Genomic DNA, 143180 nt, shown 5'->3' on the forward strand with positions numbered 1-143180 from the left:
TTCAAGTCCACCCAGAGGCACCTCAGAGGACAGGCCTGGTGATCTACATCCGAATCATCTGCTACTGAAAACCCTGTGGAGCACAGTTCTATTCTGACACACACGGGGATCACCATGCGTCGGAGTCAACTTGGCGGCAACTGGTTGTATCCCAAATAGTGTGTAGGACATACTTATACTGGAGATTATTCATTGTTTATCTGAAATTAGGATTTAAGTGGGCATCCTAAATTTTTATTTGCTGAAGGTGGCAACCTTAGCCCCTTGCCTGCTATATTCAAAGAGAGAAGCTCCGATAGCAAGGTGTGTATAAATTTTTGTATGAGAGACTGGCTTGATTAGTAAACTTTCACTTAAAGCACAATAAAAATTAAAAAAAGGAGAGAGAAGCTCTGTCTCTGTGTGTCTCCTGTACTAGGCGTCTGTGCAAGGCTTCCTTGACCAGAGATTTCAGCTGCTGAAAAAGAAAAGGTCTGTAAACTTCTGATCAACGTGATTGCCATGGTTCCCAGTGCGCTGTTCTGCAGGTTCTCAACTGCAAGCAACAGAAACCATCTTATACTGACTGCTGCCGAAAAGGAGTTTACCAAAGGAGAGCACCTTGGTAAACTCGGCACCCTGGTGACAGGGCACAGATGACAGGGGAGCTTACAGAACCCCCAGGAAGCCCAGAGAGCCAGGCTTGGGGACCCCATTGCAGAATGATCCAGGCACACACTAGCAGATTCTGGGTGGATGCCTCTGATTGGCTGAGACTAAGTCACATGCCAGTTCCCAGGCTGCAGAGCATGCTGGGACAATGCATCTTGTGGGCGGAGGGCTTTGCTTGGGAAATGGGGAATTCCCCCAACAGGAGAGAGGGCTCAGTTGTAGTTGTTGTTGTTGGGTGCTGTTGAGTCGATTTCAGTTTATGGCGACGCCATGTGACAGAGCAGACCTGCCCCATCGAGTTTCCTAGGTTGTAATCTTTACAGGAGCAGAATGCCAAGTCTTTTTCCTGTGGAGCTGCAGGGTGGGTTCAACCTGTCAACCTTTTGGCTTGCAGCTGAGTGCTTAACCATTGCACCACCAGGGCTCTGGGGGCCCTGAAAAGCAGGAGCAATGAACATCCTCCCTTCCTGGCTTCTAAAGAAGGAATTCTGGCTTTTGATGTTTGTTGTGGATTGAATTGTATTCTTCAAAAATATGTGTTGCAATTCCTAACATCTAAGCCTATAATTAAAACTCATTGTCCTTGAGTCAATTTTTGGAAACCCTGGTGGCGTAGTGGTTAAGTGCTTTGACTGTTAACCAAAAGGTCTGCAGTTCGAATCCACCAGGCGCTCCTTGGAAACTCTGTGAGGTGGTTCTACTCGGTCCTATAGGGTCACTATGAGTCCAAATCTACTTGACGGCAATGATTTTTTTTAAGCCTATAGTTATAATCCCATTTGAGAATGGGTTGTCTTTGTTATATTAATGGGGCAGGATTAGTGTAGGGCGTATTTTGAGTTAATCTCTTTTGAAATATAAAAGAGATTAAAACAGGCAAGCTAAGAAGCAGAGATGGGGGAAGAGAGATGCCAAGCTACATGAAGATGGCCCAGGAGCAGAAGCTCAGAAGAGACAAGGATCTTCCATCAGAGATGGCAGAGAGAGAAAGCCTTCCCCTAGAGCTGGCTCCCTGAATTTGAATTTCCAGCCTCTTAACTGTGAGAAAGTAACTTCTGTATGTTAAAACCACCCATTTGTGGTATTTCTGTTCTAGCAGCACTAGGTAATGGTCTCCTGGATCTCAGAGGGTGGGGCCACAGCCTTCTAGATTTCAAAGAGTTGAATCTTCGACAACTTGATTTCTGTGTGATTTGTTTCTGAAGGGGGGCAGGGACGGTGAGTTATCAGCAGATCGGTTAACAGGGTCTGGGTGCTGCAGGACCAGTGGGAAGGGGACTCTGGTGAGGATCAGTTCAGGCTTTGCCTCAGGGGGTGGGCAGTCAGCCTTCCCAGCCACGCAGCACACGCTGTACTCCTTGAAGAGTGAATCAGGTTGAGGGGCTTACGGGTGCTGTTTTGAAACGCACCAACTTGGTGGACCTTCCACTTTTGGGGGGGGAGGGGCTTAAGACATCCTCCAATCCCAGCAGAGCCCTTTATAATGGACAAGCTGGATTTCCCAAATTTGACTGGTTGACCTGTCTTCTTTGGTTCAATGACGGAAAAAATTTAATTGTTGTTGTGTACCATCAAGTCAATTCAGACTCACAGCGACCCTATATGGAGCCCTGGTGGTGCAATGGTTAAGCCCTTGGCTGCTAACCGAAAGATCAGTAGTTTGAACCCATCAGTGGCTACACGAGAGAAAAGACCTGACAAGCTGGTCCCATAAAGAATACAACCTAGGAACCCTATGGGGCAGTTCCACTGGACAGCACACAACAGCAAAAACTGAATTAGTTGCCAACATTGAGAGTTGTCACATAAAACCCAGATGTCCAGTTTCTGCAGAAAAATGGGACTGTCTGGTAATGCGGGAATCAAATTCCTGGTTGGCAGCACCTCAAGAACGCAGTTTCCAGTTCACTCAGGTCCCCACCCCTCCCTATTGTCTCTGGGTGGACACTTCTCTTCCAGTCTGTGCTCATGGTTTCCCTTGCGGGAAGTGAATCAAGTTGGGCTGCATCCTGGGCCCTGCATACCTGGGTTGAGGTTGCCTGGCTGGTCCTCGCAGGCATTGAAGTGCAAGACTTCTACTGTTAAGGAGGACTTGAAGCGAAGCTATGAGGTGTTCTGGCCATTCATCCATTACTGATGGGAAACCTACTATGTGCTGTGCCTCATCTGGCGCCGGGAGGTACAGGCAGGACTGAGGCCACCCCATCTCGGGGTACCCAGTGTTTAAAGACTCAGGTCCTGGAAGAAGACAGCCTGTGTTAGAATTCTGATTCCCCCACTCACTGTGACCCTAGGTGTGGCTTTGGGTAGTGTCTTAGTTACCTAGTGCTGCTATAATAAATACTGCAAGTGGGTGGCTTTAACAAACAGAAATTTATTTTCTCACAGTTTAGGAGGCTAGAAGTTCAAATTCAAGGTGGTGGTTCTAGGGGAAGCCTTCCTCTTTCTGTTGGCTCTGGAGGAAAGTTCCTGTCTGTTTTCATCTTCTGTTCCCGGGTTCCTTGGGATCCTCATGTGGCTTGTATCTTCCCCTCGGTTTGTGTTTCCTTCGCTTTGCCTAATCTGCTCTTTTTATATGTCAAAGGTGATTGGTTTAAGACATACCCTATGCTGCCAAAGTGTCCTTAACATAATGAAGAAAAAACCGTATTCCCAAATGGGATTACACCCACAGGCATAGGGGTTTAGGATTTACAACAAATATTTGGGGGGACACAATTCAATCTGTAACAGTGAGTTTCTCTCAAGTATTGGCTCCTCAGTTTTCTCATCCGTGAAGTGGGGATGATAATGAATATCTTATAGAGTGGTTGTGAGGAATAACCTGTTAATGAAAAAGCTCCTCGAACAGCAGCTGGAAGATATTTAAGTTTCAGTTTTAAGCTTTCAACTATTTTAGTTAGTAACTTAGTTACTACTTACTCTTAGTATTTAGTCACTACCTTACTTTAGTTAGTTGTAACTGTAGTTGTTCAGCTCCTCACCGCCCAACATACAGGCCTCAAGGAGCAGCAGCAGAAGAACCCCCTGGGAACTGACTAGGAATGCAGAGGCTCAGGCCCCCCTCAGCCCGGTGGAAAGGGAATCTGCATTTTGACAGGCTCTCCAGGGAATTTGTGTAGGAAGCTTCATTTGAGAAGCACTGCTTTAGGATCCAGCCAGGGAGCAAGAGTTTGCATCAAGATCACCAAACAAGTACCACAGGAGGCTGTATCTTCAGAAGTGGAGCTGGATCCTGGTCCATCACAGACTCGCCCTCCCAGAATCTTGGTCTCCTTGTCCGGGAGCTCGGAGGTGGAGCAGGGCCCTCTGTGTCAGAGGGCTCCTTGGGCTAAGGCTGTGTTGGCTTAGCAGCTGTTGGGCAAGGATGAATGCATCCTCCATGCTGGCCCTTCTACCTCAAGTCTTGGAAGGAGGAAGGCCCCTTTTTAAAGCTGGACCAAGGCTAGCGAATGCTCGGAGCCAGACCAGACGTCCTCCTGTGTTGAAGAAGTTGAAGAAATAACGGCCGTGACAACAGTAAGCAATAACGCAGCTTCCCCCTTGCTGTCTGTGAGGACCTGGCTGCATGTCATGCCTTGGGTATAAGTTTTCTTTGAGGTGGTGGTTGTGTGCATGCGTGTGCATGGTGTGTATATGCGCATGTGTGTGGTATGTATGTGTGTGGTGTGTATATATGTGTGGGGGGTGTTTGTGCATGTGTGTGTGTCTGAGTGTGTTTTTCGTTTGGAACACAGCCACAGCCACACATACTTCAGGCTGACAGAAGATGTTCAGTCTCTTACTCTGTTTTTTTTTTAAAAAGTACAAAGAAAACCCTAGGGTGAGCAAGCACAAAGAATCTGTACCTCCAGTGGGACGAGATACGCATGGAAAGGAAATCACATTACAGGTGTGCTAACCTAATGGCCTCTCCAGGGTAAATGGCTTTGCAGGCAAGGATCATACAGCTGCTGCAAGGTGACACTTGGCCCCTGTTCCTGGCTGGGGCCTGAGGTCCAGGCCGCGGGGTGGTCAGAGAGAGTAGCCCCCAAGGAGCCCCCTGGCCAGCTGAGCTTCCAGGGCAGATGGTCTAAGAGTTCCACTGATGAAGACGGGGTCTGCACCGGCTGAACAGTGTGCTCGTCAGCAGAATTCTTTTCTTCCTTTTATTGCCCCCGAGACATATGCTGACTTGGTCAAAACCACTTTGGCAAGATGTGACTGATGATGTATGAAATGAAAGCTCCTTGCCCAGCACTGGGGGGCTGGTGGGTGAGGGGTGAGGACCCCCAGCTGGGCGGCAGACACAATAAGCTCCTCACATTTCCAGGCCATTTTCATCCTGGCTAGGCTGCCCCAGGTATGGGGCAGCCTGGCAGATGGGATTACGGCCCCGAGTCCACGCTGGGTGCCCTGGCCTGGGGAACCATGCTGCAGGGGTGGGCGGCCCCTGGCTGCTGGGAGACCAGAGAGAGGCCCCTGGGAACTTCCTGGGCCCTGGGTGGCAGGGGGGCCAGGGACAAGAAGGAGGATGGAATGCAGGGATTATCCTTTCATCTCTAACACAACTCTCCCACTGGCGGTCCGTCTCCCCTAGGATCAATCGGCTTTTCTCTGCTTGTCCCAAGGGCAGATCATCCAGGAAAGATTTGTTGTTTTTAAATTGAGGGAGCGTCCGTGTTACCATCCTCTTCTTTCCATACAGATGGAGACGGACGTTTGTTGAGTGCTTTCTCTGTTTCCCATGCGCTATTCAAAGCCCTTTTCATGAGTCCTCAGGGGAACCCAAGGAGGCAGGCACTATTAGGACAGGGAAACTGAGGCTCAAAGGGGTGAAGCCCCAGGGTGTGAACCACCCATGGGACTCTAAACAATCTTGAAGACTTGATGGTGACCTCAGCTCCCAAACCCGCATCCAATGCACTCCCAGACCGCTGTTTCTGCGTGTTTGCATTCACTCATTTGTTCATTCATTCACTCAGTAAGCCATAACTGAGGTGGTCTTGGGGACTCTTTTGGGGGAAGAAGCAGGGAAAATAGTCTACTCCTTCTTCCGTAGGTATCGTAGGAAAGATAAGGTTCAATAGGAGGGTTGTGGGAGTCCAGAGGAGATTTTATCTCTTCCCAGGTCTGGCTACGGAACACTCTGTTGTCTCTTTGCTATGAATTGGAGTTGACTTGACGGCAACAGGTTTTGGTTGTGTCTTCATCTCGCAGGAGAAAAGATGGCACCCAGAAGAAGGGCCACTTTGGAGCCCTGGGTCAACAGGCTCCCTATGTGTTGGCTGTGCTTCTTCCTGTTCATTCAACAGGTATTTTATTGAGCACCTGCTGTGTCCCAGGCTCAAGGTGGGCTCAGCTGAGAAGCACGGAAGATGAACTGTAATGCTTCCTTGGAGGACCTCCCTGGAAGATGAGTGGACACTGACAGTTCAGCGGGACCGACAGATTCTCAGTGGCTTTCGTATGTAAATTGTGGCACCAACCTGCTCCCCTCTCCCCCAGCCTCACTAGTGTGTGAAGATCCCCCCAAAAGGTTAGAGAGGGGATTAAGAAGCAGAGGCTGCTGCAGGGGAGTAGCATCTTGATGCTGGAAGAAAGAGACCCCATTCATCTCCGCTGGGATCTGAGTCAGCAGAGCAGTTGCAGCGACTCTGCAGCACTGGGAGCTTGGGTAGGACCCGGGGGATGGAGCCATGTTTTTGCTCCCTGCTCCACAGGCCCTGTGCACTGGCTGGTCCCTCTGCCTGGAATGCCTGTCCCTCACTCAGGTCAATGACATCTGGGTCATTTAGTTTTTTCCGCCATCAGTACTCCTCTGACTTCCTCGTGGGGCCTGTCTGCCTCTCCTCTCACTCCAAGCCTTAATGAAGGTTCCTGGTCTGTCCCCTCACCTGAAAGCCATCTTCTTGATGGGGACCACTTCCTGGCCCACTCACGGCTCTATGCCTGGGTCCAATGCTGTCCCTGACACCAGGATGGCCACATAATTTGAGGGGTTCATGCAAAATGAAAATGAGGGACCCCTTGTTCATAGATGATCAGGAATGTCACGCAACAGCATTAAACTAATTGTATGGTTCACAGGTGGCCACCCTGTGGAGCCGCCCCCACCTGACACTCAGGAAGCACCCAACACACACTGAAGGAGTGAGTGGATACTGGCCAGTGGGCAGAGGCCCAGCCCGGGGAGGGGCCCAGGACCTGGCCTCTGTGGTAGTGGCCGTCTGGCCGGCTGGTGTCCACATGAATGACTAGGACCTTTGGTGAATAATAGCCGATCTAAGGCAAATTTCCAAGATGTGGAGATAACTCATATCTCCACCTCCCACTTCATTCTTTGGCCACCAGCCACCCACATGGCACTTTCAGACTGTAACCACCCAGAAGGGGGTCTCCACAAGTTAGAACTCTGTCCATCCAGCCCTTGCCAAATAGGCAAACGCCAGCCTCTCTGCTGGCTCTCACTGTCCGCAGTGGGTTTGATAATTCCCTAGAATGACTCGAAGAAACTATTACCTGTACTTACAGTTACCCCTTTATCATAGTGAGAAAGGCTACAAAGCGTTGCGATGTATCAGGCAAGGTCTGGGCGAGGCGTGGGCTGGAGGCTCTATTGTCCCCATGGACGTGCTGTGCCCTCTCCCCTGCGGGGATGCTCTTACCAATCCCAAAAGCCCCAAAGAGAGCACTGGAAGGACCAGAGTCCCCTAGTCATTGGGATCTCAGTGAATATGCATGACTGGAGCCTTGATGTGTTGTAGGTCCCGTCAAGTTGGTTCTGACTCACAGTGACCCCATGTACCACAGAGCGAAATGCTGCCTGGTCCTGCACTGTCCTCATAATCGTTCTGTTTGAGCCCACCGTTGTAGCCACTGTGTCAACCCATCTCCTGGAGGGTCTTCCTTCTTTTCACTGACTTTACCAAGCACCATGTCCGTCTCCAGGGACTGGTCCCTCCTGATAACATGTTCAAAGTATGTGAGATGAAGTCTTGCCATCTTCACTTCTGAGAGCACTTTGGCTATACTTCTTCCAAGACAGACTTGTTTGTTCTTTTCGCAGTCCATGGTATATTCAATATTCTTTGCCAACATCATAATTCAAAGGCTTCCGTTCTTCTTCCGTCTTCCTTATTCATTGTTCAGCTTTTGCATGCGTATGAGGCGATTGAAAATATCATGGCTTGGGTCAGACGCACCTTAGTCCTCAAAGTGACATCTGTGCTTTTTTAACACTTTGAAGAGGCCGTTTGCAGCAGATTTGCCCAATGCAATATGTCATTTGATTTCTTGACTGCTGCTTCCGTGGGCGTTGACTGTGGATCCAAGTAAAATGAAACACCAAGCATGAGGTCCTCTTCCTGGTGGTGGTCCCTCCTGATAACACGTCCGAAGTAAGTGAGACCAATCAGACCCTGCCATTCTAGTTTCTAAGGAGTCTTAATGCAGAGTTAGGGTAGAGCCAATCCATGAATACACTTGCAGTCAAGGGGTGACCTGTGTAGCCCCCTATTTATATATACTTATTTAAGTTTGGCCTGGCTGTTTCAGAAGGACAAAGGGCACCTTTGTTACTCAGGTTATTTTAAAAAACCAGAGGCAAAAAGCCAAATGAAGTTCTTTGTCCCACAGATCTGCAGGCTTGCATATCTCTTCTCCTGGCTGGGCCTCTCCTCTCTCCACCCATGTGACCCCTTAGGCTGCCATCTTGTCCAAAAGCCCCCAGAGACCCAGAGGGCTGCATGGCAGATCTGCTCTGCTCAGGAGAACTGGAGAAAACCTGGCTCCTGGGAGTGTCTCTCACCAGCCCTCCTGCCTCAGGAAGGACCAGCCTGGTGGCTTTCTCCAGCCCTTCAGGGGGGTCAGCTAGGCCCCTAGCAGAAGCCTCCTTCCCCAAACTCAGCCTAAACTTTGTCTGGGTTCCCTGGTGACCCTCCACCTACCCTTGTATGGGAATCAGTGGTTTGTTTGTTGGCCTCCTTGGGACAGCCCTTGGGGGGGGGCATGGTCCTCACTGCCACTGGGACAGCCCCTGGCGGGGGGCATGGTCCTTACTGCCACTCTGAGTAAGGGGTTATTTTGCACCCATTTTAAAGATAAGGAAACCGAGGCTCCAAAGTGTAGTGATCACTGAAGTTCCCTCAGCTGGCAGAGGGGACCCGTAGGCTGTAGTGGTCTGGGGGCAGCGGTCAGCCGGGCACACCATGGGCAGCTTAGTAATATTTGTGGAAGGAAGAGTGAGAGGCAGGAGAAGGACAGAGGCAGAGTAGCGGGCGGGTGAGGTAAACTGCAACAGTAATTCCAGACAGCCAGAGAGCTCAAGAAAATAAAACGAGTGCGTGGGGGTGAGGAGGGAGGCAGCCTTAGCTTTGCTGGCTTGGGAAGGTCTCTGGGAGGCAGTGGCCGCTGAATAGGGACCTGGTGGTGGAGAGTCTTCTACCTGGGGAGAGACTGAGGGCATTGGTGTTGGGGAAGAGTTTCTAAAAACAAAACCTGCTCTCAACTTAGAAAGCCTCTGCACAACAATGGAAGAGACAGAAGAGTTTTATTCTTGAATAAGCACTGAACCCAAATGGGATGCATCACAGGCAATCAGTCCAGGAGAGAAATTGCCAAGACAAAGGAATCCGAGGCTTTAGAGAACTGAGTGGATACAGCCCATTACATTCACGTTAAAGATAAAATTGCTAATTTTCCAGTGTCTTCGTGGCAGGACACCTAAAGTTATGTTAATCTCCTTCCAGGAAACTGGGAGGGAGGGGTGTGAACTTCCTTGATGATTACATTTCAAAAGATGTCTCCCAGGTCCTTGAGAAACATTTTTTTTTTTTAATTTTTAATTGTGCTTTAAGTGAAAGTTTACAAATCAAGTCAGTCTCTCATACAAAAATTTATATACACCTTGCTATGTACTCCTAATTGCTCTCCCCCTAGAGAAACTTATTTGATTTACATACTTTTCGGAAAGACAAAGATCCAACCATTACGAGTTATCTAAAGTGAATTCTGCAAGAACAGGGGAGCCTGGTCCCCTGTCTTCTGCAGAGAATGAAAACCTCCTATTTTCAGTTTGTATTTATTTGTCCTTACAGAGGGCGGGGGCGAGGGTCAGGGGGAGTTTCAGGTGGCCAAAGTTAAGCTGTGGACAAGTCTGGGGGGGTGCGGCGGGTCCGCGTGGTTGGAGTGAGGAAAGCCAGCGAGTGTGTCGGAGGGGGGCAAACGGACGAGTCGGGCTCAGGGGCACCTCCTCTGAGAAGTCCTCTCCGATTCCCGCGCTTCCTCCACGCCCCTCCCGCCGCTCAGCTTCTGCCCCCGCTGCCCAGATCCTTGGGTCCGGCTGAGGTCTCCTTCCCTGTTCGGACTACGAGCCCCGAGAGGGCAGGGCCGGGTGGGCGTCTTTCCTCCCCAGGCCGGCGGCGTCTGGCCTGGCGCTGGGCACCCTGTGGGCACTTGGTCAATATTTGTCGAGCGCGCTGGAAGGGTTGAATGAATCCATTGGGCGCAGCAGGGGGGAGGGCGGGGCCGAGGCAGGTGGGAGGCCGCCGGCGCGGGAGGGGCCCCTGGAAGCCCGCCCTCCTCCTCCTCCTCCTCCTCCCAGGCCCCAGCGCGTTCGCTCTGGGGCTCCCGAGGCGTCTTCTCGTGCGATCAGGGGCGCGCAGGGCGGGGAGAGAGATCCTGGGGCCCTGCTCTCGGCGCCGGAGGTCGAAAGCGGGTGGGTCGCTGTCGCCGGATTGGAGAGCGCTCTCGAAAGGAGTGGGAGGAAGGAGCGCCCGCCCGCCGCCTCCCCAGCGCTCGCTCTCCAGGCTCGGAGGTTTGCGGCTGCTCCTCCCACCCGCGCCAGGCTCCTCGCTCGCTGGAGCGGGTCTCCAAGCCCCGCCGTGCGCCCAAGCGAGTGCAGGGCTAGGGGCCCCGGAGCCAGCCCGAGTCGGGGTGGGGGTCCGGGCAGCGCACAGCCGGCCGGGGAGGGGCCATGTCCGGCGCGGGTGCAGCGGGGCCCATCTGCAGCAAGTGACTGAGCGTCGTGGACGCCGCTGCCCCCCTCCGCCACCTGGGGCGGCGCGGGCCCAGGTGCCCGGAGCCCAGTGCCCTGGCCGCGCGGAGAGCCGGCGCGATGCACGTGCGCTCGCTGCGCGCCGCGGCGCCCTCCAGCTTCGTGGCGCTCTGGGTGCCCCTGCTCCTGCTGCGCGCCGCCCTGGCCGACTTCAGCCTGGACAACGAGGTGCACTCGAGCTTCATCCACCGGCGCCTCCGCAGCCAGGAGCGGCGGGAGATGCAGCGCGAGATCCTCTCCATCTTGGGCTTGCCCCACCGCCCGCGCCCCCACCTCCAGGGCAAGCACAACTCGGCGCCCATGTTCATGTTGGACCTGTACAATGCCATGGCGGTGGAGGAGGGCGGCGGGTCCGACAGCCAGGGTTTCTCCTACCCCTACAAGGCAGTCTTCAGCACCCAGGGCCCCCCTCTGGCCAGCCTGCAAGATAGCCACTTCCTTACTGACGCCGACATGGTCATGAGCTTCGTCAACCTCGGTGAGTGCGGGCAGGAGGAAGGGGGAGCACGCCTCGGCTGGGGGGCGCCTTGCAACAGGGAGGGGGGTGACTTTTTACATCTAGCCTCCCACCTTTCCGCTCGGCGGGTTTCACAGCGGTCAGTGCCTGGCTGAGAGTCTTCTACCTCCGGCCCTAGTGGAGCCCAAACTGTGCTCGCCCCCAGGTAGTGTGAGGCAGGCTCAGCTGGCCTGTGGATGTTATTGAAAGTGTAGAGACCCGCCCGAAGCCCCCTTCTGGTTACGCCGCCGGACGCACCTCTGGGGCAGCAGGCGCCGGCCCTGGTCGCGGCTGAGTTCAAAGCGCGGGGCTCGGTCATGTGAGCTGTCCCTGGCCGGCTCGGCGCTCGCTACCTGGATTTAAAGGGCCCTTCTTGGAGAAGCTGCCTTCCCGCCCGCCCTCGGCCCCGCGCACCCTGCCTGGCCCTGGCCTCCGGTGCAGCGCGACCCGTTCCCCGCTCTGGCAAGCCCTACCTGTCCCTTCGCGGTGCGCCCGCCTTCCCGTGCCGCGCGCCTGGGGAGCCTGGGGGCCTCTCCCCGCCGCCGGCGCCCCCCTCTCTTGGTCTTCCTGCCGGAGCCAGGGAAGAAACGTTGCCATTGCGAACTTTCTATTTTAAATATTTAATGATAGGTCCCGGGCAGGCAGAATCCATTTTCAGCGTTTATCACGTGTGGCGCTCAAACCACCGGTTTTGGCGATTGGGCGGCGCGGGATCTCGGAACAGACGCCGCTGGGGGCGGCGGGGGGACAGGGCTCCCGATGAAGCCTCTCCTGTCCGGGGAACGAGGTGGGGCTGCGGCGGTGCCCCGCGGCGCCCTCCATGGCATCCCCGCATGATTACCAAACTCGCTCAGACTAATCCCGGGCCGCGCGCTGTAGGACCGATGATCAAATATTTGGTTTCCGAGATAACACAGCCCGATAGCGCTGTTTCCTGAGCCGCTTTCATTCTACCTGTGTAACTTGCAGGGAAAATCCGAGCAGAGTCAAGACAGCAAACTTCCGCCCACCGGCGCAGTGTCAACTTGGAAATAATGACCCTAAATCCCCACGCCGGCCACCTGGGGAGTGGACGGGGGCGGGGAAGTGGGGATCCGCGTGAGGGCTTCCCGCCTCTGATAAGGTCGGCGGAGTCCAGGGGACGCCATTGTCCACCCTAAATGATAGCCCAACTCACATAGCGAAATGCGCTTCAGCGAGCAAGGAGTGGGAGGTTTAGATGGCAAAATAACATTTAAAAAGTTGAAGTTATACGAGGCAGCCTGTTGAGAACGAGGCAGCTCCTTATGCCCTGATTGGAACAATCTCTAAGATGTACGGGGTGGAAACAAGCCAGGTCCAGATCAGTGAGCCTACATACATGTTTGTATATCGTCCATGTTCTAGCAGAAGACTCCGTGAACTGGAAATAAATTTTACGGGGGGGGGGGGGGAGGGGAGGGGCAGAACTGGGACTGGGACATAAGGGGGGGAGTCGGGTTTTTCAATGTCCTCACTTTTGCCTGTGACTTTTTTCTTGCCGTGTGTGTTTATTGTCTGTACCAAAAACTAAAAAACAATTCTAAAAATAAGAATAAACGGAAGTGGCACTCTATAGCAGTACTGATTCCCGGGTTAACCAGGGCCTTCTCTCTGGCTGGGATTTATGGCATCTGCTGTTGGGTTGGGTATCCGGGACTCCCAATGCTGCAGGTCCCAGCTGCCGCCTTCAGAGATCAGCCGGGGTCATTACAAAGGCATTTGGGAGCCCTGGCTTCTGTAGAGGGCTCTGCAAACCCATGCAAAAAGCTCTAATGCTTAGTGACTGGCAACTCGGCCAGATCCTGGGGCCCCCCCACCCCAGGGGAGGAGCGGTTTGCTCACTGGATGCCTTTGGGAACTGGGGGCAGGGCTGTTTGCTCCCGTGGGTGGTGGGAGCAAGCCAGGACTCGCCTGGGAAGGCCACAGCTGGGTGGTTTTCCTTCTGGCTGTGCACACACCTTTCAACCCCGCTAGTCCCATTTCTTTCATCTTGAAAGGACAAAGACCGGCTTGTCTGAGCCTCTCAATCAGCTGGGCTGGCTTTGGGCTTTGTGGGACAGCCTTGCCTAAATTTCTCAGGTCTAGCTTTCTGGAACATCGCTCCAAATTAGATGGTGGAGTGGCTTTAACAGGGCGCTCTAGGAGTGTTTTCTCTCTCTCTCTACTGAGGGTAATTAGTTAGGTGAAGGCCTGGACTCAAGTTTGTCAGGACCCTTCTAAGCTTGGCCTTTAATTTCTGCTCAGCAACAGCACATGAATAAAACGTCCGGGCTGTCTGTTCAGTCCTAGCTCCGGAATCTCTCCTCCGAGGGGCTTGGGGTGGCAGTGGGGCTGGAGAGGGCCTGGGGGGTGGGGGGTGGGGGAGATGGGGTGAGGTAGAGGACGTGTCCTGAAGCTCAGCTTGCTGAGAAAGCACACAATTTCTCCTGGGATTGTGAGTCATCATGTCAGGTTTTCTATAGGCACCTTTTTTCACACTTTACCCAAGAGTGAGAAAACGTCACATGTTCATTACTTGTTATCATTTGGAAAGAGTTGGGGAGCGAGGATGGCGGTCTTGGGGGGGCTGGCCTCCTTGTCCCTCCAGAAAATGCCGCTGCTGTGCGTGGGGACGCTGCCGGGATGCTGAAGGCTTTTGCAGACCTGTGCGATTATTCTTCCTTAACTGGTTTTTGTTCCTATAAGTTGTTCTCCTCGGAATCCAAGCTTTTTGCCAGGCTGAGCAGGAATCTAAAGGAAAGGGGAATTTACGACAAAACCAGGTGCTGGAAATGAGGTCTTCAGACGGCACCTTATGACAAAGACCAGCCTGTACTGTAAAGCCTGCGTGCTAGCTTAGCAGCCTGAGTGCCCCTGAAGTTCAATGGCGAGGTTTGTAAACTTGTTTGGATTAACAAGCCCCCAACTCCTCTGTGCAGACTTAATTTTGGAATTCAGAGCCGGCCACCGCCTCTTAAGTACTCCCTGGGCAATGGCGATTCTTCCCAGCGAATCCATCCGTGACCCCTCACCACACTTCTTGGAAAAATCCGGCCGCTCAGCTGGGAATCTTCTCTAGAAGTCACTGGCAGTGCAGGTGTGCAGTTAGTGCCTATCTCTCTGGCCCAAGTTATGAAGGGACCAAATCTGTTTAATCTTTGAATCAAAATTAAAAAAAAGAGAAAGTTGGAAATCCCTCCTTATTGGAGGCAGCGGATAAAAGTGGCTTTTGTTTCTGTAAGCCTGAGCGTGGGGAGAAGGCCGTGCTGTTTGAGTTTGACTTTATACCATCTGGCTATCCTTTTTGTTGACAAGTGTTTGGCATTAAGATCGCTCCTTTTGCCCCTTAAGAACAGGCCCTACCACTGTAGAGTATTAGAAAAAGATTCTGTTACAGTTTAAAAATTTCCTTCAGGGAGTGCTTCGCGGAGGGAGCCGGGGCTGCAGGCGTTTGCAGCTGTAACCTGGCTTGTGTTAAAATTTGGAAGGGCCGTTCCACATTCCAGCGCTGGAGCGCCGGCCCTCCCTGGTAAGCAGCCAAAGGTTAATATAGATGTCACACAGGCTCCCCCTTCTTTCTCTTTCTTTCTGCCTTTCTGCAGAGTGCCTTCTCTATAGGAGTACACCAACAGCTGTGTTTTTAGTAACCCTTTCGCCATCACTTCTTTTAAACCTCATTTTCCTGCTTATATAAATCAAAGATTTCCCCCCCTTTCCGCAAGGATGTGTGACCCAGATTTGAACTTTTTTGATCCTCCATGTATTTCTCTTCTGGCATCGAAGCAGGTTACAGCTGAGCCCTGGATGCCATCTTGGGTGGCTCTTTTTGGTTTCCGGTCCAGGGATTGCCACTCGGTGGCGGAATTGACCCCGTGGAAGGCGTAGTAGGCTGGCAAACCTCTGCGGTGAGACACACAGCTGGTACGCAAGCCCCATCACCAGAATGCCTGCAATATGAGTGAATATCACATGTCCCTGATCTCAGGCAAGTGGTGACTTCATTCCAGGGAGAGTCCCAACGAAATTGATTGATCACCCCTATCGCTTTAATATCTTTCTGTTTTTTTCCCCCCTTTTGGGTAAGGTCATATTTGGCTCATTACAAGAATCGGAGTGTCCTAGCACACCCCCTGTCCCCACCCTTCCCAGCCTGCCCGCCCATTTCACAGCTGGATGTTCTGAATGGATCACCCTTTGCACCGCGCTGCTGGCCACATTCATTTTTCCCTGCTCTTTCTTTAGGCCTTGGGTGGGGGCTGTCGACGCACTCATTTTTGGCAGCCCTTGTCTGCTCTGGTAGTGTCACTGGGGTGAGGGCGGTGAAGGCAGGGAGGTGTGGAACCTGTCACGTTATTGTCAGCGAGCATCAGCCCTTGAAGAGGGGTGGTGGGAGAGCCTGCAGCTGTGTACACTTATTCCAGAAGATTTAAGTCCCACTGGTAAAATCAATATATTGAGTTGCACGACCCTCTGCTTTTAATTAGTTTAAATCAAATGTGCCGGTGCCGTTTCTCCTCTTCTGGCCTTCGTGGGGTGAGGAAACTCCAGTATTTACATAGGAACTGTTCATTTGTGGCAAAAATGATAACACATTGAGCTTCACACACCCAAACCGCTCCAACGTGATGGGTCCCAGATCAACGTGGCTTGAGGGGTGATCTCACCAGGGAGAGGGAGCAGAGAGGTGACATGGGTGGCGATGTCTGTTTCGGGAACCTGAACTGCTAGGACACAGGTGGGTCTGTCTGCAGGCTGAGTACCTGAGGATGCTCCTTTTTTGAGAACTTGCCCAAGTCTTTCCATTGCAAGTCAGAAACACTGAGATTCACCCACGTGTCACCTAAGATCCCTTCTCAAAGCATCCCTAAAATATTGTGAAGCAAGAACTTGCCCTTTTGGTTGTTTCTGAGTCCGTCCTCCTGGCATGCTGGGTCCTGTGCACTGGGCGGCTCAGGCACAGTGCTTTATTTATTACAGAGCTTTTCTTTCCAATTCCTGAAACGGTTTACAGGGGGAGGGGGGTGCTCTTTAACTGCAAATGATCCCGGGTCTGACCACGGCTATTATGCAGAGCTGCCCAGTATTAGCTGTGTGTTCAGCTGCGATTGAATTCCAGGTTCTGCAGCAAATGGCATTTGACAAATAATATTTGACAAAAATGCGCCTTGGTATTCCTTAATATGGAACAGATATCTCAGAGTTCACCTTCCCCGGCGAAAACTCGCTCAACCTCGAAGGGAAATGGCAGTGCAGGTGAAGACCAGGGCTCCTACTCTGCCTCCCCAAAGCAGAGTGTTTATGATTGGGGGGATCTCAGGGTGCATGAAGTTTGACACTTAACTGACGTGAAATTCAGAACAGCATTTTCGATGCCGGCCTTTCAGCTGCGCGTCGGAAGGCATTGTGGGAGCTGCGCAAAGCCTCTGCTGATCCGCGTGGAGTGGATTGAATTAATGACAACTCTGAGAGCTCTCGTTTTGGGGTAATTGCTTTATTGTTTTGGAGCCAGGGTGCTTTTAATCTGGTTCCTGTACAAACATGTTTAACGTGTGTTAATGCATTACCAAACCAGAGCCTCTCAGCACAACCCTGCTTTTCATTAATTGATGTCGGTAGCATGGTACAGTATTTCAAAGGACTGGCCAAGTTTAAACTGTGTTTCCAATTTCCTCCCTTTCCTGTGTTTGAAATGCCAATGTTAATTTGTTCCCATGCGGGAGCAGGGGCTGCCAACCGCGGCTTTATATAAAGGGCTTCACAGTGAAGGCTTCCAGCCCTTGCTGATGCTCGCGGCTGCCTGGCCAAGTTTCCTGGCACTTTGCAGCTAATTCTGGATGATATATGGAGTGGGGGGCTGGGGGACTCCACTGCCGTGTAACGGAAGTTCTCGGTGACAGCAGTGGGTGTGACTTGGCAAGGGACAGTGGAACGGCAACCGTAGTGCTTCTCTTTAGATACAGCCTAAACCCATGTGTCATTTGCACTGTGGTTGTATATTGGCTGTGTGACCTTGGGCAAGTTACTTAACATCTCTGAATTTATTTCCTCCTTTTTAAGAGGGTTGCTAATCGGCCCCCCTTGACAGGTTCTCATGAAGATGAAATCATCTATGGCTGTGCAGAGCCTGGCACACAGTAGGTGCATAATAAACGTTAGCTCTTGTGTTTATTGTGGTAGCCAGATCAATAGCCACTTTGATATATTGGTCCAAACTTAGTTTTTAATTACTTAATCTTAAAATACTGGGCTTGAGCCACACGTTATTTTAAAGATATCAAGAAAATGGCCCCACAGGTGCATGTGAGTATGTGCGTTTTTCCTCCTTTGGAGATCGATGGAATTTGAGCGAAGACACCAGACTTGCTTCAGAGCACCAAAGCGCCGTGCTGAGTCTTCTTTCTCTTGCTTTTAGCATCTTCATGTTGGGTGCCATTGAGCCTGCTTTGACTCAGTGACCCGGTGTGACAGAACTGCCCCATAGATTTTCTAGGTTGTAATCGTTAAGGGAGCAGGTTGCTAGGTCTTTCTCTTGCAGAGCCTCTGGGTGGGTTGGAACTGTTGATCTTTTGGTTACCAGCCAAGTGCTTAACCATAGCACCACCAGGGCTGCTGCTGTTTAAAAATTGCATTACTAGGGAAACTGAAGCTGAGTGAGGGGCAGACGGGAACTTTGTGTCCTAGCTTTGCAACTTCTCTCTAAATCAAAACTTACTCCAAAATAGAAAGCTTAATTAGAAAAAGAATCACATTACTGAAACCTTTATTCCCACCCCTTTCTGGAAGATGGTCAAAGTACAAATTAGGTCTTCCTTCAAGGGAGTGACAAGCCCAGAGCTTTCATTACCAGAATGCCACAACTCTCCCGCTTTTTACTGGAGCAGGTGCAAGGCCGCCCACCGCCCCGGGCCATCCCCCCGCGTCCCCCAGCCAGGGTTAGGCTACAATAACAAAGCCCTGTGCACTCAGGGTGTTTAGAAGTCTCTGGAGACCCGAAGAGGAGAGAGCCAGGGCCTGAGACTGAGGGGTGGGCTTTATCACTCAAAGCTTCCCGTAAATCCCCTTCAGCTCTTTCTATACCATCTGAAAAATCTGTCTTAGCTAGTATTAAGTTCCCCTGCATCCTTGAGGTCACGTGTGACTCTTTCACATCTTTGTCTCCCCAAGTAGCTTTCAAGTTTCAATCTTTTGTTGCTGGCTTAATTAAATTTGGCTGTGAATAAAAACTTGCACTGTTTCCAAACTTGAGGACTGGCATGTTTTTCAGCATGGGACCTGGGCCTGCATGGTCTTGTAATGCCAGCGTCTCTCCTGCTTTCATGCAGTTGGGAAAAATAAAAATAAAAATCTAAGCATTTAGCAGGACAGTCGGCATGGACAGGTCCAAGTGCTCATCTGCCCGGACACTTCCAATGTGCACACACACACAGGCTGTCGAGTCATGTTGTGGTTTCAGTGGCTTGTCTTTTGGCCTTTGATGAAGGACTCTTCTTCTGGACTGTTTTTTTTTTTTTTCCCCAGACATCCTTGTTATCCTGTTTTTGGACTGCCTGGCAGAACCCTCCTGGCCCAGAAAGTGCTGAAATATTGGCGTATTCGTATGCATGACGCAGCCAAGCGTTCCCTAAATGTTTTTGATCTTGCATTTCCAATAGTAAATTTCTGAGTGCGCACCCTAAATATAAATAAATTACATCATTCCTTCTGTGTTAGGCAAGCTCGTGCTTGAGAAAACATAGACTCCAGTGGAAATTTAAATGGGAGGCACTAAAGATTAAAAGCAACACGTACTTTTAATGAACAAAGAAAAGCGAGTTTGCATCACTAAAAATTTGCAAAGGCATGGGGATGTTCTTTTTTTTTTTTTTTCAAAATTGTGTTCAGCTGTTTGGGTATCAGTGAGCTGATTCTAAATTTCCAGTGTTTTGCTGCTTCGTCTAGTCAGCATAAACTAAGTTGTCGGGGAGTAACAAACAAGCCCACAACCCCAGTGTTTAAAAAGCATAAAGATATGTCTTCGCTTGCCGTGTGGGTTCCTGAAGGGGTTGGGAGAGGGATCTGCACTTTGGTCGGGGAGGGTTGCAGGTCCCAGGCTGATGGCACCCCCACTGTCCCCAATGTCACAGGGTACTGTGCCAGAGAGAACAAAATCAACCCTGTTGCCGTTGAGTTGATTTCAACTCATAACTACCCTGTAGGACAGAGTAGAACTGCCCCATAGGGTTTCCAAGGGTGTAATCTTTATGGAAGCAGACTGCCACATCTTTCTCCAATGGAGCAAGTGGCTAGCAGGTTCCAACTGTTGACCTTTCAGTTAGCAGCTGAGTGTTTTAACCACTGTGCCACGAAGGCTCCTTATCAGAGAGAAAGATAATGTGAATTTCATATTGGCTTTTAAAATTTCCACCAGGAAGTGATGCAGCTCTTCTGCTCACGTTTCATTGGTCAGAGCTTGTCACATGGCCAGATCTAACCAAGGTGAGGAAGGAGTACCATCAATGTGTCACATGCTTGGGAAGTGGTGAGCATCGCCTAATTTGAGAGAGAGCACTGACTAACCACATGGTCATAGGTGAAGAATTTCTCACGAGATACAAAGATGTTGTTTTTAGGTGTTGTCGAGTCAATTCCAACTCAGAGCGACCCTGTAGGGCAGGATAGAACTGCCTCATAGGGTTTCCAAGGCTGTAATCTTTACAGAAGCAGATTGCCAGGTTTTTTCACCTGTGGAGCTGTGGGTGGGTTCAAACCGCCCACCTTTTGGTTAGCTGAGTCCTTCAGCGTTATGACATCAGGGCTCCTTTTTAATCTTGTCTACCAATTATTCAGAAATTTTTGCTGAAAATTGCCAATTGCTGTCTTCCCCAATGCCAATAAATTCCAGAAATTTCCTTCACAAATGTAATCATAACATTTTCTTTCTGCATCAAGTGCATCTCCCAGGCCTCCCCCAAGAGCTGGCACCCTGTTTGGGAAGCCAGTGTTTCTAGAAGCTTCCATATCCCTGAGGTATTCTCGTGGTTCAACGAGAATAACCACTTCTTTCGGTTCCCACTTGTAAAATGAGTCGCCTCTTTAGAACTTGTCTTTCAGCGAAGGCAGGCTTCAGCTTTAGCCTGTCTGGTTCACTACACACATTTGAGGAGACTGACTCTCGGGTCTGCTCACCAGTCGACTGCTGGCATCTGTCCGAGCTGTACAGGTTATAGCTTTGTGGTGACGTTTCACCCTGCCTGGAAGAACTGCCTTTTCTTCCTGGGCCTTAGAGGCAGTTCCTGTGTTTCACATCGGGGGAACTGGGTGATGGGTATGTGGGAACTCTTTGCAAGTTTTCTGTCAATCTAAAGTTACCTCAAAATCAAAAGTTTATTTAATAAAAAAGACAGGACATAACCTCTTGTGTTCTTCATTGTGATTAAATTATTGTTTTCCAAACCCCAACCAACCAGAAAACTCTGACTGAAACAAGGAGAGTCTGGAAGGAACGTGCCTTGGAGATGGGCTCTTTGTGGTGTGGCTGTTTCGGAAGCTCAGGCGGTGGTTGTGCTGTCAGGGTCAGAGTTGATTCTGACTCATAGTGATACCATGTGAAAGAGTAGAACTGTCCCGTAGGGTTTCCAAGGCTGTCATCTTTACTGCAGCAGGCTTCCACAGTTTTCTCCCGCGGAGCGGCTGGTGTGTTCGAGTCACTGACCATTGGTTCACAGCCGAGCGCTCTAACCACTGTGTGCTACCAGGGCTCCTTGTGTTTGGGACATCACGCCCCGAAGGCCAATCACTAATCGATCTACAGGTCCGTTAACTCGATGGGAACTCCAGAGCAAATGAAAACCTCGTGCACAGTACCCGGAGACCTTTAAAACGCCCTGCCTCCGTATACAAAACAGCCATTTATTTATGGGGCCAGAAAGTGGGCGGGGGTGCTCTTTTTGGTCTTTCAGTTTCTCTCTTGGTCCTGAACTTCGTGAAATGCCCACTACCTCCCCCTCCTCAGGTTTCATTTTCTGACTGACTTGACCTCACATTTGTTGAAAGAGAAGCCCTTAAAAATGGCAGCGGGGCCTCAGAATCTTCCAGGGCTAGTAAACGTTTATGGGGTTGGGGCGCTGGCTGGATTTCCTTTTGGAGGAAACAATAAATGAAGCTACTTTCGTTGTACCTACTCAAACCCTGAGCTCCTAATTGTCTTAAGATACTGGCTGGGGGTGGGAGACAGGTGGGGGAGGGGGTCCTGCAATTTCTGGCCCTCTGGTGGCTCAAACACTCTTGGGACTTGGAAGTATCCTTTTTGGGTAGGTTTAGGGCAGGGCTTGCCAACCTTGGGACTTACAGACATTTGGGGCCAAGAACTTTGTAGCAGGGGACTGTCCTGTGCATTACAGGGTGTTTAGCAGCTTCCCTGGCCTCTACCCACTAGATGCCGGTAACATCCCCCCTCCAGTTGTGACAACCATCGATGTTTCCAGACACTGCCACATGTCCCCTGATGGTTGTTGCTGATCGTTGGGTGACATTTAGTCAATTCCAACTTATAGTCCATGTGACAGAGAACTGCCCCATAGATTTTCTGGGCTGTAATCTTCACAGGACGAGCCTTGGTGGCTCAGTGGTTAAGCACTCAGCTGTTAACCTAGAGATTGGTGGTTGGAGCTCAAACCCACCAGCTCCTCCGCAGGGGAGAGATGTGGCAGTCTTCAGTAAAGATTACAGCCTTGGAAACCCTATGGGACAGTTCTACTGGCCCCTAGGGTCACTAGGAGTTGGAATTGACTCAACAGCAAATCTTCAAGAGAGCAGATTGCCAGGTCTTTTTCCCTTTTGGATGGGTTCAAATCACCGAACTTTCAGTTAGCAGCTGAGCACTTTAACCATTGTGCCACCAGAGCTAAATCACCCCAGCTGAGAACCACAGGTTTTGGGTAACGTTCCTCAAACTCAGGAATTAGTTGGGAGCCTTGGCCTCAAACCCACTGGTGCGTGTGGTGAGTGGAGAAAGCAGCAATTCTAGGCCGATGGGTTATTTTCTGGTTGAAAGGAACACAGATTTCAATCTCTCCTGGGAACTGGGCTCTGCCTGGGTTTGAAGCACTGTGGGGACTAAACTGCTGGTGACGGTAAAAATCAGAAGGGACCCAGAGGGCAGATCTCTAGACAGCAGCCAGATCATCTCCAGAACCCATATATTTTTACCGTGGCTTTGCCTGCTGATACTGGAAAATTACTAAACTCACATGGCACCTTTTGTGTGTTTCTCCCCCACAACTTCCCCTTAGAGGAAACAGGGCAAACTTCTCTTAGCTTGTCCCCCTTCTCTGAAAGGTAACTTATTCAATAATTCATTCTGGGGGTGAGCGGAGAAGCTGCATTTTTCCCCTCGTGTGTCACAGTAGCCTTCGAAGGGAAATGCTTGCTTAAGTTTCAGCAACTGAAAACTCTGTGGAGCACAATTTGACTGACACATATGGGGTCACCATGAGTTGGGCTTGCTTTAGACCAGGAGTCTGTAAACTACAACCCAGGGGCCAGATCTGGCCCTGGGCCTGTTTTTATACAGCCTGCAAACTCAGAATAGTTTTACATTTTTTTTTTAAATGGGTGAAAAATAAAAGAAGAATAAAACTTCATGCCACTTGAAATTTATGTGAAGTTCAGATTTCAGCGTCTACCAGTAAAGTTTTATTGGAACACGCTCATTCATTTTGATATTGTCTATGGCTGCTTTTGGGCAGAATCTACGTGGTTTCAAAAGCTGGAGTATTTGCTGCCTGGCCCTTTACAAAAGCTTGCTGACCCCTGCTTTAGACACTGTATCCTCTACTTGGGAAAGCAAACAAATGATAAAACAAACCAACCAACCTGCTTCCTAGCTGCCTTCTCATTTTGCTCCTCTACAGCTGCCTGGTGACCACAGACACCTACCTTTTCTTGGATGTCCTTGGGTGTTCTTCTGAGTCTGAGGACAGTGACTTAGATAAAGTTGCTCCCTGAAGGACTTCCAGTGTCTTTTATGGAGACGTGTCTTGTGAATCCCCACAGGGACATGTGTGGCTTCTTCTAGATTTGTTTGGTCACAGCACCCCCTCCTCCTTATTCTGTTTGTTTTCTTTTGTTTTTTTAAGTCCTCTAAAGCAGCTCAGGTGGTAGTAAGACTTGGGCTCTGGGGTCAGACCTCTTGAGTTCGCCTCTCACCTCTGCTACTCGTTAGCTCTGCGGCCTGGGGCAGGTTATTAAATGCTGTGTCCCCGTTTCCTCAACTGGGGTCGATCTTGGTGCTCACCTCATGGGCTGCCATGAAAATTGCTTGCTCAAAAGTAGGAGTGTAGATGTTGGCCCAGATCGTGAAGCTGGCCTGTCTGTCCCAAGGGGTGGCTTCTGTTGGCATTGGGGGCAGCACCAGAGCCCAGTGTGCCCACGTCCTCCACGTGGGCACGGGGTCTGAGCCCTGTCTCTGTGGGGTTTGGGAGAGGGCAGCCTTTTCTCAGCAGGTGTGTCCCATGCTGAAAGGGGATGGTTGTCTGCGCTGACAGGGGCAGGAGGCCAAGAAAGGAAGCTGACTATATTATATCGAGTCCTGCTATACTAGAAAGTTGCTGCTTGCTGGTTGAAATGTGTGTTTATCGGTGCAGGGTTTTAAGCAAACACAGAATCTGTGGGAAACTACATGTACCTGCCAGCTCAGGGCCAAAGCAACTCAGTCGGGGTCAGAAACAGACTGTGGGCTGGCCTAATCTTTGAAAGAAATCACGTAAGTAGAAATTTCACAGTAAAACTGTACTAGTGGCCGTTTTTTCCTCCTAAACTTCGACTTTGTGTCCAACTTAGTTGGGGTGGCATTTCTCACAGCATTTTTGATATGGACAACTAACACTTCTTAATCTATTTGAGGACCCACCCACGCCAGCCCCTCATCACATAGCGACCATTCCCGCAGTTATTGCCACGTTGTGAGGAAACTGGTACTCAGTGATGAAGTCTCTTGCCTGGCGTTGGGGATGGCAGGTCTTTGTGGCCTTGCATCTGGGTCACTGGTCTGTGATCTCAGGCAAGTTATTGAAGTGACTGAAGTGCTTGGGCCTCAGTTTCCTCTAACGCTGGTGGTGCAGAGCTCAGGGCTCCTGGGATTAAATGACATCATGTCAGCAAGGGACTCAGCCCCCGCCGCAGGGAGCTTGGTCAACGGGGACTGCTCCTGGGGCTGCCATGGGTGCCTAGCACTGTCCGCAGAGGCTCTTCTAGGCCCCTCTAATTGCCACTGAGTTGATCCCCAACTCATGGCAACCCCGTGTGCATCAGCGTAGAAATGTGCTCCACAGGGGTTTCAGTGGCAGGTTTCTTTAGAAGTAGATCTGTAGACCTTTCTTTCAAGGTGTCTCTGGGTGGACTTGAATCCCCAACTTTTTGGTTAGCAGCTGAGCACATTAACCCATTTGCACCAACTTAGGGGCTTCTCTAGGCCCCTAGCTATCACCTGCTGGTGTTGTAGTCCGGACGCTGTAACTCAATGCAGGATGCCGTTAGTTCCTCTGCAAATCCAGCTGAGGCCCTGAAATATAGTTTCTCTCTTCATTGTGCTGAGTATATAGGTAACAAAACATTTGCCATTTCACCAGTCGTTCACAGGTACAGTTCAGTGGCACAAATAGTCACGTTCGCCATGTTGTTGGTCCATCGCCCCAAGATTAATAGATGCGTCACCGTTGAAGAACAGACTGATGGAAATGGGATTGAAACACATCTCATACAGTGGTTCCCCCTTATCCGCGAGGGATACGGTCCAAGACCCCCAGTGGATGCCTGAAACCGTGGATAGTACCAAAAACCAAAAAACCAAACCCAGTGCCGTCGAGTCGATTCCGACTCATAGCTACTCTATAGCGACTCTGTAGTGGTACAGAATACATGTGTACATATGATGAAGTTTAATTTATATATTAGACACAGTAAGAGATTAACAACAATAACTAGTAATAAAATAGAAACTCTTTACGGCTTCTCTTTGGCATATGCCAATTGCCGGCATCACTACTGTTGAGCTTTGGGGCCATTATTAAGCCACACAAGGGTTACTTGAACAGAAGCACTGCGGTCAGCAGGTAACAGAAACCTTGGAAAGTGAAACCGAGGATAAGAGGGGACTACTGTAGGTTGATTTGCCATCATCCCGAGTTTTTCCATTCAATTACTTCCTCTGGCACAGCACTTTTGTTTTCAGTGTTTACTTTTCCGGTGATGCCGTCGTCATCCCTCCCACAGGGGTTTGATTAAAGGCAGTGGGTAGGACAAAAATTGGGCAGAGTAGGAAAACTACCCTTGAGCCCCCTTGGGAAACTGCTGCATTGGAGGCTGTGTCTCTGCAGGATAAGCCCACCACCACCACAAGTGTTTTTTTCGGTGTCTTGGACGCAAGACAAAATAATTGCCTTAAGTTTAGGGCTCATGTTGTATCAGAGTAGTGGAAACACTGGTTGCATAGTGGTGAAGAGTTACTCAGCTAACCGAAAGTTTGGCAGTTTAAATCCACCAGGTGCTCTTTGGAAACCCTATGCAGCAGTTCTACTCTGTCGTGTAGGTCTCTATGAGTCGGGATTGATCTCTATGACTCAACGGCAACGGGTTTGGTTTGTTTGGTTGTATCAGAATACTTAAATTTAAACATCAGAGCCACCCTCAGGGACAGGAGATGCTGTGAGATTTATACCTCTTATTGCCTGCTTCCTGTTTCTGTAGGGAGGATTGATGTCACAAAGCATCTAACAGTGGCTTCAGCAATAAAAGCATGTCACTGTCTTCAATAACAAGTCTTCATGAACGGGTGATTGCAGGTTTGGGGCAGTAGCTTAGTAATACCATCCAGGATCCATGATCTTTCTAACTTGCCCTCCACCACCTCTTCCAGCACCCTCAGCATCACCTCAGGCTTATTACCTCGTGGTCACAAAATAGCTCCAGCAGCCCCAGCCACTGCATCCTCATACAATCTTGTATTCAAGGCAAAAGGAAGGGGAAGAATCCAAAGGGCTCTCATTTATCACCTGTCTCTTGGTTTTCTGAAAGCTCCCAAAAGACTTTCCCTTAAGTCTCATTGGCCAGACTGGGTCACAAGGTCATGTCTTGCTGCTGCAAGGGAGGGTGGGAAGGTGTGAAACTGGCCTCTCTGGCCAACACAGTGGGAGGTGGGAAGGAAAGGGTGGGTTGGAAATGGTTAATGGGTTGCTACATCAAAATTATTTAAATTGTTTCTCTCTTCCTCTTTGTTGCTGCTGTTGTCTCTTTTGTGCATAGTTGGATAAGTTGTGTGCACATGTCCTGTGGCTTCACTATACGTGCCTGGTAAGAATAGGCCCCGAGGTAGTTACCCAAGTAATATGTACCACTGTGAATATATGCAGGTGGTTGTGCGTGCTGACATTAACTTAGCCGGCTCCCCTTCAGGCCATAGAGAGACTTTAATTCCTTGTCATACTCAAACTTACAAGTAGGTATAACTTCAGCCCTAACTTTTGACACTGTGGAGTTCTGGTGGTGTAGCGGTTAAGAGCTTGGCTGCTAATCAAAAGATCAGCAGTTCAAATCCACCAGCCACTCCTTGGAAACCCTATAGGGCAGTTCTACTCTGTCCTAGAGGGTCATTATGAGTTGGAATTGACTTGACAACAACGGGTTTGATTTGTTTTTTTGACACTGTATGGAACTATAACTAACCAACAGCCACTTATGAAAGTAAAGTTTGTTTTATCAACCTAAGCCTCACAATCTCCTTGGACAGGGGCAGAAGTTCTTGAAAATGGCTGCGGGGAAGGTCCTCCCCTGGGAAAAATCCTGGAGGCCGGGGACGGGGCTCAGCCTGAGTCCTGCTTGTAGGACAGGTGGCTGCTGTCTCCCTCTGGGTAGAAGGATAGACAGATCCAGACACTCAAGGCATTTTAAGAATCCATTCATTGTTAGCCAAGGGTGGAGAGCTGCTGAAGGAAGGGGCTGCCCATCCTGGTGGACTTGGTGCTCATGCTGAGAGCTGTGTAGAACTCTGTCCAGTAAATGGATACTGGGCACCTGTGTTGCTTCTGCATGTTTCCATGGGGGACTGGAAGACCAGCACCATGGGACCTGGGTGTATCCTTGGGGACATTGATTGGAAGAGATGGCCAGGTGGAAGGAAGGAGAGATATTTTCAGGGGTTATTTCTGGGAAGTGTGCATGTGCTGTGACTAGAAGTACATTTAACAGAACTCCCTGGTTGCAGGCAACGGAAATCTATTCAAACTGGCTTAAGGGAAAAGGAGGGGGGGGGGCAGAATTAATTGTAAGGAATTAAGGGCAGCTCATGGAATCCAGAAAAAGTATATCTCCAAGCCCTGGAAAAGGACTGCATTAAAAACTAGAAGGTCCTAGGGAATCCAGAGATGATTCTGTCCTTGTCTCTCATCTCTCTCACTGAATCACTTACCTCTTATCTCATTGGCTCACTAGATTCCTCTATTGTTGGAGATATGGAAACCCACAGTAACTTGGGGTTGCAAATATCTGGCCAGCCATGTGCTTGCATTCCCAGCTTCCTTTGCAACTTGGACTGGCCATGGGATGTTGTTCTAACCAATGAAACACAAGGGAAGTCTGCTGAGGGTAGAGTGGGATGGGAGGTATTTCTGAGAAAGATTTTGCTTCCTATGAGTGACAGCTGAGCAAACAGAAATCTCTGTCCTTCCCCCCACTTTCTCTTGTCTTGAATGTGGTTCTAGGAAAATGTGATGCTTGGAGCTGTGGCAGCTGCCTTGTGACCATGAATCAAATGTGCCTAAGAATTAGAAGTCAGTGTGCTAATAAAATTATTGGTCTCTACTCATCTGGAACAAAAGAGAAAGCAGGAAACCAAAGACTCAAAGAAGAAACTAGTCTACAGGACAGATAGTCGAACTAGATGATACCCAGTTACTGCTACTGACTCTTCTGATCAGGGCAACAATAGATGGATCCTGATAGAGAAAAATGTGGAACAGAGCTCACTTTTTAAATAAAACAAAAACAAAGCAAAACAGAGATAGACTTTGGGCTAGTTGAGACTAGAGGACTCCTTGAGACTATTGCCCTGAGATACTCTGCAGACCTTGAATTGGAACTAACACCTGAGGTTACCTTGAAGCTAAATAATAACACATTGGCTTAAAAAAATAATGAGTATCACCTGTAAGTACTGTGTTCCTTTAGAAAAATCACCTATATGAGGCCAAATGGTTAATCACCCATGACTTTAAAATAAAGATGAGAATGTAGGGGGGGCAAGGAAACTAGATTAATGGAAATGGAACAACCGGAAGGGAAACAGTGAGAACGTTCACGCATGGTGAATAACGGAACCAATGCCACTGAACAACTTGTGTAGACATTTTTGAATGGGAACCTAATTTGCTGTGTAAACCTCTGCCAAAAACACGATAAAATATTATTAAAAAAAAAAGTCAACACGCGGACGATGGCAAAGCAAATGGCGGAAGACACTTGATTTCTTGATGATGCGCTTGGGCAGCTTCCCCCGCTGAGATCCTCGGGGAGAGAGGCTCTCACACAGCTTGAACCGCACATTGAGCCACGAATCATGGAGGTCCACAGGTGGATCACGTACAGAAACACCGTGGCTAGGAGTCAACCTCTGGCCCCTGGTGGCTAGGGCAGGGGCGTGGGGATGTGTCTGCAGCCAAATTATCGCATGCTAGCTATTATAATAGTAGTAATCTTAGTGCTGACATTTGTCGAGGGCTTACTATGTGCCAAACACCTTTTATAGTCTTTACCTATATTACCTATATTGACTTGTTTAATTTCATAACAGCCATTTCAGATGGCGGCTGTTATTATCCCTATTTTAAAGACCAAAAAAAGAAAACCTGAGCACAGACAAGTAACTGGCTGAAGGATACAGATCCAGTATGTTTGGATTTGGCAGTCCAGTTTTGGAGCCCTCCCACTTAAGCTCGATCCTGAACTGCTTCTCACGCTAGAAGGATAGGTTTGGAGCCAATGAGTAAACGGCCTTGCTAAAAGGAGGGGGTTGTATTTGAGGGCAGTAACCCAGTTGCTGTCAAGTCAATTCCAACTCATGACAACTCCATGTGTGTCAGGGTAGAGCTATACTCTGTAGGGTTTTCAGTGGCTGATTTTTCCAAGTAGATTGCCAGGCCTTTCTTCCTAGTTGCCTCTGGGTGGATTTGGACCACTAACCTTATGGCTAGTAACTCTTACCTGTTTACACCATTCAGGAACTCTTTGAGGGCAATAGGGAGCCACGAAAGTGTTTACAGTTACATGCTTTAGACGTGATATTCCATTTTTTTTGATTCTTGATGTTTCTGAAATTAGAATGTCTTAATATTGATTCTTTGGCCCAAAGAACTGTCATTAAATTGACTGTGCCTCTTTCAGGAGAGGAAATAAGTGACAAATACTGAGTAGAACTGGCGGAATATAAGGCCGGTCAGCTTCTATTTCTAATGAAAGCGTTTATTGAAGTGTAACATATATAGAAGGTAGCACAAATCAAGATCACTTGTGGATTCTCGCCAAGCCAACATCTGGGTAGCCCCACCCAGCTCAGAAACATAACCTCACTGGCCCCCAAAGCCCCCTTCTTGTGCCAGCACCCAAGGGTGACCGCTGTCTCGACTTTGCTTACTCTTCATACGGATCTAACCGGTCAACAATACTCTTTAAATACCTAATCAAAGGAGCATTGACTAGCAAAGACAACCTCATTAGAATTGCTTCATGTAGACCCTAGACCGGCTTCTGAAGTCTGCCTACAACTCCGCTGGCTATATTCAACATAGGATGCAAAACTTAATGGGAAAAGCGGTTCTTTGGTTTGATCTCAGATTCTCCTCCTCCCCTCACCCAAAATATGTTCACAGGAGAATGCTGCAGGTGGCAGGGTGTTTTGGCAGCTCAGCTTGGGAATCCCAGTGTCATTTGTCAAAACAGGAAAATTAAATGAATGAGGTGCCTGAAGATTTTCAGTTTCAACTAAACCTCTCCCTGCCAGCCCCTGGGGTGGCTTTTACACATCTTAGCACCGTCCTAGTGACAGACAAGAATGAAGTTTTGCAGTCCAGGGACCGGGCTTTCAACAGAACTCTTATTTTGAAAGGGAGACGGGAGCTGGGGCATGCAGGGAAGACCAAACAGTCCTTCCTGGACTGCACCTGCACCACCCGGGCCTAATGAGTTTAGGTTGATGGAACCCAGACCTCAGGAAGGATTATAAATTCCCATTTGATTTGATTTGCTTCTAAAATACCTTAAACCAGCTGTGCCTGCCCCTCTGACCCAGGCTCTCTGCTGCTTTGGGAGAAAGTCTGGGCAGGCATCCTGGGCTGGGGGGAAGGAGGAGCGGGGGGAGCTCAGTGCTTCTCAGGACCGGCTGTTCCGGGGCCTGCTTAGGTCTGGCTGGGAGTAGGGCCGGGCACCAGTCCTGCCGCGCCCCGTGATTACAGCATGTGTCCCCTCAATTTTCACAGCAGCCCTGTGGTGGAGGTCCTTTTCTTATCCCCTTTTTGCAGACCAGGAAGTGGTTAACTCATCTTGAGTCCTTGCTGGCAAGTGGCAGAGCCCACGTTCAAACCCAGGCCACCGCGTGTGGCCCACGCTCAACCCCAGTTCTGTTGCTTCTTGAGCTGAGCAAGCTGGAGAGGGTGGTTTCCATCCTCCTGATGGAGCTCCTGGGGAACATTTCCAAAGACTCTTCATGACGATCCTTGAGCACCAGGCCACGTGGTAGATGGAACAGTGGTGAACAACAAAATAACAAGAACTGGCATCCCTCAAGACTTTAATATGTGCCGAGCGCTCTGCAGACATTCTCTGTGCTAGCGGTTCTCAAAGTGAGGTCCCTGGACCAGCAGCATCAGCATCACCTGAGAACAGGTGAGAAAGACATGTTCTCAGCCCCTGGTCCACCTATGGCACTGGAAGTCCTGCAGGTGGGCCCAGCAACCTCCGTTTCCACAGGCGCCCCCGTGATTCTGTCTGGTCAGCTCCGACGCCTGGCGACCTCAGGTGTCTCCGAGTAGACCTGTGCTCCGTGGCGTTTTCAGGGGATGGTTTTTCCGCAGTAGATTGCCAGGCCTTTCTTCCAAGGCACTTCTGGGAGACTTGAACCTCCAAGTCTGAGTGCATTTACCGTTAGCACTGTGAGGCCAGTAGTATTCCTCTGTCCCCACTTTATAGATGAGGCTAACTTCCCAAGCGCACCAGTGAGTGGTAGAGCAAGGACTCACTGTCTAGCTTCAGCATCCACTGTCAGACCCTCTGTGTTCCAGGCCCTCTCTCAGCTCTTCTTTTGCAGTTAAATCTAGAGGAAAGGGCGGTTGGTATAAAGATCATCAGGCCAGTCAATAAAATAATCACAATATTGAAGTCCTAGGTGGGAAAGGAAGGGGGCTGAAAGGGAAGCGGGTGTTCAGGGAGCGTAGCCATGGCATCAGAGCTGAGACCAGCTCAGATGAGGGGAGGGGTCTGCTGTGCTGGGAGGGTGGGTGCCAAGCCTCTTCCTCCAAGTTCCTGCACTTGGGGTGGATTATCTAGTGTCCCGCTGTTCACCATGTGCTTGGTGGTAAGTGTCCACTCCCAGATGGCCATGTGGCTGGATCAGGGATTGTCACCCGGTTTACAGACAGAATCAGAGCCACTGAGCCTGCATTGTTTCTCCTTCTGTCCACAGCCTCTTTTATAGAGTGAGGCCTCAAATCCACAACTCCAGAATGAAATTTTCCCTGTTGCTGGGTGCTGTCAAGTTGATTCCAACTTAGTGACCCTAAAGAACAGGGTAGAACTGCCCCATAGGGTTTACTGGGCTGTAATCTTTATAGCAGCAGATTGCCAGGGCTTTCTTCCGTGGAGCTGCTGGGTGGGTCTGAACCCACTGACTTTTTGGTTAGCAGCCAAGGCCTTAACCATTAAGTCACCAGGGCTTCTTGAAATTCTTACTTCCGCAGGTCTCCTTACACTCAGGGCGTCCTTTTGAGGAACAGTGTTCTCATGTATTTCTACAAGGTGAACCCAGACCCTGGTTTGCAGTGAGCTCTTCACTTAGTGTCCTATGGCTGTGAGACGAGCAGTGCCATCCCATCAGACTTCTGCGATGATGAAGTGCTTTGTAGTCGTGCTGTCCAGTTCCTTAGCTGCTGAGCCACAGGGAACTGTTTAGATTTAAATTAACGAAAATGAAGTAAAATTACAAATCCATCTCCTCAGCCACACTAGTCACGTTTCAAGAGCTTAATTTGGTTCACGGCTGCTGTGTCTGACATTGACAGTGCAGGGCTAGTCTAGCAGTTTAGGGGTATTAGGTTGAACATGTATAGGTCAAACTTGGGAGAATGTCTGCAACTTTATATTCCATGACCAGTAGAAGGGAAAGGAGATTTCTCACCAATTAGATGCATTCTTCTTTTATATCCTGAGCCCCAGTGAACCTGGGGACAAATCCAACTAGCTGTAACAGCCCAGAACCAAACCATTTGCCATCAAGTCAGCTCTAACTCATGGCGACCCCATGTGTTTCACACTAGAACTGTGTTCCATAGGGTTTTCAGTGACTGAGTTTTTGGAAGTAGATCGCCAGGCCTTTCTTACGAGGTGCCTTTGAGTGGACTTGAATCTCTGGCCTTTCAGTTAGCAGCCAAGGTGTTAACCATTTGTACCACCCAGGAACTCAGCAAGAGCCCAGATGGGGCAAAACTGACATTTTCTGACCCTTTGGAGCTCTGTCTAGCTCAGGATTTGTTAACCTAGTGACATGTGGGACCAGAGGTTCTCTGTTGTGGGGGCTGTAGAATGTTTAGCAGCGTCCCTGCCCTCTACCCACTAGGTTCCAGTAGCAGCCCCTCTCCCCAGTGACAACCAGAAATGTCTGCAGACACGGCTCAGTATTCGCCGGGGGGCAAAATCACTCCCCAGTTGATAACCACTGGTTTAGCTGAAGATATTAACTAGTTTCCATTCTTTTTCCTCATTTCCAATGAGCCGAGGATGGGGTTGTGTCCTAGAGGTCCCTGGGGTGCAGGGTACAGGAGGGCCCCCTTGGTTTATGGTGGAGAGATTGTCGTGAGCTCACAGCCTGGTTTTCTTTTCAGCGTCACCAGCGTCTGGGTCTTTTTAAGCAAACAACTTGCCTCAGCTCCAGAGATAATTAAACCCATCTTTCTCTGCCTCTCTCCGCCCCATCCCTAAACCCATTGGTTCCTTCAATTCACAATGATAACATTGTTCGAGCAATGCTGCACACATGTTGACACTGGAGTGTTTAATCTTGTGGCCCAGTAATTCACTGGGCCCCACCCCCGCCCCAAACATCTGTGCCGGCTGGATGGCTCATGACAAAAAAAAAAAAAAGCCACGCAAGACGGCCTACCCTCCCGGCTCGCTTCCCACCCTCCTAGCCCTGTGTCCCGCGTCTCCGGACGCAGCCTCTGCATCTAACAAGGAAGGCAGTGTCTCCCAAGACCCTCTCGAGAGCACCAGTGCGTGGGACTCCAGGTGGCCCAGCGGGCAGCCAAAGCATTTGGTGGAAAGTTCGAAAGTTGAAGCAGTATTTCGGCGATGGGGAGACAATGCCCCGCTGTGTACCCACCACCAGGCAGGGCCCTGGCCCCGATTTGGGGGGCTGGGGAGGGGTAAAGGGGAGATGGGTTAATGTGACAGAACTTTCAAGCTGTCAGCCTCCCTGTACAAGGACACAGAGACCCACCCCAGCTTGGCTTTTAAGGTTGTTAATGTTGAGTGTCAGCAGATCTTCTAGGCTAAGATAGACTAGGAAGAAAGGCCTGGTGATTTACATCAGAAAGTCATCCAGTGAAGACCCTATGAGTCGTAACAGAATATTGTCCAATACGATGCTGGAAGACAAGACCCCTAGGGTGGAAGGCACTCAGAATACACGGTGGATGCAGCAGTGGACTTCAGCATACCAGTGACGTGAGAGTGGTGCAGGACCGGGCACCATTTCCTTCTGCTGTACACGGAGTCACCATGAGTCAGAGCAGACTCAACAACAGCTGAAAACAATGTTGGGTGAGCACACAGCTTGTGGTAAGAGCTGGGTATACTGTTGTGTGCCACTGAGTCGATTTTGACTCATAGCGACTCTATAGAACAGAGTAGAGCTGCCCCATAGGGTTTCCAAGGCTGGCATCTTTATGAAAGCAGACTGCTGCATCTTTCCCTTGCAGAGCAGCTGATGGGTTCTAACTGCTAACCTTTTGGTTACCAGCTGAGCGCTTAGCCACTGCACCACCAGGACTCCTTCCCATAAAGATTACAGCCTAGGAAGCCCGATGGGGCAGTTCTACTCTGTCCCATAGGGCCGCTACGAGTCAGAATTGACTTGGCAGCAGCAGGTTTTGTTTTGTTTTCTGAATCTTTATGGGAGCGGATTGCTAGGTCTTTTCTCCCATGGAGCTGCTGGTGTATATGAACGGCCGACCTTTCAATTAGCAGCTGAGCGCTTTAACCATTGTGCCACCAGGGACCCTTGGGTATACTGTAAAGCAGCCTTATTTAATCCTCTCCACAGCTGTGAGGCCAGTGGTGGTTCTCTCCTCTTTGGTCAAGTGGTGAAGAGCTCGGGAATTTGGGGATTCAGACCAGCTGTGTGGCCTTGGACAAGTGACTCGACCTCTCTGAGCTTCAGTGTCTTCATCTGTAAAATGGCTTGATGGATGAACGAACAAGCCTGCCTCTTAGCAGGGCATGGCGTCTTTGCCAGTGGGAGGGTGTCTGAGATGGTGGCTCTTACCCAGCTTAGGGGTTCTGTAGGTGGCAGAGCTGCAGTCCCCCTGAGTGTCCATCACCTACTGTCCCCGAGTGTGACAGCTGAGGCCTCTCACGTCCCGTGCTGGGCGGCCAAGAAATGATTGGTGAATGAGCGCAGTGGGGTATGAGGAGACGCAGCAATGTCAGGGTATGTCCTTTTAGATGGATGCTGGGTCCTTTTTCTCTGGCCTGAGGGCAGTCCCCTCCCTCTAATAGCTGTGCAGCAGGGTGAGTAGATGTCGCAAGCAGGCGCAGCGTGGTCCTGTTCTTAAGAGAACCTTTCCCTCTTAGAGCAGTGCCGCGCGGCTGCTCTGTTTTCCAGAAATCTCAGTTTATTGTATGCCTCTGGAGGCTTTTTCAAGCTCCTTAATCTGGCCATGTAAATCTTCGAATGAATGCAGAGCCATCATCAAATTTCACATCCCCGAAGCTGCAGGGCCATAAATCGCTTCCCAGCAGCAGCCTTGGTAACAATCCACTCCAGTGAGTTCTCCTGTGTGCCAGAACCTTCTGGATGAGCTGTATCCCTGTAGAAAAGGAAGGTGCCTGGGTTAGAAGTCAGAGTTAAATGCGAAGTTGGGGGTGGGAGAGGTTCTGGGTCATGGGCCTGAAGCAGTCAAGGGTCCTTGAGACTCAGCTCTGGCTTCTAGTTACATGCTCCTGGGTGGTACAAATGGTTATGCACTTGACCATTAGCTGAAAGGTCAAAGGTTTGCACCCATCCAGAGACACCTCAGAATAAAGGCCTGGCAAGCTACTTCTGAAAGGTCAGGGCCTTGCACACCGTATGGAGCAGTTCTACTCTGCACGCGTGGGGTTGCCAGGAATCAGAATCTACACGACAGCAACGACAGCTTCTAGTTTTGCTGTGCGCTTGGTTTGTTCTATGGGTTCCCGAGTCTCGTCCTCATTAAAGGAGCTCAGGACTCTTTTCACGCCCCAGAGTGGAGCTGAGGAGGTCCGTGGGCCCGTCCAAGGTCGTGGAAACCAGACTCAGAAAAAGGCACAGAACAGTCCTGCTGGACTCAGTTTTTTCCCAGAAAGAGTCTCATTGCCCATGAAACGTACCCGACTCATCACTTAATGGCATCTTTGGGGCAGTGAGAGGGGGCTGGCAGGTTGCCCGCGTTTCTTCTGAAAACCATGCGGTTTTGGAAGGAGCTGCTGGGTGATTGGCTTGGTTGCTGCCCATTTGTCTGCTCTTCCAGGCCTGGCCAGGAGAGCAGCTTTAAGCGGAAACGAAGACCCCTTTGTTTGGGCTGAGAGTTCTGCCTTCCATTTGTCTGTGTCATCCACAACCAGAGCGTTTTTTTGTTCTAGGTGTCTGCATGGTTGTTCCCCAGAGCTGCGTCCTGAAGTCTCTGAGCAGCCGATGACCAGGTCCCGCGAATGCCCTCCTCCCCTGTCTCCTTTATCTGGATCTAGATGCCATCTGGTCACCTTACCTGCCTGTCTTCTGGCCGTGCTCTGCCCCACTTGGCTGATTCCTGGCAGCCTTGGTTCTGCATTTCCCATGCAGCCCCCAAATGTTGAGTCAAGGCCATGCTTGTCTTTCCTTTTGTGTATGCATTTTTCCTGCATAGCTTTATCCATAAACCATATGTATTTTAAAGATTAAGTACACCAAAGTACAACGCCTTTGAAAACTCTTGTGCAGGAGAGGCTGAAACTGAACATGTTTGTACCTTCTGACCTGACAATCCCACCCAAGGTGTTGACTCAGTAAAATGTGACCACCGTTAAGTCACGGACAAGAATGTTCACTGCAGCACAGTTGGTAATAGCCCTAAACTAGAACTATCCATATGCCCATCAAAAAACAAACTGTGGTCTATTCATACAATGGGGGCCTATACAGCAGTGGAAATGAATGACTTACCATGGCATGCAAGGACATGGGTGAATGCTGGTGACCCTTGGGTGAATGTTGAGTGACTGTTGAGTGACAGAAGCAAAGGCTGGGGAGGGCACACACTTGTGTGGCTCCATTGGTCAAGTGCAAAGCAGGCAACATGAATCCATAGGGTTTGGTGTCAGGATAGTGCTCACCTTTGGGAAGAGGGGCTGTGCTCGGGAGAGGGTCCCCTGGGGATTTCATTGGTGCTGGTAAGGAAGGTGCCCTGCTTAGGGGTGTTCATGCTGTGAAAATTAATCAAGCTTCCTGAACACTTCTTATCTGTGTATTTTACTGCACATATGTTATAATTCAATAAAATCGTTGACTTAAAGATGAGAACAGGATTTCATTTCAATGGATTTATGGAGTCCAACTATGTGTCTGACTGTGCTGGGCCCTGGGGGGGTCAGCATTGGGTGAGACACGCGTTGTCCCCCTTCCTACAGAGCTCAGGCCTGAGAAGGCCTCACTTGTATTTGGAAATCATCCGAGTCTAAAGAAAACAGCTTTCAAGGCGCGTGGTCACCTGGTGGTGACCACTGTTATGCGGGCCTGTTTCCTTCCCGTCCATTCCTGAGCCTGTTGATAATTGGGCTGGTGTTTGTTTTGCACAGAGCTGCTCCGGTTGCAAATGGCAGTGGCCTGACTCTAAAGAACTTAAGGAAAAGGGGGGCTTGTTTGAAGGGCCCTGGCATAGCTCATAGATTGGAAGAACTGAAACCCTAAACGTGAGACAGGGTGGGGACCACCAGACCAGGGGATAGAGCCTGGCAGGCGCCCTTCCTTAATTCTGGTCTCCATCCTCCCTGCCTGGATGCTTCTTTCTAACAGACCGGCTTCCTCTGTGCTGCAGTGGCGTCTGGCTGGGCCACTTCCTTAGATCAAGGCAGAGAAGACAGGCGCTCTCTCTCACCAGGTTCCAGTAAAGATAAAGGAAATCCCATGCTTGGCCCAGTTTAGGGCTTGTCCCCCCACCACCCTGATCCCTCAGCTTGGCAGGAGGCAGTCATGAGACAAGATGGCACGCTCTCTTTTTGACTTGACTGGGACAGTAGAACTCTGCTCCATAGGATTTTCAATGGCTGATTTTTCAGAAGTAGATGGCTGGCTGGTCTTTTCTTTCGAGGTGCCTCTGGGTGGGTTCGAATCTCCAACCTATTGGTTAGCAGCCAAGTGCCTTAACCATTTGTACCACGCAGGGGCTCCATGTTTACATGAGAGGTACACTTTAAACATGTAACTCCCTTTATAAGTCTCCAGGTCACGTCGCAGGTTTGTTTGGATTATTATAACCCCCTTTACAGAGCACTCCACTACCGGGAGGGTATGCCCGAACGCTCAGTGTAATTCAGCCTGGGAGGAGCAACCCCAGACACTGAGAGGAGGCACTCCTGGCTTGATGCTGGTGGTCTTCCCTAACATGGCAGAGGGTCATGAGAGGGAAGGGACGTCCAGGTGGGCAGTTTCCTATCCCCACCTGTCTCGAACCCTTTGTTGACCCCTTCAGCTCAGAATTTCCCTCTAAGGCCAGTTTGGGGGTTCTTAATTTCAAGCTTTTGTAAAAGGGCACAACAACTGGCTTTGTGGTCAGTTACAGGCCTGATTGCTGTCAGGATGGTGCTTTCCCGGAATCCATTTTCTTTGGACTTATCTTTTGGTTTCAGGGATTTGTCCCTTTTTTTTTTTTTTTAAATAATATTGTGCTTTAGGTGAAAGTGTGCACAGCAAATTAGGTTCCCATTTAACAAGTTTTATACGGATTGTTCTGTGCCATGGGTTACAATTTTCACAATGTGTCAGCTTTCTCATCTTTTCCATTCTGTTGGTTCTGTTTCCATTGATCTAGCTTCCCTTCATCTCCTTGCCTTCATGTCTTTGCTTTTGGGTAAATGTTGACCGTTTGGTCTTATATAGTTAATTGTTTAGCCTTTTAATCTTTGGAAGATTAAAGTCCTTTGTTGACGCCTCTGAGCCTTCCTAGTCAGTGGGGTGCTGGAATGTGAAAGGCCGTGGGAGAAAACGTTGGCTTCTTAGGCGGTTGGCTTCCTTATGAAGTTTTGTTTATGGGCACAGAGAGATTGACTCTAAACATTTTATTTTAAAACGCGGGTCTGGGTTTTAAGTCAAATGTGGTAACTTAAGAAGAAAATGTAAAGAAGTGTTTTCTCCCTAAAAGTGCATGTGAACTTTTTAAATCTGTTTTGTTGTTGTTGTTAGATGTGGTCTAGTCGATTCCGACTCACAGTGAGGACCCCATGTGACAGAGTAGAACGGCCGCATAGGGATTTCGTGGCTGTAATCTTTGTGGGGCAGATCTTCAGTTCTTTTCTCCCTCGGAGTCCTGGGTAGGTTCGAACCACCAATTTTTCACTTAACAGTTGCACCACCAGGATTTTTTTCTCTCTGCTTTAGTGGTGGCGATTAAAATCTCCTAGATCCTTGGAAGACATAGCTTAGAGTCTACACTGTGGGTGTTGAGGCTAATAGGTGCCAGCAAGTTGGTTCAGACTCATAGTGACCCTACATGCAACATCGCCCGATACTGAGCCATCCTCACAATCATTGCTATGTTTGAGCCCATTGTTGCAGCCACTGTATCAATCCCTCTCCTTGAGGGTCTTCCTCTTTTTTGCTAACCCTCTACCAAGCATGATGCCCTCCTGATAATGCGTCCAAAGTACATGAGAAGTCTCATCAACCTTGCTTCCAAGGAGCAATCTGGCTGTACTTTTTCCAAGACAGGTTTGTTCATTCTTCTGGTAGTCCACAGTATATTCAATATCCTTATGTCCTTCTTAGCCTTAGTATTATGCAAACTTTGTTTGTTTACTTCTTTTGCTTGCCCTCTGCATCCTTTCCCAGGAAGTCACCGCAGTGATGGCAGAGATGGTGACTGGTTCCCTCTGTCCCCACTGCTTGCCAGAGTGCTGGGCACCGTTGATACTCAATACATAAGAATTTAATGATTGAGTAGATACGTGACCTAGCAGGACAACTTCTACCCCGAACCTGGGCTACCCAGGCCCACCAGAGAACTTGGCATCGTGGAAGTTCAGAATTAATAGGCGGAAGGAAGGGCTGACATGTGGGAAGGTGGCCATCAAATGCCTGTTGGTCTTCTTCCAAGACAGATTTGTTCGTTCTTCTGGCAGTCCACGGTATGTTCAATATTCTTGGCCAACACCATAACTCAAGGGCATCAATTTTTTGGTATTCCTCAATTCATTGTCCAGCTTGGAGTAGCTTCCACATAAAATAGAAACCTTGAACAGACTGGCTTTGCATTTTGGGTTGGACTTTAAATTATTCACTGCTCATCGAAACTGATGACTTCCTTCTCTGAAAATTCACAGACTTACTTTCAGAGGATGTGGTGATGGGGTTTCCAGGAAGAACAGAATGAACAGTACCATGGTTTATACCTCTGATTGTGTTAAAGTATGAATTTAATGAAGGAAAGTCATTCGAAGAGTCATCCCACAGAGTTGGCAAGAAATTTGATTGGTCATTGTAAAGTAACCCTTATTTTTTTACTTAAAAGAAGCTTTTTAACTGTGATATCTTAATTGTCTTAACAATCATGATACATTTGCGTCTTAAGCATTTTAAAAAAGCTACACATACACCTGCTGGAATAAACTATTTGTGATTGTATATCAATGTTTTCTTTCTCAGTTGGGGGTGACTTTAATGAGTGTGTTGTTGTTAGTTGATTCTGACCAATAGCGACCCCATGTGACACAGCAGTACTGCCCTATAACATATTCTTGGCTGTAGTCTTTGTAGGAGCCGATGAGTAGACTCCAATGTATGGCACCTCTATGTGTGTCAGAGCAGAGCTGTGATTTTTTTTGGAAGTAGATCGTCCTAGGTGCCTGGGTGGACTTGACTGCCAATCTTTCAATTAGCAGCTGAACCCTTTAACCGTTTATACCAGCTAGGGACTCATTTCCTGTGTTAAGGTATGCTTATGCAACCATTTCTTTATTGTTTGGCCTATTGCAAAAAATTTTTTTTCAAGTCAAGTGACCATAACTGAAATATGTACACACACTCAAATGTTGCATCTTCTGAAGTCCCTGGGATGCAGTGGTGTCTGGGGAGCCCCTCTGCTGGCAGCTTTCTACATGTGGTTCAAGATTCCAGCAGCTGCAGTTCAGTGGTCATCTCCCCAAGTCCTTCCCAAGGCAGGGCCACTCCTGTGCCAGCCAGGGTGCCCTGACCACAGCGACTTCATCTGTCCCTCTTCTCATTAGTAGGGACCACCCTTCTCACTTGCCTTATTTTGAATGCTTGTTCAGGTTTAAAATGGCTTTTTTTTTTTTTTTTTTAAATGGGCACCTCTGGGAAAGGTGTTTGGGCTACCAGGTGGTCTGGGCATCTTCCCTCTGTAGCATAGCATGGCCACTTTCTGCCCAGCAGCCGCACCTTGGCTGCCCTAACACAGCCTCAGACTGAGCTGTTCATGTTGAACCATGCTGGTCAGATCTCTCCTGGACAAACGGGTTCCGTTATCTCTCCCTATCTCTCTGTCCCACCCCCTCAGAGAGGAAGCAGGGATGGGGTGTATCTCCCAGGAGCTGAGCTGAGATGAAAGATAAAGGAGGTTCCGTCAGCACACCTGCCCCTTACATGCCCCTTGCTGTGAGCTCTTGAAGGCTCCCAGCCCCACCCTCACTCTATTTTTGTTCAGAGGGTGAGTGATCCCCGGGACACAGACCTGCTCCCAGCCACGCTGCTCCTGGGTTATGTCTGTCTGGGATGTATCCTCTGTGGACTGGACAGAATTCCTTAGCCTAACGTTCCTGCTGCGATAAGGCAGAAGAGCTGCCTCATTTTGTCTTGAAGTCACTTTCGAAAGCTTTCTAGGTTTCACCACTCACCCTTTTTCTGCTTTTAGTCTTAGGCTGTGCTTGTCAACCCTGGCTGCTCACCAGAAACTTCTGGGGGCACTTTAAAAAGTAAAGACTTCTGGGCCCCTCCCCAAAGATACTGGTCCAGTTGGTTCGGGATAGGGCCAGGACAGCGTTCAGCTGGAGCCCACCGTGGACCGCTTCTCTTCCCGACTCCATGCTCAGCAGCTTGACATCTGCCAAGACGGCAGTGCTGACACCATGGGACACTACAAACGAGGCCCCAAAGAGCTGGTTATTAAACATTTCCCAGCCCACCACTGGGCCAGGCCATCAGTATTTTTAAGAAGAAGTCCCCACAGTGATCCTCAAGAGGCACAGCCAAGGCTGATACCCACGGGCCTGAAGTTACCACATAATGGGTGCAGTAAGGTTATGTTCACTGATGATAAAATGCCAGTTGCCATCAGATCTTTCCTGACTTATGGGAATCCCATGTGTTTCCGGTTGCATTGTACTGTACGGGGTTTTCAATGGCTGATTTTTTGGAATTAGATCACCAAGCCCTTCTTCTGAGGTGCTTTGGGTGGACTTGAACCTCAACCTATGGTTAGCAGCCACGCACTTTGCAACACCCTTTGCACCACCTGGGGACTCCTAGTAGTGAATTAGATCACTCAACCCCCACCACAACCCCTGAAAGGGGATTATACCCCTTGCTCTCAAGTGATCCTGACTCATAGGGATCCCATAAAACAGTAGAACTCACCCATAGGGTTTCCAAGGCTGTAAATCTTTACTGAAGCAGACTGCCACATCTTTCTTCCTTGGAACAGCTGGGAGGTTTGAATTGCCAACCTTTGTGTTAGCAGCTGAGCTCTTAACCACTGTGCCATCAGGGCTCCTGAAAGACGGTTACTATCCCATTTCGTAGATGAGGAAATTGAGGCCAGGTAGATTAGCTGGTGAGTCATCCAGGGCCACACAGCTAGTTCATACCTGAGGCTGGATTTGAACCCAGGCCTGAGCTCCTAGGGACCTGAGTCTGTCCAGGGCCTGTGGTGTGGCCATGGTCAGCTCCTGACCTTGCCCAGCAGGTTGGAAGCAGAGCTATTGCTCATGTTGTCCACGATGAGCTGGGGTCTGTGCTTGTATCCCTTTTGCATGTCCATGTGGATGGGCACTTATGGCCAGGGATCCATGAAAATGGGCCAGCTCCATCTAGTTTTGGCAGGGTGCTTGGCTTCTGAGCCAGGCAGTTACCAATGGGCTTCTGATATGCGTGTGTTTTCTCCCCTCCCAGTGGAACATGACAAGGAGTTCTTCCAACCACGCTACCACCATCGCGAGTTCCGATTTGATCTTTCCAAGATCCCAGATGGAGAAGCCGTGACCGCGGCCGAATTCCGGATCTACAAGGACTACATCCGGGAGCGCTTTGATAACGAGACGTTCCGGATCAGCGTTTACCAGGTGCTGCAGGAGCACTTGGCCAGGTGGGTGCTCTGTGGGCTTGATCCTCCTTCAGTTCCTGGGAAGAAGTGGGGCAGCAGCCAGAGGGGGCCCAGACCCAGGCAAGGGACCATGGCAGTGACCAATATCTTCTTAAAGAAGGTATATTGTCTGCACTGCTGTTCCCTAACACTGTCCTCGTCAGCGAGTGGTACTTGTGGACCGTCTGGGTCTGGGCAGTGCTCTGGGGCGTGGACAGAATGGGACCGAGAAGAGCAAGAATGCGATTGTTCGCAGGTCGGCATCTCTGCCATCCATCACTCTGATACCTAGCACATCGTATCAGGCAACCAGTCAAAGTGGCCATTTTAAATAAAATGTTATGAAAAACATCCCCAAACTAACAAACAAAAAATAAAACTAAGCAGAGAACTCCCAGCCTGCCAAGAATCACTAGGTCAAGAACTGAAAGCTTGTGTTAAAAAGACTTAAATTTCCTGTTAAGTTGTTAGGTGTCGTCAAGTCAGTTCCTACTCATAGCGACTCTGTGTACAACACCACAAAACACTACACTGCCCTGTCCTGCACCATCCCACTGAAGCCACTGTGTCAGTCCATCCCATTGAGGATCTTACCATCTGCTTTACCAAGCATGATGTCCTTCTGCAGGGCCTGATCCCTCCTTGATAACGTGCCCAAAGTACATAAGATGAAGCCTCACCATCCTGGCTTCTAAGGAGCATTCTGGTTGTCCTTTCTAGGCAGATTTGTTCGTTCTTTTGGCGGTCTGTGGTATATTCAGTATCCTTCACCAGCACCATAATTCAAAGCCATCCAGTTTTTCTTTGGTTTTCCTTATTCATTGTCCAGCTCTCGAATGCTTACATTTATTGGCAGCCTCTAATTTAAGGTCTTGTGAGAGGTGAGAAGGCTGAGAGAAAGGGATGGCCTGTCTCAGAAGTGCGTTCCACGTCCCCAAGGCGAAAATGACCAAGCCTGTGTTACCCAGTGGCTGGGAATTTAGACTTGTCATCTCCCCCAGCTGCCATCGACCAGCTGCCATCAAGTTGATTCTGACTCACGGAGACCCCATGTGTGTCAGAGTCGAACTGCGTTCCATAGGGTTTTCAATGACTGATTTTTCAGAAGTAGATTGCCAGTCCTTTCTTCCTAGCCTGTCTTAGTCTGTGAGCTCCGCTGAAACCTGCCTCATAGCAACAGCTAAGCCTCCACAGACAGATGGGTGGTGGTACCCATGAGGTGCATTGGCCAGGAATCGGATATCGGTCTACTGCATGGAAGGTGAGAATTCATTCTATCCTGAACCATGACTGTGATGTCAAGGGACACATCCAGTTGTAACTTGGGTAGACTTTGCTGGGCTGCTCTCCCTGAAGCTTGTTTCGGTTTATGCTCCCACCAGCCATGTGCTCACCCTGCTAACATGTTATCAGACTTTTCTGGATCTTTGTTGAGTTGATGGGCGAGAGTGCTATAGCACGGCTTAAATTTGCATTTCAAAGCCCACACTATACTGTTCTCCTGCAGAGCCAACAGCTGACCCTCAGGGAGTAGATAGAACTTGGCAAGGCTTTGGGACATTGCACAGGGCCCTGGGGGACAGACAAGGATGGCTGTCACTTCTTGCTCAGTTCACCCTGGGGTAATGCTCCCGGGCTTCCATTACATGTCTGCATGAGCCCAAGTACAAGATGAGTCATGGGTTCCTTCTCAGGAGGTATAGGTGTTTGTCCTGCGCTTTGACAAATGCCCTGGGACTCTTGAACGAGACCGCAGGCTTGGTTTTTCTCATGAAGGTAGGTTAATTGGGGCTAGCCAGTTATCCAGGGGCTGTGCATCACTAGTGCTGCTTTGGTCCAGTTGTGTAAAACCCGTGCCCTGCTCACACCTAGGCCTCTCTGCCGGCTCCCCAAACCTACCTCTGAAGTCCCCATTGAGAGGCTTCGCCTCAGGAATGCAGCTGCCCTGAAGCGGGTTTGGCTGAACCCAACTGAAATGGTTGGCCTGGGTCACCTGCACAGCTCCATCTGTGGTGTCCTCTGGATGCCTGTGAGCTCAGCTCCTGCATCCTGTGCCAGGTGATCACGTCTCGACCATTCTCATCCTCGGGCCACTCTGACTGCAGGGGCGCTTCCACCCTTTGGTGCCAGGAGTGGGGTACCCATGCCTTGGGATGAGCATAGGGGGCCATGCAGCGGGCAGGACAGGCTGGGGCCTGCCCTCCTGGGCTCAGCTACTGCATTTGGTGGTGGTGTTTTGCAACTTACAGTGACTCCATGTGTTACAGAGCAGAACTGCTCTCTAGGGTTTTTTGGGCTGTAATTTTTTTTAATAATTTTTTTTTGTGTGTTTTCAATGAAGGTTTACATAGCAGCTTAGGTTCCCATTCAAGTTGGCTGTAATCTTTATGGAAGCAGATCAATAGACCTGTTCCTTCTGCCGAACTGCTGGGTGTATTCAAACTGCCAGCCTTTTGGTTACTGGCTGAGTGCAAACTGTGTGCATCACCAGGTACCCTAGGGTACTCTGTTTGTGCAGCGACATGGGAGCCTCGCGGCTCCCTTATGTGGCCACTAATATTCTCAGATTTGGAACACACAATGCAATCAGACAAGCCAGGCCCAGGAGAGTAGGGACCTTGTCTGAATTTCTGTTGGGGGCTGAGGGAGACGGACAGGAAATAAGTGAGCAGATGGACACACTAAGATACTGACTGGTCGATAAGGTGAGTATTGGTGGCGGCATTTTCGATTGGGTGGTCATCAATGGCCTTGTTGAGTTGAATATATTTGAGTGACAGAAAGGAGCAGCAAAGGGGGGCGAGGGAAGTGTCGCAGGTCAGTGCACAAGTGTGGATCGTAGGAAGACAGAAGGCAGGCTGATGTACCGATGCACTGGGGGGCCGAGCCACTTCATCCTGGCTTGGCATGAAGGCAGCTCCACGCTTCAGGCTCTTGTCTAGGTTTCCTCCAGCTCCCAGCAACTCCTCGCCTTCCTGCCTGTGTCAGTCTGCTGTCTCTGGGGCCCCCAAGACGGTTTGGCCTGAGATCCATCCCTGGTGGATCAGGGCAGGCGAGGGAAGTAGGCATGAGTCACTGTGGTCAGCAGAGGGACAGGTGGTGAGGTGTCTTTGGCTCCTTGGGTAACAACTGATATTGGTCTCACCTCAACTGGACCCAGAGCTTGTGCCAACCAGGACAGAGCAAGTTCAGCTACTGGGCCCAGGCTCCAAGTTACTCCGTCACGGTCTTGGTTCTGAGGCCAGCACCAGCCTCTAAAACCAGCACCAGACTCTGGTTCCTGGCGCTTCACTCCCTGAGTGCCAGGGCTGCCGGCCCCGCCTGCCTCTCACCCCGCTTTGGTCTGCAGCGCCCAGGGCAGCTCCCCCACATCTTTCTGCCTCATTCCACTGTCTGAGGCCCACTTCAAGCAGAGCCCGAGGGCCGCGTGGAAGGCCTCCAGCAGGCGCAGTATTGGAATTTCATCTGGATTCCAGGAGATCAAGAGGACTTGACAGAAGGAGACTCCCACGAGGGGAGAGATGCTGGGGTTGACCCAAGACTGCTAATCCCTGCACCCCTGGGGCTTCCCTGGAGCCCGAGAGCCAGATGTTCCTGCTCTGCACAGCTGGACTGCTGGTTCTTGCTCCTTTTGCTCAGGGAGTGGGTCGCTGCACTGCAGGGGTGGGAGGCCACACTGTGGGTGGGGGGCCATGCTGCTGGGGTGGGGGCCGTGCTGCAGGGGGAGGTGAATCTGTAGGTGGCCCTCTGCTTGAAGAGGTATGGGGGCCCCTGTCTGAACAGGTAAGCCCTTTGGAAGCCTTAAGAGCGTCAGAGAGTCCGAGCTCAGGCCCTTGTTTCCACTGCCGGGATTTTAGCCCAGCTGAAGCAGAAGGGAAGACAGTCCGAGCCCAGACCTGGAGCTGGTTCTCACTGGGCCTGAGATGCTCTCTCCACTCGCTGCTCTGACGGTGATGATGATATTAACCCCAAACCAAAACCACTGCTGTTGAGTTGATTCTGGCTCATAGCGACCCCACAGGACAGAGAGTAGAACTGCCCCATAGCATTTCCAAGGAAACCCTGGTGGTGTGGTTGTTAAGAGCTGCTGTGACTGCTAACCAAAAGGTGAGCAGTTCAAATCCACCAGGCATTCCTTAGAAACCCAACGGGGCAGTTCTACTCTGTCCTATAGGGTCGCTATGAGTCTGAATTGACTGGACAGCAATGGGTGTGGTTTTGGTTTTAATATTCACAGAAGCCGACTGCCACATCTGTCTCTCTCGGAGTATCTGGCGGGCTCAGACCACATCCAGCTTTTGCTTAGCAGCCGACTACTTTAACCACTGCACAGCCAGGGCTCCTTGATATTAGTAAGCCTTTATTGAGCCCTGAATATGTGCCAGACTCTGTTCTAAGCTTCCTTCTTCCTCACACAGCCCCGGGAGGGAGATTCAGTTATTATACCCATTTCATAGGTGAGGAAACTGAGGGCTCAGAGGGGTTACACTTCCCAAAGCCACACTGGTTTGTTGTGGCTCCAGAATTTAAATCCACGCCCTTAGCCACTGGGCTTTCCCTGCTCAGAATAACATATTAGGATCTTCTTCCTTCTCGATGCAAAAACAAACAAAAAAAAACTGCTGTCAAGTTGACTCTGACTTATGGTCACCCCATGTTGTCAGAGTAGAACTGTGCTCTACAGAGTTTTCAATGGCTGGTTTTTTGCAAGTAGACCTCCAGGCCTTTCTTCTGTAGTGCCTCTGGGTGGACACACACCCAAGGCTGTTAACTGTTTGCACCACCCATATACTCCAGAGGGTGAGAATGTTTACCTGTTTACACGGCAACTAGGCATTTCAATCCCCAACCTCCTTCACCCCTCCCCCAGCGTGTCCCAAGCTTGCTCCCCACAGCTCTGGCCCTCTGAAATCTGCCTTCTAACCCCTCCCCGTGTCTTTGTTGCAGCTGGGAGGTCAGACCAGACAGGGTCGACAGAGAAAGAGATGGGGCAGGTCCAGCCAACTGCCAGGGTTCAGCTGAAAGTGGTCCTTCGGTCCATTGCAGGGACTTGGGATGCCAGGACAGGGAGCCCAGCGTGGCCTCAGGATACAGCCACAGGTTGAGTCCCGGAGGAGGAGGGGGTTCTTTATGCATTCGCCGCCACCATGGTGCACCTGCAGATGAAGCAGAGGTGGCATTTCCAGCTCTCAGCTCCCCATCTTAGTTCTTCCAGGGCCTCGCACTGCTCAGGGTGGGAGCACACGAAACTTGTGCCCTGCCAACTGCCCCCCCGCCCCCGCCCCGGGCCCTGGCTCTGGGCTCCCTGGTCACCTCCAGGAGCACACACACCTCTGCACAGTTCTGCAGTTCTCACCTCTTTGGGAGAGCACCCCGCCACATGCACTCCCTGCTGATCTGTGCCCATCAGACCTGGGGATCGGGTGAAAAGGTGGGTTCCAATGCAGCAGTCGGGGAGGGGTGAGTTTCTGCATTTCCCACAAGCTCCCAGGCGGCACCTGAGAATCTCCATCCACAGAGAAGGACTGAAAGGTGCCTGGTGCTGGGGAGGAAGGGCATTTTCCTGGGAGGCAGCATTTAGCCTCCACCCCAGGTGGAGCATCACGGGATTCTCCCCAAGTCCTCTGTTGGGGGCCCGGGTGCAGAGTTTGGTATAAGGGAGACCCAGGTTCTATTCCCAGCCAGTGCACTTCGTGTGCAGCCACTGCCCTGTGTCATTGGAGATTTGTGTGTTGGTGTGACCCGGAACAGGCTTCAGTGGACCTTACAGATTAAGATGGACTAGGAGGAAAGGCCTGGCAATCTACTTCTGACAATCAGCCAGTGAAAACCCTGTGGATCCTAACAGTGAGAACCACAACCAATCATAAGGATGATGCAGAACCAGGCAGCGTTTTGTTCTGTCGTGTACGGGGGTCACCATGAATCGGGGACCGACTCGACAGCAGCTAACAACAATAGCAGCAAGGTGGCTGTTAACTGACTTTAATCACGTGAACGAGTTGGGCAGAGATACGTGGCATCATCCTGGAGTAACTTCCGTTCCTGGAGTCCAGGCTTCTAATCGTTTGACCTGCTACTGATGCATCCTGGGTGCCGGGCACTTCTCAGAGGCTTGGCACCCTATTTTACAGGTGTAGAGACTGTCTCAGAGATGGGAAGTAACTTGCCTGAGATCACACAGCGAGAAAGCGGTAGAGCTGGGACTGAACTCAGTTCTTAGACTGCAGCGTTTTGATCCTTGGCCACAGCATGGGTGCCTCTCAGCGCTTCTGATTTCCTCACCTGGCCAATCAAGAGTCCAGTCTGTGGTTCCGATTCTGACTGCACCTGCAGCTTTTTTTTAAGGAGCCGTTATACTTATTTTGGCGGTGGTGGTTCAAAATGAGTATTATTAGTGCTAGTTACATGAATGATGGAGCAGCTGAAAGTCTTCACACGTTAATTCCTATGCTGGTTTTTTTTTTTTTTTTAATGTATAATTTTATTGTGCTTTAGGTGAAAGATTACAGCTCAAGTTGGTTCCTCATTCAAAAATTTATACACAGATTGTTTTGTGACATTGGTTGCAATCCCGAAATGTGTCAGTACTCTGCCCCTTCCCACACCGGGCTCCCCAAGTCCGTTTGTCCAGTTTTCCTATCCCTTCCTGCTGTCTCGTCTTGCTTTTGGGCAGGAGTTGCCTGTTTGGTCTCGTATACTTGATTGAACTAAGAAGCACGTTCCTCATGTGTGTTAGTTTGTTTTATAGGCCTGTCTAATCTTTGTCTGAAAGGTGGGCTTTGGGAGCAGCTTCAGTTCTGAGTTCGCAGGGTGCCCAAGGGCCATAGTCTTGGGGACTTGTGATCTTTTTAAAAATCCTGATGCCTTGGCTGCACCCCAGCCCTGACACGTCAGAGTCTTTGTGGGAGGGGCCTGGGCATCCATAATTTTTAAAAGCTCCCCAGGGGAATCCTTGTGTAGCCAGGGTCGTGAAGGGGTGACTAAGATCTCTTTTGTGAGTGGTCTTACATGCCTGAAAGACAGAAGGGGAGAGATTTCTCCTATTAAAGGCCCCCATGTCCCCTTTGGCCTGGTCCTCTCAAAGACTGTTCTCTCCCCACAGGACTGAGCCCAAAGTGTAGTCCAGGTCCTGATTGTCAGTCTCCGTGGCACCGGGAAGGGGCTGGCTGAGGGTGGAATTACCTTTGGGCTCTGGCTCTGGAGGCTTCTGGAAGCTTCCAGAGGCTTCTTGCTGCTCCTGAAGGCCTACGTGCCTGGTTTCATGTCCCCTGGCTTCTACCCCTCCCCACTACACTGCAGCCCCAGGGCGTGAGCTGTGGATTTGAGCTGCCTTCTCAGGATTTGCTGGTTCAGCTCCCCCAGTAGCCTTTTCAGAGGGTGAGGAGGGATGGCTGGCTGCTAAGGCACCACCAGGGATGCCAGAGGGACGCACGTCCGGCAGCAGTGGTGCCTTGGCACTGTTCCTTTGGCCTCTTTCTCTTGGATACACTCCAAATCCCAGCTCAGGGCACTTGTCTCATGGTCCCCTTGGGGTCCGCTCCCATGTCAGCAAGGATCACTCCAGAAAGGACTCATCTCAGTCTGGCAGAGCTGGCACCGCTTCGTCCAGCCCACTCCGTGTTGGCGGGACCCGGTCAGTACATCTTGTTCGGCACCTTGCTGGCCTCCTGTCGCCCGATCAGCTGGTGGGCCGTGGCAACTTTTTTTTTGGAGCCTCATTTTTTTTTTTTAATTGTGCTTTAAATGAAAATTTAGAGCTCAAGTCAGCTTCTCATACAAAAATTTATACACACGTTGTTATGTGACCCTAGTTGCTCTCCCTGTAATGTGACAGCACACTCCTTTCCACCCAGGATTTCCCGTGTCCATTCAACCAGCCCCTGTCCTTTTCCGCCTTCTCATCTTACCTCTGGGCAAGAGCTGCCCATTTAGTCTTGTGTATTTACTTGAGCTAAGAAGCATTCTCTTCATGAGTATCATTTTATGTCTTACAGTCCAGTGTAATCTTTGTCTGAAGAGTTGGCTTTGGGAATGGTTTCAGTTCTGGGCTAACAGAGGGTCTGGGGGCCGTGTCTTCTGGCTCCCTCCAATCTCAGGCAGACCATTTAAGTCTGGTCTTTTTATTAGAACTTGAGTTCTGCACCCCACTTTTCTCCTGCTCCATCAGGGATTCTCTGTTGGAGAATCCGGTCAGGATAGTCATCAGTTGTAGCAGGCACCATGTAGTTCTTCTGGTCTTAGGCTGATGGAGTCTGGTTTATGTGGCCCTTTCTGTCTCCTGGGCTCATATTTTCCTTGTGTCTTTGGTGTTCTTCATTCTCCTTTGCTCCAGGTGGGTTGGGACCAATTGATGCATCTTAAATGGCCACGCTAGCTTCTAAGACCCCAGATACATGGAGGCTTTTTTGGTCTTTGTGCCTGGTTTTGCAGGGAGAATACAGACATCAGCTGTCATGGACTGCATTTACTGAGCGTTTGTGACAGAGCAGGTCTGCTGCACGGCAGATGGCAAGCATCCTCTCTTTCCTCACCTCAGAGTCTGTACTGAGGTCACTGAGGTAGGATGGTCAAATGACCTGCCCAAGGTCACACACTGTAACTGACAGGAAAAAAAAAAAAAAAAAAAAAAAAACCATGAGGCAATTCTGACTCATGGCGACCCCACGTGTACTTTATAAGCTTTTCAAGGCTGTGACCTTTTAGAAGCTGATTGCCAGGTCTTTCTTCTGAGGTGCCTGTGGGTGGAATCGAACCACCAACCTTTTGGTGTTAGTAGCTAAGTGCTTAAGTGGGCCACCCTGGTACTCTGTAACTGAGAGGTGGATTCAAAACCAGGCCATGCATAAATTCTGTGATTGGTCCTGGTGAGGCCTGGGTGCTGACCGTGGATGCTTTCCTCACTTGGAGGGTGCTCTCCTCACTTGGAGGGCGCTCTCCTCACTTGGAGGGCGCTCTCCTCATTTGGAGGAGGCCCTGGCGTCTGTCCTGCTCCCTTGAGGCTCTCAGTGACCGTGACTGAGTTCTTTTGCCACCTGCACAGCCGGGCTCCTTGTCCACTCACTAGGGTGATGACTTCTGCCCTCAGGGTGTCTGGTGGGGTGTGGAAATGCTGGTGAGGGTAAACGCAGGCCCCCCCGGCCCCAGGTGAGTGGACGGGGGTCTAGACACCTTGTGGGTGATGGGAATGAAGAGGAGAATGACCACAATGACACCAAGTGTCTTCCCCATCTGCCCATTCCGTGTGGGTTCACACGTAATGCCTGGGAAGGTCAAGTTGAGCACAAGTCCTCCATGAGGCGGTCAGTCCCCTGTGAGATGGGAAAAAGAGGTTCCTTTTATGTCCTAACTGATTTGGCCACATCTTACAAATTCAGAATGTCACCTGTGAGCCCAGGTTGTCAGGTGCCTCCCCTTTTTGAGGACACCTCTTTGTTCAGGGCGATGAGAGGTCTGCCTTCTTGTTCCACCACGTGGAAGTATCTTAAGTTGGGCATTTCGCGCAGCCCTCCTGAGCCTCTCTGGCTTCTTAGCAAATATCTGAGTGGGGCTGTGATGGTTGCCCAGTGGCAGAGGCAGGGACAGTGCTCCATGAGGACAGGCTTTGTCTGCCTTGCTCGCTGTTGCATCTTTCTGCCAGCAGCAGTGTGTGGCACATACAAGCGGCCAACGAAACATTTGTCGCATGAATGGAAGAAAGAATGACCTGGCCTTCACCTTTAGGATCTGGGTGTCCCAAACTTCACAGACTATGGCTGTCTCGGGTACCCAGTGTGGATCCTGGCACGAGTGAACATGCAGCAGATAACGTGGATGAGTGAGTGCTGAGCAAGGAATGCTTGTCTCTCATGCTCCCTCCCAGCAAACTTTCTAGCATATTCTCTCTTACAGGACTGAAACCCGAGAATGGCTTGTTTGCAATCTCCCTTCAGCATCTGAGCCCAATTTCCAAAAAGTGAAAATTGCCCATAATTATAATACTTTTCGATCCTATGGAAGTTTCCCTGTGATGATGGTAATTATATTATTTAGAGCTGTGTGCAGTGGGGTTCTCAAGGGTGGATTGGTTCTCGTTTGCAAATAGGAGAAATATCAGCCCATGTTCCATGGCCCTGGGTTCTTTACATTGAAACAAATGTTGGGAGAATGAGCTTCAGTGATGGAGGCTGTTTGTACAACTTGATCAATTCCAAAGCATTTCAAACATGGACCCTTGCTTGCCCATTGGAGGCTGCTGTTCTGAATGTCTTAACATCTGCCTTTCATATCAGGGTCTGTAATTGCTCCAGCCTTTTTGGCAGGAGACGAAAAGAATTAATGTTTTCCAGTTTGGTCACAAGCGGTTATCTGTAGTTGGGAAGAGAGGGCCTGCTCAGATATTAACTCTGGAAGGCTGTGCACCACAGGCTTACCAGGAGGATGATGTTTTCAAGGAGTCCACCATGGTTAACGAAATTTCGAGTTCAGGTCAGAGAAGTAGGCATCCGGTAAATGCTGTGTCTTTCAAACACTTGTCATACCTATTGCCATTCCTCTCGGTGCCATTTCTTGTTCTTCCTTGACAATTCCCATGCGTTTCTGCTTTGCCCCTCTAAGACTGGAGGCAGGAAAGCCCACACGTGGCTTGCATTTCAGCACACAAGTCCCGTGCAGGAACCCAGTGTCTTAGTCACCTAGTGCTGCTATAACAGAAATATCACAAGTGGATGGCTTTAACAAAGAGAAATTTATTCTCTCACTGTCTGGTAGGCTACAAGACCAAATTCAGGGTGTCAGCTCCAGGGGAAGGCTTTCTATGTTGGGTCTGGAGGAAGGTCCTTGTCATCAGTCTTCCCTTGGACTGGAAGCATCTCAGGGCAGGAACCTCAGGTCCAAAAGATATGCTCTGCTTCTGGCCATGCCTTCTTGGTGGTGAGAGGTCCCAAATCTCTGCTTACTTCCCTTTTCTTTTATCTCTTGAGAGATAAAAGGCGGTGCAGGCCACACCCCAGGGAAACTCCCTTTATATTGTATCAGGGATGTGACCTGGCGAAGGTGTTACAATCCCACCCTAATCCTCTTTAAAATAAAATTACAGTCACAAAATGGAGAACAACCACACAGTACTGGGAGTCATGGCCTAACCAAGTTAATACACACATTTTGGGGGGAACATAATTCAATCCACGACACCCAGGCAGGCATGGCTAATGGATCACGGCATGCCTTCCTGCTGAGCCCTCAGTTCAGCTCCACTAAGTGAGCAGCTATTGCTAGTTGAGTGGTGTTGCCATCGAGATGAAACCCGGTGGCCGTTGGTCTCAGTTCAGATTCCTGCAAAGCCGACCCTGAGAGTAGTGTTCATGTGTATGTGCAAGTGAAAGATTGGAAAACGCTCCCCAGAAAGGCCTGTGGGCGCACGTTCAGGCAGGGGGTGGTGCCATGCGAGTCCCCTGGAGGGTGACCTTGGCTCAGTTCACCTGCAGGAGCTTCTGGAGACAGAACTGCACCCCACTCCCACCATCCCCAGTCAGGGGTCCAGCGGCTGGAGCAGTCACACCTCCACGCCATCCACGTGGCCCCCAACCATCAGTGAAGGCAGTATTTGCCAGCCTGGGTGCTGAGGGTGCAGGTGGGCAGAGGGCCATGCATGCAGAGCTTTGCAGGCTAAGGTGAAGGGACTCTGAGTCTCAGCCTAAGCCAGAGTGTCTCAACCTTGGCACTACTGACATTTTAGGATAACTCCTTGTTGTGGTGGCATTGTAGGATGTTGTCCTGGACACTGAGGGGTGTGGGGATGGAGGAGACAGGTGCCGGCCCCCAGGTACATCCACTCTGTGTGCTCTCAGGGGAAGTGGGTGGTGATGCCAGGAGTGATGCCTCCTGGGGCTGTGGTGGGTGCCCAGGTGCAAGGACCTGACGAGCTGCCGGCCCCCTGGCCATCCTGTCTAATTGCTCCCTGCCATCCATCCCCCTGAAACACGCTTGGTGCAGTAGACCCTCCACTTGACCAAGCATGATGTCCTTCTCCAGGGACTGGTCCAAAGGTCCAAAGGGTCTAGTGAAGGACTCTAAAAATGAGACTTAGGGCCCCAAGGCAGACTTGTATTTTGCCCTCCGTGCTGTGGGTGAGGATTTGGACTCTATCTTTTGCTCTGGGGTTGGGGCCACAGGCTGTGGAAGGTGGGGGAGTGTGGGCAGAGGTGGGTGGAGCCAGGTTTGCAAGAGGTGTTCAGAGAACTAGGAACCTCCTGGGAAAACCGTCGTTGTCAGAGGACATAAGGTGAGTTTCTCTTTGAAAGCTTTCCCTGACAGAACCTGACTTCCGACTCGGAACCCGTTTACCATAAGGAGTTACACCAGCTGGACCCAGGGGTGTCCCCAGCGGCATGAGCTCCAGGAGGGGCCAGAGTTAGAGATTCCTGGGTGATAAGGGAGATCCCTGGTCTTTGAGACTTTTCTCTTGGTGGGCACCTACCACTACAGGTCAAGCTGGTGCTACCTGGTGAAGGGGAGGTCAGGGCCATGAGTCCAGGAAGCCATTTCTCCTCCCTCCCCATATGGACAACTCTGCCATGTGTTAGTCCTGCCAACTATGTGACCATGGACAGGGTCTCATCTCTCTTCAGTGACGAGGCTGTCTCTCACCATGCACCTGCCCGTTGAGGAGTCACCACTCCTGGGGCAGCCTTCCATTGAGGTGGAAAAATACCCCAGCTTCCTCACCCCTTAGGTAGGACTAGGCTGAGGCGTGTCCTACAGAGCCCCCGAGAGGTCCCTAATGAGTTCAAGCCCCATGTGCCCACAGCCATGTCCTGCTTCCTGGTTTGGCTTCTTTCCATCCCTGCCTCACTCTGCCTCCCCCTACAGGAGGTTCTTGGGATCACCTTTCAGATAAACTTGTTGGGTATCTTGGAGTTGATTACCACTCATGGTGACCCCATGTAATCTTTACCGGAGCAGATTGCCAGGTCTTTCTCCTGTGGAGCCACTGGGTAGATTCAAACCACCAACTTTTTGGTTAGCAACCAAGTGCTTAACCATAGCACCACCAGGACTCCTTTCAAATAAACTACTTGTCCTCCATTTCGAAGAAAGGTGATCCAACTGAATGCGTAAATTATCAAGCAATATCATTAATATCACATGCAAGTAAAATTTTGCTGAAGATCATGCAAAAGTGGCTGCAGCAGTATATTGACACGGAACTACCAGAAATCCAAGCTGGATTCAGAAGAGGACGTGGAACCAGGGATGTCATTGCTGATGTCAGATAGATCCTGGCTAAAAGCAGAGAATACCAGAAAGATGTTTACCTGTGTTTTATTGACTATGCAAAGGCGTTCGACTGTGTGGATCATAACAAATTATGGATAACGTTATGAAGAACGGGAATTTCAGAACACTTAATTGTGTTCATGAGGAACATATACATAGATCAAGAGGTGGTTGTTCGAACAGAACAAGGGGATACTACATGGTTTAAAGTCAGGAAAGTGTGTGTCAGCGCTGTATTCAATCTGTATGCTGAGCAAATAATCTTGAGAAGCTGGACTATATGAAGAAGAACGGGGCATCAGGATTGGAGGAAGACCCATTAGCAACCTGTGATATGCAGATGACACAACCTTCCTTGCTGAAAGTGAAGAGGACTTGAAGCATTTACTGATGAAGATCAAAGACAACAGTCTTCAGTATGGATTACACCTGAACATAAAATGAATATCCTCACAGCTCGACCAATAAGCAACATCGTGATAAATGGAGAAAGGAAGTTGTCAAGGATTTCATTTTACTTGGATCCACAATCAACACCCATGGAAGCAGCAGTCAAGAAATCAGAAGAAAGAGCTTGAGAAATAGTTTAAACTGAGAAGAAAACATTCTTTTGTGGTTACAAGAGCGGGGAGGGAGGGGAGTGGGAGAGGGGCATTCAGTAATTAGATAGTAGATAAGAACTTTAGGTGAAGGGAAAGACAGCACACAATACAGGGGAGGTCAGCACAATTGGACTAAACCAAAAGCAAAGAAGTTTCCTGAATAAACTGAATGCTTCGAAGGCCAGCATGCAGGGGCAGGGGGCTGGAGACCATGGTTTCAGGGGACATCTAAGTCAATTGGCATAATAAAATCTATTAAGAAAACATTCTGCATCCCACTTTGAAGAGTGGCATCTGGGGTCTTAAACGCTAGCAAGCAGCCATCTAAGATGCATCAATTGGTCTCAACCCACCTGGATCAAAGGAGAATGAAGAACACCAAGGACACAAGGCGATGATGAGCCCAAGAGACAGAAAGGCCACGTGAACCAGAGACTACATCATCCTGAGACCAGAAGAACTAGATGGTGCCCGGCTACAACCGATGACTGCCCTGACAGGGAACATAACAGAGAACCCCTGAGGGAGCAGGAGAGCAGTGGGATGCAGACCCCAAATTCTCATAAGACCAGACTTAATGGTCTGACCGAGACTAGAAGGACCCCGGTGGTCATGGCCCCCAGACCTTCTGTTGGCCCAGGACAGGAAGCATTCCCGAAGCCAACTCTTCAGACATGGATTGGGATTGGATTGGACAATGGGTTGGAGAGGGATGCTGGTGAGGAATAAGCTTCTTGGATGAGGCGGACACTTGAGACTATGTTGGCATCTCCTGTCTGGAGGGGAGATGAGAGGGTGGAGGGGGTTAGAAGCTGGTGAAATGGACACGGAAGGAGAGAGTAGAGGGAGAGTGCGGGCTGTCTCATTAGGGGGAGAGTAATGGGGAGTGTGTAGCAAGATGTATATGGGTTTTTGTGTAAGAGACTGACTTGATTTATAAACTTTCACTTAAAGCGCAATAAAATTTATTTAAAAAAAAAAAGAAATCAAAAGATGTGTTGCATAAGGCAGATCTGCTGCAAAAGACCTCTTTAAATTGTTAAAAAGCAAAGATGGTGTTTTCAATTGCCTCGTATGCATGCGAAAGCTGGACAATGAATAAGAAAGACCAAAGAAGAAGTGACACCTTTGGATTGTGGTGCTGGCGAAGAATATTGACTATACCATGGACTGCCAAAAGAGCGAACAGACCTGTCTAGGAAGAAGTACAACCAGAATGTTCCTTAGAAGCAGAGATGATGAGACTACTTCTGGACACGTAATCAGGAGGGATCAGTCCCTGGAGAAGGACATCATGCTTGGTAAAATACAGGGTCAGTGAAAGAGAGGAAGACCCTCAAGGAGATGGATTGACACAGTGGTTGCAACAATGGGCTCAAGCATAACAATGATTGTGAGGATGGCGAAAGACAGGGCAGTGTTTCTTTCTGTTGTACATGGGGTCACTATGATTCAGAGCCGACTCGGTGGCACCTAAAAACCACCTCTAATCCTTGGCTCAGGATTGGATTTTGGGGTTCCAAAACTGTGGTAGAAGATAAGAGTATCGGTTAGGAGGATTAAAGACATTAGACTCTGGAAGCGCCTGGCCCAGTTCCTGGCACTCCACAAGTACTTGCTGAATGCAAGCCATAACCCTCTGTCTTCCCTCTTCTTTGCACACCAGTCTTTGGCTTTAGGAAGCCACAGTTGGAATCCACACTCAGAGCCCCCTCCCACCCTTGTGTCTAGGTATTCCCACCTGGCCTTTGCTGTTGAAAATCTTGAACTTGGTGACCGCATGGCTTGCTTCTGTCTGCATCCTCCACAGTTAAGTTCATTTCCTTTCTCGTCTGCCTGCGTCACTTAAGTTTCTGTCTCTGGGTTTGGAAGCTTAAAACAGCCTGTGGTTCTTAAGGAAAAAAAAAAAAAAGGTAGGGAAGATGGCCCAGCACGTATGCTGTGTTTGTGTTGGTTTGTTTATTCCTTGAGAGCGGGAAAGAGGCTGAACTGGCCTCCTTCTATTTTGGTCCAGAGCTGGAGGCTGGAGGAAACTGGACAAAGGGGAAGGTCTCATAGGCCAGTCTCCTGTCTCCCATGGCGTGCTGCCCACCTGCTTGCCAGGCCAGATGCAGGCAACCTGCCCACTGGCGCAAGATTGTCCTGGAGCCATTTCGGAAGCTCCTGACACTGCCCTCGAGGCCAAGTTCTTCTGGGGAGCTCCGTGGGGCCTTTGTAGTTCACCCCAAATATGTCTTTGAGCCTCGAAATCAATAGTGCAGCTCTTCTCTCATTATTGGGCTTTTGTGGATCGAGCTGAGATTGAATGCAGTGATAAGACCTCCAGCTTCCGGAAGTTCTGGGGCCCAACGCTGGCATCATAAGCAAGGGACAACAAGACTTGGGACCAAAAGTAAATTTGAGAGTTACTTTCGGCTGCTAACCAAAAGGTCAGCAGTTTGAATCCACCAGCTACTCTTTGGAAACCCTATGGGGCAGTTCTCTTCTGTCCTATAGGGTCGCTGTGAGTTGGAATCGACTCGACTGCATCGGTTCTCGTTTGGTTTTTTTCTTCCCTGTGGCTGCTCTCTGCCCTCTGCCTCCTGAGTCCTCCTGGCACTTTGGGGACAGGAGTGGGCCCTGATGAAATGATGGGGGGGGCAACATGGAGGGAGGTGAGCAGGAAGCCCTAACAGACAGGTGATTTCCAATTGGGGGTCGGTTCAGGGTAATTTGGCAAACCCCCAATTACACAGCCTGGGCTTGTGGGATATTGGGTGTGTGAAGCAGCCCAGGGATGGAGAGGGCCACCCTTCCACCAGTGCAGGTGACCAACGGTCTGGTGCTATCTCGGTCATCTAGTGCTGCTCTAACAGAAATACCACAAGTGGACAGCTTTAACAAAGAGAAATTTATTCTCTCACAGTCCAGGAGTCTAGAAGTCCGAATTCAGGGTGCCAGCTCCAGGGAAGGATTTCTCTCTCTGTCAGCTCTGGGAGAAGAGAAGGTCCTTGTCATCAATCTTCTCCTGGTCGAGGAGCTTCTCAGCACAGGGACCCTGGGTCCAAAGGATGCGCTATTCTTCTGACTCTCGGTTCTCGGTGGTATGAGGTCCCCATGTCTCTCTGCTCACTTCTCTCTTTTATGTCTCAAAAGATTCTGACTTAAGACACAACCTAATATTTTAGATTGAGTCCTGCCTCATTAACATCATAGAGGTAGGATTTACAATACATAGGAAAATCACATCAGATGACAAAATGGTGGACAATCATACAATACTGGGAATCATTGCGTAGCCAAGTTGACACACATTTTTGGGGGACACAGTTCAATCCAGAGCAGGTGTGCTATGATGGACGGGGGAGCCCTTCTAGTGAGGCATGGAATGGCATGGTGGGCTGGGCCCCAGGAAACTGGGGGCCAAATCCATTTCTGCAGGTACTTGTTTTGAAAGGACACTCACTATTCCTGTTTTAGTAATACAGACTAAGAAAGTGAAACCACAAAAAGGCTTGGCTGGTAGGAATACTTGGCGAATTCTAACACACCCATTCAGCATAAACTTGTGGCCTACTAAGTGCTATGCCACCACCTACCTGTCCGGCAAGCTTGTGTGTTGCTATGATGCTGAACAGGTTTCAGTGGAGCTTTCATACTAAGACAGATTAGGAAGAAAGGCCTGGTGATCTACCTCTGAAAAGTAGCCAATGAGAACCCTATGGATCACAAGGTCCGATCCACAACCAATCAGGGGGACGGTGCCAGAATGGGCAGCATTCATTCTCTTGTGCCTGGGATCGCCATGAGCTATGGGCCGAGCCAGATAACAGCAGTGGCCACAACACGTGCTATGCTGATTGCTAGATGTTGGTGCTACACAGTAGGTCTGGTCCTTGCTGACCAGGAGCACTTGGGAAGAGGCTATCTGGTGGGGAAAGTACAGAAAGAGCCACACAAACAAGTTTAAACTCCAGCCTGGGGGAGCCAAAGGAAGGATGTTGACTTTGAGCACGGGTGACAAGGATTTGCCCCGCTGCACATTCGCAGAAGTTCCTCGGTGAACCTGCACCTGAGCAGGGGGCCAAAGGGGAACAGTAGGTGTGGCGGAGGCAAGAGGAGAGGGACCAGCGTCGCAGGCAGCGGGAGCGGTAGGTATGGAGGAGGCGAGAGGAGAGGGACCGGCGTCGCAGGCAGCGGGAGCGGTAGGTATGGAGGAGGCGAGAGGAGAGGGACCGGCATCGCAGGCAGCGGGAGCAGCACGGGAGGCTGTGACCGGCTGACGTGCTGGCACAGTGGAGGCTGTGTGGGAGGTGTGTGCGGGGGCAGGCAGGGCTGGACCAGCCAGCCCTAGAGATGATAGGGTGACTCAGCGCCCCCAGTGTGCCCGGGACGGTCCTGAGTAATCTGGAATTGTTAATTGTGCCTCCTTCCTGACCCAAAAGTTTCCAGATTGGGACCATAAATTATAGTTGTTGTTGTTGTTAGTTGCTGTCAAGTCAGCTCTGACTCATGGTGACCCCATGTATAACAGAACAAAATGCTCCTCCAGCCCCTGCTGGTATTTGAAGCTGGTGGCGTAGCTTCCAGCATCCCAGCGACACGCAGGCCACCACAGTACAACACGCTGACAGAAGGGTGGTGGATGAGTGACGCAGACTCCTTAGTATGGAATAGATTAGGGAATTTTCACCATTTACCCTAAGTCCTCATAAACAGGTTAAGGCAGGGCGGCATCCGTTCAGATTTGAAGTTGTTAAACGTCCATGCAGCCTGCTGCGGGGAGGGTGGGGGTAGAAGTAGGACCCCCCAGGCTCCTTCAGGGAACTGGCTCCCCAGCCACCGTTAGGACCAGCGCAGCCTTTTAACTCCCTCGCTTAATACTGCACCAGTCGCCGTGGGGTTGACTGACTCTTGGCAACCCCCGTATGTATCAGGGTGGAACTGTGCTCCGTAGGGTTTTCAGTGGCTGATTTTTTTCAGAAGTAGGTCGCCAAGAACCCTCTGGGTGGACTCAAACGTTTTGATTAGCAGCCAAGCATGTAACCATTTGTACTCGCCAGGGACTCCGTATTTCACTATGGAGCCTTTTTTGTTGACCCTCTTATTTTCTTCTTTTGGATCTCCTATTAATGGGGATGCAGTTTCTGAGCCCCCGATAAACTGCAAACCCTTCATCTTGCATACAGGGAAACTGAGGCCCAGACCTAATGGCTGCCAACTTGCCCCATGATGTTGGTAACATGGGACTCCTGGGCCTGGACCGGAAGGTCTGGGTCCTCTTGTCAGTGCCAGGGATGGCTTTCTAGGCGTCAGCTGGCCCTTCCGAGAGAAACAGACAGGCAGGGGTGGGGAAGCCGTGGGCTGGCTGCACAACCCTGCCTGTGGCAGGAAGTTATTGTGCTTCTTTGTGTATTTTTCCACCTTTTTTCCAAATGGTTTAATTTTAGTCTTCCTGAATATGCACAGCCTTAAAGTATGTTTAAAAACAGCCCAGACCTCCCTGACTTCATGCTTCCGGGTCTGGACGCTGGAACTGCTGGGGGAGAATCTGCCCGGCATCCCTGAGCCCAAGATGGGGAGCCCAGGACCTGGTCTACGCCCCAGCCTGGGGCTCAGGAGCCTCCCCTGGGCCCCTTTGATCTCCTGCCCGGGCTTCCCCTTTCGGGCCGGTGTGCACATGGGCTGCCTCCAGGTGCAGCTGGCTGCCGGCTTCTCAGCCTGAGTCATCCTTAGCAGCAACATGCCCGCTCTCCTCCACCTCCATAACCTCCCGAAAGCCCGGCTGTCTCTCAGGAATGCCTTCCAGCCCAGCAGCAGTTCACAACACGCAGGGCTTGGGCCTGTCCAGCCCTGCAGTTTTGCAGAGAGCTGGTAGGGGTGCAGAGTGAGGGTCAGGGTAGGGGTAAGTGTTGGTCATTTCACCTCCACCCCTGCTTGAAGCCCTCCTGGCTTCCCTGTTCCCTTAGGACCCAAACCTTCCTCTGGCTAGAGGTCCCGCGGGTTCCTGCCACTGCCCACCGCTATGCGCGCTTCTGACTAGTCTCTCTCAGCAGCATGTAATGCTTTGCACATTCCGTTCCCACTGCTGCAAATGCCCTTCCCTGCCCTCTTGGTGCATTAGCCCTGCTGACCCTCTGACCCCCGCCCCCTCGGGAGACACTGCCTGAGGTGTGGCCTCTCTGGACCACCTCATCTCCAAGTCCAGTCCTTTTCCTTTGTCTTGCTTGACCTGGAGAACTCTTTTTTTTTTTTATGTTGTGTGCCCACGTAAATATTGTGCTTAGGAAAATAGAGTGCAAGGGGGTTGCGCAGTTGGCAGAAAAGGTATAATGCATGCGTTATTTGCATAAGAAATACGGTAGTTTTATTTTTTAGATATATATTCTTTTCTGTTATCCTTGAAAATATACACAGCAGAACATACACCAGTTCACCAACTTCTGCAGGTACAACTCGGTGGCGTTGATTATACTCTTCAACCCAGCGAACCCTTTCCTCTCCTTTACCCCCCCTAAATCTGTGATAATCCTCACCTGTGTCATGGGCCCCTGGCCCCTGGATTGTGTGCTCCACCTGGGTGTTCACCTCTCTGGCTGCCATTGTATCTTTGGCCCCATCGCAGTGTCAGGACAAAGTCGTGTTCCAGGGTGGATTTCAGCCGTGAAACTGTATGAGTTATATGTGGCTGCTGTAACAAAGTACTGCAAACTAGATGGCTTAAAACAACACACGTTATAGCCAAAATTTCTTTCCCAGTCTGTGGGTGCTCTTTTTACTCTTTTGATGAAGTCTTTTGATAAGCATAAGGGTTTAATTTTTAGAAAATCCCAGTTATTTAGCTTATCTTCTGTTGTTTGTATATTGACAGTTATGGTTTATATCCTATTTATGCTGTATATTAGGACCTCTAGCATTGACCCTGTTTTTTCTTCCATTATCTTTATAGTTTTTGGTTTTATATTTAGGTCTTTGATCCATTTTGAATTAATTTTTGTATATAGTGTGAGGTATGGGTCCTGTTTCATTTTTTTACAGATGGACATTTAGATTTGCCAGTACCATTTGTTAAAAAGACTGTCTTTCCCCCGTTTAATGGACTTTGGGGCTTTGTCAAAGATCTGTAGGTAGATGGATTTACATCTGGTTTCTTAATTCTGTTCCATTGGTCTATGCATTTGTCATTGGACCAGTATCAGGTTATTTTGACTACTGCAGCTGTATAGTAGGTTCTGAGGTCAGATAGTGCAAGGCCTCCTACTTTGTTGTTCTTCAATTATTCTTTACTCATCTAGAGCCTCTTTCCTTTCCATATAAAGTTAATGACTAGTTTTTCCATCTCATTAAAAAAATGCTGTTGGTATTTGGATCAGAATTGCATTGTATTTGTAGATTGCTTTGGTAGAGTTAACATTTCCACAATATTGTCTACCTATCCATGAGCATGGTATGTTTTTCCATTTATGTAGGTCTGGGTTTCTTGCAGTAGTGTTTTGTAGTTTTCTTTGTATAGATCTTTTACGTCCCTGATTAGATTTATTCCTAAGTATATATTTTTTAAGGAACTATTACGAATGGCATTGCTTTCCTGATTTCCTTTCCATAGTTCTCTTTATTGGTGTATAGGACTCCAACTGATTTTTGTTTGTTTATCTTGTATCCTGCTACTCTGCTCCTTCAAAGGATCATGTAACTATACTTTTTGATAAAGGGGAAGTGTGGTTTTATGTGAAAAGGTGTCATAAAGCAGAACATGCACCATGTAAATTTCTGGGGAGATGCAAAATGCCAAAATCGATGCAAAAAGAAATAGAAATTTGAGTTGCCCGATATTCATAAGAGAAATGGAAACAGGAATAAAAGGCCTTTGACACCCCACCCCAGAAGACTTTATACTGCATTTTTACCAAATTATCAACAGATAATTCCTTCTTACACAAGTTGGTCAAGAAGATGGAAGTGGGGAAGGTATAAACTCACAAACTAAGATGCTATTCTTTCCAAAAATGGAAAAGGCTGATTTGAATAGACTTTTCTCCAAAGACGATATACAGATGGCCAGTCAGCACATGAAGGGATACTGGGCATCATTAGCTGTCATAGAAATGCAAATCAAAACCACAGTGAGATGCCTCTTCACACTTACTAAACAAAACAAAAATCAAACCCCTTGAGGTCAATTCCGCTCATAGCAACCCTAGAGAACAGAGTAGAACTGCCTCATAGAGTTTCCAAGGAGCAGCTGGTGGATTCCAACTGCCTACCTTTGGGTCTGCAGTGGTAGCGTTTAACCACTGTGCCACCAGGGCTCCTGACACTTGCTAGGAAGGCTATAATCAAAATCACAGACCATAGGAAGTGTTGACAAAGATGTGGGGAAGTTGGAACCCTCATACACTACTGGTGGGTGGGAAAATGGTACAGCCTGCTTTGGAAAACAATTTGGTAGTTTCTCAAAAGCTGAAATATAGTTACTGACCCAAAAGTACCACTACTCAAGAGAAATGAAATTATATGTTCACAAAACATAAACAAAAGTTCATAGCAACAATCGTTCATAATTGCCCAAAAGCGGAAAAAACCAAAATGCTCATCAATGATGAATGGATGTACAAAATGTGGTCCATCCATATAGTACCATTTTTTTTTTAATTTTATTGTGGTGAAAATATACTTAGAACATATACCATCTCAGCAAATTGTACATGTATAATTCAGTAACACTGATTACATTCTTCAAGTGGTGCAGCCGTTCTCGCTACCCTTCATACAATGAGATGTTATTCTGCTGTAGAAGGAAATGATGTCCTGATACATGCTATAACATGGATAAACCTGGGCAACAGTATGCTGAGTAAAAGAAGCCAGACACAAAAGATCACACTGTATGATTCCGTTTATGTGAAATCTAGAATAGGCAAATCCATAGAGACAGAAAGTATACTAGTAGTTATCAGGGGCTGGGATGGGTGGCGATGGTTGCACGACTCTGATTCTACTAAAAACCTTTGAATTGTACACTTTTAAAGGGCTACTTGTATGGTATATGAATTATATCTCAGTCACCCTTTTTTTTTTTTTTTAATGGATAAGGCCAATATAAGCCTGAAATACAGAGTATGGTGCCATTAAGCTAGTAATTTTTTGGAAGGTTTATGAACTCTAAAAATGGTGTGGTGGGGTCATCTGACCTTGTCTGACCTCATCGGACCTCGTCTGACCTCAAGGGGGAGAGAAAATCATTATTAGCACCAACAGCCCAAGGCTGATTCCTATGAGGCAGAAGTCAGACATGCCTCCACCCTCCAACCTTTTTTTACCAATGCTGACACCAACCGTCCCTCCTACGACATGCTATATCCCTCTGGTGTCATGGATTGAATCGTGTCTACCAAAAATATGTTTCGACTTGGTTAGGCCACGATTCCCAGTTTTGTGTGGTTGCCCGCCATTTTGTGGTTGATGTAATTTTCCTATGTGCTGTAAATCCTAAACTCTGCCTGTGGTTATTGAGACAAGGTTAGATTATGCGCATGAGGGTTAGGGTAGGATGCAACACCCCTGCGCAGGTCACATCCCTGATCCAGTGTAAAGGATATTTCCCTGGGGTGTGTCCTGAATCACCTTTTATCTTACAAGAGATGAAAGGGAAGCAGAGCAGAAAGTTGAGGACCTCATACCAGCAAGAAAGCAGCACCAGGAGCAGAGGGCATCCTTTGGGCCCTGGTTTCCTGCACGGAGAAGCTCCTAGACCAAGGGAAGATTGATAACAAGGATCTCCCTCTGGAGCCAACAGAGAGAGAAAGCCTTCCTGTGGAGCTGGTACCCTGTATTTGGACTTCTAGCTTACTAGACTGTGAGACAATAAACTTGTCTTTGTTAAAACCATCTACTTGTGGTATTTCTGTTATAGCAGTACTAGATGACTAAGACATCAGGGTTCATAATTCCTTGCAATGGCCATACAAACTCACAGACAATACCCACAGTTAATGGGGTTTATTAGGGAAGTAAAAGATTACAATTAAGGATACAGCTGCATCTCAGCCATGCCTGCAGTCAGGCCTCTCTCTGACACTTGGCCCTTCCTCGCCTTCCCTGCCTTAGCAAGTATTACAGAGCTCTTCAGCTCCTCTAGTAAGTCCTTGGAGGCACCCTACTCCACCAGGAAGTCTCAGCCCGAAGGCGCTCAGCCTTCTCACTCTGTGCCCGGGAGGCCACTGCGTCATCTCCTGCCAGTCTCCTGGTTCTGCTGCTGCGGTTTCTGTGCTACTGCTTCTTGATGTCTACTACGTTACAGCTCTCTCTGCGTCTCGTGGGTCTAGGAGGGTCTCAGCACAGGCGTCTCAGGTCCAGAGGATGCCCTCCACTCCTGGTTCTTCTTAGTAGTAGTAGGTCCCCTTCTGCTCTAGAATCGGCTCTCTCTTAAGCCTAGCAGGATGGTAAAACCGACCAGTCCCTTCATTAGGGTTCTATACGCCTTATTGGCAGGGTTCAACCCCTGCAGGGTTCCATGTACCTTAGTTTGCATTCTTAGCAGCTTTGTCCAGTCCCTTTGTGGGTTCAGACATTATATTTGCATAATCCCACCCAATCATTATGTGGGAGTCACAAAGACTATGGCTGGAAGGGTCTGTATTAAATAATACACTGCGCCATCCGTGTGTTAAAGACTGCATGCATAGAGCCCAGAGTGTCAGCAACAGGTCACGCAAGCAACAGGTGCTGAGGCTTTTACAATCAAGTACATGTATGTGAATATCTCAATTTAACAAATATGCTCTACTTCTGATAAAACGCCACTCATACGGGGGCATATTTCCGTGTTCTATTGATCCTGACGAGGTGGTTGCTCTGGCTCTCGAGCCCTGTTTTGTGAGTGAGGACAGTGTAGCCCCCTCCTCCGAGCTCTGAATGGCAGCAGAGCTGGGCTTCAAGTCAAGTATCTTTTGACTACACACTTGGCGTTCCTTCCAATTAAAGAACAGCAGCAAGACCCAGCAGGTCAGCTTCTCCCTCCCTGACATGCAGGCGCCCCCAAAGCCATGCTCTCTAACAGGCAGGTCTGCCACTAACCCTGACTCCTTGCGCTGGGGAATGTTACTATTTACCCACTTGGGTAGAGCATGGCAGGGGATACCACGCCCCCCAGCTGAAACCTAATCAGGAGGGAGAGGCAGGGGGACTGGAAAGTTTTACCGTGATGGAAAAATGGGTATTTTAAAATCTCAGCCGTGGGTAGGTGGAAAGGCCTTTTTCCTAACCCTCTGGTGAGTTAGAGACTATTTCAAGACAGTGATGTTCAAGGGCCTTCGCCCACGATCCATTCTGGGGGGAGTAAGATCCCACATGGGATGTAGGGTGGGCCAAATGAGCAGTTTGCACAAAATAGCTCTGGGGAACACAGCCCAGCTTGGAAGCCTGAGGATTTCTCTGGATCCAGGGCACTTGGGACACTGGTAGGGGCTACTGGAGAGGCAATTCCCACTTGGCTACCAAACCCCGTGCCCTGGTTACCTTGGACATTCCACGTCCACTCTAGGACCCTGTTTCAAATGTCTCACCTACCCTGCATGGCTGTGGGGAAGATGCTTCCAGTCTGTCTCACGTCAGCTGGCTGCCAGCACTTGGGTCTTCAGAGCACCAAACCCCCAAAAAAGGCCCATTGCCATCGAATCGATTCCGACTCATAGCGACCCTACAGGACAGAATAGAACTGCCCCATACGGTTTCCAAGGAGCATGTGGTGGATTCAAACCGCCAACATTTTGGTTAGCAGCCATAGCACTTAACCGCTATGCCACCAGGGTTTCCCAGAGCTTATCAGGACCTTGGAAATCGTTCCAAGCTTAGAAGACCAAAGATTTAAGTCTTGTCCACATGCCCACTGAGGGCTGAATAGGAATGAGAACCCAGTTCTAGGGTGGTACAATGGAAAACACTTCAGAAACACAGCAACCCTTCAGCAATAACTCCCACCCCACCCCTAGCCCCTGGTAACCACTGATAAACTCTTGTCTATGCATTTACTGATTCTAGAAATTTCATGTAAGTGGGATCATACATTATTTGTTCATTTGTGTGTCTGACTGATTTCATTCAGCATAATATAATGTTTTCAAGATTCATCCATATCATAGCATGTGTCTGAACTTTTCCTCTTCAGGGCTGAGTAGTATTCCATTGTATGAACAGACCACATTTTGTTCATCCATCCATCTCTTTGGACACTAGGTTGTTTCCATCTTTGGCTATTGTTGAATAGTGCTGCAGTGAACATCTGGCTCAAGTTCTTAAGTCAGACTTTCCCTCCCTGTGCCCTGGTTCTGTCACTCCAAGGTCTGACCTCTCTGAACCCCACTTTCCTCGCCTATAAAGTGGAAACAGTAACCCTAGGATGACGTGGGGCCATCTGGGAGAGTCAGAATTGATGCATGGGCAACCCTGGCTTTCCGTTATGGAAAAGGTAAGGAACTCATACGTTTAGATTCCTGGGGGGACCTTCACCTGAGCCTTCCCCCCAGCTGCTCTCACCTGGCCTGCATCAGAGGCCTGTGATGCTCCGATTTAAATAAAAATGGCTCATTCGCTCCCCTGCTGCTTTTAAGAACCTGTCCTTTTAAGAATCGGAGCCCTGTCACAGCGGTGAAGTGCTCCTCGGCTTTGGTTCAAACCCACCAGCTGCTCCGCAGGAAAAAGATGTGGCAGTCTGCTTCCATAAAGATTACAGACTTGGAACCCCTATGAGGCAGTTTTATTCAGTCCTGTAGGGTCACTATGAGTCGGAATTGCCCTGACCGCTATGCATTTGGTTTGGTTTTTGGGTTCTTTAAAATGCTAGGGGTGGTACCTAGCCATGCCCACTGTCTCTGTGGTCCTCATGCAGCTCACCCTCATGCCCAGGCCTGCAGTCTTCAAGCAAAGTGTCTTAGCATCTTAATGGTGCTTCCGCCTCCCAGTGCCTCCAAAACAAAGTTTCCGTCTCTCCCAAGGGTGCCCAGAACTGCAAACTTGGACTTGGGAGGGGAGTGGACGCCTTCACGTTGATTCACCGTGAGTCAACGCTGGCCTGTAGCATCTGGCCTCAGTGCTGTGGCTTGTAAAAAAAAAGGATGCTTAGTATCGTTTGGCAAGGTGTCTGCTGTTTAAAGACCTAGTTCTGTTCTCTAGGTTACCATTCATTGTTTTACTATTCATGAGGGCCTGTCCAGAGAGCTAGTCACATTTTCCTATAAATGACGAATTTATAGCAAAATCACCACCCAAGTTTGTGACTCCTACGCTGTGGTGTGTTTCCTGCAGGGACCTTGGGAGCCTGCTTCAGCAGGAGACTTATTTTATTCTGATTGGTGTTTCTGTTTGTCTGCTCGTTGCAGAGAATGGCCAACTGGTTTGTTGACAACCTTGGTAGTGTCAGAAGCCAGGAAAGGCATCAAGTCTGTTGGCGATGGAAACAGCAGGGGATTCGTGTTTGTAAGTTATGTTCCATATGCTCAACCCCTGAGCCAGTATGAAACCATCTCTAACAGGGCTCTGGGAGGAACGGAAGCAAGTACTCCAGCAAAGACCTGACTCAGTATTTTAAGTCAGTTTGGACACAAAAGTCAAATTTAAAAACCAGTTGCCTTCGAGTCAGTCCCAACTCATGGCGTCCCCGTGTGTGTCAGAGCAGAGCTGTGCTCCACAGGGTTTTCAGTGACTGATTTTTCAGAAGTAGGTCACCAAGCCTTTCTTCTGAGGCACCTCTGGGTGGACTTGAACCTCTAAGCTTTCACTCAGGTGGACTAGGAGAACAGGCCTGCTTAGAGCCAAGGGAGCTGAGTTGCCATCCCAGAGGGCCTAGAAGCCCAGGGCCAAGGTGTCTCCACCCAGAATCCAAGGAGTGTGGCCAACACCCAGAGTCTGGAGGGTGGGGCTGTCGCCCAGATGGGCTCAGAGAAGAAAGGATTATTGTCAAGCCTTGAGAGCTAATGTACTTAGTTCTGTTGGGTTTTGGACGTGCTTGGTGGTGCGTGTTATACCTTCTTTCCTTCCAATTTTTCCCATTTGCAATGGAAATGAATTTTTTGGGTGGGTAGGGGGGCAAAGGGTGGAATATTATGGATTTAATTGTGTCCCCCCAAAATATGTCATAAATCCTAACCTCTATGCCTGTGGTTATGATCCCATTTGGGAATCGATTTTCTTTGTTACATTGATGAGACAATGATACTATAGGGTGTGTCTTGAGTCAATCTCCTTTGAGATATAAAAGAGATTAAACCACCAAGCTAGTGAGCAGAGATGGGGATCTCCAAAGAACCAGGAAATAAAAGGGGAAGAGACAAGGATCCCTCTACTCTTAGGGAAGGCTTTCTCTTTCTCTGTCAGCTCCGGGTTACAGCCAGTGCTCTGAAAATAAATAAATTTCTGTTTGCTAAAACCATCACTTGTGATATTTCTGTTATAGCAGCACTGGAGAACTGAGACAGCGGTCCTGCCCATCAAAGTGAAGTGTCCTGGCCTCCATGGCCAAGGACTTTGCATGTGACTTGACTGGGCCAATTAGATCCTCTGCAGGGAGAGATGCAAAGATGGAAACCCAGCTCAAGTTCCTTCCTTCTACGCTTGTACTTGATGAGCCTGCCCTGGCCTTCACACCTGCCTGGGCTCCTGTTTCTGAACCTGGCTCTCCACCCCTGCCTGGCTGCTTTGAGCCACCTGTTAATCTCCCAGCAAATGTCTAGTGGGTTTCTGAGTTCCAATAAATTTGAGGTATTGGCTCCATTTGCAGATGTTATTTCCTGCCTTCTCTGAGCCATGCACATATTCACATACCTGGTGCATCACTCATGTACTATGGCATCAAAAGAATTACAAGTCAGCAGGCCTCACAAACTCAGCGATCCTCAGGGCCAAATTGGGAGGATTGATGGGATGGCTGGCTTCTGTAGGATTGGTGGGAGAGTTGGGGACAGGGGCCCACAGGAGGTGTGTGCCTTATCTAAAGGGGGATCTACTGCTCTGCTCCCTCTGCTGAGGGTTTTGTGGGATCGATTTGTTGAAGGCTCTGAAACAAGGCTCTGAGCAAAGGTAATGTCTAGAAGACTGTCTTTGTGTATTGTGAGTTCAGGCGTGAAGCTAACTTGGCTGAGTTCCAACCCTGCTTCCACCATGTCCTTGTGGTGTAACCCCAGGCAAGCAACTCAGCCTCTTAGTCTTAGTTCTGTGGTCCACACAATGGTTTCCATGAAACGGTGCAGGTCAGGTGTTTCAGCACGGGCGGACACTGAGTAAGCGCTGAATGAATGGTTTGTGAGCAGAGAAAATTTATCTTAAGGAAAATGAGGTAGTCCCAGTTATTGTAGAGACTGGGGCCGCTCCATGTTGTTCACTAATATACCCCAGTACCTGGCACAGTGTAGGTGCTCAAATATTTTAGTTGACTATTAGAGGTTTTAAAATATTGAAACTTTAAATTCTTATAATTTAAAAGTGCATAGTTGATTTTATGACAACTTCGCATGAAATAATCCTATGTAGGGATATAAAAATCTATCCATCTACCTACTCATGCAACTATCCATTCATCTATCCATCCTTACCCCATCCCCTACATGGCCGATTGTGGTTTTACCCATTTCACTACTGCAAAAGGTGAGGAGGAGAGAATTAAAGGGCTGCCTCTGTTAGTATCAGCAGTCACCTGCTAATGCTTGGTGAACTCATGAAGACCTCTATTGTGGATATGAAGAGTATCTACGCTGGTGTTCTATTGCTTTTGTTCTAACCCCAGGTTGACCACTTCTTGGTGAGGTGACCTTGGGCAAGTCATTGTTTCCCATGTGTTAAATGGAAAAAAGATTGAGGTTGTCAAGGATTTCTTACTACTTGGATCCACAGTCAACACCCATGGAAGCCAACAGTCACAAAATCAAAAGATGCATTGCATTGGGCAAATCAGCTGCAAAAGAACTCTTTAAAGTATTGAAAAGCAAAGATGTTACCTTGGGGGCTAAGGTGCACCTGACCCAAGCCATGGTGTTTTCAGTCACCTTATATGCATGCTAAATGTGGTCAATGAATAAAGAAGACCAAAGAATTGATGCCTTTGAGTTGTGGTGTTGGCAACAAATATAGACTATACCATGGACAGCCAAAAGAATGAGCAAATTTGTCTTGGAGGAAGTACAACCAGAATGCTAATTAGAAGCAAGGATGGCAAGACTACATCCCACATACTTTGGACACTTTGTAGGAGGAATCAGTCCCTGGACAAGGAAATCATGCTCGGTAAAATAGAGGATCAGAGAGAAAGTGGAAGATTCTCAACAAGATGGATTGACACATTGGCTGCAACAATGGACTCAAGTATAGCAACAATTGAGAGTATGGTGCAGCACCGGGCAGTGTTTCGTTGTGTTGTGCATGGGGTCACTATGAGTCGGAACCAACTCGATGGAACCTAACAACAACAACAACAAATGGAGATGAGTCATATCCCTACATCTTAGGGCTGTGAGAATTAAATGACATAATGTGTGTTGCATTAAAATATTTGAAACTTAAAGCATTTAAAATGCCTCACACATGGTGAATGACTCAGTAACTGAACTTCGGCTCCCTGAGACTATTCCGGCAACTCAGAGGCTATATCATTCCTGCCTTCCCCTACATGGTCCCACTGGGATTCCCCCTAGCAAATTTGTAGGGCAAGTGTTATGGATTGAATTGTGTCCCCCCAAAATATCTGTCAGCCTAGTTAGGCCATGAGTCTCAGTATTGTGTGATTGTCCACCATTTTGTCATCTGATGCAATTTTCCTGTGTGTTGTAAATCCTGCCTCTATGATGTTAATGAGATAGGATTATTGGCAGTTACGTAGACTCAATCTACATGATTAATCTACCACTTAAGCCAATTTCTTTTGAAGTATAAAGGAGAGAAGCGAGCAGAGAGACAGGGAGACCTCATACCACCAGAAAAACAGCACCAGAAGCAGAGCATGTCTTTTGGACCCAGGGCCCCTGTGACTGAGAAGCTCCTAGACCGAGGGAAGATTGATGTCAAGGACCTTCCCCCCAGAGCCAACAGAGATTGAGAAAGCCTTCCCCTGGAGCTGATGCCTTGAATTTGGACTTTTAGCCTCCTACACTGTGAGAGAATAAATTTCTCTTTGTTAAAGACATCCACTTGTATTTCGGTTACAGCAGCACTAGATGACTAAGGCAGTGAACTTGTCTCTCAGCAGTGTCCTGTTTCTCGCATGTCTCTCCTTCCGACTCTCTCCTGAAGGGTCTTCATGCCTGGATCTGGGTCTGATGAACCCACGGGCAGGAACTGGTTGGACCTCTTCATGCCTCCCTCACTGCACAAGGCCCCCCTCTGTCAGTGGCTGACTGTGACCCCACTGACCCAGAGCCCATGTCTCTCTTCTCTCACAGGGAGTCCGACCTGTTCCTCCTGGACAGCCGTACCCTCTGGGCTTCAGAGGAGGGCTGGCTGGTATTTGACATCACCGCCACCAGCAACCACTGGGTGGTCAACCCGCGGCACAACCTGGGCCTGCAGCTCTCAGTGGAGACTCTGGATGGTAAGTCTCCTGGCCTCCACCCTAGTCCACCACTGCCCCAGCAGCCCGAACTCATGAGCCTGGGGAGCATCTCACCACAGCTCAGGCTAGTTTCCTGCCATCGCAGCCTGCCCCGCACCTCCCTAGTCTGCACTGTCAACCCAAATCCAAAGCTGCCCTCTCTTTCTCCTCTTGCATGAAGAGATGCATGCTTGGTCCCAGCAGGTCTGAGTGAGACTCTTTTAACTCACTATGGTTCCCCCACCAGCAGGGGTGGTGTCACTCTTGTTGGAAATACAGAATATCAGCTCACCCCAGTCCTGCTGCATCAGAACCTGCACCTTAGCCAGAGGCCTGGGTGACACCTGTGTACCCAGCAGTCCGAGAAGGGTTGCCTTCTCCTCCGCAGCATTAACCTTGTGTCCTGTGCACTGTAGGATGTTGTGCAGCATCACTGGCCTCTACCCACTAGGTGCCAGTAGCATCTCTCAGTTGTGACAACCACAAGTATCCAGACATTGCCAGATGTCCCCTGAGGGACAAATTTGCTCCTGGTTGAGAACCACAGCACTGGTGGTTCTCCCAGGAGACCATGAACACGACTCTGCCACATCCCAAATACTTGGAGACTTGTTGTAAGTCCCTCCCCTTCAGCTCGTCCCACCCCCATCACACATTCTAGGAAATGACGTCATTCACCTCCTATGAGAAGGGCAAGGAGGAAGGACGCCCACAGAGCGCGGGGGAGCTGGGAGTGAGCCTGGCCAAGTCAATTTCTCCTTCCCCCCAAATATATTTCTAATTAAGTTGGGTTTTTTTCTGGGTGTATGGCTTCTTCCATCAACCATTTTTAAGGAAAAAAAAATTGTATTCATTTATTTTGACTAGGTAATACTTGGAAACGCTGGTGGCTTAGTGGTTAAGTGCTACGGCTGCTAACCATAGGGTCGGCAGTTCGAATCCGCCAGGCGCTCCTTGGAAACTCTATGGGGTAGTTCTACTCTGTCCTATAGGGTCTCTATGAGTCGGAATCGACTCGACGGCACTGGGTTTGGTTTTTTTGGTTTTAGGTAATACGTACCATGGCTCAATCAAAGCTACACAAATATGTAACTATGGATAACTTCCCTCCTACCTCCTTTCCCCAGCTGCTGAGTTCCACCGAAGAGGCGACTGTTGTTAGGTGCCTTTGAGTCAAATCCAACTCATAGTGAAAACAGAACAAAATTCTGCCTGGTCCTGTGCCGTCTTCACAGTCATTGCTTTGTCTGAGCCCATTGTTGCAGCCACTGTGTCAATCCATCTTGTCGAGGGTCTGTATGTAATTTAAACAATTACATGTAGATTCTGCTTCCTTCTTTATGTCCACAAATGTTAGCATAGTATGTACGATGTTCTTCGCCTTTATTTCAAAGGCCTGTGGAAGGTCTGATCTGGAAAGGAGGGTGCCCAGACCATCCAGAACACGCCCTATGCCTGAGTTTAAGAAAACCAAAATTTCTCACCTAAGACAGCCCACCATGTGGGCAGGGGCCACAGAATTTAGGACCACACTCCCATCTCCTAATTTCCTGGCCCATCTCCCTCCCTCCCTTCCTCCTTCCCTCCCTCCCTCCCTTCCTCACTTCCTACTTCCCTTCTCCCCTCCCCTCCCCTCCCCTCCCCTCCCCTCCCCTCCCCTCCCCTCCCCTCCCCTCCCCCTTCCTTCCTTCCTTCCTTCCTTCCTTCCTTCCTTCCTTCCTTCCTTCCTTCCTTCCTTCCTTCCTTCCTTCCTTCCTTCCTTCCTTCCTTCCTTCCTTCCTTCCTTCCTTCCTTCCTTCCTTCCTCCCTCCCTCCCTCCCTCCCTCCCTCCCTCTTCCCTCCCTCCCCCTTCTCTCACCTCACCTCCCCTTCCTTCCTTCACACTGATGACCCCCCCTTCCCCCATTACAATTTCTCTTTCCATGCTCCTCAAGCTTGAAGGGGGCCCTTGAAAGTGCTAGAGTTTTCCTTTGCGCTATATTAAGGGTCAGAAAACTATGGCCTGGGTGTCAAATACAGTCTGCTGTCTGTTTTTGTATGGACTATAAGGTAAGAATTTTTTTTTTTTTTACTTTTTTTTAAGTGGTTGAAGAAAGTCAAAAGAAGAAGAATATTTCATGTCATATATAATCAGATGAAATTGAAATTTCAGTGTCTATAAATAGAGTTTTGTTGGAACACAGCCACATTCCTGCATGTACATATTGTCCAGGGCTGCTTTTGCCATACAATGGCAGAGATGAGAAGCTGTAACAGTGCCCATTTGGCTTGCAAAGCCTCAAGTATTTATTATCTGTCCCTTTCAGAAAACCTTTGCCAACCCCTGCTCTGTGTTAGCATTTCTCAAACTGTGTTCCATACGTGTCAATAGGTATCTCAGAGAAAAGGGCAGGGTTTCAGGATCAATGAAGTGAGAAATGCTAGACTGAATAAGCTAAACAGGATTCTTCTCTGCAGGACTTATCAGAGCCTTGATTTTGCTGGTGCCTGTAGTGAATCTCCTGTTGGAAGATAGAGCTTAGAGGCATTGCAAACTTTTTGGTGATGGGATCATTCTCTTCTTTTTCTGTTAAAAACCTCTTGCGGGACATATTGGGGAAGGGGTAAAGAAGGAAACAAGGTAAAGGTGGGTTCCATTCTCCTTTTCCCAGTGACCGTTTCCCTGGCTGTGGCTATTGGTTAGCCTCCCCAACTCTACCCAATGCAACGATCATGCTTTTTCTGTTCTGCCTGCCCTGCTGGCTGGAGGTGGCCCAGATTTGGTTTTCCCTCTTCTTAAGTAACATTCAATCCCCATAGCCAGTCCCTCTCAGTACTGGGGCTGCCAGTATCTTTTACCCCAAAACAAGGTCAGGGTCTTTTCCCCCTTTGCTTCCACCTCTTGCTCCCTCTGAGGCTCTGGGTGAGGCTTGGCATTTACTGAGACAGAGCTGTCTAATGGTTAGAGCTTGGACTCCTCAAGTTCGAATCCCACCCCTGCTGGTTAATAGTTTCCACCTCTGAGGCTTCTTGTGAGGGATTAGGTGTGTTCATGCAGGTGAAGAGGTTAATTGCTCAACAGGTGGTCGGTATGAAGCTTTATGCCGTTGTCTCCTAATCCCCACAATTACCTGGCGAGATAGATACTATCACCAAGATCCACATGGTATGCTGAGGAAACTGAGGCTCCTTGGGCCCCATATTCTGCAGCCCACCTGGGAATCTCTCTCCACTCATGGGCAGTGTCCCCTTGAGGCTGCCAGATGCTGTCTAGATTCAGGGACTTGTTACCATGACAAAACACCCTATTCCCAAGTAGGATCACATCCACAAGTATAGGGGCCAGGACTTAAAACACATATTTTGGAGACAGAATTCAATCAATAAGAAGGGCCATTTAAAGGGTTGGAGGGCATATACCCAACAAGTGTGATGTCCCACGCTGCCTCTGGGCCACTGGCTGCAGGGCTGTGGATACTTAGTCCCGCAAGGCCAAGACTGGGGGAGACCCCCCTGCAGCACAGCTGGCTCCAAGGTGCATGGTTCCTTGTCTGTTCACAAGCCCGATTAGGGGAGCAGTGAAGAGGCCCTGACAACCCAGAGGCTGGGGTGTGTCCTTCCGGGGCTGGGCAGGCATTGGTGGCAGGGATGGTACTAGGTCGTTGGGGTTGGACAGACAGCATAGTGCTAATTGCATTCTCACTTGACACCTGGGCCTTGATGAATCCAGAGAAGTGTCTAGAATGAATATGTTGTCCAGAATTAACGAGCAATAGCTGAATCCCATGGGTGTCAGAGGGGCAGCCAGTGGCCTCAGGGCTGGAAAACAAAGAAGCCACAAGAAAATAAGGATGCGAGGCGGGGCACATGGCAGAGTAGTCAGACGCTTCCTGTGGTCCTTCTTACAACAAAGACCGGAAAAAACAAGTGAATCGATGATATATGACAATCTAAGAGCCCGGAACATCAAAGCAAAGTTGAGGAATTGGACCGAGTGGCAGGGAGAGGGAGAGACGGTTCAGAAGCGGTGAGGAGTTGCCAGACCTGACCTGGCGGGAACTGGCACCCCGCAGGCCAGGTCTGCTGGCATGAGTGCACCGAGGCAAGCAGAGGCGCTCAGGCTGCGTTTTCTGCATTGGGAGAGACTGAGCCACGGAGAGTCCACTCCAGCATCCAGAACCAGTGAAAAGTGGCACTCAGTGGGCAAAAGAAAAGTACACGCATCTAACCTACTGTGCAGATTGAAAAAACATCCCTTTGGGAGAAAGCTTTCTCCCATTTAGCTGCTCCCTCCCCACTGTATACCAGTCTGGGCTGATTTCAGCAATTGCCACATCCTCTGGCCTGGAAGTAGGATCCATCAAGCACCCTGAGCCATTTTCCTGGCCTTGGAGAGGGAACAAATTAACAAACAGGAAGAAATAATCTGCCAGCTCCCCTAAGCTGGGCAGGCACAGCTTCTTTGCCTAGGCACAAGCATAAAGGGTCCAAGGGCTTCAAATGCCTTTCACCCCTCCATAGACCTATGTGGGCCCATTTTAACAGTGTAGACCCTCGTTAGCACAGTACAACAGGGTATATACCTGAAGCCTAACTTCACTGTATCAGCTATATCGTGGAGTGGCAGGTTTGTGACATTTGACACTGCTCTGCCTATTTAGCAGGGTCCTCATCAGGGACCTGAGGACTGGTGGCTCCACCCACACCACCTAGCCACCCGTGACATGGGTCCAACAATAAGTGGTGCCTCCCATTGCTTACATCCAACAGCATTGGGTGCCCATTCCGGCTGCAAAACCCACCCTCCTACACACTCTAGGGAACAGGGACACGCTTTCCTCCCAGATACTTAGGGGCAGCTCAGCATGTGGCCATCTACTGCATCTGGACACGTGTGCCTACAGCAATGGCCCCTGCCCCTCTAGGAGTGTAGGTGAGAGCCTACACCATGCACTTCATGACTGGACACCTGAGTTGAATCCATACAAGAAAAGTAAATGGACTCCTGGGCTCACATACCTAATAACAGATCTAACCACCTGGTGACAGGTTGTTAAAGCTTCAAAGGCACCAATAAGCAAACTAGCTCACACAAGCAACCTATTGGGGCATATCAAAACAAACCAAAAGAGGAAGCTAGGACACAGTAAGCAAACATAAAATAAATATAATAATTTACTGATGGCTCAGAGACAGCAGTCAATATCAAATTACATAAAGAGGCTGACCACGTTGTCTAAGCAAGCTCCCAAAACAAAGAATCGAGAAAACTTCTGGAGGAAGATAACTTCCTGGAATTACCAGAGGTAGAATACAAGAGATTAATACACAGAACTCTTCAAGAGATCAGGAAGTAGATCAGGCAAAATGCAGAGCAAGCCAAGGAACACCCAGATAAAGCAATAGAGGAACTTAAGAAGATTATAGAAGAGCATAATGACAAATTTAACAGGCTACAAGAATTCATAGAGAGACAGCAAACAGAAATCCAGAAGATTAACAATAAAATTTCAGAATTAGACAACTCAATAGAAAGTCGTAGGAGCAAAATTGAGGCAATGGAAGTCAAAATGAGTGAAAGTGAAGATAAAGCTCTTGACACCAACGTATTTGAGGAAAAAATCAGATAAAAGAATTTTAATAAAAAATCAAGAAATCCTAAGAATTATGTGGGACTCTATCAAGAGGCATAACCTACGAGTGATTGAAGTACCAGAACAGGAAGGGATAACAGAAAATACAGAGAGAATTGTTGAAGATACATTGGCAGAAAACTTCCCTGATATCGTGAAAGATGAGAAGGTATCTATCCAAGATGCTCATCGAACTCCACATAAGGTAGATCTTAAAAGAATATCACCAAGACATATTATAATCAAACTTGCCAAAACCAAAGATAGAGAATTTAAAGAGCGGCTAGGAATAAACGAAAAGTCATCTACAAAGGAGAGTCAATAAGACTAAGCTCAGACTACTCAGCAGAAACCATGCAGGCAAGAAGGCAATGGGATGACATATATATAGCCTTGAGGGAAAAAAATTACCAGCCAAGAACTATATATCCAGCAAAAGTGTCTCTTAAATATGATGACAAAATTAGGGCATTTCCAGATAAACAGAAGTTTAGGGAATTCTTAAAAATCAAACAAAAATTACAAGAAATACTAAAGGGAGTCCTCTAGTGAGATAATCAGTAACATCAGGTGACAACCTAAGACTAGAACACAGGACAGAGCAACCAGAAGAAAATAAGGATGCCACCCTCTCTGACTGGTCACATCCCCTCCTTTTTTTTTTTTTTTTTTCTGTGCTCTGTGCTTGCTGCAGTGTGGTGCACTGGCCAGTCCCGGTTCTCCACTCACCTTCCCAGGGTCCTCCTTCCACATCTCCGCCCACCTGCCCCACCGCCCCGGGAAAGCGTTACCTTTCTGTGCCTCTGTGAACCCCTCCTACCCTTGGAGGGCTTGCAGCTTCTCCATATTCATGACTAAAGATTTCACCTTCCTTAATTTGTGGGATCCTTCACCCTAAATTTTTTTTTTTTTTTCACCCTAAGATGTCCCTAGACTTATGGACAATGGTGTTAACTGTTCAGACTCAAGTCTGCTGGAGCAGTCTGTGGGTTCCATGTCTGCCCCTTCCAACAGTATGGCCCGGGTAGATGACTTTGCTCCTGTGTTGCCACTTTTCTCCTATGTGAAACTGAGACTACACCTCCTTCTGGAAAGTCTCCAGTGAGAGGTAATGCAGAGCAAACACTCCAGCAATGGTGGTTTCTCATTTTTGTTGAGAATCAGGGTAGAACTCACCCTATCAGTTAGCAATGCATTCCTTGGCAAATGGTAGAAGAGAAAGTTGTCTTATCTTATGAGGAGGGAGCATCATGGTGAAGTTCTCAGCTGGGTTCATCCCAACAGCCTCTTAGAGGGAGAAAGATGTGGCAGTCTTCTTCCTTAAGATTATAGTCTTGGAAACCCTATGGGGCAGTTCTATTCTGTCCTATAAGGTCATCCCATGAGGACATTAATGGTTTTCTTAACAAGTCTAGAACTAGGTCTAGGGCTGGTTAGAGATAGTTAACCAGTTGTCTCTGACTCATGGTGGGTTGGTTAAAGCAGGGTGCAGTAAACTTTTTCTGTAAAGTTCCAGATAGTAAATACTTTAAACTATGTGGTCCCATAGTCTCTGTCATAACTACTCAACTTTGCTCTTGCAGCACGAAAATAGCCATAGACAATATGTAAACAATTATGCATGGCTGTGTTCCAGTAAAACTTTATTTACAAAACCAGGTGGCAAGCCAGATTTGGCCTGTGGGCTGTACTTTGCTGGCCCCTGGTTAGAGTGTCGACAGTAATCACGGCCTTTTCCCTCGGCCCCACCATCTTGAATGTGCTGACATTGTTCTCAGCCTCATCCCATGACTGTTGGCAAAATGGCTGCTGCCACCATTTCCCCCAGACTTGGAGGAAGGAAGCAGATGGGCTGGGTAAGGGATGCTGTCTTCACCTGCCTGCAGCACACACCCTGAGACTTGGAAGCACCAGGTCGTTTGATCCCACCTATCTTAGTCATCTAGTACTGCTGCAACAGAAATACCACGAGTAGATGCCTTTAACATGGAGAAATGTATTCTCTCACATTCTAATAGGCTACAAGTCCAAATTCAGGGCATCAGCTCCAGGGGAAGGCACTTTCTCTATGTCGGCTCTGGAGGAAGGTCCTTCTCGTCAATCCTCCCCTGGACTAGGAGCTTCTCCGTGCAGAAACCCCAGGTCCAAAGGATGCACTCTGCTTCGGGTGCTTCTTTCTTGTTCTTATGAGGTCCCCGGAAACCCTGGCGGTGTAGTGGTTAAGTGGTATGGCTGCTAACCAAAAAGGTCGGCAGTTCGAATCCGCCAGGCACTCCTTGGAAACTCTACGGGGCAGTTCTACTCTGTCCTATAGGGTCGCTATGAGTGGGAATCGATTCAACAGCAGTGGGTTCGGTTTTTGGGTTTTATGAGGTCCCCAACTTTCCGCTTGCTTCCTTTTCCTTTTATTTCTTGTAAGATAAAAGGTAGTGCATGCCACACCCTGGGGAAACTGCCTTTACATTGGATTAGGGATGTGACCTTAGTAAGGGTGTTACAATTCTACCCTAATCCTCTTTAACATAAAATTACAATCACAAAATAGAAGACAGCCACACAATACTGGGAATCATGACCTAACCAAGTTGACACGTATTTTTGGGGGACACAATTCAATCCATAACACCACCTGTAACCTTTTGGAAGTAGATTGCCAGACCTTTCTTCCAAGGTGCCTCTGGATGGGTTCGAACTGCCAACCTTTTGGTTAGTAGCTGAGTGTTTAACTGTTTGTGCTGGCCTCCCCGCCCTCCCCCACCCCCGTACTTCTATACGTTGGTATCTGCTTTAAATTTCTTTTCCTCCCTGTGTATTCATGTTGTGTCATGTTCTGTTAGAGGACTTTATACCCACACCTTCGCAGCTCTGCCCCTTCATATCTATCTTGTTCTGGTGCAGCCCTCTGGCACAGAGCAGCGCTCCATGGTTTTTGTTCAATAGACGAATGAAGGTTTAAGTAGCTCCTCAGTACTTGTGCTGTACCCCATAATTTAATTAACTCACCTTGTTAATTGTCTGCATTGTCTCCAGAGTTTTGCAGTTAAAACTCTCCTACAGGGACTTATAAGTGTGTCTTGACTTACTTCAGTGAGTGTGTCTATAACGTGGTCATTGATAGGGGATGAATTGCCCCCTTGCTCTGCCCCGCCAGGGGACATGTGGCAGTGTCTGGAGACATTTTTAGTTGTCCCAGTCCCGGAGGTAGAGGGCAGCGTGGTACTAGCATCTGGTGGGCCAAGGCCAGGGATGCTGCTAAACACCCTGCAGTGCGCAGGACAGCCCCCTGACAAACAGGTGTGTGACTACATGTTTTCTGGTTTCGTGGCATTTACCTAGAATTGTTGGTAACTCTGTTTAACTTTTTGAGGAATTGCCAAAGTGTTTTCCCTACCTCTTTTTTGTTGTAGTGTTACTCGGCATTGAGTTGAAAACTTGAATCTTTCCTCAAACTTGGTGATAAAAGGAGTAATTCCCACCTACTCTCTGGTGCCTGCTCTGTGACAAGCCCAAGATTCTTTACAGCTCAGTTCCCTATCCACAAGAAAGGGGCAAGAACAGCCCCAAGACAACAGCTCAGACTATGTTATCAAGATGGCAAGAAATCAGGCTTCAGGGTTGGTTTGATCCAGTAGCTCAGTGAGGTCACCAAAGAGCCCAGTCTAACTGCTTATCTCTGCTCTGCCTTCTGCTCAGCCTCACTTGAAAACATGCTCCCCCTTCTGGTCACTGCAGCTCCTTCCTTTTGTCCAAGCAGACCCCATGTGACAGAGTAGGACTGCCCTACAGGGTTTTTTAGGCTATAATCTTTACTGGAACAGATTATTAAGTCTTTCTCCTTGGAGCCGCTGGGTCAGTTTGAACCTCCAACCTTTCTGTTAGCAGCTGGGTGCTTAGCTGTTGCATCCTTAGGGCTCCTTAGTTACCATATATTGGACCACAGAAGTCCTTGGGTGGCATGAATGTTTAAGTGCTTGACCACTAGCTGAAAGACTGTGTGCTCAAACCCACCCAGAGGCACCTCAGAAGAAAGACCTGGCGACATACTTCTGAAAGGTCACGTCTTTGAACGCCCTATGGAGCAGTTCTACTTGAACACATGGGGTTGCCATGAGCCAGAATTGACTTGCCGGCTACTGGTTTGGTTTATTGAACTACAAGCCCACCCCTGTGGCCAGGGGGTAGTCAGCGGAAGGCACAACTGCCAAAATGAAAATTGGGTGAGTACCAAGAAAAGGGACCCTGGATGACCCGATAGGCCTCATCCCTGCTTTACAGAGGAGGAGCTTGGGGCTCCCCATGCAACTTCACTGCCCTTGGGCCACACAGGCTGATCGTCAGTGGCAGAAGTGGGTCTGGACCCTCTTGAGACCATATTCTTTCCTGTCTGTCTGGGCCCCAGCTCAGCAGAAGCTGAGGTCCCTGGGTCCGCCTGTTGTGACAGCTGTGGAGGTGTGGCAAGACTGGTCTCAGCTCTCGGGTTAATGTATCTGGAATAGCATCAGGTTTTCTGGTGAGGCACTTTTGTTTTGCCCTAAAATCCTTTTCCTGGGGGTGGAGGTGGGGGACGCAATTCCTAGGGGCTCAGCTTTAATGGTTCCTTTTATAGAATTGTTCAAGTTATAAATGGGTGAACTCGAGGAAACCCTGCTCAAGAATGCAGGAAAACCAAACGTTGAAAGAGGTTAAAAGAAAATCACGGCGGATGGGGGAAATTTGTTCTTTTAAACATTAGTTGTTAAAAAGCCATAGTGAACCCCCTGGTGCTGATCTGGTGGGGTTTGTTGGATTATTTGGCCATCTGGAGGACTCCAGGCAAGGTGAATCACAGACGGGGATTGGCCTAGGGCCACCAGAAGCCAGCGCTTTTGCTGGCCCCCTGTTCATCTAACTTGGGCTTCATCTCTTGGTCAACCTGATCTGGGTTCAAATTCTGCTCTGTGGTGTACAAGCTGGGTATCCTGGGCCAGTTGGTTATACAGCTCTCTGAGCCTGTTGTCATCAGTGAAATAGCCATTCTTTGTCCCCGTCTCTTTATATTTTGTTGGAATCTCTATGAGCTGCAGACATCATTACTGCCCCATGCACTGTCTGTTTTCAGCCCAGGCTCACTTGACCCATCAGCAGCGGTCAGGGCGTGAGGACTGCTTCCTCCACCCTCTTCCCTCAGTGTCTAGGACTTCCTCCTTTCCAAACTTCTTCCAGATCCTTTGTCACTGGGCCCTGCTGTGCAGTCTCCCACCTTTCCCCCTGGTTACTCCACAGTGGAGGGAGGGTGCCTGGCCCCGGGACCCTCCCCAGCTACCCCCAGTCTCTGCTTCTTCAACACCCACCGGTCCTACCTCTGGGCATTTGCCTTCACAGTTCCCTAGGCCTGGAATGTCTTTCCCCAGATCTCTGCAGGGCTCCCGCCTGCTTATCCAGGTCTCTGCTCCAAGGGCCCCTCTCGGAGGGGCTGTGGCAGCCAGTAAGGCTGTTGGCAACTGTTCCACCCTGTTTGGCCCAGAGAATGATTGCACTTTCCTGTCCCTGTTTAAATTAGGTAGATCACATGGCCTGCTTTGGCCAATTTAATGTGCATAGAAGTTAACCTGTCCACTAACCTGTGACCTTCACTCCCTGCTCATTGTCTCTACCTTAGCTCCACTGCTGCTGTCCATCCCACCGGCCTGGAAGCCATGCGGGCAGGGATTTTCTGGGTTTCTTTCCCAGTATCCTCCGAGCTGCTCACACGGCGCCTGGTGTAGTCAGTGCTCAGTAAACACTCGCTGGGCGTGCAAATAACGACTGCAGAAAAGGATCGGGAGCCTGTGTCCGCAGCCTGTAACGACCCTTCTCTAACCCTCTCCTGTCATCTGTTTCCGTCAAGGGCAGAGCGTCAACCCCAAGCTGGCGGGTCTGATCGGGCGGCATGGGCCCCAGAACAAGCAGCCCTTCATGGTGGCCTTCTTCAAGGCCACAGAAGTCCACCTTCGCAGCGTCCGCTCCGCTGGTGGCAAGCAGCGCAGCCAGAACCGCTCTAAGACACCCAAGAATCAGGAGGCCCTGCGGATGGCCAATGTGGCAGGTACACCAGGGTGGGAGGCCAGCCGGGGGGGCCATCAAAATTCATCCGTGTGTTCACCAAATGGCTCTGATACAACAGAAGGAAAACTGACAAAGTCCCTTCCCACACAGGGCACCTTAATTATCTAACCGAAGACCTGTTGTCTTCAGGTTGAGCCTGACTCATGGCAAGCCCACGTGTGTCAGAGTAGAACTGTGCTACACAGGGTTTTCTGAAGTAGATGGCCAGGGCTTTCTTTGAGAGCACCTGTGTGTAGAGTCAAACTTCCAGCCTTTCGGCAAGCAGCTGGGCACGTAAGCCGTTTGCACCACCCAGGGACTCCTCTTAATTTTGTAGAAGTAATAAATTAATTTAGAAATGCAAGTAGTGAAGTAATCACGTAAATCATGTTTCAGTGGACAAAACAGTGGCTATACTTATATGCAGAAAAACTATGAAAACCTGTGTGGGAAGATGTCACATCAGCTTCCATAGAGAAGGAGAAATAATGGGGGGCGGGGAGGCCTTTTACTGGAGATCTATTTATTTATTTATTTAACATGGAACACTTCACGAATTTGCATGTCATCCTTGCTTAGGGGCCGTGCTCATCTTCTCTGTATTGTTCCAATTTTAGTATATGTGCTGCCAAAGTGAGCGCTAATTTTTTTTTTTAATTATATTTTATCGTTTTCAGTGAAGCTCTACACAGTAGTTTAGGTCCCCGTTCAACAATTTCTACACAGATTGTTCATTGACATTGGTAACGTTCTGTGCAATGTGTGAACATCTCATTATTTCCATCTGGTTGTTCCATTTCCATTAATCTAGTGTCCTTGTCCCCTTACATTCTTTGTTTTAAAGTAATTCTTGACCATTTGGTCTCAGGTGATTCCTTTTTTTTTTTTAAAAGGAACACAGTACTCACAGGTGATAATTTTTATTTTGTGAGCCAATCTGTTATCTAGCTACAAGGTGATCTCAGGGCTTAGTTTCAGAGTTGAAAGGTTTAAACTTTAAGATTTAAAGAGTATCTCAGGTCAATAGTCCCGGGGAGTCTACTAGTCTTAACTGGTTCAGTAAGTCTGGCTTTTTTTTCTTTTTTAATGAAAGGAATTTGAGGTTCTTTTCCACATTTTTCTCACATTCTATCAGGGTCCATTTATTGTGGCCCTGATCGGAACGGCTGGTAGTGGGAACTGGGCACCATCTAGTTCTTCTCGTCTCAGGGTAGATGAGGCCATGATCTGTATAGACCCCCTGCTCTGTGGACTAGTTTCTTCTTTGAGTCTTTGGTTTCCTCCTTTTGCTCTGGATGAGTAGAGACTAATAGTTGTATCTCAGATGGCCGCTTTGTAGCTTTAATGTTATCAAACTGAAAAATATTTGAAACAGGTGGCAAAGTTTCAATACTTGTTAAATATGGGCAGTAGGTTTCATGTGTGTATATATATATACACACGAAGTATTTGGAATACTTTTAGGTTTGATTTCAGTGTCTCATTATTATAAGTAATAAAAATACAGGTGGTAGGTATTTTGCTCTATTATTTGGGAAACTTTTAGGATTGTTTGAAATGTTTCAATAGTGTAAGTGAAGAAATGAAAACTGAAGGTAACATTTTCATTGTGAGCCATTCAAAAATTGGTAGAAATACTGGTGTTAACGCATTCCTCAAAGAAAAATTCTGGGAGCTGCAACGTTTACGTTCTCACCGTAGAGCAGACAGGGCTTTTGTGCATGCCCTGCTATAGTTCTTGAAGCTTGGAGGCAGGTGGTCTCCCATTTTACAAAAGGGGAAAACAGGCTCAGAGAGGTTAAGTAACATGCCCAAGAGGAAACAGCAAGTCACTGGCCGCTCTGGGATTCGAACCATGGGAATCTGGGCTATCATCACGCTAGACACTTGCCCATGTTTGGCGTTACTGGGCGACATCTACCTGAAATAGATGAGCTTTGATGGCCCCAACAATGTTGTTGAGTGTTTTCTGACAGCTCACCAGGCCTTGCCTGAGCCAGGTCCTCTGTGGGCTGCTGGCTTTGTCTTGGGCATTGGATTGGGACGCGTTCCCTATTCCCAGGGCTGCCTGGAGAGGCAGATGTCGGTGACATCTTACTTGCTGGCCTTGCTGGGATCCCACGATGGTGTGTTTTGGTCTTTGGGTTTGGGGGCTGGGCTGCTTATACCACTAGCCCATTTCTCTGCTCCCCTGCACCTTACTGCTAGTGGAAGGTGCATCTCAAACTTCCCCAGACCAGAAAGTAGGCTTCTGGTCAGTCCATTTCACCAATAGCGGTTTTCCTGATGGCCTGTGCAGGTGAAAGGCCAGATCCAGGGGCTGAAAGAACTGACCGCCCCTCTCCATCATCCCATCAGCCTGGCTGGCTCTGCCAGTGTCTGAGGGGCACTGTTTCCCCAGCCCTCAGGAAACCTTTGCTGTGGGCATAATAATGGCCCCCAAAGACATCTCCGTCTGAGATGTCTTTGGGGGCCTGTGAAGCTGTCACCTTCCATGGCAAAGGGAAATAAGGCTGCAGATGGAATTGAGGTTGCTAATCAGCTGCCCTTAATATAGAGAGATTATCCTGGGTTATGTGGCTGCTGTGGGAAGGTAGAATGGTGGTGGGCAGGCCAGGATGGGGCCCTGGGGAGGGAGACCCAGGAGGCTTGCTAGAGGGCTTTGCACAGCAACCAGGTGGGAAGTGCTGGCAAACTCCATCCCAGCCAAGTCCCCTGTGTCTCAAGCAGGCGTACTCTGGTAATGCGGGCAGGGGCACCAGGCCTTGAAGCCTCAAAATCCATGCCTGATTTCCCCCACAGCATCTTCACCAAGCTTCTGTTTACGTGACTTCCAGGACAGGGCTCTCCCTACCTCACATGGCAGCCATGGTCTACCTCACCTGAAATCTGCCTCCTTCCTGTGTTTTTTTGTTTTTTGTTTTTAAGTCTTATTAGCCCTAGCTGAATGTTTAGTAAAAACACTGAGTTTTTAGTCCCACCCCAGACTCTGTAAACCAGAATCTCTGAGTGGGGTGTGTGTGTGTCTGTCAGTATGTGTCTGCATCTCTGTGCATGTCTGTGTTTGTCGGTATGTGTGCTACTGCACGTGTTTGTCAGTCGTGTGTGTGCGTGTACCCATTTTCAGAGCTCTCACCACTATTGGTGTGTATCTATGTGTTGTTATGTGTCTGTCTGTGTGTGTTGTGTCTATCAGTTCGTGTGTTTCAGTGTGTCCATGTGTGTGCATGGACCCTCCTAGGAGGTGGACCGGGAATCCTGCTGGGCCACACAAGTGGAGCCCCCGGCACGCCACATGCTCAGCACCCACATGCTCTGGCGTGCCTTCTGCAGGCTCTGCGCCCCCAGGGCCTTCCACGCTCTTCAGACGATGTGGTTTTGAGTTGAGAAACTGGGTCCCTCGCCTCCTTGCACTTCCTCCTCCCCACACCCCTGTTTGGACCCGACTCCCTGCTAATTAGCCATCTTCCCAGATGACCCGGAGTGGGTGGGCCCGGATCTGAACACCAGTTGTAACTTGTTAGCTGCTAGGGTGGAGCCTATGAAGGTGGTTGAAGCAGCTGTGTCGCCCCTGGAGCTGCCTCCTGCTCCCCCTCTGCTGCTGGGGCGGGTGGGGGGCTGGCGGGGGTGGTGGGATCCACTTCCTGAGGCTCTCTCTCTTGTTTTAAGCGTGTTTCTGCTAATAAGAAAAGGCTATCGCTAAACATGAGCTCCAACGATGTTCTCCAGGGCAGGCGAGGTCTGCAGAGACTGGAGGGGTGGTGGAGGGGCGGGGGTCCCTGATAGCAGGGCCGGGGCCTGGCCCACTGTCCCACACCCACAGCCAGCGTGGCAAGCTGCTCTTGGCCTTGGCATTCTGGATCTTGGGTTTCCACAGTAAGCCGAGTATCATTGCTTTGGACCTCCTCTGATGGTGGCAGACATTACAAATCAACTGTGCCTCTCTTCCCACTGATTGCCCACGAAGCTTAGGATGGCAGCCCTCAGTGTTTGCATTCAACGGACCCGTTCGCCATCCCCGGCCCAAGCTAAGTGCCCCCAAGGCTTCACACAGCGGCCCTGGGCTGGGGAACACTCCTCCTTTTTGCTCCCACTGCTGCTCCAGCACCAGGAAGTGGGAGAAGAAGGCAGTGCGGAGATGGCGCTCCCTGAAGCCTTGTTGGGGCCTTGCCTCTGTCTCAGGCGCCATGTTAGATTTCCACTCAGCATTCCAGGTTGAAGCATGGATGGTCAAGCAGAGCCCTAGGGTCTTCTCTGATGTTTCCCTGGACTTTGACCATCACACACTAACAACAGCCTAGTCTCCAGAGGACCCTGCTTCCCTGTGACTATTCTCTCTCTCAGCCTGTGTGCTACCAGCTCTTAAGGGAGGGAGGGGACCTCATGACCACCCCCCCCATTGCTGCCTCCAGCCCATTGCCCTTCCATCCTCACTGACCACCCCTCCCCAGCCTTGAAACCGTCCGGCCCCCTCGTTGACCTGGAGCTCACCGCTCCTTATTCCTCGAAGACTTTAGTCCCTGTCCCTCCGTAAAGTGTACTCATGATTCCAGCAGGCGTGAGGCACATCCTCCCATTTTCCTGGTCTCTCCATTCCCCCCATGTCCCCATCCTGGATTGTTCTTCCCCTGGGTATCTCCTGGCTTGCCCTCTCACTTCCTTTTTGTTTTACACAAATGTCAGTTCCTCAGGGCCATCTCCTATTAGACGTTGTTATTCACCACTGTCGAGGCAGGCCAAGTCGTGCTGATTCTGTGCACAAGGAAATGAAGCCCTGTCTATCCCTTGCCCTCCCCATGATCGGTGGTGGATAAGATCACCTTCTGTTAGCAACCTACGTAACATAGCCTCCCAGGTAGCATGCCTGGCCTGCCTTCCTTCCCTACTTTATTTTTCTCTGCAGCACTTATCTCTACGGGGTGTCATTTATATCACTTGTTTTTGTGTTGATTATCTGCCTGTCTCCAGAATATGGAAACCGTGGTGGTAGTGGTTAAGTGGAATGGCTGCTAACCAAAAGGTTGGCAGTTCGAATCCACTAGGCGCTCCTTGGAAACTCTATGGGGCAGTTCTACTCTGTCCTATAGGGTCACTATGAGTTGGAATCAACTCAAAGGCAATAGGTTTGGTGTTTTTTTTTTTCTCTAGAATACAACCCCACACTGGCAGGAACTTTGCTCTGGTCCCGTCTGTGTCTCCAGTGCTTAGGGCAGCTCAGGCACTCAGTGAAAATGTGCCTGCGTGAATGAGTGAGTGAGTGAATGGGTTGAGTGGTCCAGGCACAGACAATAGTGAGGGAAGGCCATACAAAAGCAGACGCCACCTGCCCCCACGGTGGCAGGAAGGGGGCTGTGCCTCTCTCAGCCGTCACCAAGGCCATTTCACAGCGAGTTATGATTGTCTGCTTGGTGCCAAGTTCCTCGTAAAAACAGAGGCAATTCTGTTAAAATTAAGTAAATGTAATTTTCTCATTAGTTTGTATATCTTTAAAAAAAAATTGCTTTCGTGAACTATAAGCAGTTGCTGGCGACTGCATGTGTGTAGAACTGTCCTCCACAGGGTTTCGTTTGTTTTTGTTTTTTTAAATAATTTTATTGTGCTTTCGCTGGAAGTTTACAGCTGAAGTTAGTTTCTCATTCAAAAATTTATACTTAATGTTTTGTGACTTCAGTTGCATTCCCTGCGATGTGACAGCACTCTCTGCCTTTCCACCCTGGGTTTCCCGTGTCCATTTGTCCAGTTTTCCTGTCCCTTCCTGCCTTCTCGTCTTGCTTTTGGGCAGGAGTTGCCCATTTGGTCTTGTATATTTGATTGAACTAAGAAGCACATTCCTCATGTGTGCTATATAGATATGGATAAAAATTGTGAATATTCAGAAAAGCTGATGAAAATAAAAGTGGCACGTGATTGAGCCCACCAGTGACAAACCCTCTTTATTCCTGACGTGAGCTTCTCTGGAAAACTCCTTGGAGGCCATTGTCCGGTTACCATTGTGTCCTCTCCATGCTGTTCTGTTCTGCTGCTCTGTCCTTCCTTCTCCTTAAGCTGGTTCTTTCCCTTTCTTCCTCCTTCCCGCCCTCACCACCATTCCAGGTAGAGGAAACAGCACGTGCCAAGGCCCCAAGGTGGGAATGAGCACATTTGTGGCACAGAAACGTGGCTGATGTAGTGGAGTTTGGTAGTGAATGGGACAGAAGTCCAGGCCACCTGGGGCCTTACAGGCCAAGAGCAGGAGTTGGATGTTGCTCCCAGATCATAACTCGCCACTGGCAAGTTCTAGGTAGAAGACAGACGGGTCGTGGTTAAGAAGAAACAAGCGCCTGCAGCTGCAAGGTGAAGGGCAGATTGCATGGTGACAACAGGTGTGTGTGTGGATGTTTGCATGTGTGTGCGTGCATGTGTATGTGAGAAAGAGAGGGAGCTATCTGCAATGTTTACAAGCGCTTCCTCCCTAACCCAAACGCCTACAAACCATGCAAACTTCTGGAAAACCCCAGTGCATCATCTTCCTCCTCAAAGAAGCCTCTGTAGTGTGTATTTCTGGAAGTCACTGGGATTTGACCTTCTGCCCCCTAGTTTCTTCTTTGTGGTGGTGGTGATGGGAGACTAAGGTCTCAGCCCTGGCTTCCTGGGCCTTTCGTGCCTCCTCCAGAGAGGTGGGCATCCTGGGCGGGGGGAATTGCCCCTAGGGCAAGGTGGCTCAGAATTGGATTTCTCCAAACAGGGGTCCTATAGCCAGCATTATGGGGTGCCGTTATGGAGCCTAGGCCAGATACCTGCATTTAAAAAATGCATGTATATTTTAGTTTTTACTGGGTATATGAAAGAAACCACTGGCCACAGAAGGATCCAGATGCCCTTCTGGCAGAGGGATGGGGGCCTTGGCACCTCCTTTACTCGAGCCAATGGGTAGGGTAGAAATGGGAGGTATAAGACCCCAGGCCGTCACACCACCTTTAGCACCTGAAAATCTACCCTTCAGCTCTGTGCATCACGTGACCACCGCTGCCTTATATGAGGTCAGTGTCATACGTGTGTGTGTTTATTTTTCTTTCCTCCCTTTCTCCGCTGCTTCGCATCCTCATCCCTGCAGAAAACAGCAGCAGTGACCAGAGGCAGGCCTGTAAGAAGCACGAGCTGTACGTCAGCTTCCGTGACCTGGGCTGGCAGGTAAGGGGCGGTGGTGTCTTTCCCAATGGGGAAGCCTCTGGTTTGGGCTGTGTGTGCTTCCCACTCCCCACAAGGCAACAATGTCATGTTTCTCATCTGTGTCAGCTAAGACTCCAGTACCAAGGGGCCTATGTGTGGAGGAGCACATAGGTTAAGGACACAGAGATGTCTCATGAAACCCCAGAGACTCAAACCAGAACTGGGAATCCTAACACCACTGGACTGTGAACCTCATTCTCTGTGTGAGCCTCATCCCCATTATGCAGACGGGCTGCCTCCCTCATCTTGGCGGTGGGGAGACAGCTGAGCCTGGGTTAGGTACAGTCCAGCTCCCTACAGAGCTGGGTTGCCCTTCTCTGTCCTCTCTGCCCCTTCCCCCTTCCATGACTCAAATTCCCAGGGAAGGAGCTGATTGGTCAAGCCTGGTCAGGTGCTTGTTCCTGAACCAATCCACTGTGAAGAGAGGTGGGACCAAGTTATAGGGACATGGCTGCTCCCTATGGAACTGTTTGGATGGAGTAGGGTAAAGAGCAGGGGAGCAACCCTGGAGAAGGAGTGAAGGTTGGGCAATCCAGCAAGTCTCTGTGATGACTTCTGACACAGTACTCATTCAGTAACTGTTTATTTGGCATCTGCTACATCCTGGTCCCTGCTCTGGCCCTGGAGGGTCAGCAGTGAGCATCGCAATGTCCCTGTCCTCATGGAGCTCAAATGTCCCCCTGGACAGGGCATTGCCATGTGATCACAGGGTGATTGGCTTTGTTGTTCTTCTCTCAGGGAGCGTGTATTTCAGTGGGAGATCCCCGGCTCTTCCCTGAGGATTGTGCTCAAATGTATGCTCACGGCACTTGTGCAAAAGTCCCCTGGTGTCCTCCTGTGATGCGATCCTCAGGACAGCACCTGCTGTCTGAGGAGCCAGGCGGTGCTCATGTCTGGTGCTGGAACAGAATCCCAAACTCCAGAGCCTCTGCTGGAAGATTCCATGGACTGAAGTTTCAATGAGGGGTCTACTTACTGCTAGAACAAGCATCTGACCAAAGGCCAATGTGGCCACGTTTGTGCTTTATTAGAGGAGCACAGACATATAGGCCCCATGCTGGGCATGCTACACACATTGTCGTTTAGTTCTCCCCCAGGCCGTGTTGGGTTATTAGTCCATTTGCAGGAAGGTGAACTGAGGCACAGAGGCTTTGAGTAAAGAAACTACCCAAAGCATTATACCCTGGTACGTCTAAAGTCAGCTGTCAGGCCTTTCACTCTGACACTAAAGCCCACCTCGCTGTACTACCTTCCACCCCAGGAGATAGTCTCTATTCTGGGCTCGTTTTGCATTCTGCTGGAGCTGTGAGGGGCTACCGCCCATGTGTTAATGGCTCAAATGGATTGCTCAGGAGGGCATGTGTGGGTCACTTCTTTGACCTTGGACAAGAGCCCAGTACCGCATCTGGACCACATGTGGGGGGTCTCAGGTATGGTGTACAGCACCCTGTGGCGCACAAGTCCTGTGTGGTTCCGGAACTTGGGTCCCTCAGCCCCTCCACACTTTCTTTATGCAGGACTGGATCATCGCTCCCGAAGGCTATGCCGCCTACTACTGCGAGGGGGAGTGTGCCTTTCCTCTGAACTCCTACATGAATGCCACCAACCATGCCATCGTGCAGACACTGGTAGGTGCTGCCCGAGTGCCACCTCTACGTGGGGCCATGGTGAACATGTCACTTTCATGTGCCCAGGGCACGTTTGCCTTTGTGGGTGCATTCCTCCATAGAAAACATTAAAAATTATATTGTACAACTGTTGTCGGTTGCCCTCAAGTCAATTCTGACTCATGGTGACCCCTTGTGTGCAGAGTACAGCTGCACTCCATAGGGTTTTCAAGGCTGCAATCTTTCAGAAGCAGATCACCAGGCCTGACTTCCAAGGGAACCCTGGGTAGGTCTGAACCATCAACCTTCCAGTTAGCAATCCAGTGTAAACCATTGGTGTTACCCAAGGACTTCTATTTTCTAACTATTTAGTATAAAGACAAATATAATCTTTGGTCTTCAAGTTCCCTTCTGATTTTAAAAGATACTAAAACAATTCCATGGGCTGTGGACACCATGCCTAAGGAGAAGTTGCCCTGGCTTTTTTGGGATCCTTGTTCTTGGCATCAGCATCAGGCAGCTACGTGTTTAGACAGATGTGTCCAGAGGCCTCCCCTCGTCCCTCTGCTTCCTCTGGGCTTTCCCTGGACCTAGTGGGCTTGAGGACTTGCCAGAGTTGCTGGGACTTTTGCAAGCTCGTGTCTCTGCCTCCTAGCCTTGAACTGTTGTGGTGCAGTTGTTCAGTGTTGTTTACTGAGTGTCTCCTGTGTGTAGACCCTGTGCCGGGAGCTGGGGCCACCTCGGGGAACAACTCAGATCTGCTTTGACATATCCTGTGGCAGGCATGGCCTCGAGTGTCACTCACTGAGTAGCAACACCAAGTCATCGCCAGAACTCTGCTTATTTTCTTACTCAAGAGGCGGTGGAGTCTGCACCTCCACAGTTCAGTTATGAAATAATAATTCAGTTAATGCAGCCACGAACCACACAGGGCTCTCGTGGTCACTTGGAATCGAGATGTCCTGTGAGTGTAAAATACACACTGGTTTACGAAGACACTTAGCACCAAAAAAGCACAGTATCTCATAAATAACTTTTATATCGTTATTATAAAACATTGGTAATAATGTTTATACCAGGAGCCCTGGTGATGCTGAGCAGCTAACTGAAAGGTTGGCAGTTCGAACCCAACCGACCCCTCCTTGGGAGAAAGACCTGGAGATCTGCTTCTGTAAAAGATTTTAGCCTAGGAAACCCTCTACGGCAGTTCTACTCTGTCACAGGGGGTTGCTATGAGTCGGCACCTAACAAATAACACTGTATGTTGAACTAATATTATTGTGGGTATATTGCATAAAATAAAATATTTTATTTAACTTGTTTCCACCTGTCTCAGCTGAGGGGTGAGCCTGGCATCTAGTGGGTACAGGGATGCTGCCGAACGTTCTACGATGCACAGGATAGCCCCACAACACAGAATGATGAAGCCCCAAGTGTCTGATCTGGCTACTTACTAGATGTGTTGTTGCCGGTTGCTGTCGTGTCAGCCCCGACTCGTGGTGACCCCATGTACAACAGAACACAATACTGCCCCATCCAGGGCCTTCTTCACTATCGTTGGCATGTGTGCAGCCATTGTTGTGGCCACTGAAGGAACCATCTGCTCTGTGCACTCTGTTCTAGTTTCCTCATCTGTAAAGTAGTGATAATCCCAGAACCCGCTGAGAACAGGGAGTGCTCAGTGAACATCACCTAGGATCACTTTGGAGCCCTGGTGGCACAGTGGTTAAGAGCTTGGCTGCTAAGCAAAAGGTCAGCTGCTCCTTGGAAACCTTATGGGACAGTTTTATTCTGTTCTATAGAGTCGCTATGAGTCAGGATTGATTTGACCGTAATGGGTTAGGATCCCTTTGTCCGAGCAGTGTACGTTCTGTATAGGAATATGGAGGCTGGGGAAACCTGCCTCACCCGCCTCTCACCACTGCCAACGTTTGGTGTGTTCCAGGTCCACTTCATCAACCCCGAAACGGTGCCCAAGCCCTGCTGCGCCCCGACCCAGCTCAACGCCATCTCGGTCCTCTACTTCGACGACAGCTCTAATGTTATCCTGAAGAAGTACAGAAACATGGTGGTCCGGGCCTGTGGCTGTCACTAGCCTGTTCAGGAGCTGGACCCTCTGGGGCCATGTTCTTCCCAATGGATCCCTGGTCACCCACCCACCCGCCCGCCTTGGCAGGGAGCCAACGGACCAACCACCTTTTTCCGAGACCGCCCCTTCCCCTCCCCCAACCCCAAAGGTGTTAGGAGTGTTTGGGAATTTGAAAGGCAAGTGGCTTTTGAGCAACCTATGGACAAGCTCCTACGAGCGGCTGCAGGCAAAATTCGGGAAGGAACGAGTACAGAGCAAGGAACATTGTGGCCGGTCATTGGCTGAGGCGGTCACTGGCTGAGGCAGTCATTGGCTGAGGCGGTCGCTGGCTCAGGCGGTCATTGGCTGAGGAGGTCACTGGCTCAGGCAGTCATTGGCTCAGGCGGTCATTGGCTCAGGCGGTCACTGGCTCAGGCGGTCATTGGCTGAGGCGGTCACCGGCTGAGGCGGTCACCGGCTGAGGCGGTCATTGGCTGAGGCGGTCACCGGCTGAGGTGGTCATTGGCTGGGAGGCCTTGGCTATGCATGGGCGCACTTCAGAGATAATTAGGACGCCCCGAGCCAGGCCGCCCAGCAGAGGGAGGACTGGGGAGCGGTAACGGGTGGCACGTTCTTTTGTGCTAAAGGAAAATGGACGCGGAAGTTCCTGTAATAAATGTCGCAATAAAACGAATGAATGAAAATGGTTAGGATGTTACAAAGAGATTTTCCTAAACAATTTATCCCCATTTCTTCGTTTACTCTAATTTCATAAACAGAAGCCCTGGCTGGTATGGAGAGGGGAGGCCCCTCTGTTCCGTTCCAGTTTCTTTCTGAGTCTTGCAGAGGCCCGCTGTTTACCCACAACTGCCCAACTCGAAGATTGGCCGGAAGGGGAAAGGGAGCAAGTTCTGTCTGGAGGAGGGCGTGTGTTGACCTCGAAAGTATGTTCCATTGTTCAGCGGGGTTTGTGGTGGCAGAAATCAAAACAGGCATGCGGAACTCCGACAGACATCTGAGAATTGGTTTTCCAACTGTCCCCGCCTAGGAAATCAATGTGAATTGCAGAGCAGGGGAGGAAGCAGAGAGGCTGAACCTGAGACTCAGTACTGAATTCTGGCCAGCACGGGCCCTATTTTAAGAAGCACTACAGAAACCTAATTCTCCAGAGGGTTGGGTGGGGAGGTGCACTGTTCATCCCCCAAGTGGGACCCCTCCGTGCTCTGAGGTCCGGGTTCTGGAGAGGGCCTTCATGGCCCCTTCTCTTCCCTTGTAGACCCCTGTTAGAGAGCTCTGCGACCTTTTCCTTGAAGGAAGGGAGAGGGGGTGTGGTGGGAAGTCTGCCAGGTGCGGGGTGTGCAACTCTCATATGGAAGGTTCTAGAAGATGTTTGGAGGGTGCCATCCTAGCCAAGCACCCATTTCTGACAGCATTTGACTTAAGCGTCCCCTGCCTTGGCTGGCAGGTGCCATGAATAGTGTGCACCCCTCTCTAGCTGCACACACAAAGCCTTGGGCTCTCAACCCCGGCTGGCTTGGAGCTGAGAGGACCCTGGTTTCTGGGAACCTTTCCTGCATCTGAAAGAAACAGGGTTACCCAGGCAAGACCTTTGGCTACATGGAATCTGGTCTATTGGAAACCATTTCTCTTGTGATGAAGCTGATTCCTGGAAAAACTGGGCCCTGTTTATATTTTCTTTTCCTTTTTCTTCTGCCATAACTTGGGCTGCAGCCGTCGTGCACTGCCTCATCAATGGGGAGAAGTGGTTTCCTTCACTGCGTTTTGTTTCGTTTTTCGGCAGCATTGAGGCTTTTTTGTGGGACTCTTGCTGGGTGCTAGCTCGCCCCATTTGCACCTCGACCAGCCATGGGGTACAAAGCTTCCTTTGTACATTGAAACATGTAAATAGTTATTGCAAAACCAAAAAAAAAAAAGGTATTTATTTCCATCTGAAGGTCTTTTTGAAATCCTCCTGTTAGTGTTTGTTCAGGATGACAAGATCTCTTTCCTTCAACCTGTTTGTTTTCTTATTTAAGACTATTTATTAATGACCAGACCAATGTGCCCATGGCTGTTACGTAGGGCAGTCATTAGCGAAAATTGTGTTTAAATAGAGAAAATAAAAAAAGGTTTTGACTTTGCAATAAAAGAAGACATTTGGTTCTTGGGCCTGTGTCTCTGTGTATGTTATTGTCTTCTTTCACCTCCTAGAAGTTGGAGTTCTCTCTGCCTGCTAAGAATTCTGCCTTGGCCTCCGCCATTATTAACACGCTGTTTATCCTTGGGCCCTGGAGAGAAATGGGCGCTTGTCGATATTCACTGCAGCTGTGTGGAGCTCCAGCTAGGAAGTGACCCACGCACCCGACGTGGATTTGGGAGGCTCTGCAAAGGTCCTTGGTAGAATCATGGTGCAGCTGTCAACAGCTGTTTCAAAGAGGCAGGGGGTAAATTAGCAGTGTTTACTGCTAACATACTTGAAAGATTTAGTCATCCCAATAAAATAGAGGAAAAGAAAGAAAGGAGGGGGGAGATACACACCCAAAACTGTGAAGCAGCCCGAGCCACAGAGCCAACATTGCCCAGTGCAGATGAGGATTGGGGTTCTCTTGACCGGGGATGGCTACCGCAGGCCCGGGAAGAGGCACCTGGGCTCTGTGCTTGGAGCAGTACTTGCTGGGGAGGGCATGTGGCTCCCTGTGCGCTTTGAACTGTGCATTCAGGCCACCTGATGGATGTTGTTAAAATCCCAGCCCAGGACTTGGACAGGCTGCCGGTGTGTGCCCCCCGTCCCCCCGCAACCCATGAAGCTGCCACTCCTAACGAATTCCAGCCCCTGCAATTTCCAAACCCTTCTGCCATCATCCTGATTCAAGATTTTTTTTTTTTTCCAGGCCTAAGACCAGAGCCTCAAACTGGAGGGCCAGATGCAGAGGCTATGTCTTATTCACCTTGCATAGTGTCTGTACATTTTTTTTTAATAATTTTTATTGTGCTTTAAGTGAAAGTTTACAAATCAAGTCAGCGTCTCACATATAAACTTATATACACCTTACTACATACTCCCACTTACTCTCCCCCTAATGAGTCAGCCCACTCCCTCCTTCTCGTCTCTCCTTTCATGACGGTTTTGCCAGTTTCTAACCCCCTCTACCCTCCCATCTCCCCTCCAGACAGGAGATGCCAACATAGTCTCAAGTGTCCACCTGATACAAGTAGCTCACTCATCAGCATCTCTCCCCAACCTATTGTCCAGTCCAATCCATGTCTGATGAGTTGGCTTCAGGAATGGTTCCTGTCCTGGGCCAACAGAAGGTTTGGGGACCATGACTGCTGGGATTCTTCTAGTCTTAGGCCATTAAGTCTGGTCTTCTTATGAGAATTTGGGGTCTGCATCCCACTGCTCTCCTGCTCCCTCAGGGGTTCTCTGTTGTGTTCCCTGTCAGGGCAGTCATCGGTTATAGCTGGCCACCATCTAGTTCTTCTGGTCTCAGGATGATGTAGTCTCTAGTTCATGTAGCCCTTTCTGTCTCTTGGGCTCATAATTACCTTGTGACCTTGGTGTTCTTCATTCTCCTTTGGTTCAGGTGGGTTGGGACTCATTGATGCATCTTAGATGGCTACTTGCTAGCATTGAAGACCGCAGACGCCACACTTCAAAGTGCGATGCAGAATGTTTTCTTAATAGATTTTATTTTGCCAGTTGACTTAGATGACCCCTGAAGCCATAGTCCCCAAACCCCTGCCCCTGCTCCACTGACCTTCGAAGCATTCAGTTTATTCAGGAAACTTCTTTGCTTTTGGTCCAGTCCAGTTGTGCTGACCTCCCCTGTATTGAGTGTTGTCCTTCCCTTCACCTAAAGTAGTTCTTATCTACTATCCAATCAGTAAATAACCCTTTCCCACCCTCCCTCCCTCCCCCCTCTCGTAACCACAAAAGAATGTGTTCTCAGTTTAAACTATTTCTCAAGATCTTATAATAGTGGTCTTACACAATATTTGTCCTTTTGCATCTGACTAATTTCACTGTGTCCGTACATTGTTAAAAGGGAGTTTTCATTGCCAACATGTTTTTGAAAAATCATAAGATTGGTGTGTGGGGGGGGAGTTCCAAATCTTGTCTTTTGAGACACCAGTAGGTCTGGGTCCCGTTCCTGCATGGCTTGAGCTGAAGGGCAGTTCCTCTTGAATGGAACTTCAGTGAAGCTGTTGCCGCAGTCCCCACCACTCCCTATTGTCTCACTGATAATGGGGCAAATGTCAGTTGCTGCTTGTTAAACTGTAGGTAACTGTAAGGAAACCCTGGTGGTGTAGTGGTTCAGCTGCTAACCAAAAGGTCTGTAGTTCAAATCCACCAGGCGCTCCTTGGAAACTCTATGGGGCAGTTCTACTCAGTCCTACAGGGTCACTGTGAGTCGGAATCAACTCGACAGCAATGGGTTTGGCTTTTTTGTTGGTTTTTGTAAGGAGCTGAGGTGACATGGTGGGTAAGAGCTTGGCTGCTAACTAAAAGGCCAGCAGCTGAAGCCCCCCAACTGCTCCACAGGAGAAAGATCTACTTCTGCAAACATTACCACCTAGGAAACACTATGGAGCAATTCTACTGTGTCTCGGGGTCGCTACAAATTGGAATCTACTCAACAGCACCCAACAACGACATTTATTTGTTCCCATGTCTCTATTAAAAGTTGTTGTTAGCTGCCGTCGAGTCGGTTCTGACTCATAGCGACCGTATGTACAACAGAACAAAACACTGCCTGGTTCCATGCCATCGTCACGATGGTTATGCTTGAGCCAGTTGTTGCAGCCACTGGGTCAATCCTTCTCACTGAGGGTCTCACTTTTTCATTGAACCTCTACCAAGCATGTAGGAAGATAAAAGCTAGGAGGAAGGGCCATGCACTTCAGCAAGAAGGGAAGACGAGTGTTCTTTAGTTGGTCTCTGCCTATGTCGCCTGTCGAACCTCGTACTTGGGCACTTGCAGGTGTGTGTGTGGCTGCCATGCCACCACCAGCCTCTTTGTCCCCACCTCTCTCCCTCTTGGTCTCCACCTCTTGTTCATTTCCACCTTGGAGCATTTCTTCATTCCTTCTCCTTCATCGTTGCTTCTACCTCTTTAGCTGGTATCACCCCTGGTCAAGCCAAGAGGGCCCAGAGAGGTGAAGCAACTCACTCAAAGTCGCTCAGCAAATAATTGGTGGGATTGGAATTTGAACCCCAGTGACTGGGCTGGACCCCAGGCCCTCCTGGCTTGGACTCTGTCCCTGTCAACCTCTTCCAGCTCCTCCTGGGAACTGTTCAACAGAAGCTGGTGGTGAGGTGGGAGCTCCCACCTCTCTGCCCGGTGTTTGGGATGGGAAGAGGTATCTGGTCAAGTTCACATGTGGAGGTGGCTGAGAGGACAAACACTTCCCTGGGGACAGACCTCTGCTGCCTTCTTACAGGTATTTCCTTGGGACGGTGGGACAGAGCAGCGTTCTGTTGCCGAAGAGCAGCACGTGCTGGAGAGGGTTGGCTCCAGCTCAAAGCCCAGGCCAGTTAGTGAGCTCTGGGACCTCCGCCATGGGCAACTTGCTACCCTCTCTGCACCTTAGTTTCCTCATCTGTAGGGGAGGTATGTTGCCTACCTAGATTATTCAGGATTAGGGTCAGCTGCATATAACAGAAACACCCAAAATAACACTGGTTTAAGCAAGATAGAAATGTGTTTCTCTTTCATTTAAGAGACACCTAAAGGTCACCCTTTCAGGTCATTGTGGCAGCTTCACTATGCCCTCAAGGATCTAAGCTTTTCCTGTCTTACCCCGCCATCCTAATTCACAGCTTCTATCCTCATAATCCACCTCATGGTCCAGGATGGCTGCTGGAGCACCAGCTATCATATTTATATTTGAAGCTGTACGCTCTTTTTAAGCAACCATCCCAAAGCTCAGACAAAACATCCACTTACCTCTTGTTAGCAAAAATTTAGTCACGTTGTAATCTTTTATTTGGGGTGGCAATGTGCACATGCAAAAATCAGAAGTCAGGGTCACGTGCCATCAAAATTTTGTGGGCATTGGAGTTCAGCAATTAGCGATCTGTATTTTCTGTTGCTGCAGAACGATCACAGACTTAGTGTTTTAAATCATCACTCATTTTACTATCTCACACTTTCCATGGGTCAAACGTCTGGGCAAGGTATAGCTGAGTTCTCTGCTCAGGATCTCACAAGGCTGAAATCAAGGTGTTGGCAGCTACATTCTCATCTGGCGCTCAGGGTTCTCTTCCAAGCTCACTTACGTTGTAGACCAAATTCAGTCCCTTGGATTTGTAGGACTGAGATCCCCATTTTCTCCCTGGCTGCCAAGTGTGGGTCATTCTCAGTTCCTAGAGGCTTCTCTTCAGTCCTTTCCATGTGGTCCAGTCACAACCTGATAGCTTCATTCTTCAAAGCCAGCAGGAGAATCTCCATCTGATTATGTCAGGCCCACCAGGGTAATCTCCCTTTAATTAACTCAAAGTCAATTGGAGGACTGGGACCTTAATTATATCTGAAAAACCCTGTCATATTCACTCAAGGGAGGGTATTTTCCAGGGTATGAACACCATGGGGCAGGAATCTTGGGAACCACCTTAGAATTCTGCCTTTCACAGTACCTAGCCACACTATACACCTTGGGTGGTAGAAGGTGTCAGAGGTCATATATACAAAGAAAGTACCTGGAATACGGTAGGCACACAGTAAATAATAGCAACTCTAGCTGAATGGTTTAAAATCAGGAAAGATGTGTGTCAGGGTTGTGTCCTTTCACTATGCTTATTCAACCTGTACGCTGAGCAAATAATCCGAAAAACTGGACTATATGAAGAAGAACACAGCATCAGGATTGGTGGAAGTCTATTACAACCTGCGATATGCAGATGACACAACCTTGCTTGCTGAAAGCAAAGAGGACTTGAAGCACTTACTGATGAAGATCAAAGACTACAGCCTTCCGTATGGATTACACCTCAACATAAAGAGAATAGAAATCCTTACAACTGGACCATAAGCAACATTATGATAGACGAAGAAAAGATTGAAGTTGTCAAGGATTTCATTTTACTTGGATCCACAACCAATGCCCGAGGAAGCAGCAATCAAGAAATCAAGCAATGTATTGCATTGGGCAAATCAGCTGCAAAAAAAAAAAAAAAAGCCTTTAAAGTGTTGAAAAGCAAAGATGTCACTTTAAGGACGAAGTTGCACTCGATCCAAGCCATGGTGTTTTCAATAGCCTTATATGCATGCAAAAGCTGGACAATGAATAAGGAAGACAGAAGAAGAATTGATGCCTTTGAATTATGGTGTTGGAGAAGAATATTGAATATACCATGGACTGCCAGGAGAGTGAACAAATTTGTCTTGGAAGAAATACAGACAGAATGCTCCTTAGAAGCTAGGATGGCAAGACTACATTTCACATACTTTGGACATGTTATCAGGAAGCACCAGTCCCTGGAGAAGTCAGTGAAAAAGAGAAAGACTCTCAAAGAGATGGATTGAGACAGTGGTTGCAACAATGGGCTGAAAAACAGCAACGATTGTGAGGATGGCACAGGACTGGGCAGTGTTCTATTGTACACAGGGTTGCTATGAGTTGGAAGCAACTCGACGGCACCTAACAACAATGGCTGAAAGCAGGGGTCCTCGCACTAAGAAACCCCCACCCCACCAAATGTTTTCAACTACTTGAGTTGTGACTCTTATTGTGCCCAGAGTCATCATCTAATCCCATAACTCTTCACAAAGTCACTTGTCAGCTCAGCTATTCTTACATGTGCCCATGAAGGTTGACGGGATGACCTTTCTGGATCTTTGCAAAACTTGGTACAAGCTCCTGAGCACCCACTCTGGGCAGAGACGGTCACCAAGACCCACCCACTGCCGTGGAGTTGATTCCAACTCATAGCAGCCCTACAGGACAGGGTAGAACTGCGCCATAGTGATCTGAAGGCTGTAATCTTTACAGAAACAGACTGCCACATCTTTCTCTGGCAGAGCAGCTGGTGGGTTCCAAGCACCGACCTTTCAGTTAGCAGCCAGGCGCTTAGCCAGTGCACCACCTGGGCTCCTTCCCCAAGGCATGCTAAGTGCTTTAAACCTGATCTCCCTGATTCTGTGTCTTCTAAGTTTCAGGGGGTGGAAGCGACACCGTGAAATGTTTGCTGGGCATTAGCGGTTTCATCAGAACGGGACTGCACAGCTCCAGGGGTGTTGTTCACGCAGGTGTCCATGAAAAAGGCACCTCCAGGGTGGGCCGTTGCGGAGGCAGCCCTGCCCCAGCCTTAGGTGGAGATGCATCTGATGGCAGGTGGCCTTGTGCTGTAGGACCAGCCCTTCTTGGGCCCAGCCCTGCACTCAGGTTTGCGTCCATGTGTCCCTCCCAAGGACACTCACAGGGACCACTTTTAGATGATTTTCTTCCTTTTGTCTGTAGATCAGTTCCTCCTGGCTCAGGACTCTGGCTCTATGCTCTCTTGGTCTGAGATTTGAAGAAATAAAAAAAGAAGAAGAGGAAAAACACAGAGCTCTCCAAGCCTTTGGAGTTGTGACAGCTGTTTGGACTGAGACGTCACGCACCTGGGCTGGGGAGAGGAGGACGTCCTTCCCAGGCTCTGGTCTTTCCCGCCAGCCCCTCGGACCCATCACTCTGGGGGAAGAGACGTGGGAGGGTGGGGCCGGGTTTCAGCCCCTGCATCATCGGAAGCAGCCCCGAGCTGGCCGCCCTTTCACAGGCCCGGAGGCTAGCCCGGGGACTGAGCCGTGTCCACATGTCCTTGTCACAGGCCAGGAGGCCAGGGCTGGCAGACCAGTACTGTCTGTCGCCCCGCCAGGGCCGACTTCACAGGTGTACGGCTGTGCAGGTGCCCAGGGCCAACACTCGGAAGGGCCCACTTCCAGCGGCCACTGAGTCAGTTCTGACTCACGGTGACCCCACGTGCTTCAGAGTAGAAATACGCTGCACAGTGTTTTTCATTGCTGATTTTTCAGGAGCAGACTGCCAGGCCTTTCTTCTGAAGCGCCTCTGGGTGGACTAGAACCTCCAGCCTTTTATTTAGCAGCTGAGTGCATTAACTGTTTGCGCCACCCAGGAACTCACAGAAGGGTCCACTCTTGGCTTAAAGCTCTGCAATCGCCACCTTGAAACTCTCAATAACGTTTGAGTGAGGTGCCCCCTGTTTCCATCTTGCACTGGGCCCTGCATATTCCATAGCTGGTCTCGTGTCAATGGGTAGAACAAGGACTTGGGAGCCAGGCTTAGGCCCCAGTCCCACCTCTGACACAGTCGTCGTTCAACAAGCACGTTTTGACCATCTAGGAGTTGCCCGGGATTGTTTTAGGTGCTGAGAACACGTGGTGAAAAAGAGAGAGATGAGGGCCCCACTCTCCTGGACGGTACATCCAGTGGCTGAGAAAGAAGAGGTGAATAAATAAATACTCAATGGAATGGTCAGACAAGGTCGACTGTCGGGTCACAGGAGGAGATAGATGGTGCTTAAGTTAAGTATCAGGTGAAAACCGGTTGCCATCAAATCAAAGAACTCATGTAACCCCATGTGTGTTGGAGCAGAACTGTGCTCCACAGGGTTTTCAATGGCTGATTTTTCAGAAGTAGATCATGAGACCTTTTTTTTGAGGTACCTTTTTTTCTGGGTGGACTTGAACCTCTAACCTTTCAGTCAGCAGCCAATAATGTTAACTGTGTGCACTACCAGGATTAGTTGAGGAAGGTGTGATAAAGAGGTCAGTGGCACAGTGGTTAAGCACTCGACTGCTAACCAAAAAAGGTCTGCAGTTCGAATCCACCAGCTGCTCCTTGGAAACCCTATAAGGGCAGTTCTACCCTGCCCTATAGGTTTGCTATGACTCGGAAACCACTCGACGGCAACAGGTTTTTTTTTTTTTTTTTTAAGTGCAAAGGCATGTAAAGACAGAGTATCTGGAAACCCTGACACATACCGCCCCCTAACCTGGGAGGATGAGGTCAGGAAGTGTGTGTGTGTGGGGTGGGGGGTCAGGCCCCGATAGAGAGTCAAACAGAGAAAGTCATGTTGAGGGAAAATTACTAAAAACAAAATCTACTCCTAACCCAGAAAGTCTCTCCCCAGCAACAGAAGAGAGAGAAGAGTTTTATCATTGAATAAGCATTAAACCAGGACAGGATGCCTCGCAGGCCATCTGCCACAGAGACTGCAAGGACAGAAAGGAATCTTATCCTTTATAAGGCTGGAGCCCTGGGGGCGTAGTAGGTAAGACCTCAGCTGCTAACCAAAAGGTCAGCAGTTTGAATCCACCAGCTGCTCCTCGGAAACTCTACAGGGCAGTTCTACTCTGTCCTATAGAGTCACTGTGAGTCAGGATGGACTCGACAGCAGAGGTTGGTTTTTTTTTTTTTTTGTAATAAAGCTGAGTGGATGCACGTGTTGAAGATAAAATTGCTAACTTGCCCGTGTATTTATGGCTGAACACCGAAAGTTCTGTTAATTCCCACCCAGGAAACAAGAGGGTAGGGGAGGCTCACCTTTGTGAAGTTACATTTCAAACAGGGAGCTACCGGATCTTTGAGAACGCCTCTTAGGTTTACCTATTTTTCAGAGACAAGGACTTTGCAATACCACGTTATCTAGAGCGAATCCTGAAAGCACAGGGGCAGGCAGGAGCCTCTTCCCTTATTCTCAACCAGGAGACTCAACAGCAGCGGGTTTTGTTTTGTTTTTTTATTTGTCCTTACCGTCACCTTGAGAGGGGCTCTGCATTTGGTTGAGGATGGCAGCCAGCTGCAGCCACTGCACAAGGACACTGCACCCCGTCCTCCACCCTCCGATGGCCCACCAGGGCGCCCTTTGGCGGAGCCCAGAGGGAAGTCATAGGGCATGGGATCTGTGGGCATGGGGTGGTGGGGGGAAAGTGGAGGGCGGAACGGGAAAGGTTGAGGAGTCTCTGGACAGCTGGTCTGAGTGGGGAAGACCAGGCAGCCTGGGAAGGAGGTGACAGGAGCCAGCTCAGCAAAGATGTAGAACATTCCAGACTGAACACCCACCACACATCTGGCATACAGCAGGTGCTTATGTGGGGCATGTTTTGATGAATTGATGTCATCATTATTAACAACCTGGGCATCAGGGGACATGGACTTTGCCACTATAACCAGAATGACCCTGGAGAGAGCCCAACCCTGACCCGTGGCTTCTTTCCTTCAGAGCAAGGTTTGAGTCTGGGGGACCATAAGCTGCTTTCTCCATTCACTCCTGGGAAACGCTTTGAGACCATCCTGGAAAAGCTTCCTCAGGTGCCCCAGGGGCATGGCCCAGAGGCGTGATCTCCTCCTCTGACCTCCATTCTGAACCCTGTAGCGTCTGCTCTGCTTTCTTTGCTGGAGGACAGGAGGTGGCCGGGGAAATGAAGAAGATGACTCAGACCTGAGACCCACCACGTCATGGTTTCAGGCCACAAGCAAGCCCCGGAGTCACAGACTAAATAATCCCAAAGCAAAGTTTATGTGGGTGTTGGAGAGGGTGGTGGAGGTGGGTGGAGGGTGGGACTCGGTCCATACCCTTGTACTTGGCCTCGAAGGTGCACATCCAACTCAATCGTTACAGAAATGCTGAATGAAAATGGTTTCAACACTGAAGCCGACGGAGGAAGGGGATGCTGCAGCTCTGACCCTTGCTAACCGACTCCAGACCCCGTCTCTCTGTTGCAGGAGGTTCGGGTAGAAGTCAGCTCATGTGCCCTGTAGCCTACCTAGAGATCAGGGCTTTGCCTGGCTCTTGGGGTGGCCTGTGGGGCTGCCTGGTGCTGAGAGGGGGTAGAACAGTTGCTGAACAAATTTCTCCCCAGGAGGGCTCCCGCCTCATGCTGCCTCTGGGGAGGCAGGTCTGTGGCTCTGTGGGGCCTCTCCTGCTCTGGTCTTTGTTCGCCCCCACTTGAGGGTGTTGATGAAGGACAGGATGACAGGTGACCTGGCCCCATTCTGTCCTGTCCTTCCGAGTGGTCCCTAAAATAATACCATTAGTGGGCCCTGATCAGGCTCCTTATCTGCTGATAACGCTAAGCACTCTATGGATGCCTGGGCCCAGGCAGGGCCGAGCCGTGGGTCCCCGACACTGGTGGAACCTGGGCTCCACTGCCAACCCATCGTGTTCCAAGGGGCATGAATAGTCCTGCGGCTGGACTCCTGATTGTTTAGGCACCCCGGGACCAGTGGTGTGGATGCCCACCCAGGCTCCGGGTGTCCTCCCCATGCTCCCTAACCGGGGCCATAGGCTGGATGGTGGACGGACTCACGCCCACACACAGCCTTCCTCTGAGCTTTGGCCTAGCCAGTGGGACGTCAGCTCCAAGCTCACTTTCAATATCACATCGTGAGCTTTTATCTGGGTGCCAGGAGCTCGAGGTCGAAATGCCCCTTTTGTTGCCACTTAGTGTGTATATATATATATATATATACACACACACACACACATACATACATATATATGTATATATAAATGGTTTTATACATATATATATATACACACAAATATATAGAACCCTAGTGGCGCAGTGGTTAAGAACTTGGCTGCAAACCAAAAGGTCAGCAGTTCAAATCCACCAGCTGCTTCTTGGAAACACTACGGGGCAGTTCTGCTCTGTTCTCTAGGGTCACTATGAATTGGAATCAACTCGACAGCAGTGGGTTTTAGTATGCTTTTTTCTTTTTTAATTTTTATTGTGCTGAAAATATACACAACAAAACATCCACCAATTCAACAGTTTCTACATTTACGATGTAATGAAGTTGATTACGTTCTTCATGTGCAAACTCTTCTCACGATCATTTCTCAAGTTGTTCTACCGCCATTAGCATAAACTCAGCGCCCCCTAAGCAAAGACTCCCCCTCTCTGCCCCCACCAATAGTCTTTGGTTTCTATATATTTACTTATTTCATGTAAGTGAGGACATGTACTTGTCTCTTTGCGACTGACTTATTTCGCTCAGCACGATACTTTCAAGGTTCATCCCTGTTGTGACATGCATCAGGACTTCATTTCTCTTTATGGCTGAGTAGTATTCCATTGTATGGATGGACCACACCATGTTTATCCATTCATCTGTTGATAGACTTTGTGGTTGTTGCCACCGTTTAAAAATGTTTTTATTGTGTTTTAGGTGAAAATTCACAGAACAAATTAGTTTCTCATTCAAAAATTTAAAAAATTCGGAATTTCAAAGATGTAAAAAGTCACTAACTAGACAGTAGACCAGGGTCAACTTCAGTGAAGGGAAGGACAACACACACACAATACAGGGGAATTTAGCACGACCAGACCAAAGCAAAAGCTAAGAAGTTTTGCTGAACAAATCTAAACACTTTGAGGGACAGAGTAGCTGGGGCTGGGGTCTGGGGACCATAGTTTTAGGGAACATCTAGGTACGTCTAGGTCAGTTGGCATAACAAATTTTATTAAGAAAATGTTCTATATCCCACTTTGGTGAGTGGTATCTGGGGTCTTAAAAGCTTGTGAGTGGCCATCTCAAAAAAAAAAACCCAAACCAAACCTGTTGTCGTCGAATCAATTCCGACTCATAGCGACCCTGCGAGTGGCCATCGAAGATACGTCTATTAGACCCATCTCACTTGGAGCAAAGGAGAGTGAAGAACACCAAAGACACAAGGAAAACATTAGAAATAAAAAATTTGTTTGGTGACATTGGTTGCAATCCCCACAGTTTGTCAGCACTCTGGCCCTTGCCATTCCCACACCCACGTTGGTTCCCTGTATCCATTCGTCCAATTCCTGTCCCTTCCTGCCTTCTCATCTTGCCTGTACACAGGAGTTGCCCATTTGGTCTTGTACATTTGATTGAACTAAGAAGCACGTTCCTCTCGTACATAATTGTTTGTTTTATAGGCTTGTCTAGTTTTTGAAAAGTGGGCTTTGGGAGTGGCCTCATTTCTGAGTTAGCAGGATATCCAGGGGCCGTAGTCTCAGGGGTTCCTCTAGTCTCTGTCAGACCAGTAAGTCTGGTCTTTTTTGTGTGTGTGTAAATTTGAATTTTGTTCTATATTTTCTCCCACTCTGTCCAGGATCCTCTATTGTGATCCCTGTCAGAGCAGTCAGTGGTGGTAGCTGGGCACCAACTAGTTCTCCTGGACTCAGGCTGGTGGAGGCTGTGATTCATGTGGTCCATTAGTCCTTTGGGCTAATATTTTCCTGGTGTCTTTGGTTTTCCTCGTTCTCCTTTGCTCCCGACAAGATGGGGCCAATAGATGTATCTTAGGTGGCTGCTTCCACCTCTTGGCTATTGTGAAAAGTGCTGCAAGGAACATTAGTGTACAGGTTTCTGTTTGTGTTCCTGCCTTTACTTCTGAGTATGCCCCTATAATTGGGATCACTGGGCCAGATGTAGGTCTTTGTTCAAGTTTTTGAGGACCTGCCCACTTATTATTTTTCACCCTGAATTTGGAAACGCAGAATGGGACATTCCTGGCTACATGTAACTGTGAGCAGCCACCCACTGCTCTGGTCTGCACAGGGCGCTCCTCTGGCCGAGGGGCTCTGAGAGGCAACCTGACATCTTTACACAGGTGTTCTGCTGGCTGTCGGTGGGCAGGGACCAAGCTGAGGCCACCTCCTCCTCCCTGAGTTCCTGAGGCCACCATCCCTTAGTCGGCAGAGACTTGCTTCTCTCTTCACCCCAGTCCAGGCCAGCCCCTGCCCCATCTGCACACTCTGCGTCTGGGAAAGTCTCAAGGGAACCCCCTTTTGTGGCCTCACTACTGACACTACTCGCTCCTCCTGGCCTCTGGCTGACCTGGCCCCTCTGCCAGCCACCAACCACCCTACCTGCAGCTGCGTCATCTTTCTGCTACACCTGGCAGAGAGTGCCCCTCCCCTGCTTAAATACTTCTGATGCATGACTCCAGATACAACCATGTTTTTCTGTAGGGAAAATAAAAAACTGAAAGAAAATATACTAAATGTCAATACTGGCTATCTCAGGTTGGTAAGTTTATCAGGGTTGTTTATTTTCTTCTTCATGATTTTCTGTAGTTTAAAAATGTTCTCCGGGGACTACCAAACCCATTGCCATTGAGTCGATTCTGCCTCGTATCGACCCTGTAGTACGGAGCAGACCTGCCCCCTAGGGTTTCCAAGGCTGTCATCTTGACAGAAGCAGACTGCCACATCCTTCTCCTGCAGAGCCGCTGGTGAGTTTGAACCACCGACCTTTTGGTTAGCAGTTGAGCACTTAACCACTGTGCCACTAGGGCTCCTTCCTACATATTCATATAATAAGAAAAAAATGTTAAAAATAAAACAAAACAAAAAACGTTGGTAGCTTCCTATTGCTTTCATGAGGTATTGATGGTTCAGTGACAGAATTCTCACTTTCCGTGTGGGGGACTGGGGCTCAATTCCCAGCCAACACACCTCGCGTGAAGCCACCACCCATCTGTCTGTGGAGACTTGTGGGTTGCTATGACACTGAATAGGTTTCAGTGGAGCTTCCAGTCTAAGACGGACTAGGAAGAAAAGGATTGGCGAGCTACTTCCAAAAATCAGCCAATGAAAACCCTGTGTATCGCAGCAGTTCTGTATGCAGCCAATCACGGGGCTGATGCGGGGCTCGGCCGTGTTTCATTCCATTGTGCATGGAGTTACCATGAGTCAGGGGCCAACGTAATGGCAGCTCACAACAACAACAACTACTGCTGTCATGGCGGAGTCCTACTCTCCTCCATGGCCTCTCCCCATTCCAAGACATCTCGTCCAGCGGTTCCCAGGCTCCTGCCAGCTCAGGGACCGGGTCTTGCTTGGCCTCAGAGTCTCTCTTGGGCACACACAGTTCCACTCCTCTGTCCCATTGATAAGCATCTGACTAGTTGTTATGGATTGAATTGTGTCCCCCAAAACATCTGTCAACTTGGTTAGGCCATGATTCCCAGTACTGTGTGGTTGTCCACTATTTTGTGACCTGATGTGATTATCCTGTGTGTTGTAAATCCTGACCTCAGTGGCACAGGGGTTAAGAGCTCAGGCTGCTAACCAAAAGATTGGCAGTTTGAACCCACCAACTGCTCCTTTGAAACACTATGGGGCAGCTTTACACTGTCCTACAGGGTCGTTATGAGTTGGAATCGACTTGATGGAATTTTTTTTGGCAGGGGGAGTATGATGTTAATGAGGCAGGATTAGAGGCAGTTATGTTAGTGAAGCAGGACTCAATCTACAGAATTAGGTTATATCTTGAGTCAATCTCTTCTGAGATATAAAAGAGGGAAGTGAGCAGAGAGACAGAGAGACCTCAAACCCCCAAGAAAGAAGCACCAGGAGTGGAATGTGTCCTTTGACCCAGGGTCCCTGCACAGAGAAGCTCCTAGACCAGGGAAGATTGATGACAAGGACCTTCCTGCAGAGCGGACAGAGAGAGAAAGCCTTCTCCTGGAGCTGGCCTGCTGAATTTGGACTTCTACCCTCCTAGACTGTGAGAGAATAACCTTCTGTTTGTTAAAGCCATCGACTTGTGGTATTTCTGCTATGGCAGCACTAGGTAACTAAGACAATAGTCCTTTCAACAGTCAACATTCACAGGTATTTCTTGAGCGCTTATTCCTCATCAAGAATGTTCTAGAAACAGATAAGGTCTGGGAGGTGAGACAGACATCTTGTCTAATGGAACCAAACAGGCAGACAACTCTCAAACCAACCAAAGAAAAGAGCACACAAGAGAATCCATCAGACTGCAAGAGTGCTCTCGGGGAGCATTATAGGAAGGTGTGACAATATGGATGGCTTCTTTGAGAAGGTGACATATTTGGCTGAGACCAGGATGACAAGAGAGTCCCTGCCAGCCCGTTTACAGCACCTTGCTCACAGGGAGACACGGCTGTGCTTATGTGATTGCATTTATTTTTAGTTTCCTCTTGAAGTGTGATGTGTGTGCAGAAAGGGGCACACAGTATAGGAGTGCAGCCTGGGAAGGCTCAGGGAGGGAGCATAGAGTGGGTGCCCACGTGCCTGTCATCGATTACAGGCTCCAGGGGCCCCCTGTGCCCCCTTGCCTTCCTCGCACCCCCCAGGGTAACCGCCATCCTGAACCTTAACACTGTAGATGGCTTTGCCTACTTTAGAACGCTACATAAGCAAAATAACACTACATGTGTTGGGTCAGGCTCTTTGCTGGACATTATGTCTGAGATTTATTCACGTTGGGTGTAGTTGTAGCACCTTCACTTCCATTGCTCTACACTATTCCATGATGTGACTGTAGCAAATTCGTTTCTCCCTTCTAATGTGGTACAACGGTTAAGTGTTCAGCTGCTAACTGAAAGGTTGGTGGTTCGAACCCACCCAGCGGCTCCGAGGGAGAAAAGCCTGGTGATCTACTTCCATAAAGATTAATCTGTACCTGTTGCTGTCGAGTTGATTCCAACTCAGCAACCCTGTAGGACAGAGTAGAAATGCCCCATAGGATTTCTAAGGAGCAGCTGGTGGGTTCGAACTGCTGATCTTTTGGTTAGCAGCTGAGTTCTTAACCACTGCACCACCAGGGCACCTCCATAAAGATTGCAGCCTAGAAAACTCTTGGGAGCCGTTCTATGCTGTCACTTGGGGTTGCAATGAGTGGGAATCGAGTTGATGACACCAAACAACAACCGTTGACGGGCATTTGGCAGATTCCAGTTTCTGGCTCATCGGAAAGCTGCTGCTGTGAACATTCTTGCGTATGCCTTTTGGTGATGGGGTGTACACATTTCTGTTGGATTTAGTCCTAGGAATGGATTAGCATAGCTGATCATAAGACATGTGAATGTTCTGCTTCAGTAGATTCTGCCTGTTTTCCAAGGTGCTTGTACTGTCTTATGTCCCTACCAGCTGCGCCTGAGTTCCATTGGCTCAACATCCTCACCAGCACCTCGTGTTGTCTTTTTCCCTCTACACACCCTGGTGAGTTACTCCATTGAATTTTGAATTTTTGGACAGGAAAGGGAAAAGCGCTCTGCCAGTTGGTGCTGCCACGGACTGCAGACCCTCTGGTGGGCCAGTGCTGGTCTGAGCGTTTCATTCATTATCCCAGTCCACCCTAAAAGAGAAAATACAAAAATCAGTGCTGTCAAGTCACACTTGTTAACTCCTGGCAACCCCATGAGTGTCAGAGTAGAACTGTGACCAGGCCTTTCTTCCGAGGTGCTTCTGGGTGGACTCAAATCTCCAGTCTTCTGGTTAGCTGCCAAATGCATTAACTATTTGCACCACCCAGAGACAACTCCTACCCCGGAAGAGAGGACACTGTAATTGGCTCCAATTACAAGTACTGTAATTCCAGCTGAACAGGGGCTGCTGGATATGGTTGGGAGGGACCTGGGTAGGGGGGCTGAAATCCAGCCAACTCCACTCACCGTGCTGTGTGCAGGGCTGTGTCTACCCAGAAGGACCACCCCTTCCCTGTTCACGCGAAGACAGTGCGTGGGCTTAGAGATGGCCCAGAGAAAAGGACATCAGCCCAGATAGAGTAGGAGGTAACTTGCCACGGCCACACAGCTAAAGGAGGGACTTGAACCAGGTATTTCCAACTCCAAAGCCCCGCTCCTACCACTGCGTTATTCTGCCCACAGCATGCCCCTTAGCCAGGTGCGGGGCCAAGGAGTGTTTCTTGTCCCTTTTGGCATCTGCCCAGACCTTGAACATCACAAACTGGGGACCCACGACCTGAGAACTTGGGCTGGCATTCAGGCGAACGGCTTCTTGCCCGAACCTGCATGTGGACGAATTGAAATAAGATCCAGTGACCTCACTGGTCATTGGCTGAGCATAAACACAAAGAGGAGATTTGACTTCTCTTGTTCACTGGCCACTCGAGATGAGCAACGCTGATAATTCAGGCTAAAAAATCCCCTCTGCTCTGCCGGCCCCACCCCATCAGGATGCCTGCCAGCTCCCTGGTGAACACTGCTCTTGCCAAGACAGCCATGGAAAAGAGAGTGATGTGTTTATTTATTTAGGATTTATAGATGGCCTGCTTCCAAAAACAGGTTTTGAGGGGGTTTAGCAAGAAACTTGAACACATGAAAAATGGGAAGATTAAAAATGAAATTGGAGCAAGGAGTTTTTAAAAAAGAGCAGAAGAATCAACGGTGGTAGAAAACTGGGATGTGGCAGCCACATGAAGTTGTCAAGGGACCACAGGTGGGGTCCAAGGATGACGCTGACCCCGAGGAAGATCGGAGAAACAGAAAAACCAAGCTCTCAGTTCATCTGGGACTGAGGGGTTTTCTCAGGATGCAGAAATTTCAATGGTAAAACCAAGAAAGTCCTGGGAAACCCAGGTCAAGTAGGCCATCCTGGTCCTTGGTGATGTGCTTCAGACCTGCTGGATCCGTCTGTGACTGTGTAGATTGCCTCTCGTCACTTCAGGTGTGTGTGCCAGTGAATTCCTTTTGTTACCTTTAAATTTAAATTTTTATTTGTACAAAAGGAAATAAAAGTTAAATGACAATACAGCATTTATAATAAAAAAACATCTGTGGTCTACGCACCCCTTGGTTCCTCTCGCTCCTACTTTACAGAAACTGTTTACAGAAGCAGGCTGGCGCATCTTTCTTCCGCAGAGTGGCTGGGTTCAAACCACTGACATTCAGAACGGCCCCGGTGCTTAACCACTGCACCACCAGGGCCTCCTCCAATATTATACATGTTCATACAGTAAGAAAAAAAATGTTATTTGTTAAAAAAAAAAGAGAGAGAGAGAACTTCGGTGGCTTCCTATTGCTTTCATGAAGTATTGGTGGTTGAGTGGCAGAATTCTCGCCTTCCATGAGGGAGACCTGGGTTCGATGTCCAGCCAGTGCACCCCGTGCACAGCCACCAGCTGTCAGTCAGTGGATGCTTGTGTGTTGCTGGGATGCTGACCAGGTTTCACTGTTTTCGTATCTATTATTTTGAAATGTGTTATTAGGTACTTGGTGGACCCTTTCAATCTGGAGACATGTGTCTTCCAGAGAAACTACTTTTTCCTTAACTCTTTCTTCTGATATATAACTTTGTATTTCTAATTAACATGCTTATACAAGCTATTTCTTGATTTCTTATTTTAGACATTATCCAGTAACCTCTCCTATAGAAAAAAAAAAAATTCAAGCCTGTTGCCATCAAGTCAATTCTGACTCAGGACATAGTAGAACTGCCCCATAGGGTTTCCAAGAAGAGGTTGATGGATTTGAACTGTCAGCCTTTTGGTTGGTAGATTTGTGCTTAACCACTGCACCCGCAGGGCTCCACATATAGAAAAGGAAGATTTAAAACCTTACCCTACCCCCGTATATAGACTTCTTTCACAGCCTCTCAATATATTTATCAAAAGTTTTTTATTAAAATGATATTTAGCATTTTCATAATTGTGGCCACATAAGTATTGTTTACCTCTTCATCATGTTATATACACGAGCGTTGAGTCAAAAAGTATTGCTAAAAAATTATAGAAAACCTTTATTAAAAAAAATATCCAAACGTGAAGGTATTGTTTCTTGACACATCCTCTATCTAGGTCTATGCCCTTCTGAAGGCAGTGTTTCCATCTGTCTAGCCCTTCCCCGAAGAACCCTGCACTCTCCGATTTACACCAGATCAAAACAGCAGTCTTGGCATTCTTGGAGAACTCAAATCATGTTCCTTTTAAATGTTCTTTGAGTTCTGGGAACAAAAAGAAGACTGAAGGAGGAAGATCAGGGCTGTAGGGTGGACAGGGTGAGGTTTCCCAATGAAATTCTCCTAGGACAGCCCTTGTTACCCTTGAAGAATGAGGAGGTACTTTGTAGTGGTGGAAAAAAATTCTTCAGCGCAATTTGCCTGGTTTTTTTCTGATCAATGCAGTTTTCAATTTTCTTAAAACTTCTGCATAATAAGCCCCCATGATCGTCCTGTGTCCTTCAAGAAAATCTATCAGTATTATCTCTTTCCTGTTGTCGTCGAGTCGATCCTGACTCATAGTGACCCTATAGGACAGAATAGAACTGCCCCATAAAGTTTCCAAGGAGCGCCTGGTGGATTTGAACTGCCAGCCTTTTGGTTAGCAGCTGTAGCTCTTAACCACCAGGGTTTCCCCAATTACGCCTTTGGGATCCCAAAATACAGTTGCCATAACCTTCTGAGCAGTGTTCCTTCTCTTGGCTCATCTTTGAGGCCTTTCGGATCTTCCTTAAAATGCTTGATCCACCTAAAAGTATTGTTTTATGAGGGGCAGCATTCCCATAAACTTGTTGCAAAGCTTCAATGATTTGGGAGGATGTCCTCTTGAGTTTTGTTAAAAATCTGATATTAGCCTTGACCTCAAAATTGTTTTTTCCCGTGGCACAAAAAGCATCCTTTTTTTTTTAAGGCACCCTTTTTTTTTTTAAATGAGACTAAGACAAGTATATTGAGAGAACTTGTCTGCAGCCATGCACTGATCAGAGACACTCTTAAACACATTTTGTTTGGCATAAACCCATGTGTATATGAACTGGAACCCAAGTAGCAATGCATTTTGACTTACGCTTGTACTATGGCATCATTTCCTTTCTTGTACAACCTTTTGTTTTCCCTGGAGTTTATAGTTGCTTTTAAGGAGCCCTGGTGGCACTGTGATTAAGTGCTTGGCTGCTAACTGAAAAGTCGGTGGTTTGAATCCACCAGCTGCTTCACAGTAGAAAGATGTGTTGGTCTGCTTCTGTAAAGATTACAGCCTAGAAAACCCTATGGGGCAGTTCTATGCTGTCCTATAGGATGGCTATGAGTTGGAATCAACTCGACAGCAATGGGTTTGGGTATAGTTGCCTTTATAAAATAATCTGCTTAGCTTTCATTGTATCTGTTGCTGTGTCTTTCCCCAACTCCCCAAAAGAGCCGTAGAGCCTTTCTCAGCACAAATCATCAGGTGGTACATTCGGGTGATATTTTTGTTTTGTTTTTAAGTTATTCCTCCTGGATCCTCTCTATGCCCCCTAGGCCTCTACCTGCTAGGACTTCTCTTTGCCCCATCTGGGGACTTTCTGTCACCTTCCTCCTGTGATGGGCCCTATTTCTGGACCCCATGCCTTCCTCTTTCAGGATTTACATCATTGTGCAGCTAACGTAAGCCCTGGTGGCTCTGTGGTTAAGCATTTGGCTACTAACCAAAAGGTCTGTGATTTGAAACCACCAACCACCAGCTGTCCTGAGGAAGAAATACGTGGTAGTCTGCTTCTGTAAAGATTACAGCCTAGAAAACCCTATGGGGTAGTTCTACTTTGTCCTATAGTGTCACTGAGAGCTGGAATCTACTTGACTGGGCAATGCGTTTGGTTTTCTTGGTTTTGTGGCTGAAACGAGTTTTCCAGGTGCTGCTGGGACCTGAAGGTACATGGGAAGCAATTGCTTAACATTTTTAATATCTGAAAACATCGTTACTCTACCTCACATTTTGATAATTTGACCCAGGATAGAATTCTAGGTTGAAAATAATTTTCCTCCAGACGTTTGAGGCCTTGGCTCCATGCAACTCATAGCTGAGATGTCTCCAGTATTGCTTTAAGAAGTTCAGGGCTATTCTGACTCCTCTTCACTGTATTTGAACTTTTTGCCTTCTTTCTCTCTAAAAACTTGCAATGTCTCCTCTTTATCTCTAGTTTTCTGAAAATCTGTGATGCTGTCATTTCTCCCTCCATTCCATCTATTTTCTCTTCCTGAAACCCCTACTAGTTAAAACCCATTAAACCCATTGCTGTCAAGTAGATTCCAACTCGTAGCAACCCTATAGGACAGAGTAGAACTGCTCCGTAGGGTTTCCAAGGAGGAGCTGGTAGATTGGAACTACCGATCTTTTGGTTAGCAGCCATAGCTTGCTGTGGCTCTTAACCACTGTACCACCTGGGCTCCTAATAGTTAGAGTGTCCATTTTAATTATAAACCTTACACAGTGAAACCTGTGAGAGCTGGAACTCGATGGGACCGCCTTGTTTTTCTTGGCCTCACAATTTTCCGCCTTTTCTATTGCTTGTTTTAGTGGAAAATATTTGCATTTTCCTTTTCTGACAGGTTTCTGCCTTCCACAGCTTCCGGCCTTCGCAGGTTTTACTGTATTACCATTTAAATTTTTGTTTACTTTTGTAAATAAAACTAGTAGGAAGTTGGACCCCTGGATGGATCCTTTCGTTTTTTATCTCTTATTTCTAATTTTCCATCTTCATCTTTTTGTTATTTCTTTCCCTTTATCTTCCAATTTTTCTATTGTCTTATTAGAGTTTTATAGGAGGGCCTTCTTATTCTCTAAAGATTCTTCTTTTTTAATAGCATTGTCTTCTCATTTCATGAATTCAATATTTCTCTTATCTCTGTGTCACAAATTGAATTATGTCTCCCCAAAAATGTGTGTATCAACTGGGCTGGGCCATGATTCCCGGTATTGTGTGATTTTCCTGTATGTTGTAAATCCTGCCTCTATGATGTTAATGATGGAGGATGGGTGGCAGTTGTGTTAGTGAGGCAGGACTCAATCTGCAAGATTAGAGTGTGTCTTGAGTCAATCTCCTGAGACAGAAAGAGTGAGCAGAGAGACAGGGGAACCTCATACCACCAAGAAAGCTGTGCCGGGAGCAGAGCGCGTCCTTTGGACCTGAGGTTCGGGCGCTGAGATGCTTCCAGACCAGGGGAAGGCTGATGCATCACAAGGACCTTCCTTCAGAGCCAACAGAGAGAGGAAGCCTTCCCCTGGAGCCAGAGCCCTGAATTCGGACTTCTAGCCTACTGGACTGTGAGAGAATAAACTTCTCTTTGTTAAAGCCATCCCCTTGTGGCATTTCTGTTACAGCAGCACTAAATGACTAAGACACTGTGAGAACAGTAACCACTTTGGGTTTTGTTTCTTAAGGGAGTATCTTTTCCTTGTATTATCCTGTGTCCGTCTTTGCTTCCTCTGTGGTCCGTTTTCTTCTGTTGCGGGTTTTGGTTTCTGGGTTTGATGTGGAGGCGTTCCCCAGGATGGGAGAAGGCTGAGGCCTCACCATTCCCCACAGAGACTTGCCCTTCATTACTCTATTATCCCAACAGGACTCGCCTGCCCCTCACTGGGCTGGCATCCTGACCTTGGTAGATGCCCATCTCCTCCAGGGCAGGAATGGGATTAGGGAACCTGATTCTCCTGACCTGGGATTGTCCCTCACTCACGCCTCTTCAAGGCCAGCTTTTCTGCTGGGCCGTGTGGGTTGTCCCCAGCCCTTTGCTTTCCACCTGTCAGCATTTTGGGAGTATCCTTTATGTGCTATCATCCTTTCTATTCCTATTGCTCTTTAGGCTTATGGGTCAAATTCATGTATTACATTTTTAGAAGGGTCTCTAAATGGAGCAAAGAAAAATGCCCATGTCCCATTCCCTAGGTTTACCGAGAATAGGGTGGCTAACTCGTCCTGCTCTGCCCAGGATTCTCCTGGTTCTAAGACAGAAAAATCCCACCTCCCAGGAAAGCCCTCAGTCCTGGGGAAATGCTTTCTTCAGCTGCAGCTTCTGAGTCTCCTCTGCCCAGCCCACGGACCAAACCCATTTGTGTTCACTTTTTCCTGAGCAGGCACAGAGGGCATCCCGGCTTCCCTAGTGAGTGTGTCCTCACAGCCTACGACGATGGTGCAGACTGAATCCCTCACGTCACACACACTCATGAGTGTCTGGAAAAGTCCCTGTATTTCTGGAAACCCCAAAGATAAACGGTGTGCACAACCATCATTACTGAAATTGCTGGCTGCAGAAGAGACATGCATGTACAATGGCCTCCCAGCGGCACAGCCCCCGCCTGCACGACCTCTGTAATTATAAAAAAGCATCTTAAATTGTTCCAGTTCAAACAAGACCTGGAAGTGCAGAGAGCAGGCCGGTCATTAGAGCTGGAGATGAATGGCCGCCATGGAAGAGCCTGGAACTACTTACTCACGGCCAAGGGCAGGGCTGGGGCTGACGTCTTTCCACCGCCTCTGCACCAGCAGGGTTGACGACAGTGGGAGGGGGAGACAACGGCCTTTCTTAGCATCCCCGGTCCTACCCTCTGGGGTGGACATCTGAGAGATGCCTTTTATTTGGTTGATGTTCCTCCCCGCTCCACCCATGAAGCACGCATTAAGATAAAAAAGCAAATATCTTTGGGATGAATTAAATTTAGCAGTCACTTACACCATAGTGTAAAAGAGTTTACACAGAGAGAGAGGGAGGCCAATATTTGGGTTCTCAGTACCAGGCACTCCCTAGAGGGCAGGTGGGAGGTCAGCATGGCAGAAGAGGTGTTGGTGGCAGTGCAGATAATCTAGTGCTTAACAAATGTGTTTTTTTTTTTTTAAATCCTTGAATTATTTTCCGAATATAATTTTCTTAGTATACACAGCAGAACATGCATCAATTCAACAGTTACTACGTGTACAATTCAGTGGCATTGATTTCATTCTTTGAGTTGTGCAACCGGTCTCACCCTCCTTTTCCAAGTTCTACTCCCCCACTAACATAAACTCGCTGCCCCCTAAATTTCCTACGTAACCTTTCAAGTTGCTGTTGTCAATTTGATCTCATATACATAGATCTTAAAAGAGCACAATGCTCAAGGCAGACATTCTTTACTAGTTAAGCTAAACTACTGTTGGTTTTAAGAAGACTTCAGGGGATGCCAGTGGGTGCCTTCATGGCATATACCCCTGTGATTTAGTCTCAGCTCTACCCACTTATTAGTTGTATCATTTGACCACCCTGAGCCTCAGTTTTCTCATCTGCAAAATGAATATAATAATAGCACCTACTTCATAGGGTTGTTGTGAAGACTAAAAAATAAATATCAAGTGCTTAGCATATTATGATAATATGGAACATAATAGGTGTTGTTGAAGGGTGTTATTACTGCTGTGTTTATTATTATTAGGCTTATTTTGCCATTCTTCCAGGGACCCACCGACTTCGTGCCACTGGAAATGAGCCTCAAACTCCTGGTTGCCACAGTCTGAAGTAGAAGTCGCAGGAAGAAGCAGACCTTTAGTGAAATGAGACCATAGTTAATTGGAATTCTACTAACCAGACTGCCCATTTAACCAAGTCTTGCTTCCCCCAGCACTGGCATGTCTATGACTCAATAAGTGGAGAACAAACAGAGGGGCTGTCCAGTAGGTATTGGGAGAGGGCAGAGCCTCAGCAATCTTCTAGAAACATCTGCACCTCCTCTGCATCACTCTTCCAAGCTCTGTGAGAGCCACATCCACTAAAGAGACATTCATCCAGGCTTCTTTGGTCCTGACCATGGTGGAGAGACAGACCAGGGCATCTTTAAAAGATTTCCAACACCGAAGAGCCATGGAGAAAAGTGGCCAACCAGGAATGCTCATTATCCTGATGTCCCCGGCCCAGGGACTTCTGATGGATGGAGATCTTCCCAGCCAGGGTCTTTCCTGGGCAGCACCACATACAGTCCCTACTTCCCCTCAACTGCCTAACTAACATGGAGCTCACTGGACTCCCGGGTGGGACTCAGGGAGTTCTCAGTCTCATGGGGTACTGACAGTACAAGGTGGCTTTGCTCTGACAAAGGCCCCACATTGTTATGGAAATAAGGTAGTTCATGAATGAGTGAGTGAGCGGGGGAGTGAATGAATGAATGAATAAAGTAAAATACTCGGTAGAATAGGGGTACAAGTGCAGGTGTGTTGGAAGCCCAGGGGCAGAGGGACCAGAACTGACATAGCTTCCAAAATGCCCCAAGCTGAGTTACACAGGTAAATATCTTTCTAGTATTCTTTGCTTTCAGCCAAGATCCATCTAACATCAGCAAGGATATCCCTCTTTCCATGTACTCTTCTTTGTCAATGTACTGCTGCAACTGCTTTTAAATGATCTTCAGCATAATCTTACTTGCACGTGATATTAATGATATCGTTCAATCATTTTCTCATTCTGTTGTAGGACCTTTCTTTGGAATGGGCACAAATATGGATCTCTTCCAGTTGGTTTCCAGGTACTTGTCTTCCGAATTTCTTGGCATTGACAAGTGAATGCTTCCAGTGCTGCATTCGTTTGTTGAAACATCTCATTTGGTATTCCATCAATTCCTGGGGACTTGTTTGTCACCAATGCCTTCAGTGCAGCTTGGACTTCTTCCTTCAATACCATTGGATCTTGATCAATGATTGCACATTGACCAATTCTTTTTGTACACTAACTCTGTGTGTTCCTTCCATCTTCTTTTGATGCTTCCTGTGTCGTTCAATATTTTGCCATTACAATCCTTCAAAAGTGCAACTTGAGGATTAAATTTTTTCTTCAGAATTGCTGGGGTGAGGGCTGTGGGAATCATAGTCTTGGGGAATATCTAGCTCAATTGGCATAACATAGTTTATGAAGAAAATGTTCTACATTCTGCTTTGGCGAGTAGCATCTGGGATCTTAAAAGCCTGTGAACAGCCATCTAAGATACTCTACTGGTCTCACCCCTTCGCGAGCAAGGGAGAACGAAGAAAACTGAAGATACAAGGGAAAGGTTAGTCCAAAGGACTAACGGATCACAACTACCACAGCCTCCACCAGACTGAGTCCAGTACAACTAGATGGTGCCCGGCTACTACTACTGACTGCTCTGACAGGGATCAAAATAGAGGGTCCCGAACAGAGCTAGAGAAAAATGTAGAACAAAATTCTAACTCACAAGAAAAGACCAGACTTACCGGCCTGACAGAGACTGGAGAAATCCTGAAAAGTATGGCCCCCAGATGCCCTTTTAGCTCAGTAATGAAGTCATTTCTGAGGTTCACTCTTCAGCCAAAGATTAGATATGCCCGTAAAATAAAACAAGACTAAAGGGGCACACCAGCCCGGGGCAAGGACTAGAAGGCAGGAGGGGACAGGGAAGGTGGTAATAGGGAAGCCAAGATCGAGAAGGGAGAGTGTTGACATGTCGTGGGGTTGTTAACCAATGTCATAAAACAATATGTGTACTAACTGTTTAATGAGAAACTCGTTTGTTCTGTAAACCTTCATCTAAAGTACAATAAAAAAAAATGTTTTTTTCTTCAGCTCTTTCAGCTTGAGAAATGCTGAGCATGTTCTTCCCTTTTGGTTTCCTAATTCCAGGTCTTTGCACATTTCGTTATAATACTTTACTTTCTCTTCTTGTGCTGCCTTTTGAAATCTTCCTTTCAGCTCTTTTACTTCATCATTTCTTCCTTTTGCTTTAACTACTCTACACTCAAGAGCAAATTTTAGAGCCTCTCCTGACATTCATTTTGGTCTTTTCTTTCTTTCCTATCTTTTTAATGACCTCTTGCTTTCTTCATGTATGATGCCCTTGATGTCATTCCACAGCTCGTCTTGTCTTCTGTCATTAGTGCTCAATGCATCAAATCTATTCTTGAGATGGTCTCTAAATTCAGGTGGGATATATGCAAATTTGTACTTTGGCTCTTGTGGCCTTGTTCTAATTTTCTTCAGCTTCAACTTGAACTTGCATATGAGCAATTGGTAGTCTATTTCACAGTCAGCCCCTTGTTCTGACTGATGATATTGAGCCTTTCCATAGATGTAGTCGATTTGATTCCTGTGTATTCCATCTGGCAAGGTCCACGTGTATAGTCTCCATCTATGTTGTTGAAAAAAGGCATTTGCAATGAAGAAGCCATTGGTCTTGCAAAATTCTATCATGCGATATTTTCATATTCAGCCAGGCCATATTTTCCAACTACTGATCCGTATTTGTTTCCAACTTTCACATTCCAATCACTGGTAATTATCGATGCATCTTGATTGTGTGTTTGATCACTTTCAGACTGCAGTAGTTGGTAAAAATCTTCAATTTCTTCATCTTTGACATCAGTGGTTGGTGTATAAATTTGAATAATAGTCATATTAACTGGTCTTCCTTGTAGGCGTATGAATATTATTGTATCACTGACAGCGTTGTACTTCGGGTTAGATCTTGAAATGTTCTTACCGATGATGAATGTGACGCTATTCCTCTTCCATTTGTCATTCCTGGCATAGTAGACCATAGGATTGTCTGATGGAAAATGACCGATACAAGTCCATTTCAGCCCGCTAATGCCTGGGGTATCAATGTTTATATGTCCCATTTCATTTTTGACAACTTCCAATTTTCCTAGATTCATACTTCGTACATTCCACGTTCCTATTATTAATGGATGTTTGCAGCTGTCTTCTTTTCATTTTGAGTCGTGCCACATCAGCAAATGAAGGTCCTGAAAGCTTGACTTCATCCGTGTCATTACGGTCGACTCTACTTTGAGGAGGCAGCTCTTCCTTAGTCATATTTTGAGTGCCTTCCAACCTGAGGGACTCATCTTCCGGCACTATATCAGACAATGTTCTGCTGCTATTCATAAGGTTTTCGCTGGCTAATGCTTTTCAGAAGTAGAGTGCCAGGCCCTTTTTCCTAGCCTGTCTTAGTCTGGAAGCTCAGCTGAAACCTGTCCACCATGGGTGACCCTGCTGGTATTTGAAATACTGATGGCATAGCTTCCAGCATCACAGCAATATGCAAGCCACCACAGTAGGACAAACTGACAGACAAGTGGTGGATATATATACATATATATATGACAGCTTTATTGAGATAGGAAACCCTAGTGGAATAGTGGTTAAGTTCTATGGCTGCTAACAAAAATGTCAGCAGTTCGAATCCACCAGACGCTCCTTCCTTGGAAACTCTGTGGGGAAGTTCTGCTCTATCCTATAGGGTCACTATGAGTTGGAATTGACTTGATGGCAATAGGTTTTGGTTATTGACATGTAATTTACATACCAAATAATTCACCCATTTAAAGGGTACAATTCCAAGTTTTTAGTATATTCACGGAGTTGTGCATCATCACCACGATCATTTTAGAGTGTTCCATCACTCCAGGAAGCAACCCTTTTCCCATTAGTAGCCACTCCTCATTTCCTCCCAACTCTCCCAGCTCCTGAAAACTACTCACTTACCTTCTGTCTCTATGGATTTCCTGATTCTCAGCTGTCACATGAGTAGAGTCATATAGTGTGTGGTCTTTTGTGACTGACTTCCCTTACTCGGCATAATGTCTTCAAGGTTCATCCATGTTGTAGCATGAATCAGTACTCCCTTCCTTTTTAAGGCCCCCAAATATTCCATTGTATGGATAGACCACATTTTGTTTATCCATTCATCACTTGACGGACATTTGGGTTGTTTCCACTTTTGGGCTTATTGTGAGAAATGCTTCTATTTGTGTACAAGTTGGTGTGTGGACATACATTCTCATTTCTCTTGGTTGTATGCCTGGAATGGAATTGCCGGGTCATATGATAACTCTATGTTTCACCTTTTTAGGAACTGCCAGACTGTTTTCCACATCAGCTACACCATTTTACATTCCTACCAGCAGCGCTTGAGGATTCTGATTTCTCCACATCCTTGCCCACGCTTGTTACTGTCTGACTTTTTGATGATACCCAACCTAGTGGGGGTGAAGTGGTGTCTCATTGTGGTTTTGATTAACATTTCCCTAATGACTAATGGGGGCACTGGTGACACAGTGGGTAAGAGCTTGGCTGCTTACCAAAAGGTTGGCAATTAGAACCTACCAGCCCATCCTTGGAAACCCTATGGGGCGGTTCTACTCTGCCCTGTGGGGTCACTATGAATTGGAATCAACTTGACGCTATGGGTTTGGTTTTTTTCTTTTTGGTTTTAATGACTAATGAAGGAGCCCTGGTGTTACAAAGGTTAAGTCTCTGCTGTTAACTGAAAAGCTGACGTTTGAACCCCCCAGTGGCTCCAGGGGAGAAAGACCTGGCAATGTGCTCCATAAAGATCACAGCCTAGGGAACCCTATGGGGCAGTTCTACTCTGTCACATGGGGTTGCTATGACTCGGAATTGACTTGACAGCACCCAACAACAACAAATGACTAATGGAGCTGAGCGTCTTTTCACCTGCTTATTGGCCATTTGTGTTTCTTCTTTGGAGAAATGTCTCTTCAAGTCTTTGCCCACTTTTAAATCAGGTTACTTGTCTTTTTATTTGCAAAGCACATTTACAGGCACACACTCATCCACCCCACAATACTTCTGCAGGGTAGGGCTTCCTGTGTTACCATGTCCATCTTGGAAACTGAGGCCCCGAGAGGTCTCACCAGAACTGACTACTGTTCATTATTTGTGAAGCCCAGCGCAAAATGAAAATGCAGAACCATTTGTGCAGAAATTAAGAGTTTCGAGACAGCAACTGCAGAGCATTAAGCTAAGTGCGGCTCTGTGTGACTACCCAGCTCGCTCACTCACCCACAAAGCCTTCGTGGCCTTTCTGATGACTAGAATAACAGGAGCTGACTTATGTTACTATGGTTACTATGGGCCACGGCCTGTGCTAGACACTTAAATCTTTACAACTGGCTTATTACTGTCCCCATTTTACAGATGAGAAAGGGGGCCCCCAAGGCATCACCGTGCTTGCCCACAGCAGGCAAGTGGCAGAGCAAGGATTAGAGACCGAAGGCCTCCTGAACCACAAACTGATGCTGTTAGCCATAGTCGACGCCATTGGGTGAGTTCTCCCGAAAGCAAAGCCTGCCTGAGATGGCATCGTGAGGGCAAGTCATGTATTTGGGGGATAAGGGGCGGGGGGGAATGAGACAGGGAAAGAAAGGAAACCAGAACAAGGTATATTCATGGACAAGGTAGGGCTGTGGGCAACTGAGCCTCAATCTTGCTGGAGAACCTTGGGGACAGGGTAGAGTATGTACCTCAGAGCAGTGAGGATGCTGGGATATTCACCCACCAACTCTCTATCCATTCTGGATGAGGGCTACTCTTGTGAGCATTCACTCTCTGACACCTGAATAACATTCATGGGGTGCTCCTACATGCATGTAGTGGGCTAAATACACTCGATCCTCCCAATGACCCCGTTAAGGTAGATACGATTATTCCCATTTTACAGATGGGGCAGCTGAGGCCTAGAGAGGCTAAAGAACCTGCATAATGTTATCATCCTAGTGATTGGTTGAGCTGGGATTGGCGCCCAGACCCTCTACGTCCGGAGCCCGTTCTCTGAGCTTCTGCAGGATGAGGCCTTTCTCACACTTTTCTGCTTGGAGAGGTGGCACTGTCGCCCTGCGGTGGCCCTCTGCCTGACCTGCCAAGCTCACCTACTCAGGCTCCGAGATGCAGAGAGCCGGAGGCACAACCATCCCCCAAGTTCTCAGCATCATCCCAGGCCTGCCTTGGCTCAAGTCACTGTCCCTGCTGTCCTGCCCCCAGCTGGCCTGGCCCCTGTGCTGTCAGATGCTGGTGGCTCTGCGGGGCTTGGCTTTTTATCACCATGCTGTATGCTTCCTCCAGGCCCTCCCGCTCCGGGTGGGGTGCTGGTCACTTTGATGTGGTCCTGCTCCCATCCTGCATCTGGCCTGCACATGGAAGGGCGGGCATCAAAGCCTGTTCCTTCACTGTCCCCTCTGCACATGGAGGAGCAGGCACCAGAGCCCATCCTGGGAGGTCGGAGCTTGGGGAGCACCTCCCATGGGTCTGGAAGCTCAGAATATCCTGGCACCCAGCCTGCCCCCAAGGCAGAAGAGTAGCCTGCACTCATCATGGCTGAGCCAGCGAGAAGCTGCTAGTTGGCGAATAGCATTGCTCTCAGGCCTCTTAGGGACTCCCCACCACCACCAGGAATCCTCCCCTACTGCCCCCGGTCCAGCATTTAAAGGCTCCACGCCTGCCCCTGGGTACCACCAACACCTCTCCAACTGGGTTCTGCCAAGCATTTGAAAAGTGCCAATGCAGAAGTGGTGGGCAAGGGTAGATGGAGTGATGTTTAGGCTAGAGACAGGGCCACCCCAGTGCCTCCACTGGTCACCATCACCAGCCACAGCCCCTCTCACCACTTCCTGGCGTCTGTGAGGAAGCAGCTCAGTGCTCCACATGCGGGCTGTATGATGGTCATCAGTGAAGTATCCATGCATGTGCCTTCTGGAGGCCTGGAGTCTGGGTTTGAATCCCAGCTCCTACTCCGTCTGATCTGATGTGTGACGTAGCTGAGTCACTGAATCCCCTGAGACTTCCATTCTGCATCTGAGTATGTCCATGGCCGTGGCCCCATTGAAGGGGCTCGAAGATTAAATTAACAATATACTCACAGTGCTGGCTCAGCACCCAGCACATAGTCAGCACTCACAAAAACAGTATTACCTGTTTCCCACCACCCGTTTCTCAGTTTGTCCTACTGTGGGGGCCTGCATGTTGCTGTGATGCTGGAAGCTATGCCACTGGTATTTCAAACACCAGCAGGGTCACCCACGGTAGATAGGTTTCAGTACACCTTTGAGAGTAAGACACTCAAGGAAGAAAGGCCTGGTGATCTACTTCTGAAAACTAGCCAACGAACACCCGACAGACCACGACATAAGATTGTCTGATAAGGTGCTGGAAGATGAGCCTCCTAGGTTGGAAAAGCACTCAAAATACACAACAGCCAGAACAATAAACTCAAGTGTACCAATGATGGTGAGGACGGTACAGGACCAGGCAACACTTAGTTCTGTTGTGCATGGGGTTGCCATGAGTTGGAGCCAAGCTGATGGCAACCAACAACAACAACCTATAAATTTAAAGTAAACAGGGCCATTTATGCTGACTTGTGACCTTTTTTTTTTTTTAAAAAACTGTTAGCTGTGGTGGTACAGTGGTTAAGAATTTGCTGTTAACCAAAAGGTCAGCAGTTGAAATCTACCAGTTGCTCCTTGGAAACACTATAGGGCAGTTCTGCCCTGTCCTATAAGGTTGCTATGAGTTGGAATAGACTCACAGCAGTGGGTTTGGTTTTTAAACTAAGCTTAAGGATTTTCCAGGCTGATGGTTGTAGTCCACTAGGTTATTTTAAACAGCGGTGGTTCAGAGTGCAGGCCCTGGGACCAAGCTGTTTCGATTGCAAATCCCAGCCTTGGCTGTTGAGAGCTGTGTGACCTTGAGCAAGTCACTTAGCCTCTTTGTGCCTCAGCTGCCAGATCTATGCAGTGGGAATAACAACACTGCCTAGATCCAAGGGCTATTGTGAAGGTTAAATTAATGAATACATAGACAGTACCTTGCCCAGTTTCTAGCATAAAGCAAGCTCTTGAGTAGAGCTGGTTCTTTTTTTATTTCTCCATGGAATGTTTTTCTTGTTAGTTGCTGGCGAGTCAATTCTGACTCGTGGCGACCCCATATGTGCAGAATAGTTTTCAAGGCTGTGACCTTTTGGAAGCAAATCACCAGGCCTGTCTTCCGTGGTGCCTCTGGGTAGGTTCCAGCCGCCAACCTTTCAGCTAGTAGTCGAGTGCTTAACCATCTGTGCCACCCAAGGACTCCCTCTCTGTGGAATACCCCTCCCCAAAACAAAACAAAAATCAAACCAATCGTAGTCTGTTCTGACTCATAGCAACCCTGTAGGACAGAGTAGAGCTGCCCCACAGGGTTTCCAAGGCTGTAATCTTTACGAAAGCAGATTGCCACATCTTTCTCCCACAGAGCGGCTGGTGGGTTCAAACTGCTGACCTTCCTGTCAGCAGCCGAGTGCTTAATCACTGTGCCACCAGGGCTCCTATCTATGGAATAGATATGCTTTAGTTTATTTAGTTTAGTCCTCATTAAGCTACTTGCCCAAAGCTGGGATTTGAACCAAGTCCTGTCTGTCTGACAACAAAGCCCGTCGAGCTACCCAAAGCCTAGAATATTTTAACATAGATTGGAAAGCCAAAAAGAAATGCATTTCGTAAATGCCCTCGTTGCTAGAGAATCTCTCTCTTTTTTTATTATTATATTTTATTGTGTTTTTGGTGAAAGTGTACACAAAATTAGGTTCACATTTAATAATTTCTATACAATTGTTTAGTGACATTAGTTACATTTTTCATAACGTGTCAATAGTCTCATTATTTCCCTCCAGATTGTTCCATTTTCATTAATCTAGCTTTCCTGCCCACCTCCATCCTTACCTTCTCATCTTTGCTTCAGGGTAAATGTTGACCTTTTGTTCTATCACATAGTTGATTTTCTTTTTTTTTGGAGAACACTTTCCGGTAATAAATAGAGCTTCAGACTTGGCACTGGAACTCAAGCTTGGCTCCACCTTTAGCCAAATGATCTTGGTTAAATCACTTCCCCTTTCTGAGTCTCAGTTTCCCCATCTACAAAATGGGGACGATGAAAGCATTGAGCTCACAGGATGGTTGTGAGTCAAATATGATCATGGAGAGAGCACACAGTCAATAAACATCTCTGGATTTAAGGTCAGAAAGGGCTGGACTAGAATGCCAGGTCATCCCTTCCCTTGTTATTTAGCAAGTCAATTCTTCTATTAGAGCCTCAGTTTCTCTCTTAGTCATCTAGTGCTGCCATAACAGAAATACCACAAGTGGGTTGCTTTAACAAAGAGAAATTTATTTTCTCACAGTCTAGTAGGCTACAAGTCCAAATTCAGGGCATTGGCTCCAGGGGAAGGCTTTCTCTCTCTGTCAGCCTTCTCATCAATGTTCCCCAGGACAAGGAGCTCCTTCACGCAGGGACTCCAGATCTACAGGACACACTCTGCTCCTGGTGCTTCTTTCTTGGTGGTATGAGGTCCCCATCTCTCCGCTTGCTTCCCTTTCCTTTCTTCTCTTGTGAGATAAAAGGTGGTGCAGGCCACACTTCAGGAAAACTGCCTTTTGGATCGGGGGGTGACCTGCGTAATCCTTTTAACCACAGGCAGAGATTATGATTTATAACACATAGGAAAATCACCATCATGGAGGACAACTACATATGGCCTAACCAAGTTGACACATATTTTGGGGGGATATGATTCAATCCATTACAGTTTCCTCATCTGAAAAATGGGAGGACAAGCAGTGGTTTTCCTGAGAATCAAATGTATACCACACCATGCTGCTCTAACCTGGGAGCTGATACCATTGACTAGAGGTTGCCGTTCCTGTTGGCTGGAGCCCTGGTGTGCAAATGGTTAAGCCTTAGCCACCAAGCAAAAGGTTGGTGGTTCGAACCCACCCAGCAGATCTGTGGGAGAAAGACCTGGCAATCTGTTCTTATATAGCCTAGGAAACCCTACGGGGCAGTTCTACTCTGTGTCGGAATCAACTCGATGGCACCCAACAGCAACAGCAGCTGTGGAGGGCACAGAAGGGTCCCAGGGTGGCTTTGCTCTGGCCGTTAGGCCCCCATCACGCCTGTCCATGGGGACAGCCCAGCCCTCGGTTGCTTCAGGCAAGCCCTTCTCCCCAAGGTTAATGTGATTATATTAAACCTTGACGCTGCTCTGTCAGAGGACTGTGCCATCTCTGCATTTACTGCTGATAAAAAATCACCTCAAAAGTCAATGCTGCTATGAGCCCAAGAGACAGAAAGAGCCACATAAACCAGAGACTACATCAGCCTGAGACCAGAAGAACTAGACTGTGCCCGGTCACAACCAATGACTGCCCTGACAGGGAACACAACAGAGAACCCCTGACGGAACAGAAGAGCAGTGGGATGCAGACCCCACATCCTTGTAAAAAGACCAGACTTAATGGTCTCACTGAGACTAGAAGGACCCCGGTGGTCATGGTCCCCAGACCTTCTGTTAGCCCAAGACAGGAACCATTCCCAAAGCCAACTCTTCAGACAGGGATTGGATGGGACAATGGGACAGAAAATGATGCTGCTGAAGAATGAGCTTCTTGGATCAAGTGGACACATGAGACTATGTTGGCATCTTCTATCTGGAGGGGAGATGAGAGGGCAGAGGGGTCAGAAGCTGGTGGAATGGACACGAAAAGATAGAGTGGAGGGAAGGAATGTACTGCCTCAGGGGGAGAGCAACTAGGAGTACATAGCAAGGTGTATATAAATTTTTGTATGAGAGACTGACTTGATTTGTAAACTTTCACTTAAAGTACAATGATAATAAAAAAAAAAGACATAAAAAACAAGTCAATGCCGCTGAAAGCACAGGGGCCATCACCTGTGGGGTTTTTACTTCTGTACTCGCTTTTAAAGCTCATCTGGTCTGTTGCAGTGAGCACACACTACTCTTCTAATGAAATAAAATAAAAGCAAGAAAGTATAACAATTAAATAAGTGAGGTTCGTGCTATGCGGCTTTTCTGAAATTCCGCCCAAGCCCCATTAATGGCAGGCAGGGAAGACCAGTGGTCATGGCCTCGGTGGCTCCAGCTCAAATCCCAGCCCAAACACTGACCCGGAGTGACCTCGGGCAAGTTGACACCGTGGCTCAGATTCCTCATCTTCAAAAAGGATGTAAGAGAGTCTCTAACATAGAGTTACCATAAGAGCCAGCAATTCCTCTCTTAGGTATACACCCAGGAGAATGGAAAACAGGTGTTCAAACGAAAACGTGTACACAAACATTCATAGCAACACTATTCACAATAGCCTCAAGGTGAAACAAACTGTCAGTTGAGGAATACATTAAAAAAAAAAAAAAAAGCAATAGCCTGCAATGGTTAAACCCTCAGCTGCTAACTGAAAGGTCAGTGGTTTGAACCCACCCAGTGGCTCTCCAGGAGAAAGACCTGGCGATCTGCTCCTGTAAAGATTGGAGTCAAGAAAACCCTATGAGGCAGTTCTACTCTGTCACACGGGGTCACTCTGAGTTGAAATGGACTAGATGGCACCTAACAATAATATCCATACAAGGGAATATCATTCAGGCATAAAAACAATGAAGTACTGCTGTATGGTACCACACGAATGAACCTTTGACAACATCACGCTTCATGAAAGAAGCCAGATACGAAAGGCCACGTAATGTATGATTCCGTTTATGTAAAATGTCCAGAATAGGCAAATTCACAGAGACAGAGGGCAAATTGGTGGTTGCCAGGGGCTGAGAGAGGAGTGACTGCTTCATGGGTATGGGGTTTCCTTTTGCGATGATGAGAATATTCTGGAATCAGATAATGGCGATGTACAACATTCAGAGTGTACTGAAAAGCACCTGAATTGTAAATGGTTAAAATGGTGAATTTTGTTATGCGAATTTTACCTCCATAAAAACCAAAAAGATAGCTACCTCAAAAAGCTGGGCCTGAAAAGGAGTGAGCCCGTGAAGACTTTGCTGCGTGCCTGGCGTGTAACCAGCACTGGCTGAATTTTGCTCCCTGGGAGTAAGAGTAAGGCTTGCACAGTTCTAGAACACTCCCGTTGACGCCATCCAGCCTGAAAACTGCTCAAAGAAGCCAGCAGCTGTCTTGGGGCTGGGAAGCCGAACAGAAGCCCTTTCCGTGAACTCCTCAGGTCCTAGTTTATATGACACTTGAGAAATAAAAGGAATTAAGGCCAAGTAGGGAAATTGCAGGGGAAGAAACTGCAGTAAAGGCAAGCTATCGGAAACAGTGGTGAGTCCTCTTTCTTCATGAGGACCTACTCAGGGAAAATAAAACTCGGACGTATGACCTTATTTTCCCATTTCATAATGAATATCGTTGAAATGCGCCCCATAGAAAATATACAGTCTTACAACCTAGACTACATACTGTTTTAAACTGCAGCATAGTCAACGCACAGGCTAGAGAGCCAGATTGCCAGGGTCAAATCTCGTCTCTGAGAGGCAGAGCCTGTGGAGCCTCAGGCAAATGACTTAATAACCTCTCTATGCCTCAGTTTCCTCATCTGTAGCTACCTGGTGGGGTGGTTGTAAGGAATAGGTGGGAAGTAGTTGGGCCAGTTGCCTTTGAGTTGATTCCAACCCATGGCAACCCCTGGTGTGTGAGAATACAACTGTGCTCCACAGGGTTTTCAATGGCTGATTTTTTGGAAAGTAGATCGCCAGGCCTTTTTTCCGAGGCACTTCTGGGTGGATTACAATCTCCAACCTTAGTGTTAGCAGCCGAGTGCAGTCACCATTTGCATCACCCAGGGACTCCTAGCTCTTATTAAACCTAAAGCCAAACCAAACCCATTGCCGTCAAGTCGATTCCAACTCATAGTGACCCTACAGAACAGAGTAGAATTGCCCCATTGGGTTTCCAAGGCTATAATCTTTACAGAAGCAGATTGCCACATCTTTCTCCTGAGTGGCGGCTGGTGGGTTTCAACTGCTGACCTTTTGGTTAGCAGCCAAGCACTTAACCACTATACCACCAGGGCTCCTTCTCTTAAATGTATCGTATTCATGAGAAAACATTCCCTATATTTCAGCCACCAAAATGTTACTTTCTCGGCAAACTTCTGGAAGGTAACAGGAAGGCAGATTTCTGATCTTTCAGTATGAAAGTACAAGATTAGATTTTGTGACATGAGAAGGACCATGACTGTCATAGACCAGGGTTTCTTAATCTCAGCACTATTGACATTTGGGGCTGGATCTTTCTTTTTGGTGGGCCTGTCCTGTGCATTATAGGATGTTCAGTAGCATCCCTGGCCTCTACCCACTAGATGCCAGTAGCACCCCCCTCCTAGTAGTGACAAAAAAAAAATATCTCCAAAAACCAAAACTTGCTGTCAAGTCAATTCCAACTCATAGCAACCAAATATGAGGAGTAGAACTGCCCCATAGAGTTTCCAAAGCAGACTGCCACATCTTTTTCCCTTGGACCAGTTGGTGGGTTTGAACCGCGAACTTTTTGCTTAGCAGCCAAGGGCTTAACCACTACTCCCAGATATTGCTAAATGTCCTCTGGTTGAGAAGCACTCCTATAGAAAAAGTGAGAACAAACACTAATTTTCACATTGGATTATATTTTCTCTGTCTCCAGTGAAGCCTTGAGAAACACCACATTGGGTGAGTTTGAGAAAATCAGATTTTTGGGTGACAAATGACCTCTCAGCTGGGTGGGGATGGAAAGACTTTTGAACCAAAAATAAAAAATCTAGCATTCTGTCCAGGTCCTGCATCATCTAGCTGGGTGACATGGGACATGTATTTCTGCCGCGATCAGAGGAGAGAAGGAGCACGTGAGAAGGGGGTTTGCTTTCCCAAGAAGCCAACTCTGGTGACACTGTTCAGAACTTCAACTTTCCCTTCTGCCCTTAGATATGACTTTTCCAAAACTTCCCCAGCCTTTTCTGAACCCTAAGCTCCAGACTCCTGGAGGCAGGGAACACTGTTGTAAATATAGCCAACATTTGGAGAAGACACACGCCCAGTTTATGTCTCTCTTCTCAGAGAACTGTTCCACCCAAGAGGGTGTTCCTCTGGCAGCCATGTTGATGCCTCCTAACCCTGCCCGCCTAGTTGCAGTTGATTGGCTCAGCAACAACATGTGACCCAGACTGGCCAATCAGAGGCTTTTCCCACAGAGTTTGGTCTGAGAAGCCCACAGCCTGGCACTGAATGTGAAAACCTTTGAAGTGGCTGCACACTTGTGTGTCTGTTTGTTCATGGCTGTATCCCCAGAGCCTAGTGCAAACGCTGGTACCACAAAGGTGCCGCTTGAGTCTTTGCTGACTGCGAATAGTCGAGTAGAGCTCCACAAACACCCTCACGAAGCCTGGCTGCTCAGCCTCTGTGGTTCCCCACCTCCTTGCCTGTTAGAATGACCAGGGGAGCCCGGGCCACTCCCAGAGAGTGTCAGTGGTTGGTGTGGAGTGTAGCCCCAGTACCTGAATACCTTAAAAGCTCCCAGGTGATACTTATGTGTACCCACACAGGCTCAGCTCCTCTCAGTTCCAGGAGATGCCTCAGGCTTCTTCCCACAAATCTCCCCTTGACCTGAGCTCCATGAAAGTGGAGTCTGTTACCCACAACCTGAAGACTCCTGACTGAGATGGTTCTAAAGGCCTCAATCATGTACAATTGGTCATAAACCTGGGTGGGGTGGGGAGAACAGAAAGGTATTCAGAAGCCACCTTACGCCCCCCTCACCTGGTGGTGAGATAAACTTTTGGACTCTTCTCCCCGCCTCCCCCTTGTGCCAGTGCACCAACAGACTTCCTTTCTGTAGCTTGAACATGCCCAGCCTTTTCCTGCCTCAAGGCCTTTGCACTTGCTGAGGCATCTGCTGGAACATTCTGTCCTGGGATCTTTGCCTGGCTCACTCCATTTTCACTTTGCTCAGGTCTCAACTCCAATGTCACCTCAGAGAGGCCTTCTCTTACCACAGATCTCAAGTCACTTCAGGCATATCCCACCATTTGTTCTCTTTATAGTACAGTGAAACCTGTGAAAGCCGGAACAAAAGGCTACTTTGTTTTTCCGAGTCTTGCAAGTTTTCCAACTCTGACAGTTTTCTATCACTGATTTTAGTGGAATATATTTTCATTTTCCTTCTTTGACAGGTTTCTGCCTTACACAGGTTTTGGCTTTTGCAGGTTTTACTGTATTGTCCTGACCCGGGGTTTTCTCATTTGTTAATCTATTTGCTTCTTTATCTGTTAAAGAGTTTTGTCCAGAATAGATCCATGGACTGTCTTAGTCCCCACCGGGTTTCCCATGCCCAGCCGAGGGCTCAGTAAGTATTTTCAGAATGAACGCCTGGAGTCCATTCTTCAGATGAAGAACCTGGGCTCCCACCCTCCCCAAGGCTCTGCAGGAGTCCTCTGGGCCCCTTTTTTCCAGCCGGTCACTGGGATTTTCTATTTAAAGATCGCTGCCCTCCGCCCCTCCGTCCCCTCGGCTCAGCTCCCGGCTCCTGTTGCCCAAGTCTGGCTCTGATTACCGGTTGCTGCCACCCACCAGCAGACTAACAAACGTGCAACAGCTGTGCGGCGGGAACTCACCACCAACTCAGCCCCGACGGTGCAGGGATGTCTTTAGTTAACATAAATAGGCTTTTAACATTCATTTTTTTCTCTTTGTGCAAAATACCTATCATTAATTCTGACTTGAGAGATCAAACAGTTAAAACAATGTGTTGATCCTAGCTTACTTTCAAGTGATGTATCGTTTTTGCAGAGTTATGGCAGGTGAGCGCCGATGCTTTCTTTGAGTAATGGGTCCGAGTCCATGAGAGAGGGGTTACCCGGTGTCCCAGGGAAGGAAGCAATTAACAGCTCTGCTCCGGGGGCTCCCCCAAGCACCATTGCATCATTCCCCCACGTTTTTTTGAACACTGGCCTTATCTTTTGCTTTCTGGGTATTGTTGTTTTTGTCTTCCCCCACCAGCCCCCCAATAAAGGGAAATGAGCTTCTCTAACCCATCGCTTTGAGCAGCCTCAGAGGTATAATGGAAAACAAAAAGGCTTCACTGAGTATCATTTGGGCTTCTTTCCTCCCTCTATGCTGGCAGGGCTCTGCAGGACCATTTTATGAATAAAAAAAATGAATAGGCTTTTCTTTATTTCTGTTGTGGCCTTTCTCCCTTTCCAAGGAAGACCCCATGGTTTTCCAGCACTTTGTACCCCGAATCCTAGTACTTCCCAGATAAGGTCACATACTCAAATACCTCCAGGGATCAGGCAAGTAATAAGCCAGTGACACAGGTGAGGTTTAAGGCACTAGGGAGCGGAGGGGACTGCGGCAACCTGCAGAGCCCATACCCAGCCTGAAGGGGTCACCACTACTCAGCTCTACACGATTATAGCCATAATGGGACGATTATAGCCACGATGGGGCTTACTGTTTGCTTTTTTTCAGAGAACCTAGTTATCTGGATTTTTACATGAAAACTTAAAAACCGCACAGGCCAAACAAATGCTGAGGGCCAGAAGGCCGCTGGCTTAGAAGCCCTGCTCTCTGGCTGAGCTTCTCAGCTGAAGTATGTTTAACCTCAGGATACACGCCGAAGGGCAAAGGAGTCGGAAAAGCCGCAGAAGAAATGAGGTACATCCCCTGGGAAGGTCAGTTTTACTAAAGCTTTTTTGGGGGTAAGTTTGCGGTCTTTCACTGATAGGCTATTAAAAACATCATTTTGATATTAAAACAAACTGAGATATACTATAAAGCATAGTGTAAAAAAAATATGTATATGTAAAAACCAGAACTTGAAAGAATTTGTGGCTTTGCAGCAGGCAGATTGGGGGAACTCCTCCCAAGCCTCAGCTTCCTTGCCCCTCTCTTCTATTAGGAATGTTTTGATGGAACAGTTGCCCAAGACACTAGTGGTTCTTTCATCTGTGAATTGGGCACAATAACCTTCGTGACCTCATAAGCTCGTTTTGAGGAACTGACGAGGTAATAAGGCGTCAGAAGTTCCTGGCACTGAGTGAGTCCACCATCAACTTTAGCTCCGATGATTATTATTGTTACTGGTTAGAAACAAAGAAATGATGCTGCCAGGAGATTTCTTTACTGTGAAGGCATAATGGGTTTATGACATCTTTACCCCATCCATAAGGAGCCCTGGTGGTGCAGTGGTTAAACATTTAGCTGCCAACCAAAAGGTCGGCAGTTCAAATCCATGAGAAGCTCCTTGGAAGCCCTATGAAGCAGTTCTGTTCGGTCCTATAAGGGTCGCTTTAGGGTTGCTATGAGTTGGAATCAACTCCACGACACACAACAACAACAATCTCATCCATACATTTTTTCTAACCCAAATCTATCCCCCTTCTCTCTCACCTCTGCCTTCCCAGTGTTCATACTGGTTTACATGCTCCCTGCTTGGGGACATCTGGTCTTGTGTGGCTGTCCAGGCCGGCTGTGGAATGAGATGACGTGAGCACAGCCCTTCCCTCTCTGCCTGGCCCTGGTAAGCCCTCAACACAGTCAGTGATCATTGAGCCTGTCCGCACTGCTCGGGCCTCCCCAGCCTGCCGCCCTTCTGTCTGGTGTTCTCTTATGGCAGGCTCGGCCAGTCCCCTCCCGTCAGGGGCCCGTAATATCCGCTTAGCATGGCCAGAGGCCACTCAAACTTTCTCTTGGGTTTGATATTCCGTCTCCAGGAGAAATTGCGAGAACTTCTCAGAACAAATAGGACCACGCCTTACATTGCATAATTTTCATAGCCTACTTCCTGTATTCTTGAACATTCTATTCCACTTCTAGCTCTTGCCGTCTGTGCGTCCTCTGGGATGTGGGCTCGCCCCACGGTTCCTTGCAATGCTAGGTTTATGCTGACACTCAATAGGAGCACATCAAAATTTGGTGGAAAAAAAGGCACTCCGAGTTGATTTCCCACACAGGCCATCTGCTTTGGTGGATATCATTTCTGGTGGTATTTTGATGGGATTCGGGTATGCTGAGTGATTTATGGAGCCGCTAAACATACACTAAATCAATCTCTCTCTCTTTTGCTAAAGGGTAGGGGTGGAGAAACAGCATCCGTCAAGGAAAAATAAAGTCTCCTAGCTAGAATTTTCAACCTGGGGCCTGACATTGCCCAGAAAATGGCCATGTCTGTAACATGAAGCCAGTCGGTCAATTTGGGTATGATAGTTTTAATGTTCCCCGAATCTTGCAAAATGTGGATCCAATTAACCACTACTGAAGGGCCTTCTTTATAAAATAATACTTTCGTGGTCAGGTTGCACTTTTTCCATTGGTTTCTGGGGCACGAGGCTCATGTTGCAGATTCGGCCTGTGATTAATAGACAAACATCAGATTTCTGCTGGCCTCCTCGCGCTGGGTGGAACGCAGGCCAGAGCAGACTTCCATGTGCAACTCAAGCCCTGAGCCTTTTACTCTCATTCCGGCCTCTCCTGGGAACACCGGCGTGAGAGGGCTCGAAGGTGAGCTTAGGTGGAAGGCCGTGCTAACCTTTGGAGAAGATGGTGTTTTTCCTGGACATGTGATCCAGGCAGGCACCTGATACAACCCTTTGGCCAATTGGAGGGGAAATCTGGAGAATTCTGTGCTTTGTGGGGAGTAGCTTGCAGGTCCACTCAGGAATTTGGCTCCTTCTTCTGAAGCCAATTGTATTCCTGTGAACGCTGTGTGCATTTCTCAAGCTTTTCTTGCACTGATGTAATGGAAGCAGAGTTCAATATGTGAGGATTTAGAATTTGGGAGCTGGTAAGAAGATCAGCAACAGTGGAGCTTCCAGACTAAGAGAGACTAGGAAGAAAGTCCTAGCGATTTCCTTCTGAAAATCAGCCCGTGAAAACCCTATAGGTCACAACAACCCAGTCCACAGCCGATCATGGAGGTGGCATAGGACCGGAAGTTGCTCTAAGCTGCTAAATCTGTGACGGAAGCAATGGGAAGTGAATAGCTGGGGCATTTCTCCTTGCTGAGCTTCGGGCCACCAGGGCAAGATGGGCGGTGTGATCCTTGGCCAGTGGAAATATCTGCTCAGCCAGCCCAGGGTCTATGATGTGACCCTGGCACCCGTCAATGGGAAGCGTGTTTAAAATGCACGTTCTTGGGCCCACCACTGACCTCCCTGTCCGACTCTCAGAATGGGACCAGATTGTAGCCTTTTCAGCTGCTCCCCAGGTGACTCTGGGAGTCCCTGGGTGGTACAAATGGTTAAGCGCTCGGCTACTAACCAAAAGGTTGGTGGTTTGAGTTCACTCGGGTGCCTCAGAAGAAAGGTCTAGCAAACTACTTCTGAAAGGTCACAGCCTAGAAAACCGTGTGGAGCCTTTTTAAAGAACTATTTATATGAGAACAAACTGATAAGGGTAACTTGAAAAGGTAGATAGAAAACTTAGGGGACAGTGAATTTCAGTTAATGGGGGAGGAGCAACTCAGAAAAGAGGGTGAGAATGGTTGCACAATGTGAAGAATGCCATCAGTGTCACTGAATTTTACATATAGAAATTGTTGAATGGGTGTATGTTCTGCTGTGTATATTCTCAACACCACCAACAAAAGTTAAAAAAATAAAAATAAACCAATGGAGCACAGTCCTAGGCCAGACACATGCGGTTGCCATGAGTCGGTGTCTACTTGATGCCAACTCTTTTTTTTTTTTTTCAGGTGAATCTGGCAGACTGAAGTTTGAGCACTGCGGCCTTGGTGGTGTGGTGTTGGCGTGATTCCAAACCTGGCTGTGGGTGAGGCGCCCGTGTCCCCCGCCCTCACCATTCCCGTGCATATGGCCACAACAGCTGCCAGCTGCAAACACCTGCTTCCTCTGGCTGCCAGAGCTGGCCGGGCAGGTTGTTGATTTGTGGGTTGGT

The 143180-nt window shown here is 48.5% G+C and overlaps 1 protein-coding gene and 1 non-coding gene across 2 annotated transcripts; one reads left to right on the top strand and one right to left on the bottom strand.

The window, feature by feature from the left end:
• Nucleotides 1–10238: 10238 nt before the first annotated feature.
• Nucleotides 10239–99353, top strand: BMP7 (bone morphogenetic protein 7). Its single transcript, XM_049869930.1, has 7 exons — nucleotides 10239–11165; nucleotides 43033–43225; nucleotides 74484–74632; nucleotides 86111–86308; nucleotides 93401–93477; nucleotides 95034–95144; nucleotides 97069–99353. The coding sequence occupies exons 1-7, from the start codon at nucleotides 10748–10750 to the stop codon at nucleotides 97216–97218; spliced, it is 1296 nt and encodes a 431-aa protein (XP_049725887.1). The 5' UTR covers nucleotides 10239–10747; the 3' UTR covers nucleotides 97219–99353.
• Nucleotides 86842–86948, bottom strand: LOC126067857 (U6 spliceosomal RNA). Its single transcript, XR_007515472.1, has one exon. It is a non-coding gene; the product is annotated as a U6 spliceosomal RNA (small nuclear RNA).
• Nucleotides 99354–143180: the final 43827 nt, after the last annotated feature.

This window comes from Elephas maximus, chromosome 25 (genome assembly GCF_024166365.1).
Source record: "Elephas maximus indicus isolate mEleMax1 chromosome 25, mEleMax1 primary haplotype, whole genome shotgun sequence".
Lineage (NCBI taxonomy): Eukaryota > Metazoa > Chordata > Mammalia > Proboscidea > Elephantidae > Elephas > Elephas maximus.

What these genes read in the sequence shown, in the direction of transcription:
- BMP7 (XM_049869930.1), top strand. Translation starts at nt 10,748, where the DNA reads ATGCACGTGCGCTCGCTGCGCGCCGCGGCGCCCTCCAGCTTCGTGGCG. An exon ending in CTGCAGGAGCACTTGGCCAG is followed by an intron (nt 43,226 to 74,483) that starts GTGGGTGCTCTG and finishes CTTCTCTCACAG; the next exon opens with GGAGTCCGACCTGTTCCTCC. An exon ending in TCCGTGACCTGGGCTGGCAG is followed by an intron (nt 93,478 to 95,033) that starts GTAAGGGGCGGT and finishes TTCTTTATGCAG; the next exon opens with GACTGGATCATCGCTCCCGA.